Here is a 144,179-nt window from a genome sequence, read left to right as displayed (position 1 = left end):
TTAGTGATCTATATATTTTGGAGTCATTTCCTATTATAATTCTGTTATACTATGATATACAGATATTACACATTGGTATAATGTAATAAACAAATCTGGTCAATGTCAGTTTTTCCTAATTTGAATAGACACTTACAAATCATTGACAAGCTCTTTGTTTGACTTTCTCATAACCATCCACTATATGTTCCAGAAATGAATATAGAATTATTTTGCAATAGGTTCAGAGTCCAGTTTTCTGGAAAATCCATATATTCCTACAAGGAAGAAATATTTATTACTATTGAGATTAACCTATTTTAGGGTCTGAACTCTTTTGGGGGCCTATTACACAGAAACAAAAACAAAAACAAAGAAAAAGGAAAAAAAAAAGCCTTGGTGGATGAATTTGACTTATTTTTTAAGGGGCACATTTCAGCAAGAACATGATTAGACAAAAACATTTGCCTGAAAAAAGATTTTAAAAGGGAAGGCAGAGAAGAGTTATGGAAAGAAACAGCAGGGCACTCGACTCTAAATGAAAGTAGTAACAGGACTAGGCTGAGAAACAATGCTAGAATCATCACATTTCGCCACAAAGGAGTGTTGGCTTTGGTTTTTGGCTTGATAATATTAGGGAATGAACTTCTGCATAGTAACTAACTGCTACGGACTGAATGTGCCGCCCCTCCCCCGGAGTTCATATTTTGAAATTTGAAATCCTAACCCCTGGTGTGATGGTATTAGGAGGTAGAAGCCAATGGGAACTACATAGGGCATGAGGGCAGAGCCCTCACAATAGGATTAGTACCCTGGCAAGAGGAGACACACCAGCTCTTCCCGTCTTTCCACTCAGTGCCATGTGAGGATACAGGAAGATGGCCATCTGCAAACCCGGAATTGGGCGCTCACTGGACAATGATTCCTCCAGCACCTTGATCTTGGACTTCCTACTTTCCAGAACTATCAGAAAAACATCATTTAAGCCACCTAGTCTATGATAATTTGTTATAGCAACCTGAACATGAACACTAATTGTTTAAGTGTTGAGAGAGGAGAGAAAGAGAAAGGAAACATAAAAATATTTGGTTGCAAAATTTTACTGTATTTCCTAATGAATCATTGACCTCTGCTGGAAGTTTTTCATGTTCTCCAAATCTTATTTAAGTCTCAATATATTCAGTTACTTCCCAGTAAGCTAGAGTGTTTAGCATACTTTCTTGAAAGAGGGTAACTTGCTGGTTTTACTGGTACTAAAATGTAAACAATTAGTAATCTCCTTAACTGATTTGCAAAATTATTCTTCCTGTATTTAAGAATTGAATTTTTTTATGCTTTATGTCTTATTTAAATTAGGAGAACTGTATTTATACATTACATTCTTGATTGATGATTCCATTCTGTATACCCTCGGCTGCAGGTGACTAACGGAAGTGCCACTGTTGATGAATAAATGAAAATAATATTACTCCACAATGCAATGGCTACTTTTCTGTCTCCCAGAAGGAGCTTTAGCCACTGTGCTTGAAAAGTAGATGGAAAATATCTGGGATTGAAAGTGAATTTTTACATCTCATATCTAGGGGGCTATGGGTTTAATTTAAAAGTCTGAACAGCCCTGCACTGATAGAGGGAAATTGACCTTATTCTCACATTCAAAGACAGTTTCACAAGTGGATTTCCTATATAGTGAGTCAGTAAATGTTAAAACAGGTAGAACAGAGCCTGGCTCATATGCTGTATATATGTGCTGATTGCACTTGTTATTATTGATTGATTGATTGATTGATTGGAGTAGCCATTGTACCTTGATGAACATCTTAAAGGTGGCTAGAAGGTCAACAGGACTTTTATTTTGGTATTATGCAACTCTTTTTAGCAGAAACTTGGATACTTGCTAATTATCTATTGTGGTCAACTGGAAAAATTATCCCCTAAAATAGACACATGTTCTAATTCCTGAATGTTCCCTTATCTGGCCAAAAAACCAAAACAAAACAAAGGAAAACAAATCTAGGGTTTTTGCAGTTTTGATTGCATGAATGATCTTGACATGGGGAGATGATCGTGCAACAGCTGGGTGACTCCTCAGTGCACTTGTAAGTGTATTTACAAGTACTCAGTGTACTTGTAAGAGTGAGACTCTATTCAAAGAGGAGGCAATATGAAGCCCAAGCAGAGATGTTTGAAGATGCTTGTCTTAGTGACTGGAGTGATGCAGCCACAGGTCAAGGGAGGCTGGCAGCCACAAAAAGCTGGAAGAGGAAAGGAATGGGCTCTCTGGCCTATTGGATGCCAAAAGGAACACAGGCTTGCTAATAACTCGTTTTTGGCCCAGTGATGCTGATTTTAGGGTTCTAGCATCAAGAACTGGGAGAGAGCACATTTCTGTTCTTCTAAGCCACAAGGTCCATGATGATTTGTTACAGCAGTGTTGGAGGAAGTTATTGAGAGGATGTGACTTCGGGTGGACCCTCAAGCTGGACCCTGAGCTGAGGGTCCACTCCCCTATCTTTGGAACACATGGTCCATCCACTATTCTCACACTATGAGACACTTTAAGAACACAGCCTTGAAAGAGTAAGAGGTTACTGAGACCACCTAGAGTATACTTGCCTAAACGCTCTTTAGGTCTCTATATAAGTGCTCAAGATTCTGGTGAGTAGGTGTGGAGATCTACTTGTTTTATAGCACCCCAAGAGAAGCCTGTCATGCAAATTCCCTTGCTTATTAAAACCAACCTTCTGATCAGGAGTGGTCTGCCTCTTTCTTCAGTCTCTCCTTATCTTCCTTATCTTCCACTGGGGCCAGTTTGAATTTCAACCAGGGAACTCCCAAGGTTGTGAACCAATAAGCAGCCACAGAAAACTAATATTGACCAAGATTATAAAGTGCAGCTCATCCACCTATAAAGCTATAAAGCATAGCTTAAACTGACCACTGTCTGTCTTCCCATCAGGTTCTTTGTCTATGTCACTAGATACAACTGTGATCAGAAAAATGCAGGTCCTTTGACACCTGTTGAATTAATTTATGTGAGAGCATTCTTACACCATTTAGAAATCCTGATATATCTAAACACAGATTCTGCTTCTTAAAGGAAGTCTTACTTATTGGTTTCTGCAAAGTTGTAGCTACTTTTCCTTATCGAGTGAGAAAAGGAAACTACTGCCACATTCCTACCATATCCTAGGCCAGAGGAACATAAACATGTCTGACAGAGTGGCACCTGGGTGGTACAGTTGGTTAAGTGTCCAACTCTTGGTTCTAGCTCAAATTGAGGTCTCAGGGTTGTGACATGGAACCCCACATCAGCTCCACAGTCAGAGTGGGTCTGCTTGGGATTCTTTCTCCTTCTCCCTCTACTCCTCTTGCTTGGCACTCTCTCTCTCTCTCTCATAAATAAATAAATATTGAAATAAAGAAAGGAAGGAAGGAAGGAAGGAAGGAAGGAAGGAAGGAAGGAAAAGTCAGTCATTCAGGCAGAGTCCTTGGTCTCCAAAACAACTTTCCTTACTTCCCAGGTGACTAAATTAAACAAATTGCTATTAATATCACAGAAGTGTGGCACCTAAGGTCAAACACCTATTAGGAGATTATTGATAACGCTCTTCATCCAAACTCCTGGATGATGGTGAGAGATGTGTTGCTACCTAGATGAAAATAATTCCTTTTAGGAATTAAAATGAAGTAATAGATTTTTCTCACAGAGTAGTTATCCAATATGCTGATGAATACCGGAAGAGCGACCTGAATTATAATTGAGATGAGAATTCTAGCCTCCATATTCAAGTAGCTGGTGATATGAGTTAAAACTCTTGTATTAAACAATGTTATACTCCCCAACTGGGTTGGTTTGTTTTAAAAAGTTTGATCATTTACCTAACCTATATATATAGAATATACATTTTTCCAGTTATTTGTGTATGATCTATGCGTTTTCAAACTTCACAAAGAAGACAAAAGGTCAAAGGGAAATATTACATTGTCATTAGAGAGTGACCTGAAAAGATGTAAAGGAGCATTTCATAAATATGTCTGAATGTTGATCAAAGGCAACAATGAAATTCTCATCTCCCAGAATAGAAGTTAATTTGCTGCTGGAAAGTACTAAGGCCATTTAAAAAACAAAACAAAACAAAACAAACTAGGAATAGGAAAAATACATTTTGCTGTTGCTTATTTTTCTAATTGCATAGAATCTATTTCAAATGGAAATAGAATTCCATTTTTGAAGTAGGGTGGAACACATTTACTTACTTTCTATGTCCAATCAGACATCACATCAAAAACTCTTCAAACTAAATTTTTATTTTTTTTCTGTTTTTCTTTTTGTTGTCCTAAGACATGCTATAGAACACTTCAAGCTGCTGACACCTTGTTTTTCTATAGTTTTTAAAGATCTTATTCATTTATTTGAGAGAGAGAAAGTGAGAGAGAGAGCGAGCGAGCATGAGTGGGGGGAGGAGCAGAAGGAGCAGCAGACTCCCAGCTGAGCAGGGAGCCTGATGTGGGGCTCCATTCCAGGATCCCGGGATCATGACCTGAGCTGAACTCAGAGCTAAACTTACTGAACCACCCAGGCACCCTGGGTTCATATTTTTTAATCCTCATTTCCTGTATCAGGAAACTGTTAATAAATGTTTCCATACATTTACCAAATTTGCATAACTAGGATGTTGAAGACACTGTACTGTGAGCCAAGATTTCTCTCTCTCTTCAGCTTAATACACAATTACGTTTCCTCACTGTTAGTACAACTAATACGACTTATGAGGTGTTACCTACCCCTGCTTCATTTTTCATATTTGAAAAAATATGGAAAATTATAGCACCTGACAAATGATAAGTGCTCATTAAATATTAGCCCTATGATTGTGGCCATGGTTGTTAAATGTATTCACCCTTCATTGTCAAAGGCTTTACTTTCTTATTCACAGTATTTATGATCACAATTAAATTACAAAGAATTTATATATAACAGTCTTGTAACAGAAATATATGTATATACATATGTATATAGCTTATGGGGAAAATGGATTTAGTGAACTTTTGGAGCACAGTCTGTTTATAGCCTGGAAATGTAAACATCATGGTATGCACCTTCCTTAATTTAATAATTATCAATCCTTTTTTTTTGTTGTTGTTTCTGGACTCTGTCCTACAACCCAGACCTTGATGATCATTCTTTTTCAGCCTACTTTGAATTTCACCTTAGAGACAGATCTCTGCCAGGGTTTTGTTGCCTCTATGTGTCTCAGACAATGTGACACAAGAACTGTGTCTGTATCTCCAGGTTATCCCAAGTCTGTCTCCTCGTCTCAGCTATTCGTCTATCAGCAGATCAGCATTTACAAATGTTTCTCTCCTGAGTCTCCTCTGATTTCTTGATTTCAGGTTACCTAATATTTCTACCCCAATGAATTAACTTTTAAATTCCTCTCAATAATGAAGAATCGACTTTTTAATATATTTCTATTGTAGCTGATGCTCCTAAAATAATTTCTAGTACATCACAAATTGCCAAAGCAATGCAAGGATGCAGGTTACTTAAGCAAATCTGTTCTAGAACAAGTCTATTAAAAATAAAAAGGATATCTTTGACAAAATACATTCTTTAACAAAACCTCCATTTTTTTCAAATCTTAGCAATCATGAATATGCTCATCTCAAGATCAGGAACTTGTACATTTGTAGTTATAGATACAAAATGAGTATTTTACAAAGCATGGAAATCTTATTTTCTGATTAACCAACATAAAACTTTCAAAGTGAGGATGTCAGTCTTTTCAAGATTCATGTCCAACCTAGAAAAAAAATACTCACATTACTGGAAAGTAGAAGAATTCTAATAGTTAATGCAAAATATTAGCTAAGGACATCTGGGTGGCTCAGTCAGTTAGGCATCTGTCTCTAGATTTTGGCTTAAATTGTAATCTCAAGGTGGTGGGATTGAACCCCGCCTCGGACTCTGTGCTTAGCGTGGAGTCTGCTTGAGACTCTCTCTTCCCCTGCTCTTTCCCCCACTCACTTGCACCTTCTCTCTTTCTCTCTAATAAATTTTAAAAAATTAAAATAGCATTCATAGCAGTTAGAATTTTTAAGTATATATTACTCCATATTTTTCTCCATATTTTATGTACAATAATTTACTTATACAAAAAATATAATCTGTCTCTGAAATAAGTGTTAATATGTTCCGTTTTGATATATAACTCCATGTGTACAGAAGTTAAATAATTTCCTGAGTTTATACAAGCTGTATGCAGCAGAGCTGAGGTTTAAGACTAGATTGTTGCATTCCAAGATCTGTGCTCGTGACGTTTAGATCCTATGTCTCCTTGAACCAGTATCTCTCTTCTTCCTTTCATGACCAGTGACTTTTTTTTTTTTTCTAATTTTTTATTTTTTATAAACATATATTTTTATCCCCAGGGGTACAGGTCTGTGAATCACCAGGTTTACACACTTCACAGCACTCACCAAAGCACATACCCTCCCCAATGTCCATAATCCCACCCCCTTCTCCCAAACCCCCTCCCCCCAGCAACCCTCAGTTTGTTTTGTGAGATTAAGAGATATATTGTTGTCTCTACTGTATCACCTGACAATCATTCAAAGAAGTGACCAAATACAGCCACAACTCTCATCGATATGTAAAACCTGCTTAGGACATGACTCTTTCTTTGTCACTTGGAAGCATTTATATAAAGAGAATATCCTAAAAATTCTTGTCTTCATGCCCTAATTCCTTCTCCACACCCAAACAATTTTCTGTTTTTTAATTTTAAAGATATATTTATTTATTTTAGAGAGAAAGTGTGAGCAGGGGGAAGGATAAAGGGACAGGGAGACAGAGAAGACTCCCGCTGAGTGCAGAGCCCAAGGCAGATCATGATATTGAGACACTGAGATCACAGTTTGAGCCAAAGTCAAAAGTTGGACACTTAATGGACTGAGCCACCCGGGTGCCCCTACACCCCCACATACTTAATCTAATCTATGTCCATGGCCTTATGACTACTAAAGAAACTTTCTGGGGCTTTCAGTAAATGGCTGAATGAAGTTATGGTTTGGTCTGAGTCTTTAAAATTATAATGGACATGTGACTCTGAAACCCATAAACTTGTCCTCATTTTGTGCCATCTATTATCCAAAAGTGTTTCTAGAAGAAATCTGATTCTAAGTATTTCGTGCTGTAAATAATGAAAAATGTCTAGTTCAAAAGTTCTTCTGGAAGGGTCATGGTTTGGCAATCTCCTCTCAGGTACTTAGAAGTCTGCACATTCATATTCTGAGCAGAGTGCTAAATAAATCTGCAAAGCCCTTTTAATAATTTCTCCCTATGGATTGCACACAGTGTTTGAATCAGGAGGTTTTGATTACATGAAACCACTGAGAATAGGGTTGTTAATTCCTCAGACACATGAACAGAATGAAAGGGAAAATCTTCACTGAAGAGATGATTAAAGACTTAAAGGGAAATGGATTAAAAAGTGAAAATTAAAGGAAGTAAAATGCCAAGGATCATGTGAGTTTGGATATATTTTCATTTCCCCAAATACATAAGTAAAATTAATATTCACTCAATCTTGCAGTGACTCAGTGACCCTGTCCAGCCAAAGACGGGGATCATCTGGACAAACAAGGTCTCTGATTAACTGATTAAGATTTTATCTACTCATACTCTTAAAAAACCCTTTAAAATTATTTGGATATTTTATTCCATTAACAGAATACTAATGTAAAACAGATACTTGCATACGATTCAAACTTAGTGTTTAAATAATGAATAACAAGCATTTAATATCCCGCATTTAAGTTTTATCCAAATGTGTATTTGTATGCATTATATATTAACACTCCTAGCACCTGCCTTTTTTATGACTTAATGAGACTTCAGAATATCAGCTTCCAACCAAGCATGTTGTCCCAAAGAACCCTTCTGATGCTCCCCAGACAGCAATAGAGCAGTTCCTCCTCATCTCTCCCTCTAGCCCCTGGCAACCACAATCTGTGCTCTGTCCTCATGCATTCACCTCTTCTGAATGCTTCCTGTAAATGGAAACATGTCAGTGACCTTTCATGGCTGGCTTCTTTCACTTATGTTGTCCAGATTTATCCTATGGTAGTATGGGTCAGTATCTTACTCCCCTTTATAGCTAAGTAATACTCCACTGCCTGTATATGCCACAATCTATTGATCTGTTCATTTGTTGATGGACATTTGGCATGTTTCCACCATTTGGCTATTGTGAATGGTGCTACTATGTATGAATATGCATGTACAAAGTATTTGTTTCAGTAGCCGGCTTCACTTCTTTTTGGTATATAGCTAGGAATGGATTTGCAGGGTCATTTAGCAATTCTATATTTAGCTTTCTGAAGAACCACTAAATTGCTTTCCACAGCAGTTGAAACATTTTCTATTTATACTAGCAATGTACCTGGGTTCCAGTTTCTCCATATTCTTGACAATGTATTTTGTCTTTTTAATTGTAGCCATCTCAGTGGGTGTGACTTGATACTCATTGTAGTTTTGTTTTGCATTTTCTTAATGACTAGTATTGTTGAACATCTTTTCATACGCTTGTTGGCTATTTGTATATATTATTTGGAGAAATGTTTATTCAAGTCCTTTGGCTGCATTTTAATTGTGTAGTTAGTCATTTTGTGGTCGAATTGTAAAAGATTTTTACCAATGCCTGGTAAATATCACCTGCATAATAAATGTATTGATCTGAATCTGAAACTGTTCTTGATTCCCTTTCACTTATATTTTCCCTTAAATAAGAGGCAATTCCAGAATTTTGCTAATCCTTAGACTCACCTCAAATACTTCTGTGCATGCTTCTGATTTATATACATTCAGGTATCATAATATCATTTTTCCCCCCTAAGCTGTGGTTTTTTCCCCTCTGTAACCTCTCTGCTCACAATCAGCTCATACTTAGGGAAAGAAGATGTGCAACATTCTTAGGAGTAAGACAAATCTTCCTCCCAATGTAACTAAAAAGAAGCTATTCCTCAACCATAAGAATCATTTTTATTATCATTTCCAAAATTACAAGAGTGTTGTTTTATGCTTGTTTAATGGAAGTCAAATTCATTACCCTACTTGCAAATTACTTTCAGAAACAAAATGACTTCAAATTTTTATTTTTGAAAAAAATGAATATTCTGTAGTAAAAATAATAAACATGGTCTTTAAAAAAAAAGGTTTTCAGTGTCTGCTTTTCTTTTTCCTCTCTGCAAATTCATCATATATAACTGTAAATATTTCCTTATTAGAACTTTTCCTTAGCTATATTCTGTCTGTTCCAAAGCTTCCTATTTTGGAACATAATTATGCCACTGACTAACCAAGGTGGGATTTTGGTTTTATTAAAAGGGATCTAACTACTTATTTTATATGTCAACAAAATCATTTCTGCATGCAAAGAGTTCAATAAATGGGAAAAGCCACTTTCAAAAATCTGTCCCCTGAGACTGTGAGTGAATATTCTGTTATTGGTTAATTAAATGGGAAGCACTTGATTTTAAGAAGATGATTATTCCTCATTACTTTATCACAATGAAAGCATGTATGATGACCACATGCAATTTAATATACTTAGCTCCCATGGATGATTCTACATTGTTTTTGTCTCCTTGATGAATTAGTTAACTTGAGAAGCTGCTAGTATTTTTCCTGTGGAAGCCAAGCCTATTACCCGTGCCCATATGTCTGTTGTAAGAGCAATTGGTAATACAGAAACCTTGCATCTGGAAGGAGTTAGCTTTGCTTCCTCTGTAATGGCTTCCAATCATTCTTTCTAAAAAACCCAGTCTTACAGAAAAAGACTAGACTTTCATGCAAAACTCTGTTAAATTAACAGTTCATCATTTTATAGTACACTATAATAGAACTCTCTGTTCAGTCATGTGCTCTTGTTCACACTCCTGAAATCTCATTACCAAGTCAGTCTTAGACATATGGCTGAGTCTATAGCTACTTGCTTCTTAAAAGAGGACTGAAGTTAGTCTTTCCTTACTTCATTTATCAAATATGCATGCAAAACTTGATCTTATATGATGTTTTCATTTTGTTTGCTTTTCCTTTCATTTTTCTTTCTTTTCTTTTTATTTCCTTCCTTTTTTTTTTTTTTAAATTAGATTCAGATTATTTCAGACATACCTAACTTCTTCCTTCTTGGACATTACTTCTCAGACTCAAGACCTATAAAGATATGATGCCAGGTGAGAAGTATGTTGTATGTACTGAAATTAGATTGTTAATAACATGCTTAACATACAGGCTTTTGTTGAATTGTTAAATTTGTCACTTATGAGCTGCTGTGGCTAACGCTATCTGCAGCTTTGTTTTAGTGGGCAATTGTATGTTCCTTCTTGTTTGGATTGGTACATATTGGTTCTTGAGTATTCTGTTGATTTCCAATAGTAAATAACACTGGTGTGTTTCCATGAGTGTAGGATGCTCTTGGGGTTTGAAAAAGAGTTGTTAATTTAGCTATATACCAAATTAGATCCTTAACTACAGGGTACTCATACACTGGGTGTTCACATGTAGGTCAAATTATTTAAAAAATAGGCATCATTTGTGTTATATATTGAGTCTATTTTTTCCCTATTTATTATGATATTGCTGTCTTTCAGTGGGGGACCACTTACCCCACTGCATCCATTCTAGGGGAAACTTTTCTAAAGCAGCCATTTGTATTGCTTTAATAGTCTCAGGGTGGCCCACTGTGAGGGGGAGGAGTAACTACACCAATAGATTTCTTCTCAGGTTGGTTTTGCTACACACATTCTCATTATTGTTCCTATTTTCAGTAAGGTGGGTAGTGTGTATATTATTTTTAAGGATCCTCTGGAAAAGTAACAGTGAGAGGTTATTTCCCCCAAGTATTTTCCAAATTCTTCTTTTTTTTTTTTTTAAAGATTTTATTTATTTATTTGACAGACAGAGATCACAAGTAGGCAGAGAAGCAGGCAGAGAGAGGAGGAAGCAGGCTCCCTGCCGAGCAGAGAGCCCGATGCAGGGCTTGATCCCAGGTCCCCAGGATCATGACCTGATTGGAAGGCAGAGGCTTTAACCCACTGAGCCACCCAGGCGCCCCATTCCAAATGCTTCTTAATGGTGGTCTTGGTAGGCTTGGCAAATTTTGTCAAGTAAGTAGTTGTTATTTTAGGTGGAGAACTCCCATTTGTAGATCAGTCAGATTTCTCCATGTGATTTAACGTCTTTTACAAGAATTGTTGCTGTAACACCCAAGAGCTATATTGTTTATGGTACACAGCCAGCATGGCAATTGTAGAACTCAGTTTCACTGAGTGTTAGGTAAAACTGGCAGTTGGTATTGCAAGGTAAGGTTAGGGAAAAACATACAACAAGCTGGGTATACTTCTGACCTTTTAGCCACCTTGGCTAAGGTGCTTGAGTTTTTACACATTACCTAAAAGCAGGTTTGTATCGATTAGCAGCCACTGGCTCACTAAGATGGACAGAGGGGGAGCCAATGTGGCAATTTTCACCCCATCCTTTATCCCAAATATCTCTGCTTGGCCTTGTGTTTTCCAGCCCTGATTTCCAAAATCCTAAACAGTTAACTCATAAACCCCTAGTCAAAAGTCAGGGAGAATATGAACCTCAGGAAAACGTTTGCCAAGGGCAACTTCTATTGCAACAAATACTGCATATATATCAGCTCATCTGACACTTTGTGGTCTATTCATCATATGGAAATTGGAATGTTTGAATAGAGGTGACAGGTATCAGCTGTGCATTGTCTGGCTCCCTTACATTCCTTGCTGACTGCATCAGTAAGGAGGAACCATTGCTTGTCTTCATTTGAGAATGCTGTCTGTCCTCCTTATAGTTCCTACTGAGCAAGAGATGGGAGCATTTCTGGAGGTTTTGGCAAGTTAACCTCAATGGCAGAGTATGGTTATTTCCTCACTTCTTCCAGTAAAGACAGAATTAGTTCAATCATGTAGGTGTAATTTCCATTTTAATAAAAAGGCCTCTGTTGATGATCCAGTTTTACAGGGAGATTTTCCATTACTCAGGGCATAACAAGAATCTCAGTCCATAGAGTAATTGACTCTGTCCCTATAAAGGCTTCAGTTAAGATAAATATCCAGTGTGCCACCAGAAATTGCCTCTCTAGTAGTTAATACCTTTGGGCTGAGTCTGAGAACCACTTATAACCTGGGGGTAGGCATGTACCTGTGGGTAGGCATGTACCTGCAATTTGGCTCAGAGGTTCCTGGAAACAAACTTTGGCGTGGCTCAAACTTACAATTCTAAGCCCTGTTTTCAAGGCTCTAGTGGGAAAGCCAAATTGATAGTCTCCCTCAGTTTACCTAGTACCTGTCATTCCTCAGGTCCCAGTGAAAGGTAGAGGATGGGAAGTGTATCAATGATGAAGACAACAAATATTGGAAGGGAGGAGTGTGTTTGTACCAGTATCTACACATTTCTAGTAAATATTGGGTCGTCTTTCCAATGTAGGAGATTGGAGCACTAGGAGTTTATCGTTAAAGCTACAAGTTGGGAACAGTAAGTAGCTCTTCTAAGTTCTAGATGTAGCTCCCTAGTTTCACATACTGAAAGGTCCCTCATATCTTATGTAGGGCAGTTGCTCATCCCCTCTCTTCCTTCTCAGTGAGGTGTTTGCTCACATTTGTGATGAGCTGCAAGATAATGTCTTGGTCAGATCTTGTGAGGAGGATGTCATATATATAATGCCAAAGCTGAGTTTCCGGTGGGAGTGAGAAGCAAACATCTAGGTCTATGGGCAAAGACTGTATGCAATCAGGAAGAGGTATACTATTGACTCTAAAAGATGAAGATAAATTATGTTGACTCACCTGTCATATATTTACTGAATAGGACATATTAGCCAAACCTACAACGGCAACCATTTACCTATATCTTTTTGAATGCTATCCTTTAAAGTATAGGTATCTGTAGAGGTAGGTGCTTACAAAGAGACAAATTTATTTAACTTTCTCTAGTCAACAGTTAGTTCTCCACTTATTAGCAGTGACTTTTAGCACAGGTCATAATGGCCAATTGAAAGAAGAATGGTAGAGATTGAAAGAAGTATGGTAGAAATCAGTACCCCTTCCTTAAGTTAGCTATAACAGGTTATAATCCTTCGATGTCTTGCCCGGCCTGACCTAAGTCAGTACTTTATCATGTTTACCACCCACACTGGTAAGGGAAAGTTAACTGTTTCTTTCCAAGTCATGCTCATCAATCAACAGTCTAAAAGCCTTAGATGCATTCCATTAGGTTACCTGCTGACTGAGGATGTCTAAATAACGGGAAAAGGGATAGTCTCCTAGAAAAAGGTGTGGGAAAGGTAGCAATCAGGAAGAAGCACCTCTTAATAAAACTGGGCCAATTATTCAAATTCCTTAGCTTTAATTAATCTTCCTCTCAAGCCAGTAATCTCGTGGGGCTGGTGGAGGAAGGGTGGGAATGCTTTTAAGGCATGAGTGCCTCCATGGATTAGGAAGATTTGAGCATCATTTTCCAACAGATCCAGCCAATGTTTGTTTGTTCATTCATCACTGAGTTCAAACTACAGTAAATGTGATAAAAGAGTGACTGCCTACTGAAAGGGGCCAACTTTCAAGACATATAGATCTCTAGGTTATAGCAGGTCCCTGCCACCAGCTCAGATCAGGGGCAGGTGGGGAAGGTGAGGTGTTTCCAAAGAAGATATTTGTCACAGACTGTAATTTAATTTCAATAAGTATTGTAACTGTTCCACCAATTTACTATATATATCACCCAATTTAGGACACTGTGTCCTTACAGTCCAAAATGAACTCTCTTGTACATCTTAAGATTCATACTTAAGCAAGGGCCTGGCTATAGGTGGTTTGTCTGACCTAGGAAGAAGTGGCCTCTCCAGTGATAGTAATTTAGATTAAGTCTAGGTGCAGATTGTATAATTAACAATCAACACTTGACTCAGCGTTTGTCTCCCATGAGTTTCTATTGAATCCAGGACAGCTATGTCTTCTTAAAATTATTTCAGCATTAGCCATTATCCCTAGTAAAGGGGACTTAGATTCGTTGGGAGCCCCACCACCCCCAAGAAACAACTGGATGGACTCAGGACTCAATTCAGCCTCCTCCAGACTTCATAAGTCATCGAGCTAAATGCTGTCCATTGTCTGATAAACCGAGTCCAGCATCCCTAGCTGAAGATTTTTGGCCTCAGCTCATATTTTCGCTGGATAGTTTGCCTCTCCATGTAGACCTAATGTAAGGCGGGCTGCCCTAAATGCCACAGAAATCCACGCCAAGGTTTATGTGGACAGGGATCCAAAGTTTCCTCTGGGGGTGATTCCCAACTTCCACACTAATTGTGGGGATCCTTTGGTGGGGACAATTTTCTCATCCTTATTATAGCAGCCAATAGTTTAAATTCAGCCTCCGGTAGGTGGACCTCCCTCCATGACAGATAACACCATACCTGCTGGCAGCCCCTTCTCATTTAGTTATTGGGTAGATCCTTAAAGAGAGTTTGGGCCTCTCAGGGTGAGAGAAAAGACATGTTATCTCCTCCAAAGGACAACCAACTGACCCTCCTCCTCTGTTTCTCTTTACCTGACTTTATTATTTTTGCTGAGCATATTATCCTCACCCTATCATGGGGGGGATTGTCCTACCTTATCCACTAAAGATACCAGCCTTCTTCCCCAGGATTTTCCCCTCTGGCTCTCTCCCAGAGTTTAAACTTCCTCTCCAGGAGGCAACCTGATGAAAAACAGCTATAAGCAAGGCCCAACATATACCCCCATGGTTTAAAGCACCTGTTTAGTAGGATATCCACTACCTTTCAGGTCCTGAGTGGGGTAGGGCTATAAACCTTCTCACCTTTATTAACTTTAACTAATGCTTTAGCATATTCAGCCCAAGGGATGGTTTTGAATATCACTCTGGGGATGGGCTGGAATGACACCATCCACAACAACAAATCCTAGTGTGACAGCTGCAGAGGCATGCCAACTGTTAATGAAAGTATCTCCCCCCAAGTTGCACTTAAGAGGCTGGCTTTGGCTTGATGTCTCTGCTCACTGTCTCATTTACCTGCCATAGGGGTCCCCAAGGAGGGGAACGTCCTTTTGCCAGAGCACCTCAAATCATTAGCTTCAGGGACTTCACTCACTAGGGCCCTTTCTGGGTGATGGGGAACCCACCCATGGTACAGTGGTCTACTCTCCTCCCTTTTTTCTGTTTAGGATCACAGGTCTTACAATGTCCAGAATCTGTTCAGTGGGACCTAGGCATGCACGCTGACCTCTTTCCTCTGGCAGTTTGGCACCTCTGATACCTAAAATTAGTTCCAACAGTGTGAGTTCACTCAAATATTAATACTGCATGGCCAATCTAATGAGGCACAAGGAAACAGCAAGGAATATAGAATGCAATACCACACAGAACAATGACACACCGAACTGCGTTCAGGTATTCCAAATTTTGAGCCCCAGCAAATTAAGGCTATCCAGGACCATTTTGTCAACTGATTGTCCTATTGACTGGCTAGGTCCCATTATCTATTTCCTGATCAACTCCAAAAATCTTCCCCTTTTCCTCATCACCACTTTTAAGTGGTTTGAGGGATTTTTGAGACTGATCAAGGGAGAAGACTGATGAAGATGCAGAGTTGCAATCTGAAGAGGTTATAAAGCATAGATTTCAAAAACTGTAGAAAGACATCAAGGGAACTAACAAATGCAAGGAGTCTATACATATCCAAGGAGAATAAACACAGACATACACCACACCAATGCACAACACAGCTAATCTCCTGAAAACAAATGACAAAAACATTTCTAGGAATGGCCAGAGGAGGAAGGGTGACATATTATCAACCTCATGGAAGCAAAGATATTAGTTCACTTCCTGTGTTAGTTTCCTAGGGCTACTCTAACAAGTTAGCACGAACCTGGTTGCTTAAGACAAGAGAAATATTTTGTATCACTGTTCAAGAGCCCAAAGGTCCAAAATCAAGGTGTCAGCAGGACCATATCCCTCCAAATGCTCTACAGGAGAATCTTTACTTACCTTTTCCAGCTCCTGGTGGCTTTTGGCATTCCTATGTATACAAAGTGCTGATATCTGCTTCTGACTCTTCAAGACGTTCTTCAGAGTCCCTGTGACTCTGGGTCTTCAGATGACTATCTTATAAGGACACCAGTCATGCGGATAAGAGGCCCATATTACTTCCATGTGACCTTATATTAAATAATTACATCTGCAATAACTTGTTTCCAAACAAAGTCATATTCTGAGGCATTGGAGGTTAGGACTTTAACATATCTTTCTTGGGGAACATAATTCAATCAATAACAACATGATACTATTTTGTACCTATTAAACTGAAAACTGGAAAATGTCAAATGTTTACATGCACGTAGATCTCTTAGAAACCTTGTGGCTGACTTTGTGATTGTAATTAGGTATGACTATTGTGGAGAACAAATTGTCAGCATGTATAATCTCAATTAAGTGTGCGTGTGTATATGTATATGTGTATATATATGAATATACTCTCATCTATATACTAAGATGTGGAAATTATCTTCCTGGGTATCTGTTCAAAAGACTCAGGTCCAAAAAGAACAAATATGAAGATTCTATATTGTTTTTAGCAGAAAAGAATCAGAGATAGTCTGAAGCTCTATCCTAGAAGCAGGTAAACAATATGATATGAACACTCAACATGGAACATTACAGATCACTTAGAAAAAAGAGAATAGATGTGCACCTGGAAATATGAATATATCTTTCAAAAATAGTATTTAGGGGAAAAGTAAAATGAAGAACATAATGATTCCTAACGCAAATACTGTTTACATACATTAAACTCTGATAAAACATAAAACAAATTTCACCTGAGCACTGATAAACAATAGGCGATGAATTAAACTAGTAATAACGTTATGGAGATAAAAGGGAGCAGTTAACCAAAGATTAACTGGATAAAATAGGAGAGAGATATTGAATGACAGTGTGCCTCTGTGTATTCACAGAGGAATACTGAGGAGCATGATTAAGTCACAATTTGCCTTCGAGGATGTGGTAGGCAGACTTATAGAATGAACTTGAATGACCCATATACCTTTGTAATTTCTTCCACTTCTGTGTGGGAAGTATCATTTGTGAATATAATGAGAGCACTCTTTTGATGAGGCTATGCTATACAGCAAAAGGAAGTCTGCAGATGCGGTTAAGGTCCTTAATCAGTGGTCTTTGAGTTAATCAAAAGATAAATTGAATTAGCACCACTTAATCAGACAAATCTTTCAGGTCAGAGAGATCCCCCTGCTATCTTTGAACAGGTAAGGTCTCAAGCTGTGAATGACTCTAGGGAGGGTGTCACATGGCAAGAGCTGGGCTGAACCTCTAGGATATAAAGACAGTCCTCATTTACAGCTCCCAGGAAAACAAGAACTTTGGTCTTACAGACACAAACAATTGGATTACCGCCAATATCCCTGTGAGCCTGGGAAAGGATTTGGGGTTCCAAGAATGAATGAATAGAGCCCAGTCAACAACACTGATTGCCACCTTGTAAGACATTAGCAGAGGACCCAGACAGGTTATGCCAGACTCATAACCTATGTAAACTGAGGTAGCAAATGTAATAAATATTAAACCTCTAAGTTTGTGATAATTTGTTACATATCATGTTAGCTTATCATCTGTTGGTTAGTTCATGTGATGTGTACCAGTTGCTGCACTAGAAGTGTTAGATACCAAAAACAAAAACAAAACAAAACAAAACAAAAAAAAGGAAAAAAAAAAAAAAAGACATGGTCATGCCCTCAAAAATTTATCTTATCATAGAAGAAGAAATTATAATAGATCTTTTTGTATGTGGTATAAATGCCTGACTTTAAATTTTTGATTGCTGGGGCATCCATGCGAAAAGACACTCAAATAAATATATTTCCAGCTATATGATATTGATACCAGCAAAAACACCAAATAAGAAACCAGGTCATACCCACCTGTGAAGTTACCTCTTTCAGAAAGGCCCCGGGGAACCTGAATTACTCATTCTTGAATGACTCTGCTTTTCTCTTCTAAATACTCTAATTCCCATTCTTATGCTTAAATTAGTCAATAAAAAGTGAACCCACAAAACCCTAGACACCGCACCCTCAACTCTAATAAAGGCACATCTCCAGGTCCACAGTCTGTGTCTGCCTCTAGCTCTGTCTGGGTGTTTCTCCCTGCAACTTTTCTGTACGGCCTTCAGGACTTGTGAGTCATCATGTTACTTAGAGTTCCTTGTACGGTTTAGCTGAAGTGCTTCCACAATCACAGTAAGACCAAAAGGGCTGGTCCAGCAACAACACTGGTTCCAATAGAGGAAATATCTGTGGAGGCCTCCTACTAGTAGTATGGACGATTGAGTGCCTCAGACATTCCCAGCATTGCTACTAATAGGCTGGGACAGACACAATATTATGTTCATATTAATCAAAAGAGTAACACCAATGACATGTAAAAGTGAGTTCTCACTTCCTTGACAGGATTTTTAGAGGTCTCACTCTCTTTTGCACTCTCTGGTTATATTCGCCTATTTTGCTCTTGATAAACAGAGATGTGCTGAAGTTTTAGCAGATTAATTCCATTTTTTAATCTTTTGGAAAGCAAAGAAAAACTTTACTTGAATCCTGTCCCCTTAGGGAACATGGGTTGAGTTTAAAGGACTGAGATGACCTCATTAGGGACACAAAGTTAAAATTCCTGAAGATTATTCAACAAAGTTCCTAGAGGTCTTATTTACTGACAGGCTGAATCCCAGCTTTATGACAGCTTCTGGAAGATCTCTTATATACCCACAGCCCTACACTTCTTTTTAATAAATTCAGAAATAGTTTGTATTGAAGCATATTAAGAGGCCAGACTAATTAAAATTATATGTACTGGGGCACCTGGATGGCTCAATTGGTTAAGTGTCTGCTTTTGGCTCAGATCATGATCCCAGGGTCCTGGGATCGAGTTCCTGCTCAGCATGAAGACTGCTTCTCCTTCTCCGACTCTCCTTGTTTGTGTTCCCTCTCTTGCTGTATCTCTGTCAAACAAATAAACAAAAATCTAAAAATAAATAAATTTATTTATTTATTTATTTATTTATTTATTAAATAAATAAATGGATTTATTTTGGAAATGCCAGAATAAAATACAATCATTCCATCTATAATTAGTATTTGAACAATAATGCATATCAATTGTATTTTCACTTTATTGACAGTATTTAATTACTAATTTAATATTTGTCACTTCTAATGTGTAATGTAAGGTAGTCTCTATTAAAAGGAGATTACAGGTTTGTTTGTTTGTTTGTTTGTTTGTTTTTTGTGAAAACCTACTTTTGACAATGGCAAAGCTTTGTATGAGAATCCATTTTATTTTATTTCTGTATTCTCAGGAAGAATTTTATTCTCTAGGTCAGGTTGTATGACTAATTTTAGGCCAGTTTAATATGCAAAATAATGATAAGCTTGACTTCCAGATATGACCATAAATCCTGTTGGGAGAACTTTCACTTTATTTATTTAACTCTTTTGCAGTGACCAAGACAGTCATGGTGATGCTGGTAACCTCAAAATATGGAAGAAGTTTGAGTGTTTAAACAACTGTATGTAACAGAGCCCTCACTGACCACATTAGATAGTAACATGAGAAGCAATAAAATGCTATTGCATTAGGCCACTGCTATTTTGGGTTTATTTTACTGCAGCATAGCTTACCTTATTCTAATACAATAATCAATTAAGCTTTATTAGCCTTCTAAAGCAACATTTTCAAATTTGACAAGAGATTATATTATGTTTGGTCAGCAGAAATTTTTCAAATTAATTTTGAATGCCTTTAGATGCTGAATACACTAATTACTATTTCCTTGTTAATACATCCCTTCTTCATTATTTTTTTTTTATATGACAGGCCCTAGAATCCACTTGGTTTTGCAGGCCATTGCTATATAAGGAGTCTTATTTAATATGATGAGCAAGGAAATGCCAGCTTTTGTGTAATTTTCTGTATATATGAGTTATGTGCTTCTCAAAGATACACATAACAGTAACAGTTGGATAAATTTTAAAGCCTGGTCTCTTCAAAAAATACTGCACATGGATAAGAAAAAATGTAATAATATAACCTGAGATATGGAACAATTCCATCTAGGTAAAAAACTAGGTTTAAAAAATCAGTATTAAACATTCAATGCACCTTGCAAAAATTTATGTGACTATTAAACAGAAATGATAAATAGATAACTGCAGACCATCTTGCAATATTTATAAGTATAGGATTAAGGCCTCTCAAAATCAAAGCTATGTGTCCTGAGCATATAAACTAAAGTTTATGGGATTTAATTAAAGTGGGCTATGGTTCCAGGCAAGAATATGCTACTAGATTCAAGCTTCTCCTGACACTATGCAAATATTACACTTGCCCAAGCAGGGCCAGAAGTCCATCACAAAATCTTTTTGAGGTACTCATAATTTTATATACAGAAAGAAATTTATAAATGGTGGATGGATGAGGTAGAATACTATATGAAACTAGTCCTAATAGATAAATTGTAGATATCTTTTCATAATCTTAAACCAATATCTGATTTTTCTTTTTCATCAGTTCCCCAGAATTGTTTTGACCATTATATTTCCCATCCTTTTATTTATTATTTATTTTATTTTATTCCCATCATTTCATTTCCCATCATTTTATCACTTTTGTTTAAAAAATTTAGTAGTAATCATTGCAGTAAAATGGGAAAGAACTATCCTACATCAATGCTGAATAAATGAAATAACTTACAGAGTCATTGTCACAGATCAATGATATTGACACTTTTTCTTAAAGGGGCTTAGTGAAATGCTTTTACATACTGTTGAGAATTACCTGGTAGGATGATCTTACTAAATAAAATTTAGGCAAATATTGCTATGTTTCATCAGATTCTAATTCCCTGACGTGAGATTAAGATATTAATTCTGATATGAGCCACTTCCTTAAATATGTCTCAAGTGTACACTACTTACAGTGTACACTACTTGTCAGCACTTCCACCCTTGTTCTGTGAAGATGTCTCTTTCATATACAACTCAAGCAATTCTTCTGTAGTGCTTATGACTTGCCTACAGTCATTTCTCAAGTGACTTATTCTTCATTTCTGGAAGTCTGTCTGAGTCTGTACTCTAGAAACAAACAAAATTGTACTGACTGTATAACTGTATTACAATAAGCATACAGACATGAACTCCATAGATATGAAATTCTATCTAGCTCCTTAATGTCAATCCAATATGCTTCCAAACTGTCTTATAGGCCTAAAAGTAATCATTTTTTAGTCATTTATGTATATATTCCACACACACATTTATTAAGCAAGCCAAGATCCTAATCAGGAAAAAGGACCAGAAGGGTAAGTAAGCCTGCTTTTGTGCTATGTCAAAATATGTAATGATGCAAATGTCTTGTACTATTTTACATACAATAGGGAAAAATTAAGACCAGAAAGATAAATAAATAATGTGTAAATTCCACGAGGAATAGAATATTTACATAATTTAAAAATCTTTCTCCATCAATTATTAATTATAGCTGACATTAATTACAAATGCTTCTGGTAACTCCTACTCCACCAAATGTCTAACACTACAAAACAAAACAACTGGTGCGATGGGTTTACATTTGGAAAAAAGGAGTGGTGTTATTCTCATTTTTGTTCCCACCTCCCCCTTTTTAAAATTACCTGATTATAGGTGTAATCTGCTGACTTAAGGGAGATAAAACTTGGAGAAAAATTCCTCAGTCTTACTGGCTTGAAGAAACAGAGGACAGAGTTTGGAGCCACCATAACTACAAAGTGAGAAGTTCCATATAGCAGCGAACCAGAGAAACAGTGCCAGATTATATGAAAACATATAATTGGCTCAAATTTATGACTAATCTCTAAACTCCCATGTTCAAGGCAGCCTCAAGAAGCCCACCTAAGTTTAAAAAAAAAAAAAACACAACTAAAAAAAAACTCACATGGTATCCACCTCAGGGGAGACACAAATTAGATTTTGAGTCATGCCAAACTAACTGAATACTAAAACAAAACAAAACAAACAAACAAACTATATATATATATATATATATATATATATATATATATATACACACACACACACACACACACACACACACACATATATATATATAAACACATTCTTCTGAGGAACATAACAGAATCTAGAGTCTCTAAAATGTATCATCAGGATATGATACATAAAGATATTAAAAGGAATACAAACGTGTGACCCAAACTCCAGAAAACACAATAGAGAATGTCCCCAAGATAATATCGTTACTGAAATTAGCAGACAAAGATTTTAAAGAAACTGCTATAACTTCTCAAGGATATAAAATTAGTCATGATAAATGAACAAATAGGAAATGTCAGCAGTGAAATGGAAACTATACTGTCTGTCTGAAAATTTATTTCATTCACATTCATTTCTGTATAGTTTTCCCCCAGTGGATGGAGAGTTCCAAATTTGCTGTTGTAGTGGGCAGAATAGTGTTGCTGACAAAGGCAAAAGATCCTAATCCCCAGAACCAGTGAATGTTACCTTATATGGTAAAGTTTTTGTGGATATAATATGGTAAGGATTTTGAGATGATGAGATGATTCTGGAATATCTGGGTGGTTCTACAGATATTCCACATTTGGTAAATGCCACCAAAAGTGTCCTGAGGGATAATGTGAGAATAGACAAACAAAAAGGAGAAGGTGATATGAAGATACAGGCAGAGATTAAAGTGATGTGTCAACAAGACAAATACTAGCACACACACTTCCCAGAAGCTGGGAAGAGGTAATCAATGAATTCTCCTTGGACTTTCTGGAGGAAGTGTGATACCCTAACACCTTGATTCCAGATTTGTCTTTAGAACTATGAGAATAAATTTCTGTTGTTTTAAGCTACCACGTCTGTGGTAATTTATTACAGTGGCCCAGTAACATACAGATATTTGTATTAGATGAGTAGTGCTACTATAACAAATATCTAAAACTGAGGAAGGTACTTTAGAATTGGATAATAAATAGAGGCTGAATAAATTTTGAAGCCCGTGATAGAATAAGTCTAAGACTGCCTTAAGCAAACCATGGAGATTATTTTATATATATATATATATATATATATATATATATATATACATACTCCCTATGCTTGTAAATTCATATGCATATATGGATTTACAAGCATTTCTGGTGACAGCTCAGTAGGAAGTGACAAGCAAGGTAGAGAAAACATATATTATATGGAACACCTATATCAGAATAAGCATAGGGGCGCCTGGGTGGCTCAGTGGTTTAAGCCGCTGCCTTCGGCTCAGGTCATGATCTCAGGGTCCTGGGATCGGGTCCCGCATCGGGCTCTCTGCTCAGCAGGGAGCCTGCTTCCCTCTCTCTCTCTCTGCCTGCCTCTCCATCTACTTGTAATTTCTCTCTGTCAAATAAATAAATAAAATCTTTAAAAAAAAAAAAAGAATAAGCATAATGTTGGTAGAAATATCAATGTTAAAGGTGTTTTTGGTGAAGGCTGTGTCCTACCCTTGTATGGAAAACAGAATCTGTAAGTGATGGATATTCAGCTGAGGAGAATTCCAAACAAAATGTTGAATGACATCTCTTTGCTGATTACAGTAAAATGCAAGAGGAAAGACAAACTGAGGAAGGAACTATTAGGTGAAAAAGGACTAGCATTTGATAATTTTTGGAGGTTCTTGATCTATTTGTGTGGCAGGGGATGCTAGGATTAGGAAATCCACCATTGGAAAGTGTGCTCTAGAAAGAAGGAGAAGAATGTGCCTGCACAACCTCTTGCTGAAAAGATTAGGCTTATGACTCCTGGGTTTGCTTAACCATATCAGAAGACAGGAACAGAAATGCTATCTACAAAATGTCTGTGGTGTACATTCTCGTCCAATTTTATGGATCTCTGTTACATCTATGAAAGAACCAAAAGGTGTTTGAGAATTTTATATCAACAAAGGCACCAAAATCTCGGTCTGAATTGGACAGATACAGAATGAAATAAAAGAATGTTGTCACACTCCCCTTTCTACAGACACGTAACAGGCTGATAACATTCCTCATCTGCAAACATGTGCAACTCTTCCAAAAAAAGAGATGACTCCAAGGGAGGCAAGCTTGGACTCAAAGGGCAGATCTTTGATAAAAAAAGATGTTTGATAAAAAAAAAAAGCTCATCTATGGCTTTAGAGGCCAGATCTATGGGCATGGAGACAATACTATTGGTCACATGGGCCGGAATGTCATGCTACAGATTCTTGATAGGTCATGAACCTAATGAAATTTGTCCTGCTGGATTCTGAAATTTCTTCAGACTGGTGACCCCTTGCTTCTTTCTATTTCTATCTTTTTAAATGGGAATTATTCTATGCCTGTCCCATCATTGTATTTATGGATTTACAGGTCCATAGACAGAGAATAATTTTGTCTCAGATGGACTATTTCAAAGTCTACTTACATCTGATTTAAATATTTTAAATAATGAGAATTGAGACTTTGAAATTGATGATATTTAGATGTAGTTTTGGACTTGGGTTGATGTTGCACTGAGTAGAATTCATTAGTAAATCCATCTTGCTTGGGATTCTCATTTTGGAAAGATTTCTGACCACTCAATTTTTCTTGTTACATGTCTATTCAGATTCTATTTCTTCTTGAATCATTTTTGGTAGTCTGTATCTTTCTAGGACTGTTTCCATTTCACCTAGCTTATCTAATTTATTGAAATAAAATTGTTCATAGTATCCCGTTATTCACTGTAAGGTTTGTAGTAATTTCCCCTCTATCATTTCTGTTTTTTAAAATCTGTATCTTCTTTTTTTTCCTTATAAGTACAGCTAAAGTTTGTCAATTTTGTTAACTTTGTTTTGTTGATTTTATCTGCTGTTTTTCTGTACACTAGTTTATTCATTTCTGGTGTATTATTTTTAGTGATTGCATTGGGTTTACTTTGTTTTTTCTTATTAAGGTGTAGGATTAAGTTATTGATATAACCTTTTTATACTTTGCAAATTAAGTGTTTATAGCTATAAATTTCTCCCTTAGCATAGTTTACACTGCAAGTGTTGTTATATTGTTTTTTGTGTTCATTTATCTAAAAAATATTTCCTAAGTTCTCTTTTAATGTCTTCTTTGATCCCATGGATGTTTAGGAGTATGTTGTTTAATTTATATATATATTTGTGTGTTTTCTCCTCAAATTGCTTGCTATTACTAATTTCTAATTTCATTCTATTATGGTTGGATAATATACTTTGGTGATTCCAAACTTTGTAACTTTATTTAGATTTGTTTTATGGTTTAACATATGTCCTATGTGAACTTGTGAGGAATATGTATTTTGCTATCATTGCATAGGTGTTCTACAGATAGTTGCCCAGTATATTTGTTTTATAATTGTGTTCAATCTCCCATTTCCTTGTTGATATTCTGTCTAGTAGTTGTATCCATTATTGAAAATGAGACACTGAAGTCTCCAAATATTACTGTTTAATTGTCTATTTCTCTCTTCAAATTAGGTACATAAAAGTCTATAATCTTTTGTATTTTCACTGATTATTTGTCACTATAAATTATTTCTCTCCTCTAGTTGTAGTTTTATATTAATGTCTATTTCATCTGACATTGATATGGCCACTCCAGCTCTGTTTTGGTTAATATTTGGATGGTATATCTTTCCATCGTTTATTTTCAATCTAATGTCCTTGAATATAAAATATACATACTGTGGATAATATATAGTTTGATCATTTTTTAAATCCATATTTAAATCCATCCAGACAATCCTGTCTTTTAGCATTTAATGAGAATATTGTTCTTAGACTTTCTTTTAGTTCTCTAGACATGTTTTTTCTACTTCTTTGAACATCTTTACAACTAATTAAAATGTGTGTCTACTTGGTCCAAAATCTGGTCATTTTTGGGTCCAGTTTCAACTGATAGTTTTTTGTTTTTCTATGGATTGACCATACTTTCTTACTTTGCATGTCTTATTTTTTATTGTTGTTGAAAACTAGACATTTGAAATGTCTAAATATTCAACATTTGAATGTTGTCTAAAATATGACAACAATTCTCTTTTTTTCACATTTGCAGCATGATTTTTTTTTTTATTGTGTTATGGTGATCAGAATCACACTCTATCTTCAGTGTTTATTGTTTTTCCTGCTTGTGAGTTGTAACTGTTTTCTTATTTACTGATTTTTGTGAACTGATTTTATAGAATCTGTATTCTTTTTCACATGGCCACTTAAGTCTCTAGTTGGTTAACTTAGTGGTTAGCTAATGATAGCGCAGTGTTCTTTAAATGACCAGAATCAATTTCCCAGGCCTCGCCAAGGGGTTTTGGGAAACGATTTCAACATTCAGCCAGGAAGTTTGCAACTTTGTCTCAGATTTCACTTCACTTCACTTTTGCAGAGCCTCAGTTTTAGCCCCTGGTGACACCACAGGGTGTCCTCAGGTCTTTCTGATTATGCATACCACTCTATGCATGTGAGTAGCCTTCTAGGTTCCCACAAAAATGTCAGAACTCTTCAAACCCTCTATAGACATTTTGTTCATCAGCTTTTACGCTCTTGGTTAGTCTACTGTTTACCCCAAATATTATCCATCACCACAGACAGCTACAATGCTAAAATATATGCCTATAAATGTCTTTTAAAACTTTCCTTAGGTAGAGACTTTTAGTGCAGAGTGCAGGCCAAATAAAGATAAGCTATTTGAGTGGGATCTTCCAGAGAACCATCAAACAGGTCAAATAGTGACAACTTACTGGCCGTGAAAGTCTGAAAGAACTTCAACTTTGTTCTGATCCTTTCAGTTTGGTCCCAGGAAAGTGAACTATTATTTTTCAAGGTTATTGCTTAGTCAACGAATAGAAAATGTGATTAGGGCACATCAAACTATCACACATTCACTGTTCTTACTGAAATTCAACCATTTTCTTGAACACTTCAGGTTGCTACAAGCCAAAAAATTGATTCTTCCAATTTTTACAACTTTTTTTTTTCATTGTTTTTATGGAGAGGTGAAATTTTGGAAGTATTTGTCCTAATATCACCAAATTACTGATATCACCAAATTACACTCTTTTTTTTTGTTTTTGTTTTGTTTAAAGATTTTATTTATTTTATTTGACAGACAGAGATTACAAGTAGGCAGAGAGGCAGGCAGAGAGAGAGGGGAGGAAGCAGGCTCCCTGCTGAGCAAAGAGCCCGATGTGGGGCTCGATCCCAGGACCCTGGGATCATGACCTGAGCCGAAGGCAGAGGCTTTAACCCACTGAGCCACCCAGGCGTCCCCCAAATTACACTCTTAAATGTTAGTTTTATTACAATGTTTGCCTTTCTTCTTCAGGTATTCTTGTTACACAGAGGTTCAATGTTTTTTAAATGTCTTCTATATCTCATCCCCTCTCTCTTTTTCTCATTTCTGTTTTTCTTTAAATTTATTTTTATCCTCTCACTTAACTCATCTTTCATTTGCAACTGTTCTTTCTTGAGGAACAATATATTCTTCCTTCTTTATTTTTGATGATATTGTCTTTTTCTTCAACTTCTTTCCTAAGTTCTAGAAGTCTTCATGTCATATCTTCCTGCTGTTTGTCCTGCAATTCTATTCTGATTATGTGAATTTCAATTTAAGGTATTTTTTTATAATATAAAAATACTTGCATCAGGATATTATATTTTCTCAAAATTCTGTCTATAGTATTTCAGCATGCTCTTTAATGGTTTAAGTTTATATTAAATTTTGTTAGAATTTCCTTTTACTAGTGTTTTTGATTTTTATTTATCTTATTTTTGTTGGCATTTTATTTTCCTAAACCAGCATTACCAGCTAAAAAATTTTTGTTATCGGTGGGTGCAAAGGATTTGAGGTAACTTTTATGTTGTCTGTATTTAAGTCACCACCCCTTCCTGTATATGTCCTCTATTACCCCCTGCCTTGCTCACTGTGTTCCAGCCTGCATTTAGCATGTTTATGGAATATGCCAAATATGATCCTGGGTCAGTGGCTTTTTCTTGGAATATATGCATGTTTGCTCCCACATTTCTTTCATTTTCATATGTCTAGACCAAATATCATCACACAGGAAAGACTTTTGACAGCTAACAGGCAACTTACTATTTTCATTATATATATCATCTACAAATGACAGAAAAAATGATGGAATCATACATATTTTTTGACTCCCTAATTATAATCTTCAAGATAGCAAAGACTTCATTTTGTACATTGTTATATCATCAACACTTAGAAGTCAGGCACACAGGGACACAAAAATATTTATTGATTAAATGATGAATGTATCCTTTATGTTTTATGCATTTATTTTAATCAAATATTGGTTTAAAATCCAGATATAGGGGTACCTGGGTGGCTCAGTGGGTTAAGCCTCGCCTTAGGCTCAGGTCATGATCTCAGGGTCCTGGGATCAAGCCCTGCATCAAGCTCTCTGCTCAGCAGGGAGCCTGCTTCCCCCACCCCGCCGCCTGCCTCTCTGCCTATTTATGATCTTTTTCAAATAAATAAACAAAATCTGTAAAAAAAAATCCAGACATAGTCTTCCATACACTGTATTTATTCTTAACCTTTTGTCAACAAATTCTAGTAAACTAATAAACACATATAAGATTGATATGATAGAAATTTAAAAAGATGTACCATGTTAAATTGATACCATGAAATTTAAAAAATATATACAGTATTAAGAGAATCAATGATGTGACAAATCTTTCTTATCTTTTGTTTCTTATTGGTCTTATTATTAAAATAAAATACTAACCACAAATATAAGTTTGTATATAAAAACTACAGGAAAACTTTATTCTCAAATATCATCCTAGTTAAATATTTATATCCATTTGTTCACACTGAACTGATCTTTGCTATAAATTTCTGACCTTGCTCATATTAAATGATCTGCTGTGTACTGTACTTATAAAATTACTTCTAAGAGTCATAAAAATAGCTAACTCTTATTGAATGTTTCCATTTTCAAACTGGTTTGAAGTGCTGTGCTCAACAACCCTCTGAATAGGTCTTCTTATGTAGGTAGTAAGACACAAAGGACAGGGTAGTGAATTTACTTCTTCAGCTAGAAAGACCAGTTAGTTGTAAGGTCACTCAGGCAATTTGCAGTCCAGTGACTGTGCTCCAACCAGCCACCTTTTCTCATTGGACTGTGGTACAGCATGGTTGTATTCAGCATATTATGAAGTCAATATTATCAATTACTATATCAGGCAAATACATTCTATTTTAATTATACATTCGTGTATGCTAAAGTTAAACCACTTCCAGAACAAATATTAGCTGTGTTTAGTTAGTGTATTTAAGTTAGCAATTCATCTATAATCAATATTTAAGTTTAAGGCTAAATAAAATAAAAGTCTTAGAATATTTAACCAATAGTAATATTCCATTTATTTACTACTTGACATAAACATTTATAATGAAAAGAAAATGAATTAAACATAAAGTGTATACAGTACAGTAATGGTATACAATGTCTAGATAAAGATGTCTACTCGATAGAGTGCCTGGGTGGCTCAGCCAGTTAAGCATTTGCCTTCATCTTAGGTCATGATCTCAGGTCCTGGGATCTATGTAAGGCTCCCTGCTTAGTGGGGACTCTGCTTCTCCCTCTCCTGTCTGCTCATGCTCTCTCTCTGTCTCTCTCAAATAAATAAATAAAGTCTTAAAAATATCTACCAGTAATATATAGTATCTCTGGAAAATGTCACTAACAAAGCATCAAAATTAGAGGTGTGACAATCATACACTGAATATGATGCTAAATAGTATAATTCAATTTATGTTTATCTTAAATGCTAATTGTTGGTAAGTATCACCACACATTTAAAACAAAATTATGTTTTTTGGGCACTTTCATGAGGCTGAAATCATAAAAACATTAACTCTCCACAACTATAAAGGCAAATTCTTAGAAATTGGGAACAAAAAAGCTCCAAGGAATTTACTATCCTCATCATGTCTCCAGCTAATCACTACAACATGATTAAGATTGTCTGGTGAATTTGGTATACATGAGTTGGCATAACTAATGCCAACATGATCAGTGGAATTCATAAATGTAAAGATAACGCTGAACTATACTGAAATAGGGTATCATACTTATAATTTCTGAGTAGACTTAAATTGCATTTCTTGGGCTAAAGAAATGCCCATCCAAGCACCAGAAAGAATACTGGAGCACCAGTGACTCTATAAACTTCCTTTTTCCATAGTGACTATATCAGTATTTATTCCTACCAACAGTAGGAAATAAATACTCTACACCTTTGCCAACACTTATTATAATTTGTCTTTTTGATAACAGCCAATCTGACAGGTGTGAGGTGATATTTCATTGTGGTTTTGATTTGAAGTTCCCTGATAATTCAAGACACTGATTATTTTTTCATGTGCCTGTTGGCCATCTGTATATCTTCTTTGGAAAGATGTCTATTCAAGCCCTCTGTCCATTTTTTAATCAGGTTATTATTTTTTTTAAGTTGTGCACATTCTCTACAATAATTCAGATATTAATCCTTATGAGATAAGTGATCCACCAATAACCTCTCCAATTCAGTAGGTTGCCTTTTTATTTTATATGGTTTCCTTTGCAATTCTATTCGTTCATTTTAGATTTTGCTGCTTTTGCCTGAGGAGACCCCCCTCCCCGCAAAAGAATTACTAAAACCAATGTAAGGAGAGCACTATTTATGTTTTCTTCTAGGAGTTCTATGGTTTTAGGTCTCACATTCATGTACTTATTCCATTTTGAATTTATTTTTGTATATAACATAAAGGAGTGGTCCAGTTTCATTCTTTCGCATGTAGCTGTCCTGTTTTCCCAACATCACATATTAAGGACTGTCTTTTACCTATTGTATATTCTTGCTTCCTTTGTCATAGAATGATGACCATATGTGTAGATTTATTTCTGGCTCTTTATTTTATTCGATTGTTTTTTGTGTCTGTTTTCATGCCAGTACCATACTCTTGATTACTGTTACTTTATAGTATGGTTTGAAATCAGGGAATGTGATATTTTCAGCTTTGTTTTTTTCTTAAGATTACTTTTTGGGGTATTTTATGGTTTCAAATAAATTTGGGGATCCTTGTTCTATTTCTGTGAAAAATGCCACCGGTCTTTTGATAGGTATTGCATTGAACCTGTAGACAGTTTTGGGTCATATGGATATTTTAATAATAGTAATTTTTCCAATCCATGAGCATGGAATATCTTTCCATTTCATGGTGTCATTGAATACCTTTTTAAGTAATACCAATGAGAAAACAGAGAAAAACTGTCCTGCCAGCCACATCTTTAGGTTTCCCTCCATAGGATATCCAGTCCTCTGGATCTCACGACAAAAGTCCAAAATCTGCCTAATTTTGTCTGTTGCATGTTCCCTACCAACTTCTCCCTGAGATACCTCTTGTCTCATATTCTCAAGGTCAATAGTGTTACTGGGTTTTTAAAAATATCTTATTTATTAATTTTGAGAAAGAAAGAGAAAAGGCATGCGATCAAGTGGCGGGGAGGATCAGAGGGTAAGAGAGAATCTCAAGTAGGCTACACGCTGAGTGTGGAGCCCTATGCAGGGTTCCATTTCACGACTCTGAAATCATGACCTGAGTGGAAATCAAGAGTTGGACACTTAACCAAATGAGCCACCAGGCACCCCAATAATGTTTAATGTTAAAAAGAGGAGAATTTTGTAAGCTGTTTGATGTCTAAAGTTAATAATATGCCATAAAATTAATATTTAATATTAATTTAACATTTTGGGGGGTGGATTCTTTAAAATCTCTACCAATATTACTTTCTCATCAGCAAGCCAATATACATAAAACAATGCAACTGTCTCATGTCAGTTCCTTTCTGCCCTCACCCTCCCACTTTACCCTTTAGCAATGCCAAATAACTGTTAATTCTCTAAAAGCACTAAGGTATCTTCTTCACTTTTCTTCACTTAGATATATTACTCCCTGTGCCTGGAGTACTGTTGTATTTTTTTTTCTTTCTACTAGGTTAATTTATTCTTTTTCAGATTCTCTCTGGAAAAGTCACTGACCTAGAAAGACTTCCACAACCCCCTTCTATCCTTCCATATCTAAGTTACTTGTACTATACTGCAGCAGTCTGTTTATTTGTCTGTCTCTCCCATTAGGGCCATTATGTGGCTCTGTTACATTGTTTTGTTTTTTTGCTTTTTCTTTTTTTTTTTCTCTTTTCTTTTTTTCTAGGTACAACACTAGCAGTGTCACAGGTAGTGGCTATTCCTTCAGTCAAGTCACAAAGCGAAGAAGATGTGCAATGAATAGCCATGGGCATGCCAACTGAGTGACAAATAAGTGTTTTTATAAGCTGTTTAAATTTTGGAATAGGTTGTTTTTACAATTTGTCTTAGCCTCAAATGACTGATACAGCAATATATATTTTGAATCAATTTATTCATTTAGAAAACAACTTCAGAATTTATCATTATTTAAGCAAAATGGTATGTGATAGCCAAATATGCTAACATTATTACATAAAGATTTGCCCCATCACTTAAAAATATGTAAATCAAACTCTACATTTAATATTGACAAGGTTATTGAGGGCTACTATAGACTCAGTGGAAAGAAAGGCAGAGAAAGAGAGGAAGATACTGAGAGAGAGAGAGTTTAAGAACACTAAGACAATTTCTAGGAATAAAATTCTAATTAAGAAAAGAATTATATACTGTTATAGTCAAGAGAAGCCTAGGAAACAGGATGCCTGAAAATAATATGCTTTTCTAGATGGGATCATGGAAAAGAAAACACATTAGATAAAAACTATAGAAAATCTGAATAAGCAAATTTGAAATAAGTATGAATTTCAGCTAATAATGATGTATCAGTAATGGTTCACTAATTGTGATAAATGTACTATCCTAGTATAAGATATTAATAATAAAGAAAAATAAATGTGAGGTATATGGACTACCTTTATCTTCACTATTTTTCTGTAATCCTAAAATTGTTTTAAAATTTTAAATATATATATGTATATATATACATATATATATATATATTTTAAATTGAGACTAAAGAAAGATAAAGAACTGCAGGAGAATGTTTAAGTACTTTATGTAATAAATGTTTTGATTAATTAGATAATAATGTAGTAGAGTTAAATATGTATTTAGAAGACATTTGTTGAAATCTATGCTTTTATTTATTTTTAATATGTATATATTTTAGAGAGAGAGAGAGTGAGCTGGGGGAGAGGCAGAAGGAGAGGGAGAGAGAGAATTCTCAAGCAGACTCCTCAGTGAGCCTGACATGGGGTTCAATCTCAGAATCCTGAGATCAGGACCTAAGCCCAAATCACGAATTAGCTGCTTAACCAACTGAACCCTGAGGCACCCCAGTTTTTACATTTTTAAAATCTATGGCTATAGAAGCTCTTTTCAGGCATTATCTAAATATCAAATCATGAAAAACTATTTTCAAAGTTAAAATAACTTGAAAATATCTTGTAGGAAAAAACTAAGAATAATGCCACATGGATCTTTGAATAATTAATTTATAAATTTTTCTACTGGGAAAATACTTTAGTTTTTTAAAAAAACTCCAATTAGTATAATTTTTAATATTTTTACATGAGGGCACAAATCACTTTTATTTTTGAAACTTTACATCTGCACTGATAATTTTTCAGCCCACAATATCCCCAAAGACTAATTAAATGAAAAGTCAAATAACATTTTCTCTAATATATTAAAAAATATATATAAATTTTTCAGGTAAAGGAAGCCTTTAAATAACTTGATGAATTTTTAAATGGGTTAACTATTCTTTTAATTATAATTTTATGCTCCATAATGATAATTGGTTGAGTTATCTCTAGAGTTTATATTGTAAAATGTATTACTATAGGTCATATCTTCATTAGTTAGTTTTTCTTTTTTCCTGATTTAATTGTAATTTTTCAGATGAACTAAAATATTTTCCTTCAAAATGGATTTTAGATGTGCCCAATTTTCCTTATAAAAGGATTTATACATGAGAAAAGCAATATTTTTCAGAAATTTTATATTTTAAATGCTTAAACCTTTTATTTGTTTTCTTTGTCCATTTAGCAGTGCTGCCAAAAATAGTTACAGTTGTACCAATTAACACAAGGAAATATAAAAGTCCTTCACAGTTTCTCATGGCTAAAGTGGCTACTTGAGAACTTTTAAGCACAGCAAAAAATAGGGAGTGGGGGATACCTTATGCAGGCGTGGAACATAAAAGGAATATAGCAATTTTCTCAGTGAAAGTGCTATTATCACTTAAAATAAAACACATTAAATATTCAGAAGTAGAATATATTTTATTTTTGATGATGATATTTTGACTTAAACCAGTACAAAATAGAGTTTGTGAGTTTTATATGGAATAAAGATACTGTCCTGAATAACAAATATCATAAGTCTAATATTAATCCCAGAATTACATTATCATATATAATTGAATAAGTTGCACTCTCAGGTCATCTCTTTCCACCATGAAATTAAGGTATTGCATATTTAATTTATAAGTTGTCTATTAACACCAGAGTTTAACATGACTTTTATTTTTCCATTAACAGCTTTGTTTGTTTAAATATTAATTTTATTTTCCAGTATAAATCATCTTTATATTCCTAAATAAATTTTACTTTCCTGTTGTAGCTTACATTTGAATTGTTGAGTTTCATTTTCTAGGAGTTTGTGTTTTTGTTTATGAATAAAATTTGTAAGAATAAGTTTCAAAAAGAAAAAAAAAAGAGTAACTTTCAAAATGGATCCTGTCTCACTACACTTCAGGAGCATAATCTCATCAGAATCAATAGCTCATTACAGCAGTGCTTCTGAGGAAGCCTAATCTTATTTTTGATCCTGGGTAACCCCAGCTTAGCTCTGAGAACAGGGAAGGATACCTTAATTGGACCAACCAGTTTATTAGTTTCTGTCGTCTGGTTTACTGTATTCACTCAATATTTAGCATTCCTTACTAAATGTATTCTGATTTTTTTGTGTGTCTATAATTGTTATATTGGTCAGAATTTGACACATGGCAGCACCAATACCAGAGGAAACTGGGAGCTAATGTCTTTCAGATGAAACGGGCCTATCCTAAATTAAGAGATCCATTAATTTGAAAGAAGAGGATGGTTATTTTGTAAAGAGTTAACATTCTTTGACATTCTTATTTAAGTATATATTTGAGATTATGCTCTTCTCCAAGAGATTATAAAAACAAATCACAGTATGAGTCATACTCTTTTTACTTTAATACCTCCTAAAATATGAGACTAGAGGTTATCTTTTATTGCCTGGAATTTATGAACATCTTCAGTAATTAATCTAATACAATCCATCTCTATCCTTCACTCTGTCCTTTGGAATTCTAGTTAAAACCTGAATTTCTGGAAATTCCTTGCCTGAAGTGGAACCTAGCTTACCACTAATGTCCTCTCAGGTGAAACTACCCTCACTCACATAGTACATATATCAAGTCTAGGATGTGAGGAGGTGATCGTATTCTCCATTGCCATTTCTAGACCACTACTATTTAACCTGATTTTGGTTTTTTTCTTTTCCAAAAAAGATAATTAGTGTCGTGTTCTTCTTCCAGCCATGATGGACTAGCAATGACTGGATTTACCATCCTACATTAGACAACGAAGGAACTTAAAAAGATACTTGAAACAATGGCTTTCAAAACACTGCACATCCGACAATGATGGATAGTGATCCATGAAAGATGAGCTCACCAGTTGCTCCATCTTATTTACTAGAAAGTTTTCAGGTGTTAGTGCGGAAAAGGAGCTTCAAATCTGTAAATCTCCCAAGACGGGGAGATAGAAATGAGAATTCAGAGAAGACAAGGAATAGTACCAGAGAGGAGAAACCTGCACAGAGGGAGGGAGAGAGACAGAAAGACAGAGGGAAAGAGTGTGCAAGTTTCAGGGATCTATAGAGGGACTCCCTCAAATATTTAACTGAATGCTAATCAGCACATGTAGATGTGGCAACTATTTGAAGCTGTGGAGAGAACCATAGAAAAGGAATAGGAAGAAGACTTCCAAGTGATCACACTGTCCTGAGGATATTTCATGTTCCCAAATGATAGAATAAAGAAATCTGAAAAAAAGAAAAAGAAAAAAAAGAAAGAAATCTCATAATATATGAGGATCTGTATACTTGAAAAGATACTGTCTTATTAGCATGGCCAGATCAATGCTGGAATAAAGGTGGATTTAATCATGCCTAGTAAATTTAAAAACTTGGGAGAAAGGAAATGGAACTACACTCGGTAAATTTCCCCATACTCTTTGTGAAGTGGAATAAGGTAACTTGACTATAGACTGTAATTATGTTAAATATGTATAATGCAAACCCTCAACAGTACGTCCCAAGACAATTAACAACAACAAAAATAGACCCATAGTTAATAATACCCCAATAAAGGTGATAAAATGAAATTATAATACATGATTTTTTAAAGAGAGAATAAAAATACAAACAATGGAATCCCATTGAGACTAATAGAAAAATATCAAAGATGACAAATCAAGACTCAGTAGTATTAATGATCATATTAAAATGTAAAGGGGGTCAAATCGGGGATGTAGAAGATATACGTAAATATAGATTGCCTACTAGAAATATATGTTGAATATAAACAAATAGGTTAAATATAAAATTATGGAAACTATACACATATGTATATCTATATTTTTTCAGAGTAACAATTATGTTATACTTATTGTTTTGATAAACAGGTTAAAGTTATTATACTAATATCAGACTATACAGATTTTACAGCAAAATATTGCCAAGGAAAACAGCATTTCATAATAATAGGGTTAATTCAAGGAGACACAGCAATCCTAACTGTTTTGTGCCTATTAACAGAATTTCATAATGTATTAAACAAAACAAAACAAAACAAAACAAAAACAGATAGAACTTAAAAAAAGATAAACAAGTTTTTAAGTCCAAAATTATGCAAAGTGGTAAAATATTACTAGAAGGTAGAATGTGACAAGTAATCAGAGTTAAAATAAGTTAAGAATCAAAATAAAGTATTAAAAAGTAATCCTAAAAAAGTAAAAGAAAGGAAAACATGGACATACTAAAAAAAATGGCAAGGTGGTAGATTTAAACCTAACTATATCAGTAATCACATTAAATATAAATGGTGTCAATGCCCAAATTTAAAGAAATAACTAGTCCAACTGCATAAAAAGCAAGAGCTAAATATATTCTACCTGTGAGAAAGTTACTTTCTATGTAGAGATGCAACCAGATTAAAGGTAAAAGAATGGGAAGATTTATAACTGGGTAGCACTGGTCCAAGGAAAGGGGTCTAGCTATATTTAATATAAAACAATAAAGACTTAAGAGCAAAAATACTACCAACTACAAAAAACTGTTTTCTAATGATAAAGGGAAATTCACGAAGAGGACATAGCAATCTTAAAATTTAATGTACTTAATAGGAAATAGAACTTAGAAATACATGAAGAAAAAATTGTCAATACTTAAAGGAGAAATAAATAAACACAATTATAGTTGAAGATTTTGATAACTCTCTTCCAGTAATTGATAAATCAAGTAGAAAGAAAATCAGTAAAAAAAATATAAAAAATCAATGCTATTAGCCAACATGAATTAATTGACATTTATGGAATAATCCACTCAACAACCACATAATATATATTATTTTCAAGTTACACACGGAACACTTACCTAATAGATATTTTGTGGGCCACAAAACAAGTCTCAATAAATGTAAGAAGAATCAATACATACAAAGTATACCCTTTAACCATGATGAAATTAAATTAGAAATCAATAAAAAAAAAGACATATGAATATTCTCATAATACATGTGTGGGGTTTTTTAAATTAAATTTTTTTTATTTTATCCTGAAAGCACACAGGAAGTATTCTGTATCAGAGACAGATTTTTTATTAAATTACCTACAGTAAAAAGCTATAATTCATCAGCTTCCCCACCCCTCATATGACTTAAAGCAACTTACAACTCGATGAAAGGCAGCTCAAACGTCCTCATGACTAGCCAGACACTATATATAGTTAAGAAAGGAAAAAAATAAATCTCTTCCATTTATATGCAGGATAGAAGCAGCTCACTTTCCCTCCATAAAGGAAAGAAAAAAAATAAAAAAAGGTTTTTCTCTCTTGATATGGGTTGGAAGTATGCCTTTCCAAGGGCCAGATAAACACTCGATATTTGTAGCTTTTATGAATTAGAGATATCTTTAAGCTCCTGGAAGATCTTATCTATGAAGACAACACTCTGATATTAGGAGCTAACTTTGGTGTCATTCAAGAATGTAACCAGTTATCTTTTGAATAGCCAAGGTGAATTTTATTATTCTTTTGGATCAGAGCCTTTAACTACATAAATGGCTACAAATCGAATTCCCACAGTATGTGAGGAGTCTCAAAAGGCTGGACATTTTTTACAGGAGCATTGAAAAATCCAAAGGGGTTTTATTCTCCCTATATTATGGAAATTAAATAACAACCTTTTGAAATATCCCATGAGTCAAAAATAAATTGAAAAAAAAAAAACCTTCATTGATGACAAAATTCTCCACAATGTATTATTTGTTTGACTGGTGAACAAGAAAATATAAAGAAATAAAAAGAAAATTTATAGCACCAAACATCTATTACAGAAGAATAAAGGTTCCAAACTAGGAGCACAGCTCCATATTCAAAAGATATACCAGTAAAAACATTTTTAATCCAACAAAAGTGGATGAAAGGAAATAATAAAGATCAGAGTAGATATCAGCCAAATGTAAAACAGATTAACAATTTAAAAATCAATGAAACCAAAACTGTTTCTTTGGAATCAGTAACACAGGTAAAACTCTAACCAGACTGATCAGGAAAAAAAAGAAAAATTTACAAACTGCCTCTATTAGCTATAGAAGAAATGATTTTAGTATAGATTCTACATAAATTAAAAGATAAAAAAGAGGACAGTGTGAACAAATTTCTGACAATAAATTTAAAAACTTAGATGTGATAGACAAATCCTTTACAAGATACAAACTACCAAAATTCACTCACAAAGGCAGAATATGATATAAATAACCCTATAACTACTGCAGAAATTAAAAAGAAAACATTGGCCCCAGATGGCTTCACTATGGAATTCTAATTTAAAGGGAAAATAATGTCAATTATATAAAAATGCTTCCAGAATCTCGGGGAGAAAACAATCATACCCAACATATTCTATTACACCAGGATTATCTTGAAACCAAACAAGACAAAAAGATTTCAAGACAACTACAAAAAAAAAAAAAAAATCCTGTGGGAATATAGATGCAAAAAATTCTTAACAAAATTTTAACTCTTGAATTCAATAATCTATAAAAAGGGCAATACAGCATGGCCAGATAGAGTTTATCCCAGGAAATTAAAACTTATATCCCTTATAAAGACTTGCATATGAATGTTCATAACAGCTTTACTTCCAACATCCCCAAACTGAAAATAGTCCTTACGTCCATCAACTCACAAACAGATACATACAATGTCATGTACGCAAATAGTAGAACACTAGTCAAACTCAAAAGTAAAGGATTACTGGTAAACACAGAACATAGAAGAATCTCAAAATAATTATGCTGATTGAGGGAATTTGGACAACAGCAACAACAAAAAAAAGAGTGCATACTGTATGATTCCACTTGGATAAAATCTAGACATTATAATCTAGTCTATGAGAGAGTAGATCTATAGTTGCCTGAGAAGAAGTTAGACAGGAAGGGTAAATTATGAAGAATAAAAAAGGTCACGAGAAAACTTTTGAGCTGATGGATTGCTCATTATGTTGATTGTGATGATGGTTTCAAGGGTGTATACATATTTCAAACATATAAAATTTACATTTTTGGGGAGCCTGGGTGGCTCAGTGGGTTAAAGCCTCTGCCTTCCGCTCAGGTCATGATCCCAGGGTCCTGGGATCAAGCCCCACATCAGGCTTTCTGCTCAGCGGGGAGCCTGCTTCCTCCTCTCTCTCTGCCTGCCTCTCTGCCTACTTGTGATCTCTCTCTGTCAAATAAGTAAATAAAATCTTAAAAAAAAATTACACTTTTGGTAGATGTAGTATAGTATATTATACAACATGGCTGTTTAAAAAAATATGGTCACAGGTTGGGAATGTATTTGGATTAATGTCTATAAAGTTTAACTAAAGTTGATGGAAACTGATTTATAGATGAAACAGATTAAGTGAGGAAATGTATGGATGTATGTACTTGGATGAATGAAATGTGTATGCCAATAGAAAAAAAAATTAAGAATATGAAAGTGTAACATATAGTAATAAAATAGTTAAGAAGAGAAAAAATACCCAGAGCAAAATTGAAATTAGCTTTGAATAGGATGGAAACCACTACCTGAAAATGTTGGACTGGTAGAATGGTGTTTAAAAAAAAGGGGGTGGGGGTCTTGGCAGATGATCAGAGGAGATAAAACAAAAATTAATATCTGACATAGACTTTTTCTGACACCTATTTTTCCTATGGCTCCTGTTAGGATAGATTATTAGATTGCACACAAACAGAAACAAAAAATACATTACCAATACAAATAAATTTTTATTTATTTTTTCTTTCTATGGTGTCTATCATACTTTAAGATGGCTAAAAATAATATTTGCAACTAATTATTTGGGCTCATATGTAGCTATTATTTATGAATTATCACCACAAAAAATGACTACTTTCTAGAAAAACAATGTAGAAATTACCTGTAACATTTATTTCTAGCTTTATAATCTGTTTAAAAATAATGTTTATTTTTATTTTTTAAAGAATTTATTTATTTATTTGATATACAGAGATTACAAGTAGACGGAGAGGCAGACAGAGAGAGGAAGGGAAGCAGGCTCCCCGCTGAGCAGAGAGCCCGACATGGGGCTCGATCTCGGGACCCTGGGATCATGACCCGAGCCGAAGGCAGAGGCTTTAACCCACTGAGCCACCCAGGCGCCCCTAAAAATAATCTGTTTAAAGCATAAAAGGAAGGTTTGGTCTATTGTTGGCTCTCATCAACAATTTGAAAAGGCAAATTTAATTTTTAAAAAATAATTTTCTATTTTCTAAGATGAAACTCAGGTTACATGTAGCCAAAATTTGTTAAATTCATTTTCTAAAATACAACGTAATTCAACCCACCAGGATTCCTTACAGGTGGAGGGAGGGCAGGATTGCTGTGCTCTCCTAGAAATACCAAATTAGGTACCATGAAAAACATATTTAATATGCTTCTATAAAGAGATATTATTAAAAGTTGTAAATATCTGAACATCAGGAAAAAAATGCCTTGCACAAGTTTATGGAGTTTTTCCAAAGATGATCCAGATGTTGGAAATGTATTTGAATACAGTATTTAAAAAATAAATAATCTCATAGTCATCAAACCTTTGGAAGAATACGAATACAAGCAGACACAATTACATAATAAAAATATCTATTTTCTGTTACATTTCATGTCTGTTGGAAATATTCAACAGTAACAAAAGAAAAAGATGTCATCTTATCTTTTATGATAGTTAAGCATCTTTTTATGCTTACCATATCATATTATTCCAGCACAAATAAACACTCTCTTTTCTGAAATATCAAATAAATTATCCACTTACTTTTTCAAGCATCACTTACTAAGAGTATGTTGGCTGCTTTGCTTTGTTCTGGATCTAGGGATACAAAAAAGAAAATGAGATATAATCCCTGCCTGAAGGAGTATAATGTGACTGAACATTCATATCAGTTATTTGATTCCTACACATTCTTGTAGTATTGCTGTTTTATATTATTTGACATACATATATGCACTTGTATTATTGTTAGTTTTACATATAAAATATATATGTATATTTCCATGCTTATATAATGCAGAGATGTACAGTTGACTATTTATTTAAAAGGATGTTTCAAGGTGCCTAAAGATAAAGATAAAGATTGTTCATTAAAGTTTATTCCACTCCTATTCTGGTAGAAAAATAAAATATTATAAATATTTGCTAAGTGATGCAATTTGTAAATTTATAGGATGAAAATATCTTTCTACAACATGGTAATCTAATATATAAAAGCCTGTATGCTTTAATCACAATGGCCAGGGGTGTGGTATGATGATTTTCCTTTTGACTTAGACTGCTGATGCTGACCACTCCAGATAAAAGGTGAACCCGAGACGCTGATGGAGCCCATATTGGGGATACTGGTGGTAGAAGGGGTTGGGGAGTACTGTATTATCTCCAACAGCTGTTTAATGGCCATTAGAGATGCTTGGCTGAAGTGAAGCAAAAGCAATACTCCCTCCCCCGGCCCCTGGCCTGGCCCAAATCAATAGATGGTATCTACCACCTACGCCCAGCTAAATATAAATTTTTTTTCTAAAAATATAAAGTTTAGCTCCCGAGTGATGATTTATTTTGACTTAATGTTTTACGAGCTAAACTACTATTTGACTCATGTCAACGCTCCTGTTTCATGTCTATTATATATATTTTAGAGTCTAGTAGTAGGATTTAATCATTACCTATAGAAATTTATATCAATTAAAAAATAACCCTTTAGAAGACTATCCAAATTCCTACATACTGGCATTTGCTTATCTTGTTTTCTGGCACACAGGCTGATAAATCTGGCAGTCTTTCAAATATTTATTACTTACTATGTTCTGGCTATAGTGCTAGGCCCTGGAAATAAGGACAAAATTAAACAAGCAGATCTTATCCTCTAGTCTTGATCTTCAAAGGTAAAAAGGAAGAAATATTATAGAAATTACTGAATAGGGGCGCCTGGGTGGCTCAGTGGGTTAAAGCCTCTGCCTTCAGCTCAGGTCATGATCCCAGGGTCGTGGGATCGAGTCCCGCATCGGGCTCTCTGCTCAGCGGGGAGCCTGCTTCCCCTCTCTCTCTGCCTGCCTCTCTGTCTACTTGTGATTTCTGTCTGTCAAATAAATAAAGAAAATCTTTAAAGAAAAAAAAAGAAATTACTGAATAAAAGGGTAAATAAATAATATGATGTAAACCCTCAAGAGTTACATTGTTAGCTTCTTAATAAGAAAACATGTTTAAGAGGTGAAGCAATGTAAGATCATGAAATCAAATGTGGGAGAGCTGAAGTTTGATTTACACCAAAGTTATAATCATGACCAAAATAATATTACACTTGACATATCAGAGGATCCTCATGAATGTAGTGATTCTCTTACATCCCTGATGGGTAAGACTTTTAATAAGTTACTGTTCTATCTCTTCCCCCTCAATACCTCAATACTATTGCCTTTAACTATGAACATCAGAGGAAGAAATGGAATTAACCCACAGTACAGAGCAGGGAAAAACAGAGGCTAGGTAATAAGAAATGGAATGAAGAAGGCAAAGACATAAAGAAAGTACATGTTTAATTTTTCCTTTGAATCAGGCAACTTTAATCCATTCTGCTCCTTATTAAAACCTGAATTCAATACACTAAATTTCATTTGAGGGCAAAGTTCTTAATTAGGACCAAGCCAACAGAAATGGCAGATGATAGTGCACTGGTCAACAGAGAAACTGTTGTGTTATTTAGGTGATAAAGCTGCTACGGCAGTGTCATCTTCGAATAGAATGACACTGGTGACGGTTAGCGGGGAGACACCTATCCCACAGTCAGGGCAGTGAAAATGAACACCAGCAGGGAGACGTAACTGAAATGAATTAAAAGGAGGGAAAGAGAGGACTAGTAAATTGGGGTTTCAGAATAGCTTCTGGGAAGAATAAGCCAACTATTGTACCTAAAATTAGTTGTTGTTTGGCTTAATGGACTCCACGGAAGATGACAGTTTAAGGGATGATCAAGTATCACATTGTTGCAATTAATAGGTGATGATGAGGGTAAATCTTTAAATTTGGAGTTCGATGGTTTTATCTTTCAATCACATCAGTAGCATAGCCATAATCCCTGTGATACTTTTAAGCTGTTCAGAATTCTGTACAAGATGATGACACACAGTATTTTTCTCCATTGCTTTCTTCAACCACAGAACGTCAATGTCTTCACTGAATTTTCACTCTGCCATTGCTTTTCATTTTAAGTGTCAGTTTAGAAATGCATTTCATGTTTTCTCTCCATAGGAATCCCATTTTATACGTCTTTTATTTATTTTCTTCAACTCAATTTATTACTGCATACTATCTCATGCAAGCCTAGCAGATTTTGGTGACAAATACAGTCAGATACGAAAATAGAAGGAAAAATAAACTTTATGTTTGTCAAGGTATTTTCAGTTGCTCTCACTTCTTGACACAAAACCATGAAGAACATAAGGCAGGAATTATTATGCTTGTTTTATAAATGAAGACGCAGATGCTGAAAGAAGTGTTATAACCTACACAAAGGGACACTGGTAAACTTTGTTATCATGAAATATCAATGGAATCCATAAAAGTTTCAGCCTAAATTTTATCAGAGCCCATTTACAGAACTTTATTGGCCTTCTCATTATGACCTGCTTTTCTTTTTTTAAAGATTTTATTTACTTATGTATTTGACAGAGAGATCACAAGTGGGCAGAGAGGCAGACAGAGAGAGAGGGGGGAAGCAGGCTCCTCGCTGAGCAGAGAGCCCAACCGGGGGCTCCATCCCAGGACCCTGGGATCATGACCTGAGCCGAAAGCAGAGGCTTTAACCCACTGTGCCAGCCAGATGCCTCATGACCTGCTTTTGTTTCTCAGGTTTGTACCTGGCAAACACAAACTTCTCTTTACATTGTCTTCTATTAGTAAGTACATTCATTTCAATGAGCATCTAGGTCAAGTAAATACTTGGTTTCACCAACATAACTCTAACCTTGGAGAAGACAAAATTGCTGACTCCCAAAGAAATTGTGTGTGTGTGTGTGTGTGTGTGTGTGTGTGTGATATTCAGATACACACATCCATACTACAAATACATATTTTGATAAATAAATATATATTAAATAAAATATATATTTTAATACCAACACACACATACATATATGAAATATTTGTTGGATTTTTCCAAAATGTACTTGCAGAGAGAACTTTAAGATTTTAGTCTTTTTTTTTTTTTAAGATTTTACTTATTTTTTTGAGAGAAAGAGAGTGAGCAAGAGAGAGCACAAGCAGCATGAAGGGCAGAGGGAGAAGCAGACTTCCTGCTGAATGGGGAGCTTGCTGTGGGACTTGATCCCAGAACTCCAGGATTGTGACCTGAGGAGAAAGCAGTCGCTTAACTGACTGAGCCGCCCAGGCACCTAGAGTAGTTTTATACTGTAACAATATAACAGCTCTGATCTCTCTCCCTTCTGTGTGTGTGTGTGTGTGTGTGTGTGTGTGTGTGTGTGTGTGTATCTAGGTATAATTAAGGTTTACTTGTAATTTTCCCTGATAATTTCTGATTTATCAAAGTTCTTCCAAAATATAATTCCTACACATTAACAGTGTCAGTCCTCTTAGATTTAGCCCGATTGAAGAGATCATTTCTAATAACCAGAGGAAATATATTTCCTTGGGGAACTTGAAAAGGACATGGTAAATTTTGGAAAGAAATATAATAAATGAATTTTCATCATATTATTTATATTTCCTTTTCTATAAATGTCCTTTTTAGAAGTAGTATATATATTCCAGATACACCATAAAATTCCTAACATCTAACATCTATTGCTGAATTAAATCAAAGCCAAAAGACCATATGGTTAAATTATTCACCATGGAATACTGCTTTTTAAAATTCTTTTTACTTTGGCTATTGCAGTCCCCAGCCAATCCTGATGCATTAAGAATGTCTGACACATTAACATATTTTATAATTGAGCTGAGAAATGATGTTACTATTAATTTATTTTTGAAATATTAACTTGCTTTTAAAGTAAGTATAATGAATAAATGTCAGAAATATTTATGACAACACATTGTTATATCAGGTATGCCCTTGAAATTCCAAGCTACATTAACATGAAGATTACCGTGTCTTTGAAGAAAAGTTCTCATTTTATCCAGGCAAACTCTGGTTTGAATCATGTTATGGAGCAGTCCATATGACTAAATAACGAATGACATGGACTCAAAATAATTAGTCACTATTATATTATTAAGAAAGATTCAGAAGAATTGATAAATATTAAAGTTTATACTGATATTTTCTATAAAACTGTAGTACATTTCTAGTTTATAGAATGATTCTTAGCATTTAGTTATGCATTATAACTTTTATGGTTTTATAATTTCACATAAATCTTGTTTTTCTCCAAAATTTCAAAGTATTCCAGTAAGAAAATGAGCTATAGTCTACATGTTCCTCATAACATTTATGTTTGTTAAATACTTAAACAAAATTCTCTTTTATATCATTTAAATAAATTTTGAAGTGGCTTAGATAATAGCAGTTGATTATCTGACTATAACCACAAAAATACCGTGGATATAGCCTATACCAATAATTAATTGGTCAGTTAACATATGTTTTTATATTAATTACAGACAAGCATGTGGACTTAATATATAATTGTCATGTTTGATTTGTTGGATTACATATGTGGAATAGACAGAATGGTACTTGAGATAGTAAGACATGCCATTAATGAGATATGCCTGAAGCCTAATATTTGAGTACAAAAGCAGCAGTTTCCAAAATATAGAGAACTTTAATTATACATTTTTACACACATACATGTACCCTCATTTATAAATCTTTATAAAATAGGTTAGAGGAATACAAAATAAAACAACATGAAAGAAAAAAAAAGTTTATTAAAACAGGTTTTCTCATTTGCCTTGTGAATACCCAAGCAGGAACTGGGATAAGTGATGTGAGGGGAAATACAGCATCGCTTGTTGTCTCTTACTTCACTCAATTTTAGAGCTGTACAAGGACTACTGTTTCCACAGAGCCTTGTTTAGGAAAGAATGACCAAGAGGATCTCTAGGGCTTCTCTGTCATTTGGAAAAATCCATACTTCTATCTCTTCTGCTCCTTCAGTTATATATTTAACGCTTGCCACAAAAAAAAAAAAAAAAAAATTGAGAGGAGCTTACCACTTTATAATTGAGATGGTCACTAGATAGATAATAAATGGAGAGGTAGATAGTTAATAGGCCTTGGAAAGTAATATGTTGATCAAAGGGCCTTACCTTGTTTTAGCTATAGTATAATTAAAAATTATATTTCTAAATATTTTTATATTTTATACTTTTATATTTTATTTTTTCCCATTTACCAGAGATTACTCTAATGATGTCAAATGACTTATTATTATTATTATTATTTTTTTTTTTTTAAAGATTTATTTTTTTTTTTTTATTTATTCATTTGACACAGAGAGATCACAAGTAGGCAGAGAGGCAGGCAGAGAGGCAGGCAGAGAGAGAGAGAGGAGGAAGCAGGCTCCCCGCGGAGCAGAGAACCCGATGCGGGACTCGATCCCAGGACCCTGAGATCATGACCTGAGCCGAAGGCAGCGGCTTAACCCACTGAGCCACCCAGGCGCCCTATTTTTTTTTTTTTTTTTAAGAGAGAGAGAGCGTGAGAGCAGGAGCATAAACAAGGTGGGGGAGCAGGATAGGGAGAAACACTCCGCCTAGCAGGAGCCCTATACGGAGCTCCATCCCAGGACCCTGGATTCATGGCTGGAGCTAAAGGTAGATGCTTAAGGACTAAGCCGCCCAGGCACCGCTGTCAGATTATTTTTAAAAAGATAATAACAATTAATAATAAGGTAAACCTGAATGCAAAATGTATTCACTTTATTTCACTTTGATTTTTAAATCATAAAAACAGCATTTAAGGATCAGAACACTTTTTTCCTCTTCTTCAGAGGCTTACAACACTTTTAAAAAATTATCAAAGGTCACATTGAGGGTGTCTGACATACCACAAGGTGTTTTATTTTGTATTATGAAATAATCCATCCACATGACAAGAATTCTGGTGAAAACATTTTATTTGAGAGAGCAAGAAACAATGGTAGGGGTATTTAAAAGAAGGGAAGCAGTCATCAAAGGATGTCTTATTCAGTCAACATCCATAGTGGTTGACCGGGATTTAAACTCAGAGGGAAACTTCAAGAAATGTTGTAAATTAGATTGTGTCAGAAGTATCCTACTGGATGGATGAAGAAGCTAACTTATATACATCAATCCCTTTTGATCAACAGTTGAGGATTATCTCAGGGCTGTTCATTTCCAGGACTTATGTCTGCCATGAGCTGACTGTGGTCTTCAATAGATGGCAAAAGCCCTGGGACACACAGAAAAAGACACTAGCAGCTGGAAATCTGCTAAAGCATGTTGGAATTTGTGAGGGGTTTGAGTCTGGTACTAAAAGCCTCTGGTATGGTAGAACTTTTTCATTATTCAGATCCATTTGTGATCCATATTAAATTCCCTCCATATTAATTACACAGCCAGGAGAGTTAACTCCTTCCTTTGCCTTTTTTTTTTTTCTTCCTTTTTTACTGGTATAACAATCCACTGCATTCCTAGGCAGAAGCCATACTTTTAGGTTTACTAAAATCCTTACTGTACCTGTTGTCGAACTATTTCTCCCATTGGAAACAGGACTTCTAGACCAGTTTTGATTAAAGTTGAGCTCACAGGAAGAACGAATTCCCCAGGTGAGCCACTGGGATTAATGGTGAGAGGAGCCATTTTAATTTCCACTCCTTGGTTCCCAGACACATGTGTTCTGTTGTTGAGAATACATATGATGGTTCAAGCATATATTGCTTCTCATAGTTTAGCAAGTCAGTCTCAAACTAAATCATTTTAACCTTTACCCTTAGAAGGTGTCTTCATCAGCCCAGGCTGCTGTAACAAAATACCATAGACTGGGTGGCCTGAACAACAAACATTTCTCATAGTTCTAGAAGCTGGGAATTCTGAGTTCTAGAGGTAGGATCCCAAGATGAGAAATCAGACACTAGGGTGAGCCCTCAGATAATTTTCTGGCTAAAGCATTATAAGCAAGAGAGGCCCACTTATACTCAGAATATGTTTTAATACCAATAAATATGTATGCCTTCACCCTTTCTGATGGAAGGGCTATGATACAATCAGCCTGTTAATACTTAGTGAGTTGGTCCAGTATCACAAGCTTAGTCTCTATATGTTTCCTAGGGTTTGGGCATTCAGTAACATTTATAGCTACATATGTTCTTGTGAGAGGAAACTCAGCATTGTTAGATCCATAAATAGCCTTTTTTTTTTTTTTTTTCCCGCCACTATGGCTTCTCCATTCATGAGTAACGGTGCCATCACTAGGGTATTAGTGTTAGATCAGGTCTTGTATCCAGAAGCTTTAGAAATAGCTGGAAATCATATTTTCTCCAGTGAATGATTCTCTGATAAATGGCTACAGGTTCCTTTGGATGAAATATCTGGGAAATTTCTGCTGTGTACTCTTCCTATGGTGTTACAGGGTCCTTCTTCAAGATGATCTTCCCTGTACTTAATTGGAAGAGTTCAAGGTTTGAATTAAGTCTGGAAACTTGTTAAGGTGCCATAATTTCTTATTTAGTTGGCATTGGCTTTAGGTTATATATGTCAATATGTATTCTTGTTGGGTGCCCATCTATTTTGCCACTAGGAACACCAAGGTATGTTAGTCACAATATACAAATTATTAGGAGTCATAATTCCTAGCTTCCTTTATGTGTCTTATAACAATATGTCCACCATCCTTCTGAAAATAAAATGTCACCACTTGGCTTCTGCTATTGTAGAATCCCATTATACAAAGTAATTTGAATTCATCAATTTAAAGTAAGTTCTATAACAATACTCCTACTATCAACCTTGGCTTCACAGTGACGCCATAGCCACTGTAGCACAGCCATTATTATATACTTTAGGGAAAAGAATGTCTCTAGTCCTTCTTGGGAAACATAGTTATCTGTTCCCTGGTCTTATATAATATACTCATAATGACATGTTTACCTCATTGAGCCTCTTGATTTCTTTTTTAATACTCTTATCAAGTTAATATAGTTTTTACTTCATTAATTGTAAGCCATTGATTTTTCCATGTGTCAAGTAGCAATTTCAGTTGCAAATTAGTACTAGCTCCAGGTATATTTATCAGTGTGTAAAATCCTGAGACACATGCGAGTATGCCTTATCAAGATATTCTCTAACTTTGACTTTGTCAAAACCTTAAATAAGTAACTCCTAAAGAGTTGTGTATTTTGAAGTATCCAATCCTGTGTAATTGATGCAAAAGAATACCATTACAGCGAAAAGATGAGTTACAGAAGGAAGGAAATAGAAATGCACATACCCAATAAGGTCTCATGTTCAGAACATAAAAATCAACAAAGGAAAAACCAAACAACAACAACAACAAATAGGCAAAGGGCTTGAATGGAAATTCCACATTGTTAATTTTACAATGGTTAATAGTCATGAAAAGTTTATTGATTTCATTATATATTAGGGAAATTAAAACTAAAACCAAAGTATAGTACTGATTTCTACTTGCCCAGATTGCTTAAATAAAAGTTTCAGATAAGTCCAAATGTATGCCAAGGGTGGGGAGCAACCAAGGCTATCACACTTTGCTGGTGGGAATAACACTGGTTTAAAAAAAAAAAAAAAAGATAAAGGAATTCTTATCTATTCATCTTCCTCTCCTCTCTCATCCAGATCCCTCAAAATCCATTCTTAGGCATGGTCTGTTGGCTCTAGAAACTCAACAGAAATGTGAAGTTCTATTTTATTGCCATCACACTGTAAAAAAACAAAAATCCAACCAAGTAAATTTTAAAGATATAACTAGCTTTATTATTGATTCATGATTTGGGCAGCCTCTTGTCTAACAAGTAGAGGAGAGCTTCAAAGGACTACAGAAAATGAAAGGTTTTTAAAGGAAATAGGGAGTGGAAAAAAAAAAAAAAGAGAATTGTTAGCAAATAATCCATTGTTTTAGACGAGGTCACCCTACTAAGGGGAAAGGAAGAGGTCTATCAGTAAATTTTTTTAATGTTGACCGGGAAATTCCCATGTTAAAGGTTACTTTTCTGGGGGACTGAAACTGCAGTTAGGTTAGATATTAAGCCCTGGTTTACTAATTTGGTTTACTGACACCATTTGAGACCTATGGTTTTTTGTAACAGCAGTCAAGTTCTGGAACTGGTCATTCAAGCCAATTGGCTTACCAGTTGCAGGAGATAAAGAGTATTATATGCTATCATAAAGGCTTTGTGACATTTACACCACATACTAATATGACTGTGGGGTGATTTACACCTTAATTTTCTTTTTTCAGGGCATGAATGATACTTAAAGTACTTAACAACCAACTACACATTCTTATAATTACCACTGCCAGCTTATTTCTTAAATACGAGAGATAATACCTCTATCTGTTAAATCTAATAAGTTCTGGTGTAATTTTCACCATATTACCATACTGCAGAACACTTGAGATTCTTAGTAATTATAAAATTATAGGGGAGATGAACCACCAGAGACTGTGGACTCCGAAAAAGTCTGAGGGTTTTGGGGGGGTGGGAGCTTGGGTAAGCCTGGTGGTGGGTATTATGGAGGGCACATATTTCATGGAGCACTGGGTGTGGTGCATAAACAATGAATTCTGGAACACTGAAAAGAAATTTGAAAAATAAATAAAAATTAAAAAATAATTATAGCATGCTAGAGATCCAATGATCCTGGGATATTCATTAACAATACCACTCCTTTTGTCATTATGCTGGTAAATTATTCAACTTTATAGGATGATATGTGAGAACAACTTGGCAGGTTCAAGGAATGTAAGTTACGGAGTATGTAATTGATACAGGAAGAAAAAAATAGACAATTAGAGACAATAAAGTATTTATTATTAAGTCAACAGACACAAATGACTGAAATTTACTTCTGTAGGGAGACACTGGGAAACAGTTTAAAAATACACCATTCAGAATCATCTTTCTCAGAGAAAATGCAGGAAGAGGATATATAGCTATTTATACATATACATACACACATGCTATATATATTGTTATATATATATATATATTTTTTTTTTTCTTATTAGTCTTTGCTTGAAAACCCCCAGGGGTGGTAATACTAGTACTTTTAAGCTTCCTCCCCCTCACAAAAGCAAAGTGGCTTTCCATAGTGTTCATAAATAACTTAGGCACAGAGATACAGATAATGACAACTAAATGTTGTTGTATCTAATTCTAAATAACCATTTGCATACATGGCCCACTGCTACTTATAAATTGCCTTGCAGGGAAAAAAATGTTTTTCTTTATAGAAGTACCATATAAGATATATTTATATCTTATAGAAGTACCATATAAGATATATTTATATCTTATAGAAGTACCATATAAGATATATTTATAGAAGTATAAATATAGAAGTACCATATAAGATATATTTTTCTTTAAAACATCTCTCCTGGGGTACCTGGCTGGCTCAGACGGTGGAGCACGTGACTCTTGATCTTGGAGTTGTAAGTTTGAGCCCCAAGTTAGGGGTAGAGACTACCTAAAAATAGAATCTTTAGGGACACCTGTGTGGTTAAAGGCCAGACTCTTGATTTCAGCTCAGGTCATGATCTCAGGATAGAGATCAAGTTCCATTTGGGGCTCTGCAGTGGGTGTGGAGCCTACTTGAGATTTTCTCCCTCTCCCTCACTCCTCCCACCTCTAAAAAAAATTAAAAATAAATTAAAAATAAAATCTTTAAAAACAATGAAGAATGTAATCTCAAAGATTATTTCTTGTTGAATTTAAATGGTAGATAGGTAGACCGATGTATCTATCTTACAGTTTTTGTGAAGAATATACATATAAGGAGTACCTGGGTGGCACAGTTGGTTAAGCATCCAACTCTTGGTTGGGGTAAGGTCATGATCTCAGGGTCATGAGACTAAGCCCCCGTCAGGCTCCATGTTCAGCAGGGAGTCAGCTTCAGACTCTTTCTCCCTCTCCCTCTGCCCCTACCCACATGTCCTCTTTATAAAGTAAATAAATAAATAAATCTTTAAAGAAAATATTTTAAAAAGAATATATAAATATGTAATCTTAGAAAACAACACAATTTTCAATAATCATTATTTTTGTAAGGAGATACATTTATCTATAAAATTATAAAAGTATTACACTTGTAATTACAATGTAGACATTGAATACAATTTCTGAGATTTCTTTTACAAAGCTTTACACACACACAAATATTACATATTTGTAGATACTTTGTTCTAATATTTATTTTCTTTGTATTGAAGTAAAATTAGAATAAAATTTCATTCTCATTAAGAATTATATACATTAAAAAGAAGCACTTACTATATCTGAACTTTTAATTTTATCAATTATATTAAAATTTCTCAGAGCTAACAGAAAAGAAAGAGGGAACTAAAACTTTTCTAACCTTTGCCATGTGTCAGAAGTCTTACAATACATTATGGCATTTAAAAACACACTTTCTAAATCCTAGGCACTTCCTTTTGTTTCAAATTTCAGTCTTTAAGATACAATATCTGGGAACATTTTGAAGATAAACACACAGGCAATTGAATGATTGTGACTCTTTTTTACACAGTGGAGCCATCTTTCAAAGATTTTATTCTAAAATGTCTTCTTTATTGATGTCCTTAAGCATTTAAGTTCTTGTAAGGTTTAGATACTTATTTTAAAAAATGAAAAATGCTGTTATTTGACCTTGAGTTTATTCTACTGCTGCAATAGACAAATATCATTTTTAGAAGCCTTAATATTTTTTAAGGCAAAATGACCTTGGGACAAATCTTATGAATGTTCACATTTCTTTGTTTTTTTTTTTTTCCTGAATGTTCATATTTCTACTGTCATGCTCATCTACCAGATAATGTTGGCTTCCAAGGAATTCATACAAAAACATCATAAACGTGATATGTTACTCTGATATCTTCTACTATATAGGATTTGTAATGCAATTTAATGAAGAAAAATAATTTCTTAGACTCCATTTCTGTATATTACTCATTGCTATATATTTCAGTCCTCTCCAAAGATATATGCATGTTTCCTGAAAATATAATTATTAGCTTTCTGTGTAAAGTTTTCAGAGAGGAAAGAGTAATAGTGTAGGAAAATTTAAAAATATACATATACTATATATTTTATGTACATATATATGTTAATGTTTTTAAAACTGAGATTTCTATAGAAAAGACAAATCTTGACTATATGAAAAGATTTTAGTCTTTCAATATATTCTAGAGTTAAAATATTAGAGAATTTATTAAACTTTTCTTGACATGAGTCAAATTTTTATTTTTTGTTGAATCTCCTTGGATAATTATTACCTACACACATATGTAATACATTAAATATATATACAAATATTTCATATATATATAATTAATGTATACATACAACAAATGGCTATTACCATCTTGTGAGGATATTGATTCACTAATCAGAGGTCTGTGTTCACATCCATGTCCTTCATGACATCTAACATTCTTTGATATTTGATTCTGAGTAGGATCTGACTAGGAAGAATTCATAAGATATTTGAAAACAGAAGGGAGGCAAAGTCCTTCTGGCTATGGGCAACTTCAGCAGTGTCAATGACAGTGGCCCCAGTATCATTTTTCATAAGACCACAGCAATGTTACCAGTAAAGGCAGTGGCTCAAACAGCAGTAATTTTAATTTCATGAGTCTAGCCTAAGGGGAAGTAGCAGCATCTTATATTCTGGATAACATCATGTTCCCACTTTTGCCCCTTTGTGACCATTTTTTAAATTAAATCTCCCTCATTTTTCTTGACACTGACTGAACAGGGAAGTTGAGAAATATTTTAATGGTTGCTTTAAAAGAACAAAGTTCTCGTCTTTCTTTCCTTCCTTCCTCCTCTCCTTCTAAGTTGGGTCAATATCATATATAAGTCTCATATATATGATTTCATATATATAGCATATATATATGTGTACACACATACAAATACACACATATATGCTAAGAAACATACTAATATTCAAAGAACAAAATGAACAATATTTGGTCCATTTTTTCTAAGTACATAGTCTATATTGAGAAACAGTTCCTAATCTAGATACTTTTCACACAATTATGTAGCAAATATCACAGTGGGTATAGAAGTAAAATGACAAATGAAGAAATAATGGAACAGATTCATAGGTGAGTACTAGAAATAAATCTGAAAGAACAAATTCAATTAACAATTAACTGGGTGGTGTACTATTTTTATATTGTTTTTCAGATCTCTGTTTTGCCTAGCAATACTGAAAGATAGGCATAAAAATATTCTTGTGGAGGTTCAGGTTTATAAAATTAACATGAGTCACTCATCTCTACCTTTATGACAGGTGTTATTGATCTTTGTCATTCTCTAAATGTTCTTACTGCCTATTTCCTTCAATATGACAAAAAAGTCATTTAAATGAAATTTTTGTATGGACATATTTTTACAATGGTATATCTAAATACACATTATATGTACATACAAAATATATACATATATTATATATACACATATAATGTGCTATATGTGTATTTGTATATAAATTGTGATATCACATTTTCTTCTTTTTAAAGCTATGCCACTTTTTGCTCACATTACTATGATGAAACTTAAAAAATATATATTTTAGTATACCTTTTTTAGTGCTACTTTACTCCAAAAACCTTTAAAATAACTATTTTTTTCTTTTTATATGTTAGTTTTAAACAAAAATTTTTAGAAAAGTATTTCCACTTAGTTTTTTTTTAATAAAAGTAATTTATTTTTTAGATCAGTTTTAGTTAACAGAAAAATTGAGCAGAAAACACAGGGTTTATGTAAGAATGCTATATTACGTTTTGGGCCATCTATCAAATTGAAGTTGGTTTCAAGTGTTCTATACACAATTCAGGGCAGGATTTCTCTGTGTTTACACTGTTAATGTTTTGGACCACATAATTTTTGTTGTAGGCAGTCGTCCTGTTCAGTGGAGAACGTTTAACAACATTTCTGGTCTCTAACAACTCTAGAGTAGAGTGTATCACCCCCTTCCGAGTTGTAACAACAAATTATAACTGCAGACATTGCCAAATACCCCTGGGGAGCAAAATCGTCCCTGTTTGAGAATGACTAATTTAGAAAATTGTAAATTGCAACAACTTATAATGAATTCTAAAACTACAGATTATATATATCAGGAGATCCTGATTTAAATAGATGTAAATACATATACTATTTCTCTAATATATTATCCTCATGTAAAGTATTATTAACACAAATTAAATTTAATGTATAAAGAAAGAAGTTCTGTCTTTGAATAATACATCATTGCTTCTGGAAAAATGTTCATTCTATTGTATGCATGTCAATTCATTTCAAATTCATTAGGAAATCCTTCCAGAACAGAAATGAAATGCCTGGGATTTCCAATTTGATATCCAAATTACTTTTAAGGGTTTGTCTATAATTGAAACCTATAAATCTCAAGCAACCATTTTAATAGCTTATTGATAAACTCACATTAAGTCAAAATACACCTTAAATTCTAATGATTCTCTACCTTTACCCAATTTGGTCAACCAAAATGAGACAAAAGGCAATTAAAAAAAGCTTCCAATAACATCATACATCAGCTTTTTCTGTTTTCTCAAATCTTCTTTACTGTCTCTAATACCTCTGCATCAATAAGCTCCTCTTCCTGTAAGTATGAACATACTCCTATAAGTATCCTTCTGCCCCTCCCTCCCTTGCTCAATAAATTAATAGGCAAAAAATTCAAAATAATCATTCATGTACATAATAAATGGACATTTATTAAATTGAAATAAGTGGATTTAAATTAAGAAATGGTGAGAATCTATACCTTAAAACCTGAAAAACCACTCTTACAAATCCTACCAGAGAAAATCCCAAGAGTAATATGTATTTTGAGATAAAAGTTAAGCAAGCAGGACTCCCTGGGTGGCTCAGCCGGTTAAGCTCCCGACTCTTGATTTCTGCTCAGGTCATGATCTCAGGGTCATGATCTCAAGTTTAAAGGATTGCTCTGTGCTCAATGAGGAGTATGTTTCTCTCCCTATCCTTCTGCCCCTCCCTCCCTTGCTCACACCCTCTCTTTCTCTAAAGTAAATAAAGGAATCTTAAACAAAAACAAAAACAAAAAAGTAAGCAAGTATACTAGAAAACTATTTTTCAAACTGTAGTAGTGAACCATAATAAGCAAGGCTGAATGATTGAAAAATCATTGCATGAGCTAGAATTTAATTTAGCCTTACACCTGCTATCAAAGCAAATTCTACTTGTTCTTGTCCTTGCTTCTTGATTGTCTTTGTTCTGCTACTTCCATCAGCGAAGAAAGATCAGAAAACAAACAAAAAGGTCCAGCCAAAGATGCAAAACAATATATGAAAAGTCACTTGATTATAAGCTGCCTTCCCAATGCACTAAAGACTGACTCCTTAAGAAATGTGTCATTGTCATTAATATTTTCCTATTTATTTCCCTATGTTTAGGAATAATTATTTATTTTTTATTTTTTAGATAAAGTTTATACAGTGTTATGTTAGTATAGCTGTTCCGGGCTTGTTATGGTTGCTATTTGCATGGTATATCTTTCCCATCCTGGTAACATAAAATTTGCTTAATTAAATTTTGAATAAAGTGTTAAAGAAAAAAATTTAAAAAGAAGAACACGAATTTGAGGAAAAAATAATGTCTTTAGAGATCTAGAACAGAATGAGTTGTAAAAGATTCTGGAGATTACAGGTAAAAGGATTACTTTGGAAAACAAATAGGTAATAAAAAAGGAAGGCTTTTTATTCAGGAGGGCAGGAAGGGGTCTCTCAATCAAGCATAAGCACAATTGTCTAGTTTACTTAAGAGGTGTCATAAAGCTATGCCTGGTGGCTCAGTCAGTTAACCATCTGCCTTCGGCGCAGGTCATGGTCTGAGGGTCCTGGGACTGATTCCCATATCAGGCTCCTTGCTCAGTGGGAAGCCTGCTTCTCTCTCTCCTCTCTCTCTCTCCTGCTCCCCTTGTTGCGCTCTGACAAATAAATAAATAAATAAATAAATAAAGAGGTGCCAAAAATATACATCATGACAGGACCAAAGAAGGGGCATCCTGATGTGTGCAATATTAAATGAAGTTAGAACAGGGAAATATACGGGAATGGTACACTTTACTCACAACATCAGGAACAGAAGCCATTGCATTGCATGTTAATAACTGACTTATTTCTCTTACAGCTGTGGTGACATAAAGTACCCTCATCAAAAGCAGGGGTTTTGTATCCTATACATCTTATTTCTAACAGCTAGTATGGTATTCAATGCTTACTACATAGGGGATGTAACTAAAATTGAGACTGTAGAAAAAGAAAGGAAGAAGAAAGGTATAAGAGAGAAAATACATTAAATATAAAATTATATACATGTACAAACATTTCTGAAGGAAAAAAGTACGAGCTTTTTAAACATTTTATACAGGTCACCCATGAAAATGACTATTTATGTGACAAAAAATATTTAATCTTTCTGGGCTTAAGTTTCTTTATCAGTAAAATGAAGAGGCTTGGACTGGATGATCTTTAAATTTTCTTCAGCTTGAAAGCATTCTGTCTCCATAATTCATTTTCAACATCCCACTTGAATGATTCTGAAATTTAATTATCATTAGTGAAGTTTTTTTCTCCACAAAAGACAAATTTCTGTGTATTCATGATTAATCTTAAAAATGGCCACGGTCACCAGACTGTGGAAAGAACCAAGATGCCCTTCAACGGACGAATGGATAAGGAAGGTGTGGCCCATATACACTAAGGAGTATTATGCCTCCACCAGAAAGGACGAATACCCAACTTTTGTAGCAATATGGACGGGACTGGAAGAGATTATACTGAGTGAAATAAGTCAAGCAGAGAGAGTCAATTATCATATGGTTTCACTTACTTGTGGAGCATAACAAATAGCATGGAGGACATGGGGAGTTAGAGAGGAGAAGGGAGTTGGGGGAAATTGGAAGGGGAGGTGAACCATGAGAGACTATGGACTCTGAAGAACAATCTGAGGGTTTTGAAGGGGCAGGGAGTGGGAGGTCGAGGTAACAGGTGGTGGGTATTAGAGAGGGCACTGATTGCATGGAGCACTGGGTGTGGTGCAAAAATAATGAATACTGTTATGCTGAAAATAAAAAATAAATTAAAAAAAAAAGTTGTGTGAATGAATGAGCACTCTGGATAAGTTCTGGAAACCTAATGTGCAGTGCTGTGATTATAGTCAACAATACTGAATAATACACTTCAAAGCTGCTAAGAGACTAGATCTCCAATGTTCTCAACACAAATTGAAATTATAATTATGTGATGTGACGGAGGTGTTAGCTAATGCTATGGTGGTCATCAGAACTGCAACACATAAGTGTATCAAATCAACACTTTGTACACCTTAAACTTACACAGCGATATGTTTCAATGATATTTCTATAAAAATAATTCCATTTACAATAGCATCAAAAGGAATAAATACTTAGAAATAAATTTAATCATGGAGGGAAAATACTTATACACTGAACACTATAAAACATTGCCAAAAGACATTAAGAAGACACTAATAAATGGAAAGGCATCTTGTGTTCAAGAATTGGAAGATGTAATAATGTTAAGTTATAGATAGTACCCACAGTGATCTATAAATTAAATGCAATCCTTATCAAAACCCCAATGACTTTTTTTTTTTTTGCAGAAATAGAAATAGAATAGAAATAGATTCACTCAAATTCACATAGAATTTCAAGGGAGTATTCAGAAAAAAAAATTTTGAAAAAGTTGATATCTCACATTCATGATTTCAAAACTTATTGCAAAGTTACAGTTATCAAAATGCTGTGGTATTAGTATAAACACAGACATCTAGAACAATACAAAAGAATAAAAAAACCAGTAAAAAGCTTTTGCATATATAGTCAAGTGATTTTTAACAAGGTACCAAGACCATTCAGTGGGGAAAGAATGGTCTTTTAAACAAAAGGTGTTGGGGAAACTGAAAATCCACATGCAAAAGAAGTAAGTTGACACTTATCTGATACCACATACAAAAATCAACTCAAAATAGATAAAAAATCTAAATATATGAGCTGAAACATACAAGAAAACGTAGGGAAGATGCTTCATGAATTTGAATTTCAATGATTTCTTAAATAGGACTCCAAAAGCACAGCCAACAAAAGGAAACATGGATAAATTGGACTACATTAAAAACAAAACAAAACAAAACCTCCATGCATTAAAGGACAATCAATAGAGTAACAAGGTAACCTATGGAAAGGAAGAAAATATTTGCAAATCATATATTTGATAAGATGTTAATATCCAGGATATATAAAGAACTCCTATAAATCTCCTGTAAATCTACAAAATAAACAACTGGTTTCTAAAACAGGCAAAGAACTTCAACAAACATTTCTATAAAGAAAATACACAAATTGTGAACAAACATGCAAAGATACTCAACATCACCTATCATTAGGGAAATGCAAATCAAAACCACAAGATAACACCTCACCCCAATTAGCAGAGCTACTATAAAACAAACACAAAAACCAAAAACTGAAAATCAAGACACAAAAAAACCAGAACCAATAAAATCTTTAAAAAAAGACAAACAAAACCCAGAACCCCAGAAAATATCAGGTGTTGTGATAATGTGGAGAAATTGGAACCTTTGTGCCCTGTTGGTGGGAATGTGTGAGGGTCTAGTTGTTATGGAAAACAGTATAATCCTTCCTTAAAAACTTAGATATAGAAATACTATAAGCCTAGCAATTCCACTTCTGAATATATACCCCAAAGAATTAACAGTAGGTTCTCAAAGAGATATTTCTACAACTGTGTACTGGTGGTACCAAGGTAGTACTTTCACAACAGCCAAAAGGTGATAACCCAAGTGTTTATCGATAAAACCCAAGTGTTTATCGATGGCTGAATGGTTAAGCAAGATGTGGTATATACATACCATAGAATAGTATCCAGCCTTAAAAAGCAAGGGAATTCTGACACATGCTACAACATAGATGAACCTGAATTTATGATGAGTGAAACAAAGCCAGTAACAAAAAGATAAATACTGACCACTAATGATTTGGCTAATATGTTATGAAGCCACTGTATGAACTCACCCTTCAAATGGGAAAAGTGATTGAACAGATCAGGATGGGAATAAGAAAGTAGAATGGTGGTTGCCAGGGACTAGCTAAAAGAGAGAATAGCGAATAGTTTAATGGGTAATGAATTTTAGTTTTGCATAATAATAGAGTTCTTGAAATTGGTTCCACAATAATGTGAATGAATTTAATGCTATTGAACTGTGTACTTAAAAATGGTTCAGGTGTTAAATTTTGTGTTCTGTGTATTTTGCCACCATTAAAAATATTCTTTAAGGCCTTAATTTAAAAAAGAAAGTTATGTCAATATTTTTTTCTACCTTTTCCTATTAGTTTCACATATTTTTATCAAATCCAAACATAATTAAAATGAGTGAGATATTTTCTTTTTTTTTAAATTTTTTATTTTTTATAAACATATGTTTTTATCCCCAGGGGTACAGGTCTGTGAATCACCAGGTTTACACACTTCACAGCACTCACCAAAGCACATACCCTCCCCAGTGTCCATAATCCCACCCCCTTCTCCCAACCCCCCTCCCCCCAGCAACCCTCAGTTTGTTTTGTGAGATATTTTCTACTTACATCTTTGTGCAAATGACAATCTGCTCACTGTTCTGCTGCCCTTTTTCTAATGTATGCCTTGAAAAATATGTGGTAACTGAAGGTGAGGATAAATTTTGCTGATTTGTTCAGTTTTCTCATTGCAAGGGTGAGTTCATGTAGTGGGGAGAGGCACAAACCCTGCCTGGTAGGATATGCTGGCTCATTTATTTTGTTGAGCACGGTGAAAACGCTGGAGGCTCATCGGCCAGGACAGAACTGAGACTGGACAATCCAGTCCTCTGGAGGTTCAAAGAGCATCAAAGGCAAAGCACTCTCTCATGTCTTGGGTTGACAGTTGAAACACATGATATAGACTCCCTAGAGAAACTGTGATTCCAGCTGAAACTCCTCGAAAGACTTCACTGAGTAGAGGAGAGAATTTAGATCTCTGTCAGTACTTTCACTTGACTTGTGTTATAGATAAAGTTTTTTACTGATCAACTTCTTGGGTAAGGATTAGGTAGCTCTGTCCTTCCTCTTCATATGTACTTTCTGTATCAGTTTTTGGCCTTTGAAAACAGCACCACTAGCATCTGGTTTGATTTTTCTTCCTTAAGATGCAAGGTGCTTGCTCACAAGTTGGCTGTAATACTCGCTCATCTACTTCCTGCTCATCTACTCAAAAGTAGATGGCTTTGGTGGAGGTTGCACGGTTGCTGACAGGACATTCCCCTCTGTGAACTTGCCACCTGACTCTGCAAGATGAAGAGCTCCAGGAGTCAATGAAAAGACCCAACAAAATAATTTTTAACATTAAATCTCTAATATTGTTTCCACTTATAAGTTAATAGATTTTTTACTTGGCTGGATGTAAAAAACTTTCTCTCTGAGGTTTTCAAAGGAAAGTGCTGCTAACGAGTAGTCCCTGTAGGAGACATGTTTTCTAGTAGGGTCTTCCCTCTTCTCATCTACCTCCCAGGGCCACTTTAGCGTCTTTAAATGAGTAATTAGCACTCTCCCTGCTGACTTGGAATAATGAAAATCTCAACTAAAGAAGGTCACAATTTCAGAAGAGATCATATTAGTTTCTAACCTTTTCTGGGAAAAGATTTATTTTTTAATTTACACTAGCCTGTGAAGAAATTAATCACTCTCATTTCCATTGTGTGCACATCAGTATACAACAGGACTAAAAGAACATTAAATTCACAACTAATTTTCTTTGAATGGTGGTCCTTGTTCCAAAATTTAGCACACTCTCCGATTTTCAAAACTTAACTTAGAAACTTGTGTAAATAATATTAAACAAAACATCATATATGACTTTCTTATTATAGTAAAATCTGTATTGGTTTTCATTAAGCAGCATTTTTGTATACATTTAAGAATGTTACATTTATTATATGTATTAAATAGAAATCCAGAAATATATGATTGTCTTATATTATGAAACCAAAGATGATACAAAACCAAATTATTTGCTTGAAATGTATTAACATGTTAGCATACTTTCATCAAAAGTATCAGTAAAAGTACTAAGTACATCAGTACAAAAGTACAAAAGTACATCAGTGAAAGTACTGAGCAACTCATTTACTCCTTCATTTACGTTTTCTTACCGGTATTGATCATGTATAGAAATGTATGTTGAAAGAAAAATAAAATTGGTCTTTTGATAGTCAGCCAGGATTCTGTATAGTATCTTTACTCACATATCATAGAACATGTTTGTATTTTCATTTTTCTAACAAAAATTAATGATTACTATTTACTGACATATTTCTTAAATATAATATGTATTTAAAGTTTTTATAAAATGTATACCAACACATATGTTAGGATTTTAGATTTTAGATTTCTGTGACATGTAATTACATAGTTTTTAATTAAGTCTTTTCTTAAACCAATATAAATGTTAATTTTGTTTCAGGAAACTCTTAAAGCATGTAGTCTTACAACAACTAAAGAGGCACGTTATTTTCTTCATTTTACAGATACGGAGACTGATACGTTGAATTGTGAAGTAACTTAACCAAGATTATAACATGATAAAACTCATCTCCAGAAGCTGCTTTTCTTCTCTGTGTTGTCCTGCTTCTATAAGCAAGAGTGAAGAAAGTTGAGGACACAGACAATAATCTTCTAGATAAAATACTAAGCAAACAAGAAGTTCTGGATGTGGAAAAATCATTATTACTTAAGTCAACTTGGCAGGTAATGTGAAAAGGAACTACAGATTGAACCCAGGTTCAAAATACAGGCATTGTAAAGTACTTTAAGAAGATCTGATTTCAGCATTACAGCAATGGAGGCTGGAGAGAGGAAACATTTTCTGCTCTTTGGCAGTAGGAAAGGAAATGTAAAATTAGTTACATTTAATTAAAAAACAAAAGGACTATGAAGAGGGGGCATGTTTGGTAAAATACACTTCAGCTATCCAGGTGTGACCTGATGGTGGCTTTGCTCCTGGATACTGCAGTGGAAAGGGCAGAAGTTAACGGATGTAAAATCTTGATGAGGTGGAATTTAGGGACTTGATAAATTGGATATAAGGTTGAAAGGTGATTCTGCCTTAGTACTTAGTGAAGGTAACAAAGGGATGAGGGAGGAAAAACAAGCTGGGATAGCTGGGGAAATAATCTATTAAATAGTTTAACTTTATGTTGAATGAGGTATCTACCTTGTATTTACTGAAGCGTTTAAGTATGTAGTTTGGGTAAGAGTGTCTCTCTCTGCACACACACACACACACACAGACACACACACTACAGGTAAAGCATTGTTATTTTAGGTCCAGTATTGTTATGATAAAAATTGAAAGCAGACATTAAGAACTCATTCTCTGGCTAATTCAGATCTGAATTGTATCCACAGGTAAGTTATTTTGGAAAGTCACTCAAATTCGCATCTCTATGCTGTTAAGTTACTAAGGATGATATAGTGTTAAAGTGAGAATTGAAATAGATGCTCTATGTAGAGTACAAGATTTGGTATTATTTATATAGTGAATGATAGTGATGTTATTACTATTATTATTTTATAGGGAAAGAAAAAAAAAAAAAACAGGGACACCTAGGTGGCTCAGTGGGTTAAAGCCTCTGCCTTCGGCTCAGGTCATGATCCCAGGGTCCTGGGATGGAACCCCACATTGGGCTCTCTGCTCAGCGGAGAGGCTGCTTCTTCCTCTCTCTCTCTCTGCCTGCCTCTCTGCCTACTTGTGATCTCTATCTGTCATATAAATAAATAAAATCTTAAAAAAACAAAACAAAACAAAACAAAAAGGAAAAAAAATTAAGGCTTAGCAAGTTGCCAGATTCACGAAAAAGTTAGTTGCAAGGCAAATACTTGAATCCTTTCTGTCTGAAATCAGTGTATAAATTCTAACTATTGTTCTGTCTTGACAAATGCAGTTTAAGATCAAAGATAATGCAAGCCCTTGGAATTAATACGATTGTTCAAAAATGAACTATAGAGTAAAAATTGAATAAATGAGAAGGGCCCAGACAGAAACCTGAAGAAAACTAAAATTTGGGAGGTGAGAAGAAGAAAATAAAATATAAGACAAATCAATGTGTATTCAACAATATATAAGGAAATCTAGACTCTTCATAGATTCTGAAACACAGAATGTTTCATGAAGAAGCATCATCAGTGTCAAAGGTGACTAAGATGATAAGATAATGCGTGAAATATGTCCACTGGGCTTAAGAAAGGGTCTTGACAATTTTGCAGAAAATAGTATAAGATATCAAAAATGGGTACAAAATTCTTTCTGAATAATAATGTAGTACTTAAAAGCAATGGTGTCTATCATTTCAGAGACCAGGGTTTTTGTCAAGTAGGCAGTCTTTAATTATAATGAGAAGGAACACTTGAGAAATGATTGTGCCCATGTCTAAGAGCAAGTGCAACAACAATTTTATTCACAAAAGCATTAAAATGCTAATGTTTCATCCTTATTATAAAGCTTCTAATGAAAAACTGAAAATGAAATAATAAGACTTCATTCCAATTATAATGACTGAAGCTAGAATGAGACAGTGATATCACTTTCCCAATTCAAGTTTCTACAAATTAATATTACACTTTTGTAGCCTTCTGCAGGAGTTGAGTAGCTTCACTTAATAACTTTCTTGTAATGTATTGTACATATTCAGAACTTCAGCTAACAATTTCACTACATTTAAACATTATTGTCAAAATACAGAACATTTTTAGAAAGTCCATTTATTAAAGTATTTTCCAGGACTTACATGTGGTTAGAGACTGGTTTTCTTGAAGACAGATATTATTATTTATTTACCAAATTTTCACAGCTTTGTTAGTCTTAGTATATTTCTCTTTGTTTCTTCCTCAAAGTTTATTTACTCCTTACCCAAGGCTGTTAACTCTAGTTGAATATTGATTCTTTCTCACTAGACATTTAAATTCTAGATAAAATACTGTCTCTGTTTTATAGTCTTCTAGCTATGTTTCAGATATTTCTGTGAACCAGAGTCTGAAACTCTTCTTGCGAAGATAATTCAGTATAAAGTCTTTCAAAATCTATTTGGAAGACTTACTTCTGAACAACTATGATTAGACCAATGAAGACTGTTATGATGCAGATGTTAAAAATTAATCAGATAACCATTATGACAATAAATGTGATTTTTAGAACAGTTTTCGATTTGCAAAACTATTGAAAAAATACAGAGAATTCCCTTCTGCCCCATACCCAGTTACTCCCATTAGCATCTTTTGTTAATATGGTACAGTTATTCTTAGACAACAATGATACATTATTATTAACAAAAGTTCATACTCAGTCAGATGTATTTGATTTTTACCTGTTGTTCATTTTCTGCTTGAGGAGATGCGTTCCAGGAAACTGTTACATTACATTGATCATCATGCTTCCTTAAGCTCTTCCTGACTGACAGTTTCTCAGACTTTTGTTTTGTTTTGTTTTTGATAAACTTGGCAACTTTTAGGAATAGCAGTCAGGTATTTTACAGAATGTCCTAAATTGGCCTCTGTCTTATTTTTTTCTCATGATTATACTGAAGTTATGGGTTTGGGAGAGGAAGATCATGAAGTGCCATTTTCATCATTTATCACAGGTGTTTGCCCACAACATGACATCACTGTTGATGTTGAACTTGAGATAATGTTGTCGTATTTCTCCTTTGTAAATTTACTGTTTTATACCGCTCTTCCGTACTGTACCCTCTATAAGGAATTACTAGGAGCAGCCCAAACTTAAAAGAAGTTAGGTCTGACCTTCTTGAATGTTGAATATCTACATCAGTTATTTGGAATTCTTCCATGGTACAATTTTGTTTTGTCTTTTCCATTCACTCATTCATTCATTCATTTATTTATTTCATTTGTGATTTTACTTATTCATTTGCGAGAGAGAGACAGAGAGAGCACAAGCAGGGGGAGAGGCAGGAGTAGAGGCTGAGCTAGGAGCCTGATACAGGGTTCAATCCCAGGACCCTGAGATTATGAGCTGAACCAAATGCAGACGCTTAACCATCTAAGCCACCCAAGTACCCCTCCATGTACTTATTTATTGAATAATTTATTTAGATAATATATACTCATATGTATCTATTTAATATTTTGGATTATAATCTAATACTACTTAATTATTTCATGATTCAAATTGTTCTAACTTTGGCCACTGGAAACTCTATCAGAGTTGGTCCTTTGATCTCACTGGCATACATCACTGTAATTAGTATTTCCACACATTCTGGTTTATGCTGTATATTTTCTGTCCCACTCTTATAATCACCCATTTTTCAAAAAGCATTGTCTCCTTTTATTGCAAAATGCTACTAGAAACCAAGATCTGAGTGCCAGGCCAGGTGTTTTCATTCCTCTGGGCTTTTGTTGCTTCTAAGCCCCTTCAGGTGACAGAAGCCGTAAATATGCATGTGTGTGCTAACCTATTTACATACACATTCCTGTGCATACTTCTAGATGTTACCACATGTATCTTAATAATCTAAAACATGACTTTGCAGAGATATCCATTTGGCTAACCAAATGATAATCTATTAACACATGGAACATTCTAGCCTCCTACCTTTGTCTATAGATGCCTACTCCAACAGTGAGAAGCCAGTTTGCAACCATCCACCATCCATTTATTTTTTTAATTCAAGTATTTAGGCAGAGTTATCATAACTGATAGCCAGTACTCTCATAGAAAACAATTTGATAAACTAGAATACAGTGCTTCTGTATAATTTCTTTTAACTCTAATCTTCCATACATCACTAATTTCCAAAGTTAATTAAGTCAGGACTTCTTTCTCTCATCCCCTTGCTGAGACTGTTTTGTATATATATTTATAATACAGTTAGAGTTTTTCCTCACATTCTGCATTCCTTCTCGGGATCTCATGACCTCTTAAATGATTTTTTATACATAAAGAGTCACTCTTCAGTCAGTAAAATTCTATGGGTTTTGACAAATGCCTTCTGTCATGGATCCACTACTGCAGTATCATGAGAATAGTTGTTCCCACACTAAAATGTTCCCTGTGTTCATTTATTTAAACTTTCCCCCTCCCCTTGACTACCTGTCAAACTCTGATCTTTTCTACATCTCTTTTGTCTTTTGCAAAATGTCATATAATTGGAATCATACAATAAGTATAACTCAGACTTAATTCTTTCACTTAGCTATATGTATTTGTTTTACGTATGTATTCTTGCAAACCAATGGTTTATTTTTTTCACTGAAGAATAATATCTTATTGTATGGACGTATGCAGGTTATACATTCTTCTACCAAAGAGTATCTTGTTATTTTTCCAGTTTGGGGTGATTATAAATAAAGCTTCTTTAAATATTGACATGCATATTTATGTGAGGAGGTAGGTTTTCAAAGCAGTGGAATAAGCTAATATTTTTCTTCAGAGATATTATAAGATAATGAAAACTTCAACAGAAATGAACTAAGAAGAAATCTGTGCTTGAAAACAGCTCTTGGAATAGTTTTTTTTTTTAGCCAAGACTCATACTGGCTATAGGTGCCCTCAATGTACCTGAGGTAAGGGTGTTTGAGATCCAAAGAACAAATACAAAAAACAGGAGCAAGCCCAGGAAAAACCATGTGGTAATTCTTTAAGCAATATTGTATGAAACTACTGGATTTGATGCTTCTCTCACTCCATTGTTAAACAAAACAGAGCAAAACTAACAAACACAAAAGGAGAGGGGAAAAAAAGTCTAGATTTTGAATGGTAGCCAAAATTTGTGAATTACTTTCTAAAATAATGCATGATCTTAATGGAAAGCAGGCAGATACCCAGAAAAAGGACCTTTTATGATGTGAAATATACTACACTACTTCCAGAGAGAACCTATCCTTTCATGAAAATTTTGCCCTTATCAGTTTCAATTTTCCAAATAAAGCCTTTAGAAATGTTTGTCCTCAAAGTACATCCAGATATACCTACCTTTAAAGGGAGGTGCCCTCTAAGAGAAGACCTACACAAAGACAAAGAAAATAAACCACAGCTGACTATACTTAAAAATAACTCTCTTTCATGTATAAGTTTATTAACAATTACATCCACGGTGGGGGGTGGGGTCTTTGTATGTCTGTAGTGTAAGCTGTGACAGTTGGGTTTTCTTTTTGTAATGCAAGTGCCTTATTTAAGCTTTGATAGTGGAAACATCCACTTCAAAAAGACTCATCCATTTCACAGAGGCCTCTGCTTCACTAAAGGCTATCTAAAATAAACATTTTGTCAGCCACACTACTAAATAAAGATTCATGCCACTTTCTCCCTGTGAGGTTCCTTTGTTTTAGAGATCTTGGTTGATTTCTATAACTGACCATTTGGTCCACTGGGTTTTCCTCTTCCCATGTTTCAAATTCCTACTCTTGTGTTTTAAATTCACCAACAGTGAGCCTGTGAAACCCTAGGTCCTTACCCTTGACTCCAATAAACAGAGAAACCCAGGTCAGTCTGTACATGCGATCTCTCTTTCTCTCTCTCTCTCTTTTTTTTCCCCCACCCACCAAATTTCTCTCCACCTGTGACTTCAGTGTGTGTCCCCTGGTATGCCTCTTATTCTCCAGGGCTTATAAGCGACAAACTATGTTTTTCTTCAAAGTTTTCTAATGGTTATGGCTGAAGGACATCTTGGAATCGTAAAAAGAACCACAAAGGTTAGTTTAGTTGTAACACTGGCTAAGAAGGGGAAATGTCTGAGGGAAGCTCACTTATATTTAATTTTTTTTCTTCCAAATTGTCCAGGCATTTCTAATCCATAGCATTACTACAGATAGGCTCAGGCCAGCACAAAACAATGTCTAATTAGATTTCTAAATAGTTTCAAAAGAATTTTTTATTTAGAAAAAGAAACAGCTATCAAAAGTACTCAGAGAACCATAGATTTAAACTTGTACAATACAAAATAAAACTTCAGTTCCTACATTAAATAAGATAATGCATGATTAAACACAAATTTTTTGATTTGTTGCAAACTTCCAAAAAATATTTCCAACATATTTATTGAAAAAATCTACATATAAATGCATCCTTGCAGCTCGAACCTGTGTTATTCATGAGTCAACTGCATAGGACATTCTTGGAAAGGCAAAACTATGGATATAGTAAAAAGATCATTGGTTGCCAGGGATATGCGTGGGGATGGGAGATGGAGATGATAAGGCAGAGCATAGAGGATGATAATGGCAATAAAAGTACTCTATATGACCTTATAATGATGGCTATATGTCATTATACTTTTGTCCAAATCTATGGGATGCACCATATCGAGAGTGAACTGAATGTAAACTATGCACTTTGGGTGATTATGATCTGTTGATATAATTGCATCCTCAGTAAAACATACCCCATCTGGGGGATTGTTATTGGTACTGGGGGATGCCCTGCAGATGCGAAAAATCTCTATATCCTCCTCTTAAATTTGTTATAAATATAAAACTGCTTTTAAAAATAGTCTTAAAAATAAAACAGAATGTATACGTTTTTATTCCAAATTGCTTTGGACATTCTTGGTTATGTATATTTCTGTATAAATTTTTGAATCAGCATACAGTTTCAACAGAAAAACACTCTGAATTATTAATTCATAACACATGAACCTATCAATTAGTTTGGGGGGAAATTCACTTCTTCCAAGATAAATACTTCCAATCCATGAAAATATACTTTTTACATCAACAATAATGTGATAAGCAAGCAAATAAAATTATTTTCCCTTTCTGTTTCTAATTGTATTTTATTTTTAGTTTACTTATTAATTTTTTGGTGGGAGGGTAGGTAGAGAGAGAAAGAGAGAGAGAAAATCTAAAGCAGGCTCCATACCTGACATGGAGTTCAATTTCACAACCTGACATCATGCCCTGTGCTGAAATCAAGAGTCAGACACTTATGATTATTATAAGTAATCATGATATTCCTTATGTTCCATGATTATTTGTGGAGCATAAGGAATAACACAGAGGACAAGAGGAGATGGAGAGGAGAAGGGATTTGGGGGAAATTGGAGGGGGAGATGAACCGTGAGCAACTGTGGACTCAGAGAAACAAACTGAGGGTTTTGGAGGGGAGGGGGTGGGAGGTTGGGAGAGCCTGGTGGTGGGTATTATGGAGGCACATATTGCATGGAGCACTGGGTGTGGTGCATAAACAATGAATTCTGGAACACTGAAAAGAAATTTAAAAAATAAATAAAAATTAAAAAGAAAAGAGTCAGATACTTAATTGACTGAGCCACCTAGTCACTTTGTTATTTCTTATTTTGAGATTTATTGTTCTAATTTTTAAAAATAGACTTATTGAGATGTAAGTCACAAATCATATAAACCACTTAAAGTGTACAACTCACTGATGTTTAGTGTAGTTGCACATTTGTGAAACTATCACTTCAATCTAATTTTTGAATATTACATCATTAGCAGTCACTCCTCATTCCTTCCCATCTCCTACTCAGTCCTATGTAATCTAATCTACTTGGCCTATAGATTTGCCCATTCTACACATTTCCTATCAATGGAATGACAGAAAGTGTTCTTTTTGGCTGCTTCTTTCATTTGAGTTGGTACTTTCATGGTTCATCTCTATTTCTGTGTTTCTCTACTTCATTTTTATAATTCCTAAATAATATTTCATCATATGATATACAACATTTTACTTTTTTATTCATCAGTTGCTGGAAATGTGGGTTGTTTCCATTTTGGGGCTTTTATAAACAATGCTGCTATAGACTTTATGTGGGCACATTTTTAATTTCCCTTGATTATACAACTAGGAAGAGAACTCCTGTGTCTAGTAGAAAGTCTGTGTTTAAGAAATTTGTTATTCTGGGGCACCTGGGTGGCTCAGTTGGTTAAGCATCTGTCTTGAGATCATGATCCCAGGGTCTTGGGATCTAGTCTTGCAAAGGGCTCATTACTCAGTGGGAAGTCTGCTTCTCCCTATCCTTCTGCTGTTTCCCCTGCTTGTGCTCTCTCCCTCTCTCTTTTTATCTGTCAAATAAATAAATAGAAGCTTTAAAAAGAGAAGTTTGCCATTCTGATTTCCACAATTACTGTTATCATTTTATATTCCTACTAGCAGTATATGTGGGTTCTAATTTCTCTACTTCTTCACCAAAGGTTGTTACTGTCATTTTGATTATAGCCATCCTAGTGGGTGTTGAGCAGCATTTGAGTGAGTGTTTTGATTTGTATTTCCTTAGTGATTAATTAACTTTTGATTTGGCCAATTATATATCTTTTTGGAGAAATATCTTCTCAGATCCTTTGCCTGGTTTTTAAAAATTAGTTTGTCTTTTGAATACTGAGTTGCATAAATTCTTTATATGTTCTTTTTTCCTTCATATATTCTTGATACAAATCCCTTAACATTACATAATTTGTAAATATTTTCTTCCATTACATGGGCTAGCATTTTAATTTTTTCATTGTATTATTGTACAAAACCTAGTTTTTTAAAAAATTAACATATAATGTATTATTTGTTTCAGGAATACAGGTCTGTGAATCATCAGCCTCACACAATTCATAGCACTCACCATAGCACATACCCTACAACCTAGTTGATAAGGGTTTTTTTCTGTTTGTTTGTGGTTTTTGTTTGTTTGTTTGTTTGTTTTTTAAATTATACTAAGGAATCACTGCCTAACCCAAGATCAGGAAGATTTTTCTCTTTTCTCAATTAAGACTTACATTCTTTTAATTTACATTTTAGCTTCATAAGTTATTTTTAATTTATTTTTGTATATGGTACATGGTAGGGCCCAACTTCGTTCTTTTGCATAAACAAATACACTTATCTCAGAGCCATTTGTTAAAAAGACTACTTCCCCAATGACGTGTGTCGACACTCTTGTTGAATAGTAATTGGCCATAAGCAGGAGTTTATTTTGGACTTTTAGTTAATCTATACATCTATCTTTATGTGTTGATTACTATACCTTTATAGTAAATTGAGAATTTTTTTGTAATTTTTATACTAAATTTTAAAGTTAGGAAAGTTCTCTAACTTTTTTTCTTTTTCAAAATAGTTTTGTCTAATATAAGTCTCTTATCTTCCCATATAACTTTTAAGATTTGATTGTCGATTTCTACAAAAAAGGTCTGATTTCGATAGCAGTCAAACTAACTTTCAGAGTATCTTTACAGAATTCTAACTCACATCTGAGGTAACTTTACAGTAGCCAAAATCTTTGTTAACAACCATATTACTAAAATGCATAAATGACGTACGTTTATATTCTCCTAGAAGTCATGGTTACAAAATATTAGTTCCCCCATCCCCCGCAAAAAAAAAAAAAAAAAAAAGCCAAAAAACCCAAAACAAAAAACATTAGTTCCATTTAAAACATATGAACAAATCTAATGGCCAGATAATAAATTTTAATATTTTCAGGTCTCTAGGTAGGACAAATCCTAAGTTGCTTAAGTATAAATGAATATGGATGTTAACCAATCTTTAATTTAGAGTAGTAGGAATTGTGTTTCCATCCAATTTGAATAAGAAAATACCACAAAGTTCCATATCATTGTTAGAGAAGGCTGGTATTCTTCTTCTTCTTCTTCTTCTTTTTTTTTTTTTTTTTTTTAAGCTTTTTTTGTTTTGTTTTGTTTATTTGACAGACAGAGATAACACGTAGGCAGAGAGGCAGGCAGAGAGAGGAAGGGAAGCAGGCTCCCTGCTTAGCCAGAGAGCCCAATGTGGGACCCGATCCCAGGACCCTGGGATCATGACCTGAGCTGAAGACAGAAGCTTTAACCCACTAAGTCACCCAGGTGCCCTGAGAGGGCTGGTATTCTACTCATAAAATCAATTATTTTATATCTGTTGTGAGAGACCTAAAAATAGAAATAATCTTCAGAACTGAGGCAAGTTTATTGGTAAAATATAGGAACCCAAAAGTCTGTAGTTATTTAAAACATATTTGAACCAGTGTGCTTCTTCCATTTGTTCTTTGTGATATACCTTGTACTGGTGCATCACACCAGTCTGCATTTTCACCTGTGGTTGGAGCCATGACTCTCCCATTATGCTCCTTAGTTAGGACCAACAGCATTAGAACCAAAGGTGAAACAGAAATGCAAATTCTCAGGCCCCAATCCACAACTACAAAATCAGAAAATTTGGTGTATTGGATCCTTCAGTTTGTGAATTAACACGCTTTCAAGATGACTCTGATGGCAGCTAAAGTTTGGTAGCCTCTGAGAAATGGTTTGAGAAAAGGATATTCTAAATTTGCCATATTGATTTAACACAAGCCTTGCTTTTCTTTTCTCATTTCCTCTCCTGGATTCTGTATTTATAATGTTATTTTAAAATTCTGATTAGCACCTATTGTAACATCCTGCATGTCTTTATCTATGGTTAGTGTTTTACAATTTAAGAACCTTTTGTGGAGAAGGAGAAATACATGTGGTATTTAGGGCACAGCTAAATAGTTAAAGTAATGTTTTATCCTTTTAAAAACTTTACTTGTTATCATGTAGTTTTATTTATAGTAAAATTTAATATTTATCACTTGCAATATATTACAGAGACTTAGTATACATAAACACATGCACACATATATGTACATATACACACATAACAGAATATTATGTGTATTTATATTAGATATATATATTTATATACACATACATGCATATATATGTATTCAACAACTTACATAAATACATACATATTATTTTAATCATAATGGTTAACTCAGGAAAATAAAATTATTAATATTCCCATTATACAAATGAGGACACTGAAAACAGAGAAGTTAATGAACTGGCCCCAAATTTAGATCTCTTAAGGGGCAGAGGGATTTAAAAAAGGCAGTCTGGCTCCAATTCATGATGCATGCTGGGGAATATAGACTGAATAAGCAGCACATGTTTGTTTTCCCCATTACGCATGATGTAAAATATTGGCACAGAACATATCTGTAGCAAATGAACTTGGATTCATAAACCATCCTGCCACTATGTGGGAATGATTTCCTATACACTGGCTACTTCTAAGCCAGTTAAGCTGCCTTTTGTAAAGAAAATAACCCTAGATATGTGATGAATACACTTCTGGCAAAATATGGCCACAGTTATATTTCTTAAAGAATAGGATCAAAATCAGATTAATAGTAAAAGTATACTCCACAACCAAGATATACTGTGATATCTTCAGGGGGAAAAAAAAATTTACAAACTCAAGATGATGAAACGTTTTTTCCTTGCATGCTTTGGAGAAATGATGGCTTGCTACCCCTGGTGGGAAGAACACTGCTTTAAGTGCTGAACACTCCTCCCCAATCAGAGCACAGAGAAATCTGGACAAATAAAATCCTCCATCTGACTTAAGCCTGAGCTGACAGAGTGATCAGACACGAGGAGGAACACAGCACACACACATCTTTATCACAGTAGAGACAGACCATGGAGACAGATTTACGGACTGGCACATGTTAAGTATTAAATAAAGGTTGCTACAAATAAACAAAATTGCATGATAACAGGTAAAATTTCTTTTTAAAAAAGTCAAAAGAATCCTATTATAACTAATTGTGAGTGAAGGAAGATTATAGGTAGGTAGAAATGGGAGAGGCAAGTCATAGGATCCATTCAATACTCTACATGACAAAAGAATGAGTAAGCTAGATATAATCACATTAATGTTCCTCTGATTCAGTAATGCTTTGGAATGCTTATCTGAACCATCTAATAGAAGCACTTCAAAGTGTGTGTATTCCTGGTTTTAGGAAATGATTTAAGGAATTCTATATATCCTCTGCAAGTACAGCATGCCCTTCACTTCTCCACTATTCTATGAAAAGTTCTATGAATGTGGAAATTACTGCATTCTTCAAAATGTAAAAAACTTCCCAACACATTTTATGAAGCCAGGATTACGCAATGACATGAAATACATAAAACAGATAAAGATATTACAAGAAAGGAAACCCAAAGACCAATATTCCTCATGAATATAAATGTAAGAATCCTCAACAAAATATTAGTAAACCAAGTACAATAATTTATAAAAATAAGTATACACCATGAGCAAGTGGGATTCATTCTACTTCTATAAAAATGTTTCAAAAAATAAGAATCTAACAATGTATTCCTTCCACATCAAAAAGATAAAGAAGAAAATCATATGGTGATATTAAATGAAACAACAAAGTATTTGGCAAAGTACAACACCTACTCATGATTAAATTTTCAGCAATTTAGGAATAAAGAGGAACTTTCTCAACTTGATAAAGAACATCTACATAACAAACACACAAACCAAAAAAAAAAAAAAAAAAAAAAAAAATAAAGCTAACTTTATACTTAATGGTGAGCATGGACACTTTCCACCTATAACTGGGAAAAAGTAAGGACGCTCTCTTTCATTATACCCATTCAATATTGTACTGAAATTCTTAACTAGTGCAATGAAACAAGAAAAGAAAAAAAATGAGTACAGACTACAAAGAAAAAAATATAAATGTTTTTATCCATGGATGATATGCTTTTCTATGTAGGAAAACTCAAAGATTCAAGTAAGAAATTCCTGGGAAAATAAATGAATATATCAAGAGCATAGGATACAAGATAAAACTTCTAGAGATAAATAAAAGATTAAATAAACATTGACTTGGGTTTGATAATGAGCTTTTATATACAACACAAGAAAACATGATACATGAATAATGAAAGTGATAAATTGGACTTTAATAAAATTAAAAACTTCTTCTGTATAAGATAACTTATCAAGAAAATGAAAATATTAGCCACAGATTAGAAGAAGAATATAAGATGTTGCAAAATACATATCTTCTATAGGACTTGTTTACAAAATATACAAATAACTATTAAAACTGAACAACAAAAAATATCCAACCCAATTAAAAAATGGGCAAAAGATCTGAACCTTACCAAAGAAGTTATGTGGACAATAAATAATCATATGGAAAGATAAGAAACATCATTTGACACTAGAGAATTACAAATTAAAATAGTAATATGATACCACTACTTACATATAATCATGGCTAAGATCCAAAAGGAGTCAAGACCAATTGCTGGTTATACAACGGAGCAATTCATTCTCTGCTGGTGGGATTGCAAAAAGGTACAACCACTTTTGAAGACAATTTGACACTTTCTGAGAAAACTAAATGTAATATAGCTGCAGGATTCAGCAACAGTGTTCCTATTGACCCAATGATTTGAAACTTATATCCACATAAAACTTACATCCACATAAAATCCTGCATGTGAATATTTATAGATACTTTATTCATAATAGCCAAAGATCAAAAGCAACAAGATGTTCCTCAGTAGAGAACTAGATAAACAAGTCATGATACCTCATATAATAGAATATTGTTCAGTGATTTAAAAAAAAGAGCTATAAAGTCATAAGAGGATATGGAGGAGACTTGAATGCATAATCTCCAAGTAAAAAAAACCAGCCTAAAAAGGCTATGTACCACACAATTTGACTTATACAACATTTTGGGAAAACCCAAACTATAGAGCCATTACAAAGATCAGTGCTTGTCAGGGGTAGGGAGGTGTGGATAAGAAAGATTTAAATAAATGAAGCACAGGGAGTATTTTAGGACTATGAAACCATTCCAATGATACTATAATGATGGATACATGGCACTATGTATGGGTCAGAACCCACAGAACTTTACTGAACAAAGAGTATAAATTAAATAGGAGATCAAGTGATTTCTGGTAAAAATATAACATGTGTAAAAAGAAACTATTATAAATGTATGAAACAATTTCACTTAAAAGAATGGAACAAAAGTTGCTATGTAAGTAATTCTGGAAATAAATGGATTAAGACTAAAGGTAAACCAAACCAAATCAAAGCAAACCAAACAACCTAACAAACTTTATATCTAAGCATTGTACTCTTATTCATTGTCATTTCCTGTGGAGTTACATGTTAACAGTTCTGATACTGCTACACATATATATTGGAAACGAACAGTTAAGTAAATTGATACTGTTAATAGGAATCAGGTTCTTCACTGATGGAAGTGTCTACAGATAAGCAAGTTTAGGTGGCTGAAATGACTCAAGTAATGGATTACAGTTGGACATACTAGCACAACTCATATTTACTTTTTTATAAATTCAGATGGTTACAGACAGAAATATGTATAGATGCACGCATATACACTGTTTAGTATACATACATATAGATAGATACTTAGTTGGAAAAATCTAAACAAATACAACCCAGTGACAATTATCTCACCAGGTGCTTAAATTTGGGTTTCTAATATTATTCTTAATTAAAAGAAAGAAAAGCTCCTCGGATAAATATCTGATTCTAAGTAATTGTACAAGATGAGGGTAGAGCATCCACAAAATAATAAAGTGTGCACACACACGTGCACGCACGCACACACACACACACACACACACACACCATTGAGGTACGTCGAAGGGACAGAGGAGATAACTGAAAGAACTCCCAATAACCAAAGCTGAAAAAATTTGAACAAAATAAATACAATTTTATTAAATTATAACTCAAAGTATGAAATGAATATCATGAGCCCGTAGTTATATAAATGAATGAGTGAATGAATGAATGAAGAGAAAGAGGAGACAAATATTTTCTGAAAAAGAACTGCAAATGATTTATGCTGATTCTTCTTCCCCAAGGATAAGAAACACAATTCCAGCTCCTTTAGGTGGACTTCACATAGTAACTTCCTTTCAGATAGTCAGATATACATATAGATTTATAGATATAGATCTCTGTGGATATATATATATATATATATAGAGAGAGAGAGAGATATGGGGGAAAGGGAGAAAGTAACTTTGGATTTGAGAAACCTTTCAAATACTATTTCAGCCAAATAATCAAGGTTAACATAAACAGTGATAGGTACTGTTGATATTATGTGCCATTAATAGGATGTGATACAATGTCACCTTATCGGTGTTCTTCCTCCTGCAAACATATAATTCCATTCCAATGAGAAAGAAAAATTCAGATAAATCCAAATTAATTCAAAATACCAGTGCTCCTCAAATCTCTTAAGGTCATCAAAACCAAGGAAATTCTGAAAAAAATTGTCAAAGCCAAGAGAAGTATCAGAAGATAGGACTATAAAATACAAAGTGGTATTTTGGATGTTATCTGTAACAGAGTAATACTAGGTAAGAACAAAGGAATCTGAATAAAATAGGGACTTTAGTTAAAAATAATACATCAGTTGATGTTCAAAATGCTCTCAATGAGTTCCAATCTAATCTAAATTCTCTAAAAGCTAGGGTAACTGAGACAGAAGATAGAATTAGTGATCTGGAGGACAAACAAATAGAGAGAAAGGATCAGGAGCAAGCCTGGAACAAACAGCTTAGAAACCACATAAACGGAATCAGGGAAATAAATGATGCCATGAAATGTTCCAACGTCAGAATTATTGGAATCCTTGAAGGGGAGGAGAAAGAAAGAAGTCTAGAGGATATAGTGGAACAAGTTGTCCATGAAAATTTTCCCAATCTCATGAATGGAACCAGCGTTCATGTACTAGAGGCAGAACGGTTTCGCCCCAAGATTATAGATTCTCGATAGTCCTCAAGACACCTAATAGTAAGAATGAAGAGTTATAATTGTAGGCAGACCCTCTTGAAAGCAGCCAGGACAAAGAAGCTCCTTACGTACAGAGGAAAGCCCATCAGAATACCGTCAGACCTGTCCACAGAGACCTGGCAAGCCAGAAACGGCTGGCAAGATATATTCAGGGCACTAAATAAGAAGAACATGCAGCCAAGAATACTTTATCCAGCAAGAATGACATTCAAAATGGATGGAGAGATAAAGAGTCTCCAAGACCGGCAAGGCTTAAAAGACTATACAACCACTAAGACGACACTGCAGGAAATATTAATGGGGGGTTCTACAAAAGAGAAAAAATCCTAAAAATATCATTGAACAGAAATATAGAGACAATCGACAAAAAGAAAGAAAGAAAGAAAGAAAGAAAGAAAAGTAACACGATGTCAATAAAAACATATCTATCAATAACCACTCTCAATGTGAATGGCCTAAATGTGCCCATAAAACCACACAGGGTTGCAGATTGGATAAAATGACAGGACCCATCCATATGTTGTCTACAAGAGACCCATTTTGAACCTAAAGATATACCCAGACTGAAAGTGAAGGGATGGAGAAGAATCTTTCACGTCAATGGGCCTCAAAAGAAGGCCGGGTAGCCATTCTCATATCAGATAAATTAGATTTTAAACTAAAGACTGTAGTCAGAGATACAGAAGGACATACATAATTCTTAAAGGGACTATCCACTAAGACGATCTAACAATTGTAAATATCTACGCCCCCAATATGGGAGCAGCCAATTACATAAGAAAACTATTAATCAAGATAAAGGGTCATATTGATATGAATACATTAATAGTAGGAGATCTTAACATGCCTCTTTCAGTAATAGACAGATCATCAAAGCAGAAAATCAATAAAGAAATAAGAGAATAGAATGACACATTGGACCAGATGGACCTCATAGATATATACAGAAAATTCCACCCTAAAACAACAGAATACTCATTCTTCTCAAGTGTACATGGAACCAGAATAGACCACATACTGGGTCACAAATCAGGACTCAAGCTATACCAAAAGTCTGACATTATTCCCTGCATATTCTCAGATCACAATACTTTGAAACTGGAGCTCAATCACAAGGAAAAGTTCGGAAGGAACTCAAACACCAGGAAGCTAAAAGACCATCTTGCTTAAGAATGCTTGGATCAACCAGGAGACCAAAGAAGAACTTAAACAATTCATGGAAACCATCAAGAATGAAGACACTTCGCTCCAAAACCTATGGGATACAGCAAGGCGGTCCTAAGGGGGAAATACATAGACATCCAAGCCTCCCTCAAAAAAATTGAAAAATCCAGAATACACCAACTGTCTCTACACCTTAAAAAGCCAGAGAACCAACAACAAATCAAACCAACTCCACACATAAGAAGGGAAATAATCAAGATTAGAGCAGAGATCAATGAGGTAGAAACCAGAGATACAGTAGAATGTATCAATAAAACTAGAAGCTGGTTTTTTGAAAGAATCAATAAGATCGATAAGCCTCTGGCCACACTAATCCAAAAGAAAAGAGAGAAAGCTCAAATTAATAAAATTATGAATGAAAAGGGAGAGATCACAACTCATACCAAGGAAGTAGAAACAATTATCAGAAATTATTATCAACAGTTATATACAAATAAGTTAAGCAACCTAGATGAAATGGATGCATTCCTGGAAAACTATAAACTCCCAAAATCGAACCAGGAAGAAACTGACAACCTGAATATACTGATATCTAGTAACGAGATTGAAGCAGTTATCAAAAACCTCCCAAAAAACAAGAGCCCAGGACCTGACGGATTCCCTGGGGAATTCTAACAAACTTTCAAAGAAGAAATAACACCTATTCTCCTGAAGCTGTTTCAAAAAATTGAAGCAGAAGAAAAACTTCCAGACTCTTTCTATGAAGCCAGCATTACCCTGATCCCCAAACCAGGCAAAGACCCTACCAAGAAAGAGAATTTCAGACCAACATCACTGATGAATATGGATGCTAAGATTCTCAACAAGGTCCTAGCAAACAGGATCCAAGAGTACATTAAAAAGATTATCCACCATGACCACGTGGGATTCATCCCTGGGTTACAAGGATGGTTCAACATTCACAAATCAATCAATGCTATAGAACAAATCAGTAAGAGAAGAGAGAAGAACCACATGGTCCTCTCAATTGATGCAGAAAAAGCATTTGACAAAATCCAGCATCCGTTCCTGATTAAAACACTTCAAAGTATAGGGATAGAGGGAACATTCCTGAACTTCATAAAATCTATATATGAAAGACCCACAGCAAATATCATCCTCAGTGGGAAAGAGTCTGCAGCCTTCCTGTTGAGATCAGGAACACGACAAGGATGCCCACTCTCACCACTCTTGTTCAACATAGTATTAGAAGTCCTAGCAACAGCAATCAGACAACAAAGAGAAATAAAAGGTATCCAAATTGGCAATGAAGAAGTCAAACTCTCTCTCTTCGCAGATGACATGATTCTTTATATGGAAAACCCAAAAGACTCCACCCCCAAACTACTAGAACTCATACAGCAATTCAGTAACGTGGCAGGATACAAAGTCGATGTACAGATCAGTGGCTTTCTTATACACTAACAATGAAAATACTGAAAGCGAAATTAGAGAATTGATTCCATTTACTATAGCACCAAGAACCATAAGATACCTGGGAATAAATCTAAAAAAAGAGGTAAAGGATCTGTACTCGAGGAACTACAGAATACTCATGAAAGAAATTGAAGAAGAAACAAAAAGATGGAAGACCATTCCATGCACTTGGATCAGAAGAATTAACATTGTTAAAATGTTTATACTGCCTAGAGCAATCTATACTTTCAATGCCATTCTGATCAAAATTCCACTGGTATTTTTCAAAGAGCTGGAGCAAATAATCCTAAAATTTGTATGGAATCAGAAGAGATCCCGAATTGCTAAGGAAATGTTGAAAAATAAAAATAAAACTGGTGGCATCACGTTACCTGATTTCAAGCTTTACTACAAAGCTGGGATAACCAAGACAGCATGGTACTGGCATAAAAACAGACACATAGAGCAGTGGAACAGAATAGAGAGCCCAGATATGGACCCTCAACTCTATGGTCAACTAATCTTCAACAAAACAGGAAAAACTATACAGTGGAAAAAAGACAGTCTCTTCAATAAATGGTTCTGAGGAAACTGGACAGCTATATGTAGAAGAATGAAACTCGACCATTCTCTTACACCGTGCACAAAGATAAACTCAAAATGGATAAAATACCTTAACGTGAGACAGGAAGCCATCAGAATCCTAGAGGAGAACATAGGCGTTAACCTCTTCGATATCAGCCACAGCAACTTCTTTCAAGATATGTCTCCAAAAGCAAAGGAAACAAAAGCGAAGATTAACTTTTGGGACTTCATCAAGATCGAAAGCTTCTGCACGGCAAAGGAAACAGTCAAGAAAACAAAGAGGCAACCCATGGAATGGGAAAAGATATTTGCAAATGACAGTACAGACAAAAGGTTGATATCCAAGATCTATAAAGAACTCCTCAAACTCAACACACACAAAACAGATAATTATATAAAAAAATGTGCAGAAGATATGAACAGACACTTCTCCAATGAAGACATACAAATGGCTATCAGACACATGAAAAAATGTTCATCATCACTCACCATCAGGGAAATTCAAATTAAAACCACATTGAGATACCCTTACACCAGTTAGAATGGCCAAAATTAGCAAGACAGGAAACAACAAGTGTTGGAGAGGATGTGGAGGAAGGGGAACCCTCTTACACTGTTGGTGGAAATGCAAGTTGGTGCAGCCACTTTGGAGAACCGTGTGGAGATTCCTCAAGAAATTAAAAATAGAGCTTCCCTATGACCCTGCAATTGCACTACTGGGTATTTGCCCCAAAGATACAGATGTAGTAAAATGAAGGGCCATCTGTACCCCAGTGTTTATAGCAGCAATGGCCACCATGGGCGCCAAACTGTGGAAAGAACCAAGATGCCCTTCAACAGACGAACGGATAAGGAAGATGTCGTCCATATACACTATGGAGTATTATGCCTCTATTAGAAAGGATGAATACCCAACTTTTGTAGCAACATGGACGGGACTGGAAGAGATTATGCTGAGTGAAATAAAACAAGCAAAGAGTCAATTATTATATGGTTTCACTTATTTGTGGAGCATAACAAATAACATGGAGAACATGGGGAGATGGAGAGGAGAAGGAAGTTGAAGGAAATTGGAAGGGGAGGTGAACAATGAGAGACAATGGACTCTGAAAAACAACCTGGGGGTTTTGAAGGGGCAGGGGGTGGGAGGTTGGGGGAACAAGGTGGTGGGTATTAGGGAGGGCACGTGTTGCATGGAGCACTGGGTGTGGTGCAAAAACAATGAATACTGTTACGCTGAAAAGAAATAAAAAAATTCATATATCAGTATTTGTTACTTAATTGTGCCAGATATACTATGTTAATGTAAGATATTGAAAATAGGGGAAACTGTATGTGGGATATATGGGATGTCTCTGAACTATCATGACAATTTTACTGTAAATTTAAAACTATTCTAAAATCAAATGTGGGGTTTTTTTTTAAGATTTTATTTATTTATTTGACAGACAGAGATCACAAGTAGGCAGAGAGGCAGGCAGAGAGAGAGAGAGAGAGGGAAGCAGACTCCCTGCTGAGTGGAGAGCCCGATGCAGGACTCGATCCCAGGACCCTGAGATCATGACCTTAGCCGAAGGCAGCGGCTCAACCCACTGAACCACCCAGGCGCCCCCAAATGTGTTTTTTGTAGTGAAACTTTCAAACATGTCTTGTATTATACTGACAGTCCTTTAATTTTGAACATGAACTTCCTTGACATTTTAGCCTCAGATATTCAAGTTATTACATTTTTCTTGAAAATTTTCATTCTCCCAAAGCAATTTTTTATGATGAATATTTATTATTATACTAGTTAAATCTTTTAGTGGGTATTAATTTAAATAAGACTGTTTTGATGATGTTGGTAAACCTTCCTACTAAGCAGTTTAAACATATTTTGTACACAATGAAAATGTAAATCCATAAGTACTTTAGAACTGGAGGACTTTTGAATTATTTTAGGTAGCTAAATTACTTAAAATTAATTAAATCAACTAAATTTAATTTAAAAATTTTAATTTAATTTAACATTAAATTTAAATTATTAAAATTTAATAAAATGTCACAAATTACAGGACTGTTGAATCAGCATTTCTAACATTTTTCAGTTCAAGATCTATCATGAAGTTCCTTTAATAATTACACTAAAGCATATTTCAAAGTGCAATAAATACAACTAGAATATTTTATGTGAGCTTGGACTAAAATAGGATTTCATCCGAAACCTCTTAAAAATATTTCTGAATTTAAAACACAAGTATGCAATATTCTTCACTTTTTAAACTTATGTTTATTAAGTCTTTTGTTTACTTTTTTGCTTATTTTTCATATATGCTGTTAGAGTGAAAGTAGTTTACATGGAAAATAAACTAGCTGTCTGCAAGGTATGGTGTTCAAGCAAAATGGCAAGTACTCTTTGAATCACAATTCTAGTTTTGTGGTTTAATTGTACATTGTACAACATAATAATCACTAATTCATTCCCTCCTATGGTTACTTTTGGGTGCTACCATATATACACACAGTTTGCATAATTCAAGTCATTGGAACTTTGACATTTATGACAATGAGGCTTCTGAGAGGTGGTTAGTTTTCAAGCTGCTGTTAATAAGGGATATTTGAAAACAATCAGAACTATCCAATAATATAGAACTATCCAATAATATTATTCAGTTCAGTATTCTATAGTTTCTAAAATAAATTCCTATTAAAATAATTTCCTACTTGACACATGGGTGACGTGTATTTTGAAACCTGTAAATTTGAAAATTTTCTACTTATAGTGTTACTAATTGCATTACTATCAGCATGATTTGTATTCCTTTAAACTTTATTCTGTTGCGCACATTATCAATATCTATAAATGTGTCATAAAAAAACCACAAAGTACTTTTTATTGGTCAAGATGAAAAAAAGTAAGAACTTAAGAATTAAATAATGTGTTTAATTTCCATTTGTCTCTACCAACAACCTGTGAACAAACATTAATATCTAGTCTAGTGCATGGTAATTGTGTAAGATGCAGGTAAAAGAGGACATGAAGGGTATTTTTTAGCCTTTAGATACATTGATAAAAGAGAAAAAAAGGTCAGATTAATGGCTCAGCCATCCCATTAAGTGATGAAGCAATGTGTTTTAAGATGGACACAACTGCAATGGATTCACCAAGCACTGGGCTCCCAGAGTGGGATTCTGTTCCCATGATGTTCTGCATATTTATAGAGCAAGAAAAATAGAGAAGCATCTAGGTGTTTACAAGAAAAAATAAAAAAGATGAGGCAAACACTGAAGAAGTTGTTCCCTGCTTAAAAAAAAAAAAAAAAAAGGAAAGAAAAAGAAAAAAAAAAAGAATGCCTTCACAGATCTGACACTGGTATTAATCTGTTCTTCAGTTGAGCTAGATCAGACCGGCTGAGCCAACTTCTTAAACTACTTGGAAGGGGAAGGATGTGAATTTTCTAGACTTGTGTTTTTTCAGAAGAAAGATAATCCCAACTGAAAATGGTATTTATTATTGACCTTTTACTGAAAAAGCTTTATCAAGTAAAAAAATTTCTATTCTATTTTCTAAAAAAAAGAACTTTTTTTAAAAGCAATTGTATGGGGACGCCTGGGTGGCTCAGTTGGTTGGACGACTGCCTTCGGCTCAGGTCATGATCCCGGAGTCCCGGGATCGAGTCCCACATCAGGCTCCCAGCTCCATGGGGAGTCTGCTTCGCTCTCTGACCTTCTCGCTCATGCTCTCTCTCACTGTTTCTCTCTCAAATAAATAAATAAAAATCTTTAAAAAAAAAAAAAAAAAAAAGCAATTGTATGAATGTAATGAGTCTTACTGGTAATGTTGGTAATGTGAGAAATCTGCCCTGCCTAAATTTTCTCTTGTTTTTTTCTGATATCTCATTAGATAATTAGATTACATTAAAAATCCCAAGTAAAAGGATTTTATACATGAAGAAATTTACATTTACCCTTTTCATTTTGTGATTTAATAACTCTCATCATTTTGTGATGGAAGTGAGTTTTCTCAAAGTCAACAATTAACTTTCTTTTCTCAAATCAGGATTCTCTTGTTTTTAAAGACTTATTTTTTGTTTATGTTTTTTGGTTTCATTTTATTTTTGTTTTTGGAGTCATAGGTTTACAGAAAAATTAAAAGAAATGTATAGAGATTTCGCAGATATACCCTGTATTCAAACATGCATAGCCTCTTCCATTATCAATATCACAAACCAGAATCTACATTGGAACACCATTATCATCCAAAGTCCATTTTCTACTTTACTTTATGGGTCTGGACAAATGCTAATGATATATACCCATCATTATAATATCATCCAGAGTATTTTCACAGGATATCTGGGTATGTGGTTAAAATATACCTTAGTTTTTAATGTTTTTGGTGCCTACATAAATGGTATTGTGGTTTTACTTTCTTGTTCCTCTAGTCCATTGTTGGTATCTAGGCAAACAACTGAGCTCTGTAAGTTAAACTTGTATGCTTCAAACTTGTTATAATTGCTTATATTTTACAAGAATTTTTATGTTGGTTCTTTTGAATTGTCTACACAGATGGACAAGTCATCTGAAAATAGTTTTATATCTTCCTTTATACTCTTAAATCTTCTATTTCCTTTTCTTGCCTTATTGCATTAGCAGGGGCTTGCAGTGTGTTGGTGAAAAAGGAGTGATGGAAGGGGACAACCTTGACTTGTACCTGGTATTAACAGAAAAGCTTTGGGTTTCCAACCACTAAGTATGATGTTTGTTGCAGATATTTTGTAGACAGTCTTTATAAAATTAAAGTTTCCCTTCTAGTTCCAGTTTACTGAGAAATTTTAGCATGAATAGAAGTGGATCTTGTCAAATGCTTTTTTTTTTTTTTCGCTTCTGTTAATATGATTATATGATTTTTGTTAGCTTGTTGATGTGGTGGATTATACTAATTGATTTTCAAATGCTGAATCAGTCTTGCATACTTGGGGCAAATCTTTTATACTTTTTTTTAGATTTGATTTGCTAACATTTATATGAGAATTTTTGAATATATGTCCATGAAAACTTGTTTTGTTTTACTGTAACATTTTTTTGTTAATTTTTTTTAAAGAATTTTTCTTAAGTTTTTTTTTTTTTTTTTTTTTTTTAAATACCCAACTTTTGTAGCATCATGGACGGGACTGGAAGAGATTATGCTGAGTGAAATAAGTCAAGCAGAGAGAGTCAACTATCATATGGTTTCACTTATTTGTGGAGCATAACAAATAGCATGGAGGACATGGGGACTTAGAGTGGAGAAGGGAGTTGGGGGAAATTGGAAGGGGAGGTGAACCATGAGAGACTATGGACTCTGAAAAACAATCTGAGGGTTTTGAAGGGACGGGGGGTGGGAGGTTGGGGTACCAGGTGGTGGGTATTATAGAGGGCACGGATTGCATGGAGCACGGGGTGTGGTGCAAAAATAATGAATACTGTTATGCTGGAAATAAAAATAAATTAAAAAAAAAAAAAAAAAAAAAAAAGACAGATCACAAGTAGGCAGAGAGGCAGGCAGAGAGAGAGAGGAGGAGGATGCAGGCTCCCTGCTGAGCAGAGAGCCCGATGTGGGACTCGATCCCAGGACCCTGAGATCATGACCTGAGCTGAAGGCAGAGACTTTAAGCATTGAGCCACCCAGGTATCCCTACTGTAACATTTTTATTTTGATATTAGGGTAATGTTGACCTCAAATGAATCAGGAAATAGTCCCTGTGTTTCTGTCATCTGAAAGAGATTGTAGATTATTGTCATAATTTTTTCCACAAATATTAGGAAAAATTCATTAGTGAGTCTATCAATCCAGTGCTTACTGTTTTGGAAGGTTCTTAATCAGTGATTCAATTTCTTTAATAGATACAGCCTTATTCAGATCCTCTATTTCTTCCTGAGTGATATACAGCAGACTGTATCTTTCAAGGAATTGGTCCATTTCAGCTAGGTTATAAAATCTGTGGACAGAGTTGTTCACAGTATTCTTTTATTATCCTTTTAATTTTCATAGGTTAATATTGATGTCTACAATTTCATCTCTGATATCAGTAATTTGGAGTCTATCTCTTTTTTTCTTAGTTAGCGTGGCTAAAGGATTATCAATTTTATTGATCTTTCAAAGAATAAGCTTTTGTTTTCATTGATTTTCTCTACTGATTTCCTGTTTCCAATTTTACTGATTTCTGCTCCATTTCTTATTATTGATTTTATTCTGCTTAATTGGATTTAATTTGCTCTTCTTTTTCTTGGTTCCTAAAGTGAAATTGTAAGTTGCTGATTTTAGATCTTTCTTCTTTTCTGAGATATGTATTCAATGGTATAAATTTCCCTTTAAGTATTGCTTTTGCTGCACTGAGCCAAAATTGTGTTTTTATTTAGTTTAAGATATTTTAAAATTCCTCTTGAGATCACTTCTTCAACTCATGTGTTATGCAGAAGTATATTGTTTAATCTCCACTGATTTGGGCATTTTCCAGTTATTTTTCTGTTATTGATTTCCAGTTTAACTCCCTTGTGACATGAGGGCAGACACTGTATGATTTCCAACCTTTTAAATTTGTTCAGTTCTGTTTTATAGCCCAGAATGTTAATAAATCCATGTGAGCTTGAGAAAAATGTGTGGTCTGCTTTTGTCGGATAAAGGAGTCTACAGATGTCAATTGTAGCCAGTTAATTGATGGTGTTGTTGACTTCAATTCTGTCTTTACTTATTTTTAGCCTGCTAAAATCTGTCCCTTTCTGGGAAAAGAATGCTAAAGTCTTCAACGATGATAGTGTCTTTATCTATTTCTCTATTTTCCCTGCACTTCTATCAATTGCTGCCTCATATTGTTTGATATGTGCACTAGGCACCTACATATTAGAAACTATTAGCTCTTCTCAGAGAATTGTCAGGTAATCCCCTTTTCTTTTCCTGGTAACTATTCTTTGAAAACTGTTCATTCTGAAATTAATGTAGCTACTCCTCCTTTCCTCTGATTAGCATTAAATGACATATTTTTCAATATCCATTTACTTTTTGAAATCCGTATATATCTATATTTATAGGCAACATATAGTTAGGTTATAGCTTTTGCTCTATTATGAAAATCCTGATATTTTAGTTGGTGCATTTAGACACTGACGTTCAAAGTGATTATTTGATATAGTTAGATTAATAGCAGCCATATTCATTAGTTCTTTATGTTGTCTTTCTTCATTCCTATTTTTATCTTCCACTTTTTTTCTGCCTTTTGCAGTTTAAATCAAGCATTTCATAAGACTCAATTTTCTCTCCTTCTTTAGCATATAAATTATGCATTTTTCCCCCTCACTTTTTTCAGTGGTTTTCAATACACATTTACAAATAACCCCAGTCCAATTTCAAATATCACTATACCACTTCCCTGGAAATGTAAGGTATTCAACCTTACAATAACAAAATATTTCTAATTCTTCTTTCTCTTCCATTGTGTCATTGCTGTTATTTATTTCTTGTATATATATATAAGCATACATCCATATATATGTGTGTGTGTGTGTGTGTATATATATATATATATGCCATTATTGGTTTGGTAGAAAAATCTGTTGTCAAATCAATTAAGAGTAAGGAAAACAAAAGTTTCCCTTAAGGGAAGGGAAGGCAAAGTCTTCACTTATTGTTTCTTCAATGCTCTTCCCTTATGTAGATCATATATTACTTTCCATCTCTTTAAAGAAGGTAGGCAACAAATTAAATTTTTATTTATCTGATAGTTTGTATTTCTCCTATACTTTTCAAGGATATATATACATATATATGTATATATATGCACATACACACACACACACACATATATATATATGAAGAGAGAGAGACAGATATTTGATAAAAATCTATGCAACATATTTAAAAATCTATTACTAACCAACAAGAAAAATGGTATAAATGGTATAAATCTAATAAAAAGTGGTAAAGTATTAAACAAGAATGTCTTAAACAGATATCCAAATGATTGATAAACCAATGAGAAAGTAGTCAACGCTATGAATCATCAGGGAAATGAAATTTTAAATTTAATACAGTATCAATCCATACCTATTATAAGGTATAAAATTAAAATGATAACAACTTATAGAGGCTATGACATGATAGGAGTGCTCATAAAATGTTGATAAGAATGTAAATAAATATGGTCATACATAATTAAATTGAACATATTTTTTTTTCTACTACCCAGCAGTTGTACCTCTGAGTACATACTCAAAACAACTGTTCTAAGATGCTCATCAAAAAACATATAGTGTGTTGGGGGGTGCTGGTTGGCTTAATCATTAAGGGTCTGCCTTCTGTTTAGGTCATGATCCCAGGGTCCTGAGATTGAGCCCTGCATCAGGCTCCCTGCTTCTTCCTCTCCCACACTCTCTGCTTATGGGCCCTCTTTCACTGCGTCTCTGTCAAATAAATAAAATCTTAAGTATATATATGGTGTGCCTGGATGGTGCAGTTGGTTGAGCGTCTGACTCTTGATTTTGGCTCAGGTGATGATGTCAGGGTGATGAGTTAGAACCCCCATCTGGCTCTGTGTTGGGTGTGAAGCCTGCTTGGGATTCTCTCTCTCCCTCCTTTTGCCTCCCCATGCTCCCTGTCTCTCCCTTTCTAAACAACAACAAAAACAAAATACAGAATTATATAAAAATACTATTCTTAATAGCCCTAAGCTAGAAAACTCTCAGAAGTTAATATGCAGTTAATTGGATTAAAAAATGTGTTACTTACTCATTGCCTAAAAATCTATATAGTAATAAAAATAAACTGAAATTTAAGCAACTAGAAAGAGTTTAGATGAATCTCACAAGCATTGATAGGAAAGAAGCCAAACATATAATAATACATATTGTATGATATTAAGTATATAAAGTTTAAAAATAAGAAAACTATTCTATGGTAAAAATTACAACAGTATCTGTATTAGTTATCTCTAGAACAAGTGTGTCAATTATAGAGTGTGTGTGTGTGTGTTTATATGGTATGCATACATATATGTATATATAGGAGACATGTATATATGAATATATATGTATATATAAATTGATATATTCATATACAAATATTTAAAAATATAAATGCATTAGATTTAAAATACATTATTTTGCATACATTACATAGACAAACACATATACAATAAATCTGTGGTTTTAGGACATATTCATCATTTAGAAAGTCTACAGATATTTCTTATTTTTTTTAAAGATTTTATTTATTTATTTGATAGACAGAGATCACAAGTAGGCAGAGAGGCAGGCAGAGAAAGAGGAAGGGAAGTAGGCTCCCCGCTGAGCAAAGGGCCCGATGTGGGGCTCAATTCCAGGACCCTGGGATCATGACCTGAGCCGAAGGCAGAGGCTTTAACCCACTGAGCCACCCAGGCACCCCGATATTTCTTATTTTTATAGTTTATTTTTTGTTATTTTGTTTCCAAAATGCCCCAAATTATTTCTTCCTCCTCATAAATGTGACTCTCAGGAATCATTTACCATTTCTATAATTTTTTTGCTTTTGAAGCAATCATAATTACTTTAAATAACTTTAAATGTTAGTGTTTAAGACTTTCAAACTGAAATGTCATCAGCACTGTTAGCTTCTGAAGTAATTATCTGAAACACTGGAAAATGAATACTTTTTGCAAACATTAAATAAAATAAACAAATCCTCATATTTAAATGTATGACATCATATTGAATTACATGTTATTCTCATTTTTAATCATTTTCTGTCTTTATTTTGATTTTTTAAGTAATCTATTTTATTTTTTATAACCAATTTTAAAGTTCTTTCACCAAAATGAGTTATCAGGTACTCTTACAATTACTATAAATGGGTAGTATTGAGATTCATTTCTATTTTGAAGAAATTAAAAACTGGAGGACAAGTGACAAAACCAGTATTAGAAACTATATATTTTTATTTTTAATTTGGACCTCATTATGCAATGACACAAACATCCATGTATGTGACTTTCCATTGAAATGAACATCTAGTTCATGAATATTTTAAAAACTGGTTAGAAATCTTGTTTGCAACCATTTTTTGATGCTGTTATGAGAATAAACTAAATTTATAGTCAACCGGCAGTGCTCTACCCAAGCTCTAAAAGATACTTGAGAAGTGACCTAATACTAGAGGAATGTTGAATGCAAAATTCAAAAACAAGGTTAAAGAGAAGATTTTCTCCCCTATAAATTATTAAAATCAAAGGACTTATTATCCTAAAATTACAATCTTTCAAAGTAGCAGTCTCTTTCAAACTAATGGCTTCTTCAAGACGTTAAAGAGAAATAATTTTGATTGGTATGTAATTCTTAGTTTATTAAATTTACTATATGCTTCTTTATTAAGTACAATCAAGATATTGTTCCTTCTTTCAATAAATTTTTATTAAGCATCTTCTATTTCATGGTTTGGCTTACAAAATGCTTACAATCTAGAGTTTAAAGTCATACACACATGTACTAAGTATTTATAACTTTCTTTCTTTCTTCTTTTTTTTTTATCCTAGACAAGTTTTGACATAAATGAAAGACTAGTCCAGAAGACAGAAAACTACAAAATACTTACAATCAAAGTGATAGGAAAGATATTTAATGGTACATTCTAAGATAAAGAAAAATAAGAAAGTACTACCTGCATATGAAATGTCAAATTCAAAGAATTCTCCTTACTCCAAGTGGCATATAAGTTATTGTTTCCTAAAGGTTCACATTCTATACCATCTATTCTTTGCAAAATTGGTTACTGAAAAGAAGTTAAAAACTATATGTCAACTATATGAAACACAGCTGATTTTAGCCCACCTGTTCACAGTACATCAGGACATGCTTCTAGCTGCTAAATGGGCTGGAAAAGAAAGGGAATTGTGCAAATCTGCAAGGAAATACAGTTGTGACTGATATTTCTGCATATAAAATGTGTCTATAGTAGACAATATAAAGTAAAAACTACAGTTGGGTCTGTAAGTATACTTTTGTCAGTATTCAGAATGCTGACGTATGAATCAACATATAAATAAAGCAAAGCACAGCAGATGGTCCTTAACAATATATTACCAGAACCATTCTACATCTTGCAGTATTTTGAATTATTTGCTATATGTGATCTATAAAGAATAAAACTGATTTTTCATTCACATAACAATACAAAAACACGTTTTAATATAAAAATATATAAAATATATTTTGTATATATACTATGTTGAGATTCTCTTTTTCTCTCTCTTTGTCCCTCCCTCCTTCCACTCTCTCTCTCTCTCTCTCATATATTATTATGTATACATTTTATGTATATATATTTTGTTTACACTGAAGTGAAAAAAAGGAAAACATTAAAAATGTAGCCTAACTCAAACTGTAGCATAACTCTGCAAACTGTACTACTTTCTAAGCCCATAGCTAATTATCCCTTTGAAAATACTTTTAAGTTACCAAGTTGATGAGAAACATCCTGCAATTTCTTAATATCATGCCATTTAACATGGAAAAGTAAACAGTTCTTATTTAGGATCCAACTACCACAATTAAATGTTCCTCAACTTTCAAATTCTTAATCCTTACTTTTCTGAAAGTTTTTTTTTTTTAAGATTTTTTTATTTATTTATTTGAGAGAAAGAGAGACAGAGTGAGAGAGCATGAGAGGGGAGGTCAGAGGGAGAAGCAGACTCCCCATGGAGCTGGAAGCCTGATGTGGGACTCGATCCCAGGACTCCGGGATCATGACCTAAGCTGAAGGCAGTCACTTAACCAACTGAGCCACCCAGGTGCCCCTGAAAGTTTTTAAACTCATTTTTTTTTTTTTTTACCTCAAATTAATGTATAGATTTCCTAGTTGGATTGTCACTTAAAAACATTTTCCATCTAAATATATATCAGGTACTCTTACATTTATTATAAATGGGTAGTATTGAGATTCATTTCTGTTTTGAAGAAATTAAAAACTGGAGGACAAGTGACAAAACCAGTATTAGAAACTATATATTTCTAACTAACATCAAGAAGTTAAAAAAATATATTTTTTCTCAGTAAATACATCACACCTCTGTTGTATTATAGTATTGTGTTATAGTTAAACAATCACTTTCTGACTTAACAACCACAAAATAAAATTTCTATAACACCCAATTGGAAAAGTTTACTGACAGTGAAGTCTCCACGTAGCACTGTTAAAAAGATCAGTGAGGTGCACTTGGGTGGCTCAGTTGGTTAAGTGTCAGACTCTTGATTTTTGGCTCAGGTCATGATCTCTGGGGTCAGGCTCAGTGCTCAGTGGGGTGTCTGCCTGAGATTCTCTCTCTCCCTCTCCATCTGCCCCTCCCTCAACTCCCCCCCTCTCTCTTATATAAATAAATATTTTTTTTAAAAAGGTCAGTGAAAAAGAACAATACAAAAGGCTTTTAAATGTATGCGATTCCATGAAAAAATAGACAATTTATTAAGAGATAATGTTTGTCAATCAAAAATGATTTTATGAGATTCTTTCACTTGATCTGTCTTTGGGATTTCATGCTGTCTTACAGTCCCTTCCCACTATGAATACTGTTCTGAAAATAGTGACTGTGTCAAGAAATCCTGGGAGCAGCTTTTTATACTCTCAAACAATGTTTTAAAGAAAGAAGACAAGATTTATGCCTACTAAATGAACTAGACCTTTCAAATTTTCAATCTTCTCTTCCATCATAATATTGTGTTTTTCTTCTTTTACTATAATGTTTTAGTCTTTTGCCCTAATTTCAAGTGGAAATAAAAGGGACAAATTTAACTAACACTCTGAAACTCTGAACGTAAGTATCCAGAGAGACAATTTAAAACATGAAACTATCTACTTGGACTGTAATTGTTTAAGGTTAATGTGGAGACAATTATTAATGGTTTCTTAACATGTAGGACTATATTGTGGATTACAATTCTCCACAGACAAAACATCTTCAAACTAACAGTACTTAACTTAAGAAATAATTACAAAAGGGAAGAAATTCATTAGCTGTATTTTCTTTCAAAGTAAATCTTGAAAATTTATGATTTTAGGCCATCAGGCATATTATGAACATAAAATGAAATGTGCTAAAATAACTTTCACAGTCTCCTCCAAAAGTGGGAGTTGTTTTGTCTTTCTTTCCCCCAGATTAATCGATATTATAGATTTTCCTCATGAATAAGACACGCTAACCCTTGAACAAGACATGTAAGCAACCTTTCACATAGTCTCAAGTACTCTTGAGTGTTCTTCAATATTCAAAATGATTCTTTTGGCTACTGTTATTAACTTTCAGAGGAAAATCACAAAATCTAAATGATTAAGAAAGGGTTACTTGCAGATCAAATGTGTTGTCTCCAAGGAGCTGTGATACTTAATTTTCACTATTGGATTTATTGTCATGGACTGACTCTTTTCCACTCCTACACCATCCACTCCTACTGGATCACTCTTCCATTATCTCTTTCTGATATTCCTTTAAGCCCAAGTTCTTTTTTTTTTTTTTTTCCAAGTAATTGAGTTACTCAAGCTTTTATCTTTTATAGTGAAACATATATTTTCAGCATGTGTCCTCAAAGAATTTCCAGGCTATCTTACCTATTTTTTAGATGCATAACGACTTCCACCCCTTTTATTAGTGCTTACAATTTTTTGAATCAGAAAAACTTTCCAACATGCAACTGGAGCTCATATTCTTCAGAAATATTTCCCCAGAAGAAGCAGAAGACTTGATTCTAACACCAACTAGTTGAATTGTACTGAATATTGAGTAGCCCTGGAAAATGTATGAGGACATACTCTGGACATTTCTATAAGGACAACCACATGTGTACAACATACACCTTATGTAAAGGATGTTTCACCTGAATTTTTGATTGGGATGCAATATCTGGAGAAAAGTAAACATGTTCTATGTTCTTTTTTTTTTTTTTTAAGATTTTATTTATTTATCAGAGAAAGAGAGAGAGAGCGAGCACAGGCAGTCAGAATGGCAGGCAGAGGCAGAGGGAGAAGCAGGCTCCCTGACGAGCAAGGAGAAGGAGCCCGATGTGGGACTCGATCCCAGGACGCTGGGATCATGAGCTGGGATCATGACCTGAGCTGAAGGCAGCTGCTTAACCAACTGAGCCACCCAGGGGTCCCAACATGTTCTATGTTCTAAACTTACAAATATATGTAACTGTTATTAGGCTACCATATTATTGATAAGGTTTTAAGTTGTTTTAATGAGGATATGACTATTTCTCATGAGAAAAAAAGCACCTGCTAGTGCTTAAAATATAAAAGGTAACATCTACTGTGTTCACTTTTGTTGACTAGAGCTCTGAAGGCAGTAGTAAGAATGATGTAACCCTAGACTCAGAGAACGTAAGTCATGTCTAAAACAACCAGTCAGCATAAAAGCACAGTTTGCTTCACCAGCATCAAAAAGTCACAGTATCAGTCTCTCTGTGTCTCCCTAGAGGGCACTAAGCTGGCTGTGGACCATTTCACATATGTCATAAGGTCACTCTAACCCCATTACTCTCTTTGGGATAAACTTTCATGAACAAAGTATCATTTTGATGCACACACTAGGAATATAGATCAGTCAAAGGCATTAGATAAACTACCGAAAGTTGGCGGAAAGGCAGTGTCTCCTTCTCCTCTGTTGGTTTGTGCTTGGTGATGAAGTTAGTTAAGCAGCCATATTAATTAAGAGAATGGCCTCTTGACTGCTTGACTGAAGAGACTATTTGAAAAACATGTGAACAGAAATACATATGTCATAAGTAGTCAACGGTTTGTAGTTTTCTTGGTTGCCTCTTTCAATGGCATTCTTGAATTTCATATTTATCTTGAACCAAAGCCAAAATTCAGAGTTTTCATACAAATATAATAATTGCCAGTTGGCTGAAATAAAACAGAATGCTGAATCTTATCTGGCAGCAGTGATCAAGCAACTGAAAACCTCCTGCTGCTGATTCCTCTTTCCTCTCCATGGTTTAATCTTAACAGACAGATTGCAGTGAGCTCAGATTTAGACACCTGCCTAAAATTTTCTTTTGCATTCCAATCTGAAGTAATCAACAAACTCTAGGCTTTCTCCTTGTTATCTAATATTAAGAGCTAAAAGAACCCTTAAGAGGCTTCAAGGAGGGGGGAAAAAAAAAGAGCATTTTTCTCTTATTTATTTTGGAGTGATGAGCCTTGCTGCAGGAAGGAGAGAAAGGTACATCTGAAGGGAGGGAGAATTACTAAAGATAAACTTCAGTGCCTCAAACTGCTTAAGATCAATGTAAAACATTCTGTAATCTTCACATCATGAAGAAAACATAATAATAATATATACTTTGGAAAAGTTACATGATGCACATTAAGTAACTTGAAATCTTTAAAGGAATGAGAATTATAATCACAAGTGCTTTATGTAGTTTCAAACATTTCGATGACTCTTCATGATTGTATTTTACTCTCATGTCTACATTTTCAGAATTATATTTACTTTCCTCACATGTGCTAAAAAGTTAGAGGTGGATATTATCCTAGATGTTCATATAATCAGATTTTTACATTTTTGAGGTTGAACCATAGGAAATTAACATTTTTTGAGGGTTAGAAATTGTTCACTACCAGCAATTTCATAGCGCTCAACGTATTTGGATCTGAATATTGACTCACTGTCATGTACTCACAATGTGGTTATCCTTTTATTCCAGCTTTGCTGCCAAGAACATATGTAATTCTAGAAATAAAGTAATAAATTTTTTCACATTTTCTGTAAGTGCTAAAATGTATGTCATTTCATACCTCTGGTGTCATTGTGTAAATGCAGAATTTATATTATGCTATCTACTCTTGTCCTTCTCAAGACATTTAGCAGTGCTGATCTATTGAAACAGCCTGGCCAACTTCTAAATAGCCAGATTTTATCTCAACATATGAACCATAGAGTTGCAGCCAAAATCTATCTTTGAATATGAAATCTAGTTGTTGAAAATTTGCTATGATCTAAAATCCAAAATGTGTCAGTGGCTTTAAGTCTTGATTTGTTGGACTTAAACACACACACACACACACACACACACCCATTTATCTAACTAGATCCTAGGTGAACCAATTTCTAAAACAAAGAAAAATACTCACAAATTATTTTCATGCCTACCTGTGTAAAAAAGACATGAGAACTTTCCTCATCATGAAGGAAAAGAACAGTAATAGTTATAAAACTGTCTTATACAAGGCAGTTCTTAAATATATTTTATAAATATACATTTTATGTATTAACTTATGTCCCTAAAAACAAGCTTCATTGAAAAGAGATTTAAACCTCTGTATTCACAAGACCATATTATCAGGAATTAGATCATTTAGGGCAAGAAAATTATTTTATATATTAGTGAGAACTATATTGAAATTACATTTTAATATACCTTAATTCCATAGAAATGACAATACATTTACATGATAATTTTCTGAAATCCTACACTAAGTAAAACACAAGAAGAAATACCTAGGAATGATATTTGTGATACACCAATATATATCAGTGTAAATACTGATTTTATATATAAAGATAAATAGTAGTTTATTAAATTTTAATATGATCCATGATCTTATTACCATGTTTATTTTTATAAAATAAGTCACATTACACAAATCTGAGCTTACAAAAGACAGAATAACATAGTGATGAAGGCATCACTAGTGTCTGCTAGAAAGGAAAGATATGGCCCAGCAAAAAAAAATCATATGACTTAGCCCAGTGAATTAGATATGCACATATTTCTTAGTATTTCATTTGGAACACTCAGGAAAGTTGACGATTATTCAAAATGAGCCTTGACAAAGAGGGAGTTTTGTCTCTGAACCTTTATATGTAGCTGGTTAATTCATCCACTATTGATAACAGAGAGTAACAACAAAATAGTTAGCTAATGGAAAATACTTCTATCTCGTTATACTTTACTTGCCTTCTTGTTTCCTGTTCATATTCTCCTGTCTTTTTAGCCCTGTTTTAAATTCTTATTTCTCATCATCACCCAAATCCACCCTCACCTCTTTAAGAGACTTACGGTATGTGAAATGCCTTTTAGTGAGCAATTCAATATACAAGCATAATGAATTATAATCATTTTGGGATGAGATGAAAGACTGAATATAATAAACTGAATAAACTGTTGAATACAATTATGTATATCATAAATACAACAAACCCGTTAGATATTGTTTTAATAAGCGAGAAAGCTACAGCAAAGTTATTTTCATGATGTACATGAAGTTTCTTCTGTCATGAGATTCTGTGTGTTTCATTTTTAGCATATATCTAGAACCAGAACACTTCTCTACCATCACCACTTTGGTCAAAGCCACCACTGTTGCTCAGCTGGAACACTTCATGTTCTACTCCTTCTGCCTCCGTCCCATATGATGTATCAGAATCATAGCAGGATATTATACAATAAATTCAGATATGTCACAACTCATTTCAAAATCCTCAAAAGGCTACCCCTCTCCCCTTAGAGAAAAATACGAAAAGCCCTATTATATTCTACCAGGCTATATGTGATTTGAACATCCATTCCGTTTTCTATCACTCCGTCCTTAGATCATTCTGATCTGTTTTTTTTTGTTTGTTTGTTTGTTTGTTTGTTTTGTATTCTTTCTCAAACAAGCCTCTTCAAAGTTTGATCCTTTCAAGTACTTTCCCCTCTGTATGGGAAGTGTTTCCCTCAGATACCCATATGACATATTACTTCATTTCTCATATGTCTCCGAGTAAAGATGATGTGGCCATTCAGACATTGCCTAACTCTCCATACAGAACAGAAACTCTGGCTTTCTGCCTCTCCTTTAACATTTTTTTTTTCTTAGTTGCTTTTATTATCAGTTGAGATTATATATACTTACTTGTTTACTCTATGTCCTGACTAGACTGTAAACTTCAGGAGGTTAAGGCTATTTCACACACTATGTCCCCAATGCCTGGTCTAATGCATGCTCATAATAGGTAAATGATAAATAACTACTGAATTAATCCATGATCCATTCCCTACCAGGTGTTCATTCTAAGGTAGTCATGGTAATACCATCTCCTATGAAAGGTTTGTTTAAAAAATGGTTTTGTGACAACATAAAAGGAGGTCGCAAGAGGGATCTGGCAATTTTTTTCTCTTCCTCAGATAGCAAGACCTCAGAAAGACTACTCCCTTCTGCCTTTGCTTTTTCTTTGTGGAAAATGATGACTGGAACTGCTGTTATCATCATGTTCTGAGCCTTTACATGCCACAGACACTGTGACTATCAGAGAGGAGAGGCAGAAAGACCTGAAAGAAACCTGATGTCATTTTTGCACTCCCAAATCAATTATCTTGGAGAATACCCTATCTTGGGGCTTCTGATACCCAAGATAATGTATTTCTTGACATTCAAAATGGATGGAGAGATAAAGAGTTTCCAAGACCGGCAAGGCTTAAAAGAATATGCGACCACCAAGCCAACACTGCAGGAAATATTAAGGGGGAATTCTATAAAAGAGAAAAAATCCTAAAAATATCATTGAACAGAAATGTAGAGACAATCGACAGAAAGACCTCAAAGGTAACACGATGTCAATAAAAATATATCTATCAATAATCACTCTCCATGTGAATGGCCTAAATACACCCATAAAATGACACAGTGTTGTAGATTGGATAAAATGACAGAACCCATCCATATGTTGTCTACAAAAGACCCATTTCGAACCTTAGGATACACCCAGACTGAAAGTGAAGGGATGGAGAAGCATCTTTCCTTCCAATGGGCCTCAAAAGAAGGCCAGGGTAGCCATTTTCATATCAGATAAATTAGATTTTAAACTAAAGACTGTAGTCAGAGATATTTCCTTACTCTAAACTTGAGTTACAGCTCTTCTGTTTGTGGCCAAAGCACTGTTTCCCTATCACAAAAGGTGGAATTCTATCCTTGAATCTGAGCTTGCCATATGACTTACCTTGGCCAATGAGACACTGTGACCAAAGATGGAATTTACAAACCACTGGGAAATGGGGGCTTTCATGCACGCTACTTTTGGAACTCTTTAACAGACAATATGTAAACAATTCCAAGCTAACTCACTCAATAATGAGAGACCCAGTATGATGTGAAATGTACAATATTACCACTGAATCAAGTGACAGCCAAACATGTAAGTAGAGTCACTGACTGCCAGATGATTGCCAGTGCATGAATGAATCAAGTCAAACCCAGCATACATGTTGCTTAGCTGAACTAAAACTAAGTGGTCCCCCAAACTGTAAGCTAAGCAAGTAGGTGTTATTCATACCACTAAATATTGGGTAGATTGTAACATACCAAATCTAAAAGAAATAGCATTTTGACTGATATATACAGTGACAAAGCAGAATTTGTTTCTACAACTATCCTTTCCACATTTTTTTTAAATTTTTTATTTTTTATAAACATATATTTTTATCCCCAGGGGTACCGGTCTGTGAATCGCCAGGTTTACACACTTCACAGCACTCACCAAAGCACATACCCACCCCAATGTCCATAACCCCACCCTCCTTCTTCCAACCCCCCTCCCCCGAGTAACCTTCAATTTGTTTTGTGAGATTAAGAGTCACTATGGTTTGTCTCCCTCCCAATCCCATCTTGTTTCATTAATTCTTCTCCCACCCACTTAAGCCCCCATGTTGCATCACCACTTCCTCATATCAGGGAGATCATATGATAGTTGTCTTTCTCTGCTTGACTTATTTCGCTAAGCATGATGCGCTCTAGTTCCATCCATGTTGTCGCAAATGGCAAGATGCACCCGAATGTTTATAGCAACAATGTCCACAATAGCCAATAGAACCTAGATGTCCATCAACAGATGAATGGATAAAGAAGATGTGGTATATATACACAATGGAATACTATGCAGCCATCAAAAGAAATAAAATCCTTTCCACATTTTTAATATTAAGAATATTCAATACTTTCATATTCTACACTTACATATCCTAAATTCAAAAAGGTCACATGGGGGTAATAAAAAAGACTGAAGGAAGCATGTCCTTGTTGGTGATCTGTAAACTAAATTTTAACGCCACACTGAGTTAATTCTCTCATTAATGCCACAAATAACAATATGACAAAAATTCACAAATAACAGAAAAACTTAGTTCTAGTCCCAATTTGTATTTCTAAGCATTAGAAACACATTAGATAAGGATTTAGAAATACTTTCTTTCATTAGAGACAATTCTTATGTCACACCAATCCCAACAGGCCCTGGTCCACTGCTTTGTATTTGCACTTGTGCGAAAGAAGTACTTCCTAGAGATGAGATGGTATCCTGTAAAGGAGGCTGCCTATCTGCTAAGCATTTTACCATATGGTAAACATGCTGATATGTAACATATTTACAAAAATAAATCCTGGATATCTGGAATAATGGCTGAGTTATTCAGCATGCTGCTGTTGTTTCTTCAGAGCTAGGCAGCCTGGTACTCCTGTTTTACTAATCATTTTTTTTTTTTTTTAAACTTCGCTTTCTAATTGTTTTGCTCAGATTAAATCTGTTTTTAAGGCTTTGTCTTAGATGTAAAACAAACAAACAAACTTTTTTTTTTCCTCAACCTTAAAATGATATATACAAGATCTGGCTTGACTCAGAATCTATCAATGGCCAAGCTCTTTAGATACTCATTCTGGGGAAATCTGGATATTTTATTTTATTTATTTTTTGAAAGATTTTATTTATTTGACAGAGATTACAAGTAGGCAGAGAGGTAGGCAGAAGAGAGAGGAGGAAACAGGCTTTCTGCTAAGTAGAGAGCCTGATGCAGGGCTCGATCCCAGGACCCTGGGATCATGACCTGAGCTGAAGGCAGAGACTTTAACCCACTGAGCCACTCAGGTGCCCCGGAAATCTGGATATTTTAAATTAAACTTCACAAATTCTGGACTTTCTAGTAATAACTATGTCATAGCAATACATTCTTTAGAATCAGTGAAAAATATCTGAGTAACGAAATATATTGATATGCATGTTTGGAGTAGACAGAAATACTATCAACATAGCAAAAAGGGGATCATTGACTCAGTTTTAGTTCTTGATAATTTTTATAGTTTTTTCTTCTGTAAGTTTACATAAACTATTTTAATTTATTGAGTGTCAATCATCTCATTTATAAAAATGGGAATAATAACAGGTCCAAATAGAGTCCTCTACCTAGTGGTGTGAGTGATGACTGGCTGAATGTGCTCCACGGAAGAGAAGAAATTCCTACTTAGAGGCATCTCTCTAGCACTTTTGCCAGAGAGAGCAGAATAAGGAAATCAGTCATTCAAAGCAGTATATTCTTTCTGTGAATGAATTCTAACTTGAAAAGTAAATCGGGAGGGAAATTTATTTTGGTGCTGAGAATAAGAGATGAGCAAAAAGACTTATATACACACAAACAGATATCCATAAAAATAACCTGCAAGCATCTCAACACTTGTTCTTAATTTTAATGACTAAAAACAAAGTCATTAAAACAAAGTGAAATTTGTGAAATAAGAAATGTAACAATGGGACTAATGAAAAAGGAACTAGAAGGTCTGTTAAAAATATAACAAAATGATGACACAAAAAAATTAGCCATAATTAGAAAGAGGTCATATTAGCACTGCATTCAAATAATAAACAGAAAAAAAAAATCCTGAAATAAAGACAAAATTTACAAAACAAAAGACCTTCTAATTCTAGGTTCTGTTATAAAGGAATGAAGGGAGGAAGTTAACTACAAAATTAAAATGTTGTGGTGAACTTAATGGACTGTATAATTAAAGACAGAATTTTAGAGTATCCTGCATGTGAACCAAGCCATCAGTAAAATAATACAAACACACATCAAACAATGCAAAGAAAAACTAAACCAAACCTGTATGCCTATTATCAAATTTCCATTCTAAAATCCTATGTACCAGAAGACAGCAGGAAAAAGCTACAAAACTTTATAATAAATATAATTTTAGAATTTGCCAAATTGTTTTTATATGTTAGAATATCTAAGGGCATTTGCAAATATCCAATACTAAGATTCAGGTGTATGTGGCAATGGCCATAACTACCCATCAGTATTCTTCTCTATAAATAGCTTTGATCTATTATTTGTGTAAGGTGTTATTTTCTCTCTCTCCCCTCATTCTACCTCTACTTCATTTATGTCTTGCTACAAACAGAACTAGTATCTTCTAAGTTCATTTTCCTCTAATAATTTGCCAAATACAGTCATTAAAAATTAATACTATGGTTTATTAAGTTCACAAACTGCCTTTTATACTATCATAACTGTAAGTTTTTACTAAAAGTTTTTATAACTATATAATATAAATAAACTTTATTTCTGATATTTCCTCAACACCTCAAGACTTGACACCTAAACCAGTTCCCTGCTTATTTTATGTTTGTGTTAATGATCCACACCCAACTTCTTGGTGTTAGGTCCGTAATGAAAGGAGCAAGACTGATACAAAGCAAAGGTCAAGCAAAGCTTTATTTCACGCCAAGCATCGAGAATCAAATGGACCTTTTGGGGCTGCCTCTTATAGAGAGGGCGACCACCCCCAGCCTCACAGACTAACTTTTATAGAGCAAAGGCCATGTGGTTGAGCATGGCCACACACAGGTGGTCAAAGAGATTGCAACACACAGAGAAAGCTTCACAGTTATTCTAGGTCACACACGGGTGGCCAAATGAATTACAGTTCACCCCATAGTAGTTATTTGAACTCTATCTCCTTGCCTAAAATTGGCACCCAAAAGGCGGGGACCACACTCCTTGGTAGCTAGGGAGACAATATGCATATTCCACTGATTGGATGTAAATAGACCCTTACACTTGGTATCAATTTATGTGTTACTCAGAGAAGACTCAGGACCATATTATGACTTTCATGAGTACTAGGACTTTCGTGGTTCCTTCTTTCATAAGAAAGAGAGAGAAAGAGTAAAAGAAAGAGGAGGATAGTCCAGACTTTATTATATTAATTTTCTTCTGATTTTTTAAAAGGTTTTATTTATTAGAGAGAGTGTTAGAGTAGAAGCAGGGAAAGCAACAGAGGTAGAGGAAGAAGCAGACTTCCCACTGAGCCTGATGTGGGGCTTGATGGGGAGCTTGATCTCAGGACCCTGAGATCATGACCTGAGCTGAAGGCAGATGCTTAACTGACTGAGCCACCCAGGCACCCAATTTTCTTCTGATTTAAAGAAATTAAAACAATTTTTTCTGGGTCTCCAAACTACAGTGGGTCTTAAGCCCTGTGTTTACCATACTTAATGGGTGAATCAGTTTTGAATGAACTGTATTATTATAGCAGTAGAAATACCAAATTACTAGGACTTTAAAGCAAGAGTACTTTTGCTGATTATGAATGTCTGTGTTCTGTGAGCTAAGACTGTGGTATATAACATTCTCACTATGAAACTGAGGCGAGGGGGGCTGCTGCTATATAAAACACTACTTGTCAGTGTGACAGAGAAAGAATGAGAACACCAAAAGTGCATTCTGACCCCAAACTGGACAGGAAGTAGGATGAGGACTCCACTGTGGAAGTTATTTATGTTGAGACTCATCATCTTTGTCCTTCCCCCATTTCTTTATAAAATGATCTTACCTTAGTGGCACTGGAAATTAAGACCTTGGTATACCTTAAAGGAAGTCTCAACGAATTTCACCAGCACTCTCTTTCATTTGAGACATGACTTTTGAGCTGAAATCAAGAGTCAGATGCTTAACCGACTAAGCCACCCAGGAGTCCCTATACCAACCTAGTTTAAATAACTTGCCACTTGGTTCATTTGGGGCTAGAAATAACCAGGAAATCAAACTCCAAAATCATAACATCATTGTCACCCACTTTTGAAACTAAGAAATATTCCTTAATTTCCAATATCTCAAACTTTGTCTTTTTTAAACAGTGGTAATTTTTTATGCATAAGTGTACTTTCTTTCCTTAATTTTCTCTTTTCCCATTTTTCAGTACATCAGCTTATCTTATTTTTATACTTTTCCACATGTATTTTTCTGTTTCTCTAAGGTTTTTTTTTTCTATCTTCTTATTCTAACTTCATAATAATTTATGGTGAAACAGATGATATGTTGTACTGTGATTAGTTGTTTTCTTCTTTATCTCACTTACTAAATTGTGAGGGGTTATGATTTATTAATTTATATTCTTAGCTTCTATTACAACATTAGTATACACCAAGTTTTGAGTTAAATTTGAACAAGAAATTCATCTTTTATTTAAGAGGCTAATTTTAGGGTGCCTGGGTGGCTCAGTGGGTTAAGCCGCTGCTTTCAGCTCAGGTCATGATCTCAGGGTCCTGGGATCGAGTCCTGCATCAGGCTCTCTGCTCAGCAGGGCGCCTGCTTCCCCCCTCTCTCTCTCTCTCTGCCTGCCTCTCTGTCTACTTGTGATTTCTCTCTGTCAAATAAATAAATTAAATCTTAAAAAAAAAAAGAGGCTAATTTTATATCTGTGTATCCTATGACAAGTCACATTAAATTGGGATCATGCATTTATCAGTTTACAATGAAAATAAATGAACACTTTACTTCTGGTCCTTGCTAACCCTAAGACACAAAATTCATACTCTCCTACCTTTCCAAGTTCATCTCATGCTCCTGCCTTCTACTTCAACCTGTATACCATCATGTAATGCAGTTCAGTGCTCTGACAACATTCCAGTGTTTTAACAAGTGGTTGTGTCTTTAACCTCTCTTGTCTTCCTGACAAAGTCAGCTACCGTTTCAAATATTATCTCAATATGAGGACTTTTCAGCAGAATTCTCTTGCTCTTTTTTTTTTTTTTTTTTCTTTCTTGAACTCTTTATTTAGAGACTTCTATACTGAGTTTGGGTTCTCCCTTCTGGTTTTTTTTTTAATATTTTATTTTTTATAAACATATATTTTTATCCCCAGGGGTACCGGTCTGTGAATCGCCAGGTTTACACACTTCACAGCACTCACCAAAGCACATACCCTCCCCAATGTCCATAACCCCATCCCCCTTCTCCCAACCCCCCTCCCCCCAGCAACCCTCAGTTTGTTTTGTGAGATTAAGAGTCACTATGGTTTGTCTCCCTCCCAATCCCATCTTGTTTCATTGATTCTTCTCCTACCCACTTAAGCCCCCATGTTGCATCACCACTTCCTCGTATCAGGGAGATCATATGATAGTTGTCTTTCTCTGCTTGACTTATTTCGCTAAGCATGATGCGCTCTAGTTCCATCCATTTGTTGTCGCAAATGGCAAGATTTCATTTCTCTTGTTCTTATATAACTTTATGTGTAGTTCTACCATAGTATTTAAAATACTAAATTGTTATTAGTTTATATGATTTTGTACTTCATTAGGATCACCTATAAAACAAGATTAGGAATGCAGAGTACCTTTTTGTTTTCCAGGTGCTGTGTTCAGTGCTTTTTAAATTGTAGGTACAATCATACACATTAATGAAATTAATCTGTGCATGTCTGGATGACCATATTAAAGGACAGTACAAAGCACAGAAGAATTATGTGTGCTTTTTTTTTTTTTAAATTCTGAATATCTGGTAATATTTCTCTTCTGAATTGTACTATTCTAAGACCTGATCTGAGCACATGAAACCATAGAGTGTGAAGGATCACCAATTGATAAAAGGGTAGATGAGTTCAGAGAAAACAATGAACATCAGGTGTTAGAAACTGGGGCTAATAAGCCACATCTAGTAACTGTTATTACTTCTAGTAATATTACTAGTTATTAATATTATCATTATTAATATTATTAGTATTACTTCTCGTAATAAGCCACATCCAAAAACTATTATTACTTCTAGTAACTATTTATTACTTCAAGCCACATCTAGTAACTATTACTACTCTGCCAGGGGTAACCCTTATCCTTGCTTCTAAATCTATAGGTTAATTTTACCTCTTTTTGAACTTTATATAAGTGGAATCATACAGAGTTAATTTTGCTCAAAGTCTAAAAGAATTGATCTTAATTCCTTTCACCTATATCACCCATCCTCCCTCTCATCTTCCATCTGGCAACCTTCCGTTTGTTCTCTATAGTTAAGAGTCTGTTTTGTGCTTTGTCTTTTATTTTTGTTCATGTTTTCTTTCTTAAATTCCATATATGAGTGAAATCATATGGCATTTGTCTTTCACTGATCTACTTATTTCATTTAGCATTATATTCTCTAGATCATCTGCATTGTTGCAAATGGCAAAATATCATTCTTTTTATAGCTGAATAATATTCCATTGTGTTTGCAGAGATATGTGTGTGTGTGTGTATGTTTATATCACCTCTTCTTTATTCCCTCATCTATCCATAAACAATTGGGCTGCTTCCATAATTCAAGTATTGTAAATGCTGCAATAAACCCATGGATGCATGTATCTTTTGAACTAGTGTTTTCATATACTTATGGGTGAATACCCAGTGGTGGAATTGCTGGATCACATGGTAGTTCTGTTTTTAATTTTTTTAGGCACCTCCATGCTGTTTTTCACAGTGGTTGCACCAGTTTGCATTCACACCAGCATGATGCTTACTTTTTCTCCACATCCTCACTAACATTGATTTCTTGTGTTTTTTGTCTTAGCCATTCTGACAGGTGTAAGGCGATATCTCATTGTGGTTTTGTTTACATTTCCCTGATGATTAGTTTGATGAATATCTTTTTATGTGTCTTTTGGCTATCTGTGCATCTTCTTTGGGAGAAATGTCTATTTATGTCCTCTATCCATTTTTTAATTTGATTGTTTGGTTTGTGAGTATTGAGTTATAGAAGTTCTTTATGTATTTGGATACTAACCCTTTATTAGGTACATCATTGGCAAGTATCTTCTCCCATTCAGTAGGTTCATTTAGTTTTAGTGATTGTTTCCTTCACTGTGCAGAAGTTTTGTATTTTGATGTACTTCCAGTAATTTGATTTAGCTTTTGTTTCCCTTGCCTTAGGAAACATATCCAGAAGGAAGTTGCTACGGTTGATGTCAAAGTTCTGTGTTGTTCTCCTATAGGATTTTTATGCTTCAGGTCTCACATTTAGGTCTTTAATCCATTTTGAGTTTATTTTTGTGTATAGTATAAAGTAGTCCAGTTTTATTCTTTTGCCTATAGCTGTCTAGTTTTCCCAGTGCCATTTGTGGAAGAGACTGTCTCTTTCCCATTTGGGGGAGATACTTTTATATAAGAAGATAGTAACTGTTTTCTTCCGTTGTATGGAAAAAGCAGGTGTTTCCTCCTCTATAACTTGTTAAGATTTCCTTTAGTAGTGATTAGTAGGGTCTGGTTTCTAAAACTAAATGCTTAAATTCCATTCATGATCAGTCAGGTTAAAAAGCCAATCTAAAGCTTAAAATTTGCAATAAAAAGGGACCAAATGGGATGATTAACAAATAGGTGTATAGAGTAGAAAAATATAGATAGGAAGGATGCTGGGATCATACTGTAAAAAAGGTCAATTTTAAGTGAAACAAATACCATTGCAAAGATTTGATTAAGAAAATAACATGAAAATCTTACCTTACCAGATTAATTTGATAGTTAAATGCAGGATAAATTATAGGGGAGAGTTAGAGGCAGTTAGAAAGCTTCTAAATCATTTAAACTTAATGGTTACTCAGAGCAGAAGATTGGGAATAGTGTATTTGTGTCTCTGTGTATTTATGTATGTATTGTGAGCAAATAAGGTTAACAGATGCAACAGACAGTGTGAGGGAAGAATTGGCAAATCATTACCAACTGATTGTAGGTTGCAATGGAGAAGAATACAACAAAAATTATATTTGTCCTGGGTGATGGCAAAGCACATAAATAAGTCATTCAGGAGAAGTGTTCCATTTCACAGGGAGACTGAACTGGTTTCAGATGCACTCAATTTTGTCTGATCCTGACATCTCGAAATGAAATTAATAACCAAACGAGAATTGTGGCCTTCACATGCAGACTGAGATCATAATAGGAATAAGTAATGAGAATAATGGGGACTCTCAAGACACCCTATTTAATTTTAAATAAAATTTAAAATGATTGAAAAATAATTTCACAGATGTTCAAAGTATGTTCTTCCCCTGAGACTGATTTGTAGACTCACTGGTTTAATCACATTACATGTTGAGCTAGTTAATATATAAACAGCATTCCAGCAAGAATTCAAAGCTTTTTTGCTTAAATTCCTAGAAAATAATTGCCAGAATGCAATTAGAACTTATACTATTGCACTTTGAAGGCAGAAGTCAGAATGTGTAAATGTGGTTAGTCTAAATTAGCTGTAAGATGTCAGGACTAGACAGATGATTTAATTCTTTCCAAACTAGCTTAATGTTAAATTCACTTTTCAATATCCTATATTTACACCTATGGCCAATTTTACATAAATATGAATATAAAATGAAAATTTATTTTTATAGTTTTCTGTAAATCTTTATTCTCCTAAACTTCTCACTAGTTCACATAATTATCTTTCTACAGGCTCTAATAATATACTTAGAATTCAAATCCCATTTTCATGTGTTATTAGTACTGTTTTTATATATAAAATAGATACTTCATGTTAACATCCTAACCAAAATAATGATTACAGTGACATATTACTTTTAAGCATGGATTTTAAATTATTAAATTGTTAACTATTAAGATTTTAAAATTTTACATATGGACTTTATTTTTTAGAAGGTTTATTTCTTTACTTTAGATTGAATGTGGGAATGCACATAAGTGGAGGGGCAGAGGGAGAGGAAGAATCTCAAGCATGCACCTTGTTGAGTTCAGAGCCTGATGTGGGACTTGATCTCAAGTTGCTGAGGACCTGAGCTGAAACCAAGAGTTGAACACTTAACTGACTGTGCCACCCAGGTGTGTCCCATATTTTTACATATGAACTTTATATGCCACAAAGAGAAATATCAATTAGACTAAAAACAAGTATGCTAATTAAATTTCAAAATACTCCATTCATATTGCAATTGCAGGAGACTTTAAAGGTTTCCAAAAGCTCATATTGATCCCATTTTTATAATATTTAGATTAAATTAACAAAATTATATCACATTAATATAAATAAAAATATTGCTACATATAAAATATCTGAGTTAATTAACATTTTAAATTTTAAATTTTAAAACATTTAAAACATTTAAACATTTAAAACATTTAAAATTTTCTGATTAAAATTTAAAAAGAACAGAATTCTAATTACTAAAGTAGAAACTAAATAAGATAGGACAAAATGAACTTAATATAAAAATATATGAAATATATTTAAATTAAAAATTTTCTAAGAAAAGGATTTGTACAAATATTTATGTGAAGAGGTTGTGAGACATTTCAGTAAAAGATATCATTTTACTTTAAGTTAGTTAGCATTACAAAATTCCCACTTAACTACTTTACCTTATCTATCACTGTTACATTTACATATTTATGAAATGTAAAATCAATTGAGCTTTCTCTTTTTTTATTTCAATAATAAACAAATGTTTTTTGAATACCATGAGCTTAGTCAAAGATAGGTGATCTTAGATACAAATAATGATAAACACTCTGGATGTTTATAATGTAGTCCATAGAAAAATTATAGATGTAAAAAAAAATTAAGAATTAAATATACTTTTCTGTTCATCCATATTGTACCTAACTCAATGTCTTTTAAGAAAGAGGGAAAATAAACAGGGGAAAGAAAGAGGGAAAATAGATTAAAAATTTATGTGCAAAAGTGAAAGTGTAACTATTCCTGCACTGCACTAAAGGGTTGTATTAGTTCTCTCTCTCTCTCTCTCTCTTTTTATTAAGGTTTTATTCATTTATTAGACACACAGAGAGAAAGAGAGTGAGCACAAGCAGGGGGAGCTATAGGGAGAGGGAGAGCAGGCTCCCCATTGAGCTGGGAGATGGATGCAGGGCTCAATCCCAGCACCTTGGGACCATGATCTGAGCCAAAGGCAGACCCTTAACTGAGTGAGCCACCCAGGTGCCATGGTTGTATTAGTTTTCTAAGCTACATAACAAAAAAACATAAATTCAGTGACTTAACACAATATACATTTATTATCTCATTTTCCTTGTTTCACAAATGTAGATACAGCTTAACTGGTTCTTTTGCTTAGTATCACAAGACTAAAATCAAGATATTGTCTGGACTGGATTCTCATTTGGAGTTTAGGGTCCTTTACTTACCTCACGTTGGGAGCAAAAATCAGTTCTTTTTGGTGGTAAGACTGGGATGCTCAGTTCCTAGAGCCAACTCCCCCCGCCCTATGCCCCCGCCAAGGGAGTTCACTACGGTGATATTTGTTTCTTCAAGGCCCCCAGGAGGAAATCTTTCCAGCTTTGACTGTTCTTTCAGGTAATGCTTGGACCCTATCCCCCCAAAATATCCCTTTTGAAAACCTGAAAATCAACCGAGTAGGGACTTTATTTATAGTAGTTTCCCCTCGTCTGTGATCTCCCATTCTTTAGTTTTAGTTACCCATAGTCAAAGGTGGTCTGAAAGCAGATGATCCTCTTGTGATCAGTCATGAGGTCATCATAGCCTGATGCAACATTACAATGCCTACATCATTCACCTAACTTTGTCTCATCACATAGGCATTGTATTATCTCACAACATCATAAGAAGTAGGGTGAGTACTGTACAATATTTTGAGAAGGCGAAATCACATTCACAAAGCTTTTATAATACCATATTACTATAACTTTTCTATTTTATTAGTTATTAATCTCTTACTGTGTCAATTAATAAATTAAGCTTCATCACAGGCATGAATGTACAGGAGAAAACAGTATATACAGAGTTGGGTACTATTTGCTGTCTTAGGTATCCACTGGGAATCTAGAATATATCCCCTGCAGAAAAGGGGAAACTACATTACATCTCCAAATTTCTTTGGCTTTTGCTATGTTCTATCAGAAGCAAACCACATCTCTGTTCACACTCAAGGGGAAGGGATTACACAAAGATGTGGATAACTGGGGGAGGAAACCAACTCATTTTAGAATTCTCCTAACTATTACAGCAATAGGAGTGTAGCAATAGGAGTGTAACTTTAGTACTGTTCCAATCAGAGAATTGAAATAAACGTGTTTGAACCATGAGTTTTATATTAAATTTTATCCTTAGTGATTCATAATTTCAATAATGGTGATTATACAATGAGGATTACAAAGAAAATGGAGGCTATATGTATCACTAAATGCAAACTATATTAAGATTTTCAGTTTTAAAATTTCATTATTTGAATATTATGATTTCAAAATCCTGTTTGTCACATCAGCAAAACCTAACTTACATGTTTTGCATTTTCTAATGAATACTATTTATAGAATCATTTGCTTATTCAACAAAGTTATTAACTGTCTGAAGTATGCCTGTAAATTTGTCAGATTCTTAAAAGTAAATATTCCAAGATAAGAAGACAAAAGTCTCAAACCCTAAGGGATTCATAATCTAGTACATATACACTATATAAACACACAATCATATTCAGGTGGAGTTAGTACTAGTGGGTTATGGAAGGCTGGTATAAATAGGATGGGATGGAAAAGTAAGGCTTCCACACTTACTACGGAAACAGTACCTTAAAGAAACACTCTTTGGATATTGAAAAAGTATATGAATTAATAAATATACATACGGAAACATGCATACATATTCTATAGAAGAAAAATCAACTTACTTAATATATTATTATAAAGTTTGGAAATAGTCCTTAAGAACACCCTCACGTCTGACACTAATTTCGTGTCTGAGAGACTTCAAGACCACCTTCGGTTTCAATAATTCCCTTGAAGGACTCACAGACTCAAAGGATACAGATTAAAATCACACAGGGCAGAGTTCAGGAAAGTTCCACACAGAGAGTTCCAGTTGTTCTCTCCCAGTAGAGTGATAGTATTAAATTTCTTGGCATAAATGGGTGATAATATGCAGAATATTGCCAACCAGGGAAGCGTATCTGAGCCTTGGTGTTCAGAACTTTTATCAGGGCTTAGCCATGTAAGCTACTTAGAGGTTGGTCTCTCATGTTGCGGACCTCAGCCTCCAGGCCTCCAGAGACGGGACTAACACTCTGTGACCTAAAGCCCCCTCCAAATCACAATGTTAGACTATCCAGTATAGCCCAAGATCCCAAGACACACAAAAATATTCTTATTAGACATTCTTACTATGATATTTTAAGGGCTCAGAGGTCATTTTCCATCAACCAGGAGTAAAAGCCATACTTCTTATTGAGTAAAATTAATTCTAATTTGTAAAATGAGATTGAATATTTTATAAAAGTTGAAAGTAATATACATAAAGTTTATCTATGAGTTTTTTCATTACTGACCTGAAATTGCTTTCAATTATTCACAAAATATAACTTGTTTCTATTTTACTAAATTTTTATAAATCAAAGCTATGGTATATTGGACAAAATGGGGGGAAAAAGGCAAGAGTCGTTGGAAGAAAGAGTATGTTATAAAATAATTAAGTATAAAGTCTGCAGAAGAAAACAAAAAAAATATGAAGCAGGATCTAGAATATGGAATTTATCTTGAGAATACTGAAGAGACACTACACTAAAGAGTGGTAAGCAGGGGAGTTACATGATCAGATTTTATTTCAAAAACTCATTATGGGCTTCCATGTTGAGAATGGTTAGGAAAATGTTAAGTCTGGATGAATAGAAGCCAGGTAGAAAATAAGAAAGTCTGAACTAATATTGTAGTGGGAGTTAGAGAAACATTCACAAATGTCAGATATGTATATTTGGTAAAGCCAATTACAAAGGGTCATAGGAGTAAAGAATGAAGAAGCAGGAGGAGTCACAAATGAGGACAAGATTATGGGACTTGCATGCGGGGGTGGGGCTTGCAGAAATAGAAGGTTATGGCAGACAATGTTCATTAGCTGCGAATTATCTCTAACTCTTCTTTTTCCATTTCTTTTTGCAGATTCTAAAAAGTCAAATGCTCATTCTTACACTCTATTATTCACTATACTTAGTTCTCCACTTTATATATATGTCAGGCTTGAGGGCAACATAATAAGATGAAACCAGTATTTTAATAGATCCGTGACCTATATTGCACATTAATTGTTTTAAATTTGTGAGTTACACAGTGATATATATATATATATATATATATATATATATATATACACACACACATACACACACTAATAGTTCAGTGAACCTACGTGAAGTAGAAACAGAATGCTGGTCTAGTTCATTTATCTTTGTTTTTGAAAAGGTTATGTGATCTAAATAGCTAAAACTGTTTATAAGTATTAAGAGTATTAAAAAGTTTTGAATGGAATGTTATGATGGAAAAGTGAGGCTGTAATATCTTAATAGAGAAGCAGTATGCTAAAACAATCATTAGATATTGTAAGGATATATATCTATATTTTTATCTATCTATATTCTGTAAGTGTATTTGCATGAAAAATAACTTACATTTTTTGAGGGCTTACTATTTATAAGGCCTTGGCATTGCTATAGAGTCACTTTCTTTAATCCTTTTAACACTTTCAACAAGAAATTAAACAGATATATAATCATTCCCTTCTAAAGTTGAAGAAATTAATCATATCCACAAAGATCTTACCATTTGTTTGGGGGCAGATCTTGTACAAGAATCTAAGTGTCGGGTGCCTGGGTGGCTCAGTGGGTTAAAGCCTCTGCCTTCCGCTCAGGTCATGATCCCAGGGTCCTGGGATCCAGCCCCGCATCGGGCTCTCTGCTCCTTGGAGAGCCTGCTTCCTCCTGTCTCTCTGCCTGTCTCTCTGCCTGCCTCTCTGCCTACTTGTCATCTCTGTCTATCAAATGAATAAATAAAATCTTAAAAAAAAAAAAAAAAAGAATCTAAGTGTCACAGACTTTAAGCCTACAGTATTAGCTTCCAGGTTCCTACCTTCCAAACCAGCAAGCATTTATTCAATAGGTAGTTTTACTAGTTTTAGCAAATAAAAACACAGAACATTCAGTGAAATTTGAACTTCAGATAAACAGTGAATGATGAATAATTTATAGTATAAGTATCTCCCATGTTAATATTTAGGACACGCTTAATAGCCTTCCCCCAAAAGTTGTTTACCTAAAATACATTTCAACTGGAATTCTGTATTTTTTTGTGATAACCCTACAAATAGACTGTCATTTTTTAGACAAGGTGTAGAGACCTGACCATGAACACTTGCACCTGAAAGTGAGTTCCAAGAAACGAAAGTCTGTGGGAGATCACAGATCATTTCTCAGCAAGCAGAGTTGCAAATGACTTGGCCATTTATTGTGACTCATAAATAAGAAAATACTATCTAAAAGAGTTATTGGAAAGAGGCATGTTTTATATTCTTCTAGACAATGTCCTGTAGTACACTGCATGGTGAGAGCAGCAGTGACCCTATAATGTTTATATGTGTTTAGTCTTAGGAATCTTCTGGTTGCCTGTCTTGAGTAATTTTATTCTGTTTAGTGCTAAGTTGTTTTTACTTCAGTGTGTTGGTCTTTTACTTTAAAAGCTGTAATGTTATGCATTAATGAGTTGAGGGTCAGGTTAAATTAAACAGCTATTTAATTAATTTCTCAATGCCATATTTTCACCATTCAGTGAATAAATGAGAGATATCAGTTTTCTCTCTATATCTTAGGCTATTACATATGTCTAGGAATTGTGGAGGAAGAATACCAGTTAATATGCTAAATTGCTTTCTCCCTTGCTTTGTCTCTCTTGAGAATTTTTAATCTACTTTAATATACCTATACACCAACTCGCTACTCTACCAATTAACCATTCATTACATAATTATCTCCTCCAGCTGAGAATTCCACTTCTTTAGAATAATTTCCCCCTTGTTATCATTCTTGTAACAGTATTATTTGTACTCTTTACTAAGTGATTTCCAGTAATTTGAATTGCATTCAAATAATTCAGCTAATTTACGGCAGACATTTTTTCAACTTTTCTTGGATTTTTGTTATTGAAATAGGTATCCTCTAATTTTTAAGTCCATTTCAGAATTATCAATCTCTCTTAGAATTTTACAAAATGTACTAACATCTCTTTTCAATGCAGAATTATAAAAAGTTCCAGGATACTAAACATATGGTAGAGGAATTCAACATTTACCAAAATGACTCATGGAATGAATATTCTGGATAAGTAATATCATTTTGTGATTCTGAGTAATTAGGGAAAGGAAACAAATATATTCCCATTGAAAAGAAGGTTTTTTTTTTTTTTTTTTTTTTAAAGTTTAAATCAGTCATATTCGTGTCCAGACTAGCTGTCCTACTATAAAGATTAAGAGAACTGTTTTCAGGCAATGGGATCAGGCAGCACAAGGCCCTGATACTTCTATAAAGGGAAACTCAAGAGTTTGAATTTTACACAAATTCCCAGCTACTGATCTATGGATAATATCCCAATTAACCACAGCCCAGAGCTGCGAATCTAACAGAGAATGAAATTCCACAAAACTGAGAGAGTAGAGACTGAGGCAGGTGAACTGGCTGGAATCTGTGGGGTTAAGCATGATAGAGAGCAACACTTTGCAGAATAGGAGCTCTATAGGTCAGGGTTAAACTCCTGTCTTATGTACAAGGGCCAGAAAATTACAGACACAAAATGAGGCCCTCAAATCTAAACAGATAATCAACTTCTGCAAGGTTGACCAACAACAGAACAGTGCTGGTCATGGGGAATTGCAAAAGAGCAGCATCTGGGGACATCCATCCAATTAGAGAGTTTGCCTTAACAAGTAGCTGAGATACCAGAAAGACCTCAGAATAAGAATCACATCCTAACAAAGGTGAAACCCAAGTCCTGAAGAATATCCTTTGAAAATGTTATAAAATTTGAGCATTGCTAAGTGAGTGAGACTAGGAAACACCTTCGGCTTCCCTTGGGTCTCCATCAATAAAGTATGAAAACAAGTCTAAATAAATTCAAAAGATCCATCAATGACTAAACTGCCAGTTTAAAAAAAAATAGAAAAATGTAACAGAATTCTACATTTCTGTAAGATAGTATCTGCAATATCCAGTCCTTAATTAAAAACAACAAGAGCAACACCAAAAACAGCTGTCATCAACAAAGCAGCTAAGAGGACTGACTCAGTGGGGAAAGAACAGTCTTTTGAACAAATAATGCTGGGACAACTGGATAGGTAGCTTACATGGAAAACACTGAAGTTGGACTCCTACCCTCACATCAAACATAAAAATTAGCTAAGAATGGATCAAAGACTTAATATTAACTGAAGTCACATAACACTTAAGAAAAAACATAAGTGTACATATTCATGACTCTGGAGTAGGCAATGGTTTCTTAGATATGACACCAAAGCGCACGTGTGTGCACACACACACAAAGATATGTTGTACTTCATCAAAATCAAACACTTCTGTGCTTTAAAAAAAAAAAAACAAAACCCATCAAGAAAGTGAAAAGACGATCCACTGAATGGGAGAACATGTTCATAAATCATATTTCCTTTGCAAAAAACATTTTATTTATTTTTTTTTTTGAGAGCAAGTGAGAAGCATAGTGGGGAGGGGCAGAGGGTGAGGGAAAGGGACTTCCCACTAAAGAGGGAGTACTATATGGGGTTCTATCCCAGGATCCTGAGATCATGACCTGAGCTCAAGGCAGGTGCTTAACATACTGAGCCACCCACACGTCTCTATAAATCATATTTCTGATAAGAAACCTGTATCCAGAATATATCAAGAACTCTTACAACTTAATTAAAAGACAAAGTACTCTTTTAAAAATGAACAAGGCCTCTAAATAGATATTTCTTAAAAAGAGATCAACAACAGGCCAACAAGAATAAAATTAAAAAACAAATGCTCAACATCATTAGCCAGCAAACAAAACCCAAGCTGCAATGAGATACAACTTCACACCCACAAGGACAGCTATTATATAAAAAAGAGAGATAACAAGTCAAGTTATGGAGAAACTGAAACCCTCATACGTTGCTGGTAGGAATGTAAAATAATGCTATCCCTTTGACAAAGGGTTTGCTAGTTTCTCAAAAATTAAACACATAGTTACCATAACCTAGCAATACCGTTCCTAGGAATCTACCGAAGAGAAATAAAACGTTAAGTTCCCAGAAGCTTCACACAAAAAGGCTCATAAATGTATTAACCGCAAATAACCTTCCCAAGGTGGAAACAACCCAAATGCCCATAAACAGATGAACAAAGAAAATATCGAGTACCTGTGAAAAGCGTACTTGTTCACACACAAAAAAGGATGGTCAGCCTTGGCGCGTGCGCACTCCCTGCCACTGGAGCAGGCCGGGACGGCGCAGGATCTCAGGCGCCTGCGCAGTTACGCTGGTGGCGGGAAAGCTCCCAGGGGGCGGAGCTCGTTTTGAGCCTCCGTGAGACGCCCTGCCCTGACTGGGTAAGACGAGGGAGGTGTGATGGTCAGGACGCTGTGAAGACAGGTGTCAGAACCCCAAGGAAAAGACGTCAGATCTTTCACGGAGTTTGTGGCGGCCTTACGGGTGCCTTTCATAAATACTTCAGCTTAGACTGTCGCTGAAACCTTTCCTTTCGGGTAGCCTCGCTTGTCCTCCGTGCTCACTTCGGTGGTCTGCGGGAAAGCCCAGGCAGCAAACTCATCGCAAAGGTAAAATCCCCTGCCCTGAGCGTGCGACCACCTCGCGGGTGCCTGGTTGCCGGTTTAGCCTTGGCCACCGCTTACCCTGGCGGGCAGACCCTTGAAAGGGCACCTCTTTTGTGAAGCCTGACCCCAAAACACGAGACTGAGCCCTCTCCCACCGACGTGAGCCTCCGCCTCTCGACAGCACTTCCTCTTGACCTTTCTTTTGCAGTCCCAGCCTGGTCCACTGCCTGGAATGGAACACAACTAGGAAATATGAATTTACTAGCATAGGGCTATGAAATTATAGGTTTGTTAAGAGCCATAATGCTGTGTGTAGTGCCAGACACAGAATGGGTGTGTGTGTGTGTGTGTGTGTATATCTATATGTATATATATGAAATGAGTCACCTATGGCCACGAGTTTCCCCAGTGTTGCCAGAATTTTTTAATGGCCCACAGTAAGGAATACTGCTTCTCATGGAGCTAAATTCACGAAAACATTAGGAACCCTTTATTATGCATTATATTCTAACTTTGTGCTGATGTTAAAATGTCTTTATAAAATTAAGATGTGTATAATGGGGGTTTGGGGTAAATTTGATAACTCCATTTGGCAAAATAAATGATATCTCCTTTTTTACACACCACCACCCCAAGTTGAAGTTTTGTTACATAGTACAACACGATGGAAAAAAAGCCAGATATAAGAGACATTATGTGTATTATTTTTATTAAATGTGTAGAATAAGAAAAGCTGCAGAGATTAAAAGTAGATCAGTGGAGGAAGACAGAATGACTGCTAAAGGGTGCATGGTTTCTTTTAAGGGTGATCAGAATATTCTTAAATTGATTATGGTGATGGCCTAACTGTGAATATACTAAAAGCAACTGCCTTGTTCATTTTAAATAAATGGTTTAATTATATGGTATGTTAAATTTAATTCAATAAAGCTTATACCTCCCCATCAATGATCATACAAAGAAACAAAAGTGTATATGTAATCCGTAGACTATGGAAAAGCAGTCACTAAAAATCAAACCTGAATGGTACAGTCTAACAGGGGTTAGACTGAGCAAATACACATTTAAGGCGTCCTTTACAAATAACTTAATTAAAGGAAAAATATCTGAATTAATTATAAATGTTAATCTTACCAGATAAATGGAGATGATAATAAATAGAAAATAAATCTAGAATTAACTAAAACTATAGATAAAAAGAGAGCCAGTAGATTGAGGACAAATCTCAATTATCAATTTGGAAAACCTAGGGATAATGATTGAAGAAAAATGAACAGAGTCAGGAACTGAGTGGGACAATACCAAATAACACATTGGGACAGAGAAAACATTCTGGAAAATAATCAGCTAAAGCCTTTAAAATTCTATGGAAATTACATTTAGGTTACAGTAGCTGAGCAAAACACCAATGGCATAAATATAATCACCAGGTACATTAAGGGAAATTAGTAAGAAAATCAATTAAAACCTTAAAAGCAACCAGAAGGAAAAAAACAAAAACAAAAACAAAAGTTTCGTGCGGGTAAACAATGGTTAAGAGTTATTGCTGACTTTTTATCAATAATAGTAAAGCCAGAAATAATCAGTGATATGCTTAACATACTGATGAATTTATAATATGTTGAGGTAAAAGATATCATAAAAGAAGACGAGATATTAAATAGAGTTGTACCGTTTAATTATATTTACAAAGATGAAAGTGGGAATTTGGACATGAGGCTCTTAAGTGAGAAAGGGGCTATAAATTATTTGTGTGAAGATGATTAAGTGTCTCAGAGATTTAATTCTTGGACAGAGTTCTTAGTATTATTCTAGACATTGTACAGTAAGTACAGACTACATCAATGAACAAATAGGCTTTGTCCCTGTTTGAAGTAAGGACAAAAGCAGAAGGCAATTGTGAAGAGTCTTGTAAGGAAGATAATTATACTGATGTTTATTTAATTAGAGTTGAAATAAGTAATAAGGAATATTAAAGTGTAAAATTTGATAAGGATTATGTGGAGAGTTATTTTGATAGTGATATAAAGCAAGAAGATGTTATATAAAATTTAGCAAATATTTCCATAATGATGTTTCTATTTTGTTTTATCCCCAATTTATGGGGACCTATTTTAAGGCAATAGCAATCTTGTTCACATTTGGATCTGTTTGCTATACCTAGCCCTGTATCTGACACAGCACAAAATACACCTTCAAAGATCATGGTGTTTTCAACAAGAGAAGCAAATTCCATAATACAGTAAATCCTAGATAGATTACTGTCAGATTATATGTCAGGTCTTTAAAAAAAATGATAACTAAGTTAACATTTTCTGGGTGGAGAATAACACCTAGGTATATTTTCAAGATGCCCAATTTTGAGGTCATATATTTAGAAAGAGCACACTTTCTATAGTCCTTTTCTTAAATGTCCTTTTATGTTAACAAATTTAAATATTAGGAGAAATTTTTTCTCCTGGCATTCAGGAAACTTTCTGGTGTTTCTTTTGTGAATACTTTTTTGACTTGGGAACTCAGTGTTCTCTGTTTTTCTTATTTAGCTCAATTTTAATTATTAAGTAACAGTGAGAAATATTAAATTTTTCAAAAATGAGAACTAGATACCTGATTATTTTATTTTATGACACCTAAAATCTAAAAGTCTAATTTTTTATTTAACTATATTCTATTTTATTTTGTAGCATAATATAGAAAATAACATAAAGTATGTATTACCATACTAATTTTAATTATACATTTCTTAAATTGCCATTGTCTTATAAGATTCTTTTTCACCTTTGGTCATTTGAAACTATTTAGATGTTTAAAAGAAAAATTCAATTTTCATCTCAAAGTTTTCTTTTTCCGATGATTGGCTATTTCCAAAGTATAGAATGATGCCAGAAAATTTTTCTGATTCAAATAATTCATTTTAACACATATTTATTTTATTGTGTTAACGTAGTTAAATTTTTTTTTTGGAACTGGTAGTGGAAAGAAAGGAAAGGAATTTGTTCAGATTATTTTTAATGTTTAAATTGAAGCTATTAGCACAACTAGCAAACATATGGCAAAGGAAAATGTTTACATTTCAGCAAAATTCTTTCCTCTTTTCAAATCTTAGCAATTACATATAGTTTTTAGGTCCATAATACAAAAGCGATTGCCATACATTTGACTAAAAAGGAAATGAATGGCTGAGGGCATTAGTATTAATACTAAATCTTTCACACCTAGATTACTTGAATTTCTACCAACCAAGCTAGTAGTTTTAGTTACTAATCCATAGACAAAGACTCTATCACATATCCATTAATTTATCTAAAAGTATTCATGGAGTCTTTATGATTATACTAGATAACAAAAATTCAAAAATAAAATAAAACACAATCCTTGTTATGAATATTTTCACAGTTTAGTCTGGGGAATATTCTTCTAAAGAAAAAGAATAATAAAATATGATAACTGCATCAGTAGGATTGGGTGATGTTGGTCTAAAATAGGTACAGTTTCCTAAGTTCCTATATTTATAATCATCAGTGTTACACAGTTCGTTATCTGAGAATGGTTGAGAGATACAGAGATGGTATTAGTATTTTAATTTGGAGCTGTTAAGAGAGTTTAGAAATGTCTGTTGATACATAATTATAATGTACATCTCCAGGTATACACCAGCCTGAGTGTAATCAACATGAATCATAAATAAAAATAATATATTCAACTATCTATGATGCAATTTCTAACAAAAAATCTTTTTTTTTTCCCCAAATCTCAAAATTATGAAAAGCAGGTCACTTCTTGGTTAGCGTTTATTAGCGAAAACTCATAGATGTTAACCATCCTGTAGGTAAAAGTCATACCTAAATATTCTCTATCAGGTATCAATAAACTTTTTTCTAAAGGGCTTGGTAGTAAATATTTTTGACTTTGTGGGCCATATGGTGTCTATTGCAATGACTCACTCCTACCACTGAGCAAAAGCAACCGTAAAAAATCAACAAATTGGTATGACACTTTTTGGCCCAGTGGCAAGCCGGATTTGGTCCACTGATTGTAGCTATTCCATTTCTATTTGTGTATTCCTACAGCTAGCACTGTAGAGGTGTTGTTTAGTATCTCAACTAACATGAAAACTATGTCTTCACTTAAAGAACATAGACACTATATAAATCATTGGATTTGCTTCCTGGTTGCATTTTCTGGTACTAATCATGTTTTTTTAAAATTTTTTAATTTAATAGAAGTTAGTAGTGAGAATAAAAAAACAATAAACAAAGTAAAATTCTTTTAGAATAGCTTATCCTAAAAACTGTCTTATGATTTCCCCCAATATGCAATACCATAAGAAGAATGTTTAAATGTTTTGTCAGAAAGTGTTCCATGTTAAATTCAGTTTAATGAATGTCTCTTAAACAAAGGTTGAGGTTAAATGTTAGACCTTTGTCAAAATATGCATGGTGATATTGAAGAGATTGTGTACTGTGACATCTAAAAGAGGAATTGACTACTTTAAATGATTCCTCATATTTATTTTACTACTAACTTCTAACTTCTAACATCTGTACAGAAAAAAACACATCAGGTAGATATGATATGTATGAATAGTTTGGGGCTGGCTTATGTCACTTAGTTTATAAAATTCTTTGATTCATTTATGTACAATCATAAATAATCACTTGAAATATGGCAAAGAAGCATAGTAAATTGGCTACAAAAACATGGTTATTTATAAAGTTATATGCACACACACCAACTGATTTGATCAGGAAATAAAATACTCATTATATCACTTCTTATGTCAACATTGAAGATAAACAATGAAGATATTTTAAAAACTGGCATTTAGTTTTGGATAGTGGAGTATTGTGCCATTTTTTATTAGAAAATAAAATGTACAAATTCTTAATGGTGATTAACATAATAAAAAAAGAAAAAATCTCTATGATTCTTTACAACATGGATAGTTACTTTAAAATATTGTAAAAAGTGTTCAGAAGAAGAATATTGGAATATATTTTAGGAAAGACATAAAAGTTTCTAGTAGTTAAGGAAAAAGTGAACTGTCTTTAAGCTATGCATGCATTGTCTTTAAGAGATAAGCTTTGTGTTACTCTGTTCTACGGTAATTAAAAGAATTGTTAATTCATTGTGCAAAGAGGGGATGGCTCTTTATTTTAGACAGCTAAAATATATAAAGAAACAAGTTAAAGGTTAATGGAGGAAAACAGAAAACTAAAGGATTAGGATCTGAGAAAATGTACCTACAGGAAGATGAAGTTTTCTATATTCTCTGTGCCCCCAGAGAAATCTGCAGATTCCTCTACTTCAGTATTTCAGTTCACTGTTGTAATTATCTATGTACTCTAGTCTTCTCAACTGCAGTGAAGAATCCTCCAGGGCAGAAACCATATTTCTTAGTTTGTATATCCACAGTTTTTAGTGTAGTAGCTGACCCATAGTTGGTTCTCAATAAATCTTGGTTGAGTGGATATATTGCCTGATTACAGAAGGGATGACAGACTGAATGTGTGCTTTCTTTCCTCTGGTAGTAAAGGGTTTTGGTTTCCCTCCCAGATAATGCCATTAGCAGTCTGCCATTGTCCCTATCCTCCAGCTGCAGTGCTTGTGGACTAATGGTTTACAACTTTGCCCTTCTCTACAGACTTGCCCTCAGCTTAAAGGTGGTTCAGAGGATGGTGTTATGTTTTTACTCTAGACGTGAATTTCACCAGCTAAAAAACCTTAGGTAGCAATGATTAATTTACAGTGCTGACAGGATAATTAAAATTAATTTATAAAACTCACATGCATGCCCAGTGTAATTATGCATAGTAAAATTTCTACAAGTATGCGCAGCATCCCCAAAATAAGTGGTACATATTATTTCTAGGGAAAGAAATGTTCCTAAATTCATGTTGCTTTATTAATGAGTCGTGCAGTTAATGAGAAAAAAATCTTGTAATTTTTTTCCAAAATTGATTCTCTACTAAGATAAATCTTCAACTTCTGAAAATGTAGGAATTATATTGACTTGCAAATTTGTTTTATTAGAGTAGGAATATATATTATTTCCTTCACAAAGTTTATGAGACCAGTTAATATTTAAAATGTTGGGAAAGTAACATGACAAACTGCAATTTCTTTACTGCTCACCACTCAAAGCAATTTATGTATTCAAATAAGTCAGAAACAACTTTCTGTTTTCACTTAAAATATTTCATCATGTCACCTACCTACCATTATAGTTCAAGATGCTGATACTTACTTGAATATCACCCTAAGCTGAAGAGTTCAATTAATTATTTTATTTGGCTATCATTGTGCAACTCATATTCAAGTTTCTAAATAGAAAAACAAAACAACAACAACAAAACAACAACAACAAACCCAAAACCCTGTAAGTGATATAGCTTATAAGATGTGGTAATGATATTGCTAACTTCCATTTCAGTCATTGTTAATTTGGAGGAGGGAAAATATGTTAAAAAAATTGAAAAAAAATTAAATGTATTATTTAATTCAGAAGCCAGGAAGTAGAAGTTACATTTAATTCAGAAGTAGACAATTGCTGTTAGGGGCACCATGCACCAAGGCTGCTAAGTATTTTGCACTTTCAATCTTGAAAAAATCCACTCTGATGTTGCAAATCAATCTTTCTTTCCTTCCCTCCTTCCTTCCTTCCTTCCTTCCTTCCTTGAATGATTCTCAGCAGAGAGGAGACAATGGACTCCAGAAAGAACAAATTGAAAACATCTAAATCAACTGAAGTACTCAAGTTGGATTTATTATTAAATTAAGTAATATTTTCTTACATGGAGGGTAAAGTGAAAAGGAAGATTCAGTGTTGACTTAGCAGCATTAAAAATTATTGGAAATTAAAATTTAGTATGTTATTAAAAATAAATAGACGTAATTTTCAGATATAAAATCAGGCATATTTTTGTACATTATTTTAACAGCATAGTAACTGTAGTATAGTATTATAGTATTTTAAAATTAGGTACAAGAAGAAAATAAAGACAATGAAATTCAGTTAAGAATGTTAGGTCCAGAGAACTAACATTACAAAATATTGAAGCTACTTAAAATTAGAAAAGCTAGAGATAAAAATAAATGACAAAGAACATTCAGCTATACCATTTATCAAAGACATCACTTTTCCAGTAGTTAGGTTTTATGTACAATATCTTTAGAGTGTTTCCTCATATATGGTACCTTTCTGGAAGAAAGAAAAAAAATGCAAAAGAACCAAATGTATATAATTATTTTCTCACTTTTAGTAAATAATCCCATTTCCAAGGTAAATGCAAATGGTTAAGCTTAAAAACTGAAGAACTACTTAATGTGACAGCAGACATGAAAAACTTGCTATAAACCAAACAGGGCAGATTTCCTTGCTCAAGACCTGGTAGTGCAAATTCACTTAATGTCAGCAGAGCTAATTCCAGCAGAGTTGACACTAGGGTGATTCAGACCTTAATCCGTTTATATAGTCAACTTGGAGAGTCAAAGTCTTTGTTATATCTAGAAATATATTTCTTAGACATAGTGTTGTCTTAATTTTGAGGGAAAAATATCAAATGTATCTGAAGTTTCTGTGAAGTTTTATTAGGTCTGTTTTGTGCTTAATTGTTTTCTATTTAAAAACAGAAATTTAGGGGCACCTGGGTGGCTCAGTGGGTTAAGCCTCTGCCTTTGGCTCAGGTCATGATCTCAGGGTCCTGCGATCGAGTCCCACATCGGGCTCTCTGCTCAGCAGGGAACTTGCTTCCTCCTCTCTCTCTCTCTCTGTTTGCCTCTTGCCTACCTGTGATCTCTGTCAAATAAATAAAATCTTTAAAAAAAGAAAAAAACAAAAAAAAAACAAAAAAAAACCCAGAAATTAAAAAAAATGCTAAAGTCTGTTATTTTTCTACTGTTTAAGGTTACTTTTAAAAAGGTGACAGAATGTGTAATTCCAATAAAATCCTAGGCCGTCCATAAAAGACATATGTAAGTTTATTCTCTACATAAAAAATAAGCCTATAATGTGATGGAGAATATCATAAAATGTTAAGTAACTTTTTCAGAGATTGCATTTTGTGTCACCAAATGTATTCTTCTCTATCATTTTGATAGAAAATTTTTTCATTCCTTACTTTATTATCAGTACTTACTTAATTCAAGATTAAGTTGTATGTTAGAATGAATATTTATGTAATATACTCATAAAATGGACAGTCTACATTATATCCACCTTTTTCTTGTCAGAGAATTCAGAAATCAATACTACTTTTGCCAGAAACTATCAGAAGAAATAAGATAATCTAAGAAAATCTAGTCCAAATTGCACAACATACAAATATGTATCTGAATATATATGAAAATATATGTATATGTATGATGGTTTTGAAATAGCCAGGGATATTTTGAAATTCCTGTCATCAAGGGGTGATCAATAATCAATAATTATATAATAATAATCAATAATAATAATAATCAATAATCAAGTTATTTTTTTGGTTTTTGCTCTGAAACTGTAAGAGTTCCTTATATATTTTGAATATTAACTTTTTGTCAGATATATGGTTTGCAGATATAATCTCTGATTTTGTAAGTTGCTTTTTCACTCTGTTGATCATTTCCTTGGCTGTGCAGAAACTTTTAGTATGATGTAGCTCTACTTGTTTGCTTTTGCTTTTGTTGCTTGTCTTTTGGTGTTGTATCCAGGATACGATCATCAAGATAATGGTCATGAAGGTTTTTCCTGTGTTTTCTTCCAGGAATTTTATAGTTTCAGGTCTTATGTTTATTTTTTTTCCATTTTATTTATTTTTTAAAGATTGAGAGAGTATGGAGCAGGTGGTAGTGAGGAGAGGGGGTAAAGGGAGAAAGCGAGAAACTAAAACAGACTCCACCCTGAGTGCAGAGTGCAGGGTCGAGGCAGGGCTCCATCTCACAATGCTGAGATCATGACCTGAGCCTAAACCATGAGTCTGCCATTTAATGGACTGGGCCACCTAAATGCCCCTCAGGTCTTATGTTTCAATCTTTAAATCATTTGTGGATTATTTTTGTGCATGGTGTAAGATAAGGGTTCACTTTAATTCTTTCACATGTAGATAATCTAGTTTTCCTAAAATCATTTGTTGAAGAGAATATCCTTTGGCCTTTGTGTGTTCTTGAAATGTTTGTTGACTATCAGTTGACTGTGTAGGAGTGGGTGTATTTCTTGAGCTTTCTGTTCTGTTCCATTGGTCTGTATATCTGGTTTTATGTATATCTGTATTATGTCTATCTGTATATCTGTTTTTTTTGCCAGAATCTTGCCATTTTAGTTATTGTAGCATTGCAATATAGTTTGAATTGTGCAATCAGGAATGTGATACTTCTAACTTTGTTCATTCTCAAGATTGCTTAGAAATGTACAAAGGACTTGAATAAACATTTCTCCAAGCAAAGACAGGAAAATAACCATCAGGTATATGAAAAGTTGTCCAATATCATTAGTCATCAGGGAAATTCAAATCAAAAGTACAATGAGATATTATTTCACAGTTGTTTTAATGGCAATCATCAGACAACACCACCACCACCATATAACATGTGTTGGCAAGGATTTGGAGAAATTGGAAACACTGCATACTGTTGTTAGGAATCTAAAATGGTGCAGCCTCTAGGTAAACCAGTTTGGAAGTTCCTCAAAAAATTAAAGATACAACTACCATAACATCTAGCAATCCCACTTCTGGGCATATATCCAAAAGAGTGAAATCAAGATCTTAAAGCAATATCTATACTCCCATGTTTATTACAGAATTATTCATTATAGCCAATATATGAAAACAAACTAAATGTCCATTGATAGGTAAATGGATAAAAATGTGATATAAAGAATACTAACCAGTGTAAATGAAAGGGATATTTCATTTAAATATGATTAAAGTAGAAATACTAAATTGCTGTGAATTTCAGTATTACTCACATTTCTGTCTTTCACTAACAATATTTGTGTATACTCTTGGCAGTATAGTCTCAAATAATGGGTTAATGGGTGGAGCATTTGTGTGTGTGTGTGTCTTCAAGGGGACAAATGTTTTACTAAAGAAGAGAAACAGTAAAAGTGGAAATAGAAACGTATAAATGCACATTGTAATTCATTTTATAAAGTAATTGAAGGTGTGACTTGAAAACAGATGTGAATTTGAGGAGTTTACGTAGTGCAAATGATTGCGAGTTCTCTAGGGATGTGACATTTAATCTGAAACCTAAAACACTGAAAAGAAATGGTCATTCAGAGATCCTAGAGAAGAAAGTTGTAGGTTTGAGGCACCATGAAGCACTAAAGGTCTTCTACAGGAAAAAATTTAATCTGTGTCCAGATGGAAGGGAAATTAAATAATAGTTGAGTGAACACTAGTGAGACAACACATTTTACGTATTTGTACATTATCTAAACATCCTTATCTCAAAAGTGACATATTTTCACTGAAGATATGTTCTCAAAAACTATCAGACTGCCAGGATGTTTATAATGCCATTAACATCTATAGGAAATCCATTCTGGTCAGTTTAGATACTGACTGGGAATTGTTTGTATTGGCTAGTTTTACATTCCAAATAAGACACACATGAACTGAAAAATTGTGACATCTTTAATTTATCAGTCTGTAATTTACTTATTAGAAAACAAATGTCTACAATGATAGAAAGCTATATGGTAATAAATTTATACAGATAATGATGGCTGCTCCCTAGGATATTTTTTAATCAACACTAATTGAGAAGGAAGTTTATATCTGAGAAAAGGGCATCTTTTATATGAAAGGAAACAATCAACTCTAGGTATTATTCTCTATTCACTAGAAAACAGAAATATATCAAATTTTCACTTAAACTTTTTCCTTTAAAAGACACAGGAAAGAGGGAATACCTGAGTGGAATCCCATGAAAAGTTAGGAGATCAATGGGTTTCAAATCTTGGTGGGGTTAAAATATTGAAGCCAAAATACTGGGGAATATTGTTGCTAAAAACATACAATATGGTGGTCAGTGAGTATGATGTTTGAAATTAAAATTTTGGAGAGCTAGTTGCTATTTATTATGACAATGCTAAAGGTATGCCCATAGAAGTCATTAGATAGGACAAAGTCAGGTCTTTAGTAAGTATTAAATACCTGTTTTTTTTTTAAAGTATTTTTAATAGCAAAACTGGGAAAATTCATTGCTCATCAGTAGATTGCTAAGAAAAAAAAAACATTATTTTGTATTTTGTATTTTATACAAAATACAAAATAATGCCATTGCCATGACCATGGCAAATTTGATAAATAGTAAAGACAGTTTACAAAACAGCATGTATATCATTTTTTGGAAGATTAAGTACATAAATGTGTATATGTTTGCTGATCTTTGTGAAAATATAAAGAATAATAATGCTTGGTAGGATGATCAAAAGTGAGTCATCAGTCATTATATCTTTAATTTTTAATGAACATATACAGTTTTGACAAAACAGCAAAATATCTTTGCAAACATTCAATATTCAGATGAATATTGAACACATTTTAAAAATTTAAAAATCTCCATTTTTTAACTAGTTCAGATTCTCTTCTTTCTTTTAAGTAGAAGGAATTTTTTTAGGTAAAGCTTCCTCATCACTCAACATTTTCTAATATTTCTAAATATCCAGTGATTGTTTCTACTTGGACATGGGCAACACTACTTCAAGGTACCTCTCTAATTTATCTTCAAAATGCAAATTTTGATTATTTTATTGTATTATTTACTCTGAGATACAGATTTCCTATTGCCCCACTATTTTGTGCACTATGAAAATTAATATAACAGTGTTGTCAACCATTAATGATGGACAGTGGACTTCATTTTTCTTTCTCTCCACAGCCACTGAAGCTGAACCTTTCTCCCACTCTTTTGAACACAGCTTTGTTTTATTCTATATTTGTTCAAAAGAAAAAAATCAGTTATATAACTTATGCTGTAAATGTAATTTCTTTATACTTAGAGCTAAACTGATCTGAAGCTAGTGACAAAACTTTAAATAAAGGCACATAATTAAAGTAATGCTGAAATATGAAGAAAGATATATTTGCATATCTCTGCACGTGATTAAATGCTGCTGCTTAATCATGGTTAATAAACATATGATAGAGCAAGAAAATGTAAATTTTTTCTTCCACTCATAACTGAGAGAATTAGATTGTAAAAGGAGGATTTATTGATGATTCATGGAAATCAATTTCTTTAAAAAGCATTTTAAGGACATAAACAAGCATTGTGGTTACCCAGGGCAAAATTAAGCATAAAAACATATTGCCTCTGAGGCAGAACAAAATCGTTTCTTGCAGGGAACAATATTGCATAGTCGCAGCATGAGCTTTGCATTCTATTTCATGGAAGAGACTGAGGAAAGGAAAAACATAAGCTTCTGTCCATGATCACAGAAATCTAAAATTTCTGATTTCGATATGTGTGTTGGCTTACTGTATGTAATTGGAAAGTTAATTAGTATCATGTTTCTATTACTCGGTTGTATATAAAGTATTCATTTTCCTTAAAAATAATGGGTAATGTTATGATTAAGTACTTGGACTATTTTTTGAATCTCCCCTTGTTAAGTTGGCATAAAAAAATCTCTCTTATTTTACTTTTTACATGTCACAAAGGAAACATTTAGTTTTAAATGTTTCATAATGCTGTTTGGGGTAGTTGATGGATGAAACCATATGGCACATACAGTGACATATTTTTGTAATACCAAGTAATTCTTTGCTATTCATTTTTCCCTAAATGTGTATACCTGTAATACCTTGCTTCCCTTTCTGTCTGCTGTATCTGTATTACTTTAACTCAGAATAAGGGTTTAGGTTAGTAGTTTCTCTTAAATCAAGCAGAAATGATATCATATGGCTGAACGGGTGCATGAGCGATTTGAACTGCACCTCAGCCACAGGAGTGAACTACCCTGGAGTATTTAGTCATCCAACAACATAATCAGTCCTGGGTCTGAAAAGCAGCCCACGTTCCAATATGGGATTTTTACTTTCCTGCACATTTCATTACTGTGTCACCTGGATTGCTTTACTTTTTTTTTTTTTTTAACTAGTTCCTTAAAAGTAGCCTTTTCTGCTTGCAGATAATGAAAAAAGCAAAGGAATAGCAATATCCAGAAAAAAAAAAAAACAGCTGAATACACATAATCATCATGAAACTTCACACTGTGATATATTATCTCTGATGCAGTAGAGCAGATGTACTATATTTAGTTTTAATATCTAGGAAACAGCATGGATTCAAAATTGTGCATTCGTCAGTCCTCATAGGAAACTATTTCATTTTCCTTAATTTTCTCTTTTCATGGATACCAAGGATGTAGTCTCTCTTTTTGCTTTTTTGCTATAATTTTTATATAGATGCTGGAAAGATTCCGTTGTAACCTTTCTGAAATTCTGGATTCATCCTCCATTTTTCTGTTTGTAAAATTTCTCCATTTAAAGCTTTAGAAATGTTGTTTTGCCTCAAAGTTTTTTATATTTTTAAAGACAAGGAAATCTTTCTGGATAAAATTTAATTTTGGTCTTATGTGGAATTACCATTCAGATTTTAAACCACTTGCATTTATGTAGGTGCATTTGATTAACTGGATAAGTAATTTCCTTTAATATCCCTGAAGATTTCTATGCTCATTATGGTTAGCTGTCTCAACAGCAACTTTTTGAGAGAATGAATCTTCTGTAGTTCTCCTGATGTTGAATTTATTTAGAAGTACACAGCATGACTCTAGAATGTGTTTTAAATTTTAGACCACTGTGATCTTTTGTCCCTCTCTCACCTCTTTTTATTCATGAACAAATGAATTTATTCATGAACTGACATTTTTAGTACCTATATAACATCACTTTCTATTTAATAATAAGACCATATTTTTAGAAATGCAGGCAAGGTTGATGTTAGAGTTCCTTTTCCTTAACTTTCAACGTATTCAGTCATAATTATTATTATTAAATTTATTATTATTATAAATTTATGAATGTAGATTATTATTAAAAATGTAATGAAGAGGATATCTAATAGTAACAAACATTATCCTGAAAGACCATATGGACATCACAGCTATATTTAGAACATTCCATCCCAAAGCAACAGAATACACATTCTTCTCCAGTGCACATGGAACACTCTCCACATTAGATCACATCCTGGGTCACAGATCAGGTCTCAACCAGTATCAAAATATTGGGATCATTCCTTGCATATTTTCAGACAACAATGCTTTGAAACTAGAACTCAACCACAACAGGAAAGTTGGAAAGAACTCAAATATGTGGAGGCTAAGGAGCATCCTACTAAAGAATGAATGGGTCAACCAGAAAATCAAAGAAGAATTTTAAAAATTCATGGAAACAAATGATAATGAACACATAGCTGTTCAAAATCCATGGGACACAGCAAAGGTGGTCCTGAGAGGAAAGTATATAGCAACGTAAGACTTTCTCAAGAAACAAGAAAGGTCTCAAGTACACAACCTAAACCTACACCTAAAGGAGCTGGAGAAAGAACAGCAAAGAAAGCCTTAACCCAGTAGGAGATGAGAAATAATAAAGACCTGAGCAGAGATCAATGAAATAGAAACCAAAAAGAACAGTAGAACTAAACAACGAAACTAGGAGCTGGTTTTTTGGAAGAATTAGTAAGACTGATAACCCCCTGGCCAGACTTATCAAAAAGAAGAGAAAGTACCCAAATTAATAAAACCATGAATGAAAGAGGAGAGATCACAACCAACACCAAAGAAATACAAACAATTGTAAGAACATATATTGAGCAACTAACTATACAACAGCAAATTTAACAATCTGGAAGAAATGGATGTATTCCTAGCTATACATAAATACCAAAACTGAACCAGGAAGAAATAGAAATCCTGAAGAGACCCATAACCAGTAAGGAGATTGAAGCAGTCATCAAAAGTCTCCCAAGAAACAAGAGCCCAGGGTCAGATGGCTTCCGAGGGGAATTCTACTAAACATTTAAAGAAGAATTAATACCTATCTCTTGAAACTATTCCAAAAAAATAGAAATGGAAGGAAAACTTTGAAACCCATATTATGAGGCCAGTATTACCTTGATCTTAAAACCTGACAAAAACCCCATCAAAAAGGAGAATTACAGACCAATATCCTTGATGAACATGGATGCAAAAATTCTCACCAAAATAGTAGCTGATTGGATCCAACAGTACATTAAAAGGATTATTCACCACGACCAAGGGGGATTTTTTCCTGGGCTGCAAGTTTGGTTCAATATCCACAAATCAATCAATGTGATACAATACATTAAAAAAAAGAAAAAAAGAAAGAACAAGAACCATATGATACTCTTAATAGATGCTGAAAAAGTACAGCATCCTTTCTTGATCAAAACTCTTCAGAGTGTAGGGATAGAGAGTACATATCTCAATATCATCAAAGCCATCTATGAAAAACCCACAGCAACTATCATTCTCAATAGGGAAAAGCTGAGAGCCTTTCCTCTAATGTCAGGAGCATAGCAGGGCTGTCCACTATCACCACTGCTATTCAACATAGTACTAGAAGAGCTAGCCTCAGTAATCACACAACAACAACAACAACAAATAAAAGGCATCCTAATTGGCAAAGAAGTCATCAAACTCTCATTCTTAGCTGATGATAGGATACTTTATGTGGAAACCCCAAAAGACTCCACTCCAAAACTGCTAGAACTCATACAAGAATTCAGTAAAGTGTCAGGATATAAAATCAATGCACAGAAATCAGTTGCATTTCTTTACACCAACAAGACAGAAGAAAGAGAAATTAAAGAGTCAATTCCACTTACAATTGCACCCAAAACCATAAGATACCTAGGAATAAAACTAACCAAAGAGATGAAGAATCTGTACCTAGAAAACTAGAAAGTACTCATGAAAGAAATAATTGAGAAAGAAATTGAGAAATTGAGAAAGAAATTGAGGAAGACACAAAGATATGAAAAAATGTTCCATGATCATGGATTGTAAGACCAAATAATGTGAAAATGTCTATGCTACTGAAAGCAAATACACATTTAAGGCTGCCTCTATCAAAATACCATCAACTTTCTTAAAAAAAATGGAACAAATAACCCTAACATTTACATGGAACCAGAAAAGACCCTGAATAGCCAGAGGAATGTTGAAAAAGGCAACCAAAGTTGGTGGCATCTCAATTCCAGACATCAAACTCTATTACAAAGCTATAATCATCAAGACAGTATGGTACCGGTGCAAAAACAGACATATATATCAATGGAAAAGAATAGAGAGCACAGAAATAGATCCTCAACTCTATGGACAACTAAAATAGAAATATTTACTCAGAATATGCAGAAAACTCTTACATCTAATAGTTAGAAAAAAAAATGTAGCAGCCCAATAGAAAATGGGCAAACACTTGAACAGAAATAATACAAAAGAAGAAATATAAATGATCATTAAACACATGATAAGATGCTCAACCCTTAATTCATGAGGAAAACAAAAGTGAAATCCATTATTAGATACCTCTACACATCTATCAGAATAAATTAAAAAACAAAAGCAGAAAAACCCAAAACAAAACACTATTTGGATCAATGATGAGGAAAAACAAACAACTGAAACTACTATATGTTGATGATAGGATTGCAAACTGTTAAAGCCATTTTTTTTTTTAAGCCATTTTAAAAAACAGTTTTTCAATTTCTTATAAAATTAAACATTCTTTTGCTACATGAGCAAACAGTTTCATTACAATACAATTGTAATTGTATTTACTGGGTATTTACAAAAGAGAAGCAAAAACTTACCTTGATGCAAAGTCCTGCACACAAAAGTTTGTAGTAAATTTATTCATAATAGCCAAAAGCTGGTAATAACGTAAATATCCACCAATAGGTAAATGGACAAACCATTTGAGGTATACTCTTTAAATAGAATATTTAGTAATTAAAAAAAACCCTGCTTTTTTATGTTATAACACGGATGTATGTCAAAACATGCTGAATGCAAGAATCCAGACACAGAAGAATGTATGTAGAATTCTTTCATCTATAAGAAATTTTAGGAAAGATAAGTCTAATCCATCATGAAAAAAAGCCCCCAAAACCAAAAAACAAAACAAAACAAACACACACACCACATGTGTTTGGCTACCTGGGACTGGAGGTATGGAGAGTTTGAATGTGGTGGCACTCAAGGGAATTCTGTATTTTAATGTGGTGGTTACACGGGTGTTTGAAGTTGTCAAAGCTTGTTGAAGTATACATTTAAAATGGATGCATTGTAATTGATATAAAATATACATCAGTCAACCTGATCTAAAATAAATAGAACTAACAGTAGTTTTTAGGTTTGGTCACACATGGTATACTTAAGTCAGTTTTTTGTTTGTTTGTTTGTTTGTTTGTTTTTAAGACTGTATTTATTTATTAAAAAGAGCGAGAACTCAGGAATGGGGGAGGGACAGAGAGAGGTGAATTATGCACCCCACTGAGCAAAGAGCCCCATGTGGGACTTGATCCCAGAATCCTGAGATCATAACCCAAGCTGAAGGCAGAGGCTTAACTGACTGAGCTACCCAGGCACCCCTATTAAAGTCACATTAAAGTATATTTTAGCTTTATGGTGTTTTATAAAGTGAGAAGGATATAATTTGAGAAAATTATAGATTCTTATTTGTCGTGAATAACATTTTGGGATAGCTATATGATTATATTTCTTTTGCTTGGGGAGGGGATCTATAATTTCTATAATCTCTACTCAGATCAAAGCATGGATTTTTTTTCATTTTTTAGGTTTTATCTTAGTCTGTTAAATCATTTTCAATACTTTCCATTTAATCTGTGTATTTTATTCCCAGTATTCAGAATTGGGAACTGTTTTCTATCATTGTACTTGGATTATCATTTGATATATGATACATATTTTTGTTGTTTGTAAGTATTGTGTTGACCCAGTTTTGAAGCTCTGGCTGGGTTCTCCTTGAGCATCTTGAGATGACTGATTAAGTCCATACCCCAACTGCTTCCCTAATAAGTCAGCTTTTAGACTTCAGGACCACTGTTACCTGTCCTAATTGCCTGAGGCCCGGTACTCAACACCCATATGCTAGAGAGTATGAAATCATTAAAATTAGCCAAACCATAGCTAGAAACTTTAGCTAGTGCATTTATACTTGCCATACATACATTGCCCCCTATTAACTCCAGCTTTCTATTATCCTATTCTGTGGTACAACCTCTGTGTAGTCCTTATGATAAACTTCTCTTACTTAGAGCTACAAGAAATAGAGTTCTGCTTTTCATTTCTCTGAGGCAATTTGTGTTGCATTTTGCTGTTGAAAGAATCTTTAAATTTTATAAAACCTTTGTAATACATGTTTCCAGATGGATCTAGAATAACCTGATATTTGAATTTGGCACAAGAGCTTAAATGCTAAAGCAATAAGTTTCTAGATGTACATTTAGCAGTAACTACAAAACAACCTCAGAAAGTGAAAATATTTTTTTTCTAAAATATTTAACTCAGTGTGATTCATGTTGTCCATACTGAAGAGTGTTATTACTATTTACATTAATTTGAAACGTAGCCAAAGCCTTTAATAATCTTTGAGTTCTAGTTTATTTAGCATGTTTTCATTCTATATAAATAGCTTAGATGAATAAAGATATTAGATAAATATTTGCAATTTTGGGGGGATTGTAAATTCTAGTGTCCTGTATAAGTAAAAAAAAAAAAATACAATTTTTTCATGTATGTGCACACATAGCCCTAAATTCTCATATAGTATGGTTATTGAGATATTTTTAGACTACCTCTAATCTAATTATTACCTAGATTCTCATTTTTAGACGAATGTTGACAAGTAGGATTACTGCAATACAGGTTGTGTAGGATAATGGATTGGGAATGAAGGGTTGTGGAAACCAGCCCAAAATCACACCTCGTTTGTGGTACCTTCCTTCATTTACTCAGTCATAACATAATAGCTGTGATTCAGGATGATGTCTTCGATTGGCTGAAAAGTAGACTCAAGATAATGTTAAATATGTAGAGAGTACCATTAATGCTTTGTAATGCAATCTCCATGTCCATTTATTTTAACTAAATCACATCTTCCCTGAACAATATTTCTGGGTCACTCTGCTTGATCACTAATGGGTAGTTATTATGGGTCTCAAACTTGAATTAAGAATTTCAAATTAGTCTTCCTCTAAAACTTTAAGTTTTTCATGAGTTATTATTATCTTCATAATGGTTAAGAGAAGACAAGTATTTACTGAGTGCTGGATACTTACTTATTTTGCCAAACACAATTCCATATTGTCTCTCCTTATAAATATTTATATATTTATATCTCCTTATAAATATTTATATTTATATCTATATATTATATTATATATTTATATATTATATACCTATATAGATATAGACAATATTTATTAATATTATAAATTATGAATATTTTGTGATAAATATGTAAATATTACATATTTATCACAAAATAAATATTATGACTCTATATGTTGGGTTTCCAATAGTTAAAACAAATGTAGAGGATGAGAAATGTTGTAAAAATATAAGGCTTCCAGAAGAAGATTTCTGTAATCAGATAATTCTGGTTTTATTGTTGGCTGTAAATGAAACCCAAATGTGTGATTTTGGATAAGTCACTTTGCTTTTGTGTTACTTAGGGTTTTCACTAGTAACATTGAGGATGTTGGAATACAGAAGCTCCAAAATTTTTCCTGCTCAAAAATTGCTTGATGTTATATCAATATTAATGTGCCAGTATTAATAATTCCAGTTTAAATCAAGGCACTGAACATTTTAAGAAATTTTATTTTTGTCTCCTCTGGTTTCCTTTCATTTTATTTAGTGGAAACAAACTTTCACTAACCCTGGATGAAGATTTCTATAGTCTCATGAAATTTTCTCTCCTTTTCTCTTTGTTATTATAAAGTACTATGGTAACTTTAATTCATAATGTAATCAAAGTGTGGTAATGAGAATTTCTAGTTCTATTTAGTATTTAAAAGCCCTGAATGAGTTAGCATAAACTATGATAGTCTTCCCCATCCCATTAATAATACTGTAACAAGAAAATTTCACATGTGGCCTAGGACATCATTTGTATTTAATGCTACATATTATATATGATATATTAGCTATTATTACATGTGAAAAACACTTCACATAAGGTTTGTTATTTAACACCATGTTTTAGGCCAAAATAAAATTTTTGCATGTTCAACATACTAGTTTTATTGAGTTTACAGAATATTTAAATTCAGTGAATAGAGTGAACAATAAATAAAAGTAAACTGAACATATATAATTTAATTAGAATAAATATATGGCCTGATTTTCAAAAATATGCTCCCTCTTTTCAATTTGCATAATTTTTGCACAAGCATCTTTAAGAGAATGGTTTCTTTCTTTGTCATTCAGGTAAGGATTCCACATTTATGAATTAACAAGAAAAGGCCAAGATAGTTTAATAAACTTGAATCATAAAAGAGTGGCATATTTTCACTAGTATTAGAGAAATAAGCATAATAGGAAAGATATTTTCATGACTCATGGTAGATATTCTGGTCTTCTAGCCTTTCAGTCAGATATCTATCACTAATTCCCTATTTGTCCTATGCATAACCAGAATTATCAGTCATCCTTATTTCCTTCCTATTTGTGCTCCCTCTTAATGGGTCACAGATTAAATTATTTGAGGTTTTGCCTCCTATTGGTGCTTCCCAAACCATCTCAAAGTAAAACCCTGATTACTTTAGATCTCTTTAATAACACTACATTACAAAGACACTTCCAGGTCATAGTGAAAGTTTTCTTTATGTTAAAGACAAAAATCTTACTTTAGATTGCTGAAAAATGTAAGATTATTATTGAATTATTCAAATAGATTCATTTTAACTCTTGTTTTAAAAATTATAACATTGTAGGGGCGCCTGGGTGGCTCAGTGGGTTAAGCCGCTGCCTTCCGCTCAGGTCATGATCTCAGGGTCCTGGTATCGAATCCCGCATCAGGCTCTCTGCTCAGCAGGGAGCCTGCTTCCCTCTCTCTCTCTCTGCCTGCTTCTCTGTCTACTTGTGATTTCTCTCTGTCAAATAAATAAATAAAATCTTTAAAAAAACATTATAACATTGTAACATTTAAAAATGAAGGAAATTCCTTCTCAAATAAATTTAAGAAGGGAAATGGTTGTAAGTCTGATGTATCTTAGTTGGACTAGTTTTGGTAATTTGTTCTTACTGAATCTTTTAATTTTTTAATTTTTAATTTTTTTAAAGATTTTTATTTATTTAAGAAAGAGAATGAGCAGGGGAAGGGGCAGAGGGACAAGCAGACTCCCTGCTGAACAATCCTACCACCTTGAGATCATGACCTGAGCTGAAATCAGATGCTTAACTGGCTGAGCCACCCAGGCACCCCTTATACTGAATCTTTCTATAAAATTAGTGTTTGCCACTTAAAATTGCTTCCTATGGAACAGTACCATGGCTTATTTTAATACTCTAACACTTGCTCTTAGATGCATTCCAGACACTGTTAAGATAACTAATAATGGTAAGTAAATTACTGGTCTTCTTAACCAACAGTATATTTAAGGAAATAAATTACTTCTGTATGGTTAATGATATACAAATCTTAATTTGATTATTTTAAAACAGACAAAAAATTATTCATAATAGTAATTTTAAAAATGCAAATGAAAAATAGATTTGCTTCATACATCAAAAATGTTTGCAAATTGTCTTCATGAATTATATATATACATAGCTAATCACAGCCATTATATTTTACAAATTTTTGTAAATGGCATCATCATGCACTGATGTTATGGGAACCAAAATGGTAAAGTATTGAATTGGGATTCGTAAACCCTTCTATGGCGCACCTATATTCAATTTTAAGTACCGTCTAATTGTTTGAAGTTGTACACTTCAGGGAGAAGACAGATATATGGAATACGTTTTCATTCACAGACATATATATTAGTGGTATCTGCATTAATATGCTAATACTTATGAAAATTAATTAAGGAGGTATAATCTTCATTCCATATGGGACCACTAAATTAAATGTGACTTATTTAAATAGTAAAAATGATAACTTGGTTTTTTTCTTAACAAAGGAAAAAAAAACTATTGCTAAATTATTTTACATTTTGATTCTGAAGTTATAGCCAGATATTTGATAGTTTGGGCTATTTTCCAAAAATTTTGTGCTACACTGATGAGACAAATCACCCCAATTCTCTGTATTTTTCCTACACTCATATTTTTGAAAAATGAGTTCACATCTTCTCCCACCTAGAGAGAGAGACTCTGTGTTCCCCTCTGGAGTTGAGTGGCCTTTGGTTTTGCTTTGGTCAATAGAATATCACAGATAATGTTCCTTAAAGGCCTTGCAGATTCTGCTATCTTTCCTAGTATTCTGCTTCCATCATGAGGATAAGCTCACATAAGATTTCTGAAGTATGCGAAGCTTGTGGAAAAAGCTCCATCATTCCTGGTCAAGACCATTCTACATATGTGATTGAGTCTTATAGAGACCAGAAAACTGTCAAGTCCATCTGAGCCAAGACCTGTATTATATGTATTATATGTATTATAGGGATAATACGTGGTTGTTATTTTAATCCTCAAAGGATTTGGTTTATTACACATATGTTGTGGTATTAGAAAACAAACACTTTAAAAATTAGTAGCTATGCTGTTCATTCTAGTAGCATGTAAATATTCTGAAAAAATACAAATTATTGGAGAGATGGACAGGGATGGGCTAAATGGGTGATGGGTATTAAGGAGGGCATTTGTGATGACCCCTAGGTGTTATATGTAAGTGATTAATCACTAAATTCTAAACCTGAAACTAATTTTACCATATAAGCCGACTAGAATTTACATAAAAACTTTAAATAAAAATAAAATTTAGTTACCTCCCAAAATCCTTCTTTAGTGAATTTTTCTGTTAAAACAAAACAATGAAAATAAACAAAGGTAAAAAGATAAATAATTTGATGTAAAGTTGTTTTTAACTTTACTGAGGTGTATAATTGACAAAATTGTGATGTATTTAAAGTGTGAACATGATGATTTGATATATGTATACATTGTAAACTGATTCCCTTCTTCGGTAAATTTATTCCTAAATGTTTTATTTTTTTATGTTATTATAAATGGGAATGTTTTTATAAGTCTTTCTTTCTGATAGCTTGTTCTTAATGTATAAAAACATCACTGATTTTTATATATTGATTTTGTATACTACAACTTTCTAGTCTTTGTCTATTTCTGCTCTGATCTTTGTTTTTTTTTTTTTT

Source organism: Mustela erminea, chromosome 17 (genome assembly GCF_009829155.1).
Source record: "Mustela erminea isolate mMusErm1 chromosome 17, mMusErm1.Pri, whole genome shotgun sequence".
Classification (NCBI taxonomy): Eukaryota; Metazoa; Chordata; class Mammalia; order Carnivora; family Mustelidae; genus Mustela; species Mustela erminea.
The sequence above is the reverse complement of the archived record's forward strand: the minus strand, read 5'-3'. Positions refer to the sequence as shown.